The sequence below is a fragment of the Cynocephalus volans genome, chromosome 6 (genome assembly GCF_027409185.1).
Source record: "Cynocephalus volans isolate mCynVol1 chromosome 6, mCynVol1.pri, whole genome shotgun sequence".
In the NCBI taxonomy this organism is placed as follows: Eukaryota; Metazoa; Chordata; class Mammalia; order Dermoptera; family Cynocephalidae; genus Cynocephalus; species Cynocephalus volans.
Window position 1 is genome coordinate 70,300,696 of NC_084465.1, and position 144,179 is coordinate 70,444,874.

Sequence of the window (144,179 nt, forward strand, 5' to 3'; positions counted from 1 at the left end):
CACTGAAAACATGAGGTTTCTTAGCATTTGTTTAATTAAATACAGCTGCTTCCACAGTTTCTGAACCAATGTTATGAAGAAATAAACTCTCCTAAAAGAAAAACTTATTCATTTCATTTTATTTGCACAGTCGATGCCAAGTTTTCCAACCAACTCTCTTTCCAAAGCTATAATAATATCCAGGAGAACTCAGGAAAATATGTGAAAAATGGAGTGACTATGGAGTGTTTAGAATTGGGATTTGGGTTCAGCTCTGGGTGCTCACTAGTTCATGTTTAGCACTTGCTGGTGGCATTTACAGTTTGCCTGATTTCTAAACATTGGAATGCACACCCAGAAAAATCCAATTGCTGAGGTTAAGATGCTTGTTGGAGGAATTTAGTGGATTAGACTAGAGGAAACAGGATTTTGGTTTCTAGCTCTATTAGTGATTGTGTGACTTCAGAGATGTTATTTAGCTTCTGTGTGCATCTCCCACCCAGCCACACACACTTTTTTTCCTCCCAGCAATGGAAGGGGCAGTGAAAAATAGAGGGGAAGAATATAATATGATCATACATTTAGGTGCAATATAAGAAACTAAATTGATGCTTCATGATATGGGTCTCTTTGTGATCAAATATAAGTGAAAGAGTATAATTAAGATGACTAAATATCCAAGTGTAATTTTATGTAATATGCTCCTTTTGTTTACACTTTCGGAGAAGTCCTTTATTATATACTTCCCTGCATTGTTGAAGATTTCAGAATTCATTTCAGTCAACTTCTGATGGTTTACATCTGTCTGAACCCTACGACCTGAAATTTTGTCTCCTAAGAGAGACACTATTCTATTATTATTTGTTATAAAGGTTTTTATTATTCTATTTCACTCCAGACAAATTTTACTAAGGGGTAAACATAATAATAGTTCATGTGTCAGGGTAAGGTTTGTTTGGACAGGTATTAAGGATAGAACTTGACGTTTTCATAAAATTCTGAGTACAATAGATCTCATCCAACTCTTGCTTTTTTTTTTTTTTTCCAACACTTGCTTTTAGCAGGTGCCTAGTTCTAAAAGGGAGCTTTAGTTTTTGCGTGTGGTAAGTTAAGTACTTGATAACTGATCACCTGCAAGTACGCTATGCCTTTTAAAAAACGATCACTTTGTGATTATCTGTTCCTCAATTCCCTTTAGCCCAGGAGCATTTACACCTAGTTGAAGGTGTGGATGTACACCGAACACCATATGCTGTGATGTCTAAATTTAAGGGACTATGTAGTTTTCCTGAGCCTGGCTCAGGAACTTGTATTGGGCAATGATGTTTGTTGCTTCCAGCTCAACTGAGTCTGGCTCCACTCCCTGGCATAAAGATTGGCACATGACTCAGGCCTTGAAAATGAAGGCACTACTCTATGCCTTACCCATATGACTAGTTCATGAGTGTGTGTTTTATCCTATCCAGGCCAATGATGGTCAGTTTGGGAAAGAGAAGTTCCTTTTGCTGGCATTGCTATGCAGGTAGGATGTAAGCCCCAAGCTAATATTGCCCATATTAGACATCATAGCCTATTTTTGTAAAAGGACATAAAAAGGCAGTCTATAAAGGGGTACTAAACATGGCTAATAAATATTTAGTTTTATTAGTAATCAAAGAAAAGCAAATTAAAACAACAACAACAAGGTATGATTTACTTCTGGAGTTGGAAAATGACATTGATTATTTAGACAACAAATTAAATATTGGAAAGGATGCTGCGAAATCTTAAGTTTATAGGCGTAGAAATTTCCATAACATTTTATTAAAGCAATTTGAAAATACTTATGAATATTCTTTATCAACATCATAGTCTTCATCTTAATAATTAGGAATCTATCCCAAGGAATTAATCCTAAATATAAAAGAGTTTTGGGCACAAAACCAGAAACAACTAATATTCAAAGATAAGGAAATATTAAATAAATTATAGCAGATACATTTGGAATATTTTAAGATCAAGTGAAGAATGCAGAATACAAAATTGTAAGCTCATAGTCTCTTAATGCCACCTAGCTTATGATTGATTTGTTATGTGATTTGTCTCTATGATATTTTTCTTTAAATATATATTAAACAAAATCACTATTTTGCACTTTTAATATTTTTTTTCCCCATGCTTGATGTGTTATTGTACTTTCTCAGTCAATGAGACCACGTGGGGTGTGTTAAGCCAAGGAGCACTGGGCTCTGCTCTCCCAAATTGAAAGTATTGTGCGGCAGGTGCTGTGCGCGGCAGGTGCTGCGCGCGGCAGGTGCTGTTCATTCTGCTAAGGTCTCCCTTTCTGCCATTTAGTTTGTATTTAGTGAATAGTTATGATTAAAAATGGTTGACAAAAAGAGTGCTAGTGATAGTGGAGCAACTGTTTCCTAGAATCAGATATTGAAACAGGTTATCAGGAGCCTTGAGGAGTCTTCAGGGAAATCGTGAGGCAGCAGGTTAAAGGGGAGCAGAAGACAGGATTGGTGAAAGTCGCGCAACATTTTGAAATCATAGAAACATAACTGCAAGTCAGTAAACTTTTTAAGGACAGAATTCATCTCTCTGTTTGTGGGGCTGACTACATAATTCATAGGGCCCAGCACAAAATAAAAATGTGGGGCCCTTGAATAAAAACCAAGAGGAAAAGTGCTGTTGAAGGTACATTTGAAGCTTTTTCCTTTCTTCCGTGGTCCCTCTCCTCTCTCTCTCAACCTGTCATAGTGATTTTTATTTGCTATATAATGGCATTCTAAGTAAAAAATATATATGTGTGTGTGTGTGTGTGTAATGTTTTCCTGTTTATCTCGTATTGTGCAATGCCAGTTTTAAATGCAAATATGAGAGCACAAAAATATAAAAATTAACGGGACATTTCCTGCCTCTAGCAGGCCAGAAGAGGCAAATACAAACCATATTCAGGAAGGGTGGAAGGAGGAAGAGAGAACCCCTCCAGGCATGGAGCATGTGTGCGTGGGCCTGTCAGTTACTGGGTTCTGCTCCTGCCAGCCTCCGATCCCAGGCAGCTCGGCTGGGGTTGGGCCTAGGGAAATTGAGGTGCCTCCATCCACAAGAGATCCCAAGATCTTTGAACTTCAGGGTTGGAATGCGCTCAGGATCTGGATGGGGTATGGGAGAGGCTCTCTCCCCGCCCAGACACGGCCTCTGACGGGCTGCGCAACAGACATGCGGTGCTGCTGTCAGCACAGTGCTGGGGGGTGGCTACCCCATGCCCCATCCTGCCGTGCCACAGAGTGCATGTGTCTAACCTCTCCCCTCTCCGTGTTGTACCCAAGCTCCTGCCCAGGGCGGAAGGAGGCAGTCGTTGTGGGGCAGGGGAAAGGGAGAATGGCTGGGTGTGGGGTGCCAGGGATCGGGGGAGCCGGCAACTAAAAACCCGTGCTGGGGAGACGGAGGGAGGCTTGTCCACGTGGAGGCGCCACGAACTTGGCGCATGCTCCATTGCCCCATCGGACTTGTAACAAAATCCAAATTCAAAAATAACATTATTAAGAATCTCAAGACAGCATTAAACCCCAGTTGGGGGTCCCGTGTGACTGCACTGGTTTCATTGCTTATCTGTGTGAACAAGGCACCTGGGCTAATGGTTAAACTTGCTGCCGTCTTCCAGTTTCAGGATATGTGGTTCTGGTCCAGGTCACACTTCTCTCTCTCTGAATGTTCATGGTGCTTAAAGATTGTATAATCTAATTTAGTACTTGTTTAAAAACCTTATCCAAAAAAACCCAACTGGACACCAATTAAAGCTTCAGCATAGACAATACTAATGTGAAAGTTACTTCTGGGTTCAGTTCTATGCAGGTTCTGTTTCCCCAGCAGGTTTGTTAAAGTCTTCGAGGGCAGAGACCCTGTTTCATATAATTTTTTTACCCAACCACCCATGCCCCTTGGTGCCTAACAAGAGACTTGAGACTTGTATATGTGATGGCGATAAGATGGTATGTTAAGTTTGCTCTCTCCAGATGAGATAGCTACCTTCTTTAGAATAAACACGTGCCTAGTCCTAGGTAGTGTTTAATTAATATTTATGACTTCATTAAGAAAGAAAATCATATTGAATCATGATTTTAAAGCTGGAAGGGAAGAGATCACCAGTGGCTTTGCATACTTGTCTGAAACCAAAGAGCTTATTATTGACAGGTCCAGGATTAGAACCGTGTCTCCTAATTCTCAGTTCAAATGCTTGTTATAATACACGATACTGCTTCTGCTAAAATTTTAATTAGCAACCTATTTTGAAACCTCATTAACTCGGGGTTAGTTGTACCATACATAATGGGGAAATGATTTAAGTTATGTTTGAGAAAGAAGAACTAATTGTGAGAAGGAGTTACACATGCTAGAATATGATTCGATAGCAACTTGAGAAGCATAATAAGAAAAAGGAATGGCTTATTCACATGATGTGAATAATGCTGCTGTTTCTATTTTCCTGTTGCCTCCGTGTAGTTATTCTTTGTGGTCTAGAAATGGAAAATGGAAATTCCAAACCATCTTCCCCCATTATTCCCCACCTGGCTGGCAGCCTTCCTTCACCATCTCTAAAACTAATATTAACATTAATCTGCTGTTTCTCAAAAGTTAGATCAGTTAATTTCTCTAATTATTCAGTGCAATCAACTCAGCACATTTTTGCTGAAAACCTACACAGTGTTGGATGCTACAGAGGATATAAAGATAATTAGACAAACAGCAAAACAAAACAACACTGTTTTCAAGAGGCAGAGGAATAAAGAAAGGAGTTAGGAGGTCTATTTGGTATTTTGTTTAATCCAGGCCACTGTTCCCTCTTATTATAACTAATCAAAAGCTGAGGTGTAATAGAAAAAAATGAAACACCCCAATGGGAAAGCAGGAGACATGGAATCTAGTTATTGCTTAGCTTCTAATTAGCTGTATGACCTTGGGCAGGTCATTTAATCACACCAAATCTCTCTCTCTCTTTTTTTTTTTTTCATCTCTAAAATGAGAGGTTTGTATGGGAAGTAATTTCAAAGCTCCCTTCAAAGTCTCAAATCCCAATTTATGATTATATTTATGTGAATTGAGCAATCATCTAGTTTATTCCAGATTATGGCAAAATTACTTATAATTAACTGATGTTCCCTTCACTTTAATTCAGAACACTGATGAAAATTGTAATTGCAAATTGAAATCAAGACAAAACAAAGCTTTTAGTGTTGCTGATGTTGCTGAGAAAGTCAACAGTTAAGGTTCAAATGACTACTATATATTGTTTGTTTAAACTTTTGCTTAATCTCTAGTTGCTAGATGAAGAGAACCTACTGTCTCCTGTTTTTTCATTCTGATTTAAGCTACAAAGTGCATGCACATGCACACACACACATCCTATCTAAGCATGGAGAAAGGTAAAAGAAGGTATTTTGATCCAGGGCTCACAATTCACCTACTCTTTGAACCAAAGTGAGAGTTTTCCCTTTCAGCCTGTGGTTGGTCTTGATTTTTTTTGTGGAGAATTAGGCAGGCTGATACATATGCACATACAATTTTTTTTCCCACAGATCATCCTCAGAACTCCTAGTAGCTAAAAATTGTACATAGGTGGTCCTGACACTTAGGACTCAGATTTGACAGGATGCAGTATAGAAGTATAGAAGAACTCACATTCTTGTAAGTGTCCTCAAGGGTTTTTTTTTTTTTTTTTTTTTTTTAACATTTCAGCATATCTTTGCTTTCCTTTGATTCTTTTGAGGTTTAAGGGTGGTCACTGGCAGAATTACATAAATAGAGTGTTCACAGCTCAGCAGTCTTTGGTTCCACATTTGGACTTCTATGTGGGTGGCACAGGAATAAATGCCAATAAGAAGCCAGGACAGATCTGTTAACAGAAATTAAGTGACTCAGGATAGTGCCCTGAAAGCTTCCATTAAAAGGCCTGAAAGACTTAAAAATTATAATAGTAGGAAAAAAAGTCAATTTAAAAATTGCTAATCATTTGAATGTATTAATCTTTTCAAAAATATGTATCTTTTTATATATCCAAAGTCAATTTTTTAAAATACTTTTAAAGTTAAGAATTAAGGTAGCCTTTAGAATTGAGTTTTCCTTCATGTTAAATCATTAGAAATTGAAGGGAGCCTATACAAGCCAGAAACAAAATACCTTTATATTCTTACTCTAGCAACAATGGGTTTGTGGAAGCAGATTGAAAGATGAGGAAAATATTACCCAAAACAAAGCATATGAAATACAACCCATTCTTCTAAATTTACATCTATCTATGGAATGTTATCGGTTACCCTGATGCAATCAAAATCAATTTCATAGAATTCAACATAACTAATTAAATGTCCACAATCCTAATTAGTGCGATATCAATCTTCTGTGCCCATCTTTCTTTTTTTCAAAAATATTGAGCTTTGTTGGCCTTACTATTAATAAATAACCTGCTCAAGGTTTTCACTCAAAATTCACAATGATTGAACATTTCTATTACATATATGTAAAAGTATATACATTTATTTTTAAAGAAAATATTCTCAATTTTTAGGGTAGCAGTTATTTCAGGTTCTACTTCTGTCTAGTTAGAGGAAGAATAGGTATTTGAATAGATAGTAAAATAATTAATTTTCAATATTTTCCTCTTACCATTGAACACTAGAAGTAACTTAGGTTAAGGACTGTCCCTGTAGTTTCTTCCCACCTGGTCATCAGGCCACAAATGCTGAGCAGCGACAGAGTCTGATTTCTATATCAAGGCCATGTTTTCCTTCAGTAGTCACCATACTGTGCTAGAATTGGCATTACGTAAAGACCTCAGACATGGCTTTCCTGGGACACAGTTATGTGTTCTTCCCTGCCTCATTGCCAGGGCAATTATTCTCGGGGGAAAGTTATTTCCAGAGGGATTATGAGAGACTTGCTGGGCACCAAAGGAGGGATTTTGAAAAAGGCTGTGGTGCTGGAAGAAATGATCCTGACCACGTGTGTTCCCCGGGTTCTCACAGAGAGCAAAGATCATTAAAAAAGCTCCACTGGAGAGAAGTTTTCTACTCTTTCTCTTATTGAAAAGTAATGGGGGGTGGCCCTGTGAAGTTATAGAATAGAGATTTAGTATGGGAAGCGGCATTTTTCTCTACGAGTTATGGAGAAGCTAGTGCTTTTCACCTGTAGTGCAATAAGTCAGAAGGTAACTGAGACTTATTGGAGCCTATATTGAGTCTGTTGGAGTCATACTGGAGGTAATTATTATTCATTTCATGCAGCTTCAGCTTTCTACAAGACCTTTATAAAGATGGGCAGGTATGAGGAAACCAAGCCACAGGTTACATTTACTGGTTTGGACAAATGTATGATGACACGTATCCATAATTATAGTACCATATGGAGTAGTTTCACTGTGGGAGCACATAGGCTTGACAAAAAGCAAGGAGTGCACCAAGGGCAAGAGTCCTAAATGCACTTATGCAGAACCTAAGTGCTGAAAACAGCACACTAAAAACAGCAAATAGTTTCTGCTAGATTCGATAAAAACATTAAGGTCATTTCTTATCCAGCTTCGCTCCCTTTCTTTTGTTTCTTATGTTTTCCAGAGAACACCCCATAGCCAATTTCTTTTCATTCCTTTGATAAATGATTGATTAAGTTTTTTTTTCTCTTGTATTTCCTTGTCTTTACAATAACAGTTGCAGCAAATACCAACTTGGGGCTGCACCTTGTTTCTCCCTTCTTGAGGGAGTTTTCTTGGTGCAGTCCCTTTGGGCTTCTCATTGCTCTTAAATCTGGGCTCTGAGTAACCTTTGCATCTCCATCACACAGAGAGAAGTGACATTTCACTGCCCTAAAAATCCTCTGTGCTCTGCCTATTCATCCCTCCAACCACTGATCTTTTTACTGTATCCCTAGTTTTGCCTTTTCTAGAACGTCATATAGTTGGAATCATATGGCATATAGGCTTTTCAGAACTGGCTTCTTTCACTTAGTAATATGCATTTAGGTTTTCTCCATGTCTTTTTATGGCTTGATAGAAAATTTCCTTTTAGCACTAAATAGTATTCCATTGTCTGGATACACCACAGTTTTTCCATTCACCTACTGAATGACATCTTGGCTGCTTCCAAGTTTGGACAATTATGAATAAAGCTGCTATAAACATGCATGTGCAAGTTTTGTGTGGACATAAGTTTTTAACTCATTTGGGTAAATACCAAGGAGTGCAATTGTTGGATCGTGTAAGACTGTGTTTAATTTTATAATAAACTATCAAATTCTCTTTCAAAGTGTTTGTGTCATTTTGCATTCTCACCAGCAATGAATGAAAGTTCTTGCTGCTCCACATCTTTGTCCGCATTTGGTGTTGTCAGTGTTCTAGATTTTGGCCATTCTAATAGGTGTGTAGTGGTATCTCGTTGTTGTTTTAATTCGCATTTCCCTAATGACATATGGTGTGAAGCATTTTTTCATATGCTTATTTGCCATCTGTATATCTTCTTTGGTGAGGTGTCTAGGTCTTTGGCCATTTTAAGATTGTTTTGTGTTCTTATTGTTGAGTTTTAAGACTTCTTCATATATTTTGGATAGCAGTGCTTTATCAGATATGTCTGTTGCAAATATTTTCTCTCACTTTTTGGCTTGTCTTATTCTCTTGACTGTGTCTCTCAAAGAGCAGAAGTCTTTAATTTAAACAAAGTCCAGCTTATCAATTATTTCTTTTGTGGATCATGCCTTTGCTGACTGGAACCCAGTCTCTAGACATAATGTGTTTCTGGAGAACATGTCATATGGCATATATCTGCACAAAAATTGATGCCTTGGAATATTGGAACATTGGTGAAAACAATCAAATGTATGCAATCATGTGGAAAGAAGTGATATTTAAGTCTGTGCTTGGCAAAAGAAAGAAAAAAATGAGAAAACACAAAATTTTGTGCTTATCCTAAAGAAAGCACAACTTGTAACTCAAATAAGGCAACAGTTGGTAAAGGTAATACACCATGTCTATATTATTATTATATCCTTAAGCAGCTTCATATATTGAAATAAATCCAGACAGAAGCCAGATCTATTACATAAGATTGCTGAAAAGTAAAGAATATGATATAATCAAGGGTCAGAGGTTATGCTTTAGAAGTCATATTTACCTGGAAAATATCTGTACTAATTACAGGCTAAGTTACTCTCATAAAGAGATCTGAAAATACAACGGTTCGAATAAGATAGGATTTTACATCTCCCTCATGTAACAGTTCAGAATTAATGCACAATATAGGGCATGTAGAGGGAATCAGTAGCAAAGCAACACTTTAGCTCAACTACAGGGCTCGAGTGCTAGCCACCAGAGGAAGTTCCATTTCAGAAGTAGGCAAAGGCTAAGAAATTAGTTCCAGTGGTGAAAACAGCAAATAATCCAACACAGAACTGAAAGAAAAAACAGAATACCCACAGACCAGAGACAAAGTTTGATATTAACTAGTAAAGGACTCACATCACCAAAGAACACCTATAAAACTTAGAAAGACCAGAAGCCCCTGGGCTCCCAAGCCAGGGAGTAGGGAGGGCTGGGGACCTCAGCCATGCTCCTCGCCACCTGCAATTAGCCCAGAGATGACCACTGAGCTGCTGCAGGAAGCGCCCCAGGCTCCTGAGCTGGGGCAGTGGGGGTCCAAGGGCCACAACCCCCTGACATCTGCAACTAGCCTAGCAATGACCACCGAACCACTGCTGGAAGCCCCCTGGTCTCCCAAGGTGGGGTGGTGGGGGAATAAGGGCTTCAGCCACACACCCCTGACATGTGCATCCAGCCCAGCAATGACTGGGCCACTGCTGGAAATCCCCTGGTCTTACCTGCAGGAATGAGGGGGGGTGCCACAGACCTCAACCATGCCCCCCTCCTTCCTCCTTCTCCCGTCCTATTTCCTTCTCCCTTCCTCCTTCCCACTCCCCTCAACTGCTCCACAACATCTTAGAATGTTAAAAAATAATAATGTTAATAAATAAATAACCTTATAAAAAAATTTTAGGGCATGTAAGTGGTTCTGCTTCACCAACTAATTTGGGAACTTGGGATCTTTCTATCTCATTGCTATGTCACTCATCAGGGTGTTTTCATCTTCAGAATCGCTCACTAGCTTTATGGTGTGCATTTGAGTCTGGGGCAAGGGAAAGAGAGATAGAATAGATAGAAAGGAGTTCAAGTAAATTCCTTTTTAAAGGATTTGACTGAAAATGTGCACACTTTTGTTCACACCCCATTGGCTGAAATTTAGTGGTATGCTTCTTCCTAGAGACAAGAAAGGCTGGAAAATATAGTTCCCAGCTTGGTAGCCATGTGTTCAGTTAAAATGTAGGATTTCTATTTCAAAATGGAAGAAGTAAGGATGGTATTAGGGGACAATAAACAGTCTCTGTCACAAAACTATCATGGAATTACAGATTCTATATAGAATTGCTGGTAGAAGGAATAATAAAGTCATTGTGTTTTCCTTGCTCTTCTCTTTTCTCACCTGAGCCACTGCAACAACATCCAGTGTGGGTATCATTGGAAAATGCCCAGACTATATAAGGTCTTGCTGGAATCCAAAGGGGATGGATCTGGAGAGCTGACCAGATCCAGTTTATAAGGCAATTTTTTTGCTTTGATATATTTCTATGGGGACACTTTGATACTGATATTGTTGAATTAAAAAATGGATCAACAAACGTATTTATTGAGCACCTTAAATGTGCAAAGCATTGCCTTGGGAGCTCTGAGAGATTTAAAAAAGTATGAGATGATCTTTGCTTCCAGAAAGCACAAAATCTACTTGGGTAGATTCAGTCTTGAAAAGTTAAAGAGCAATGAGGTCATAAAATAAAATAAAATAAAAAATTTAACCTCGGATTACCCATTATGTGCTCTGCAACATCAGAGGTCCTTATGGCCCACTAAAGACCTATCTAAGCTCTCTATTAGATGGGCTATCTCATGCAAAAGACAGCAAGACCAAAGTTACAAACAGTACTGAATTGTAAGGAGCTGGAGAGAGAAGATGCTCTAAGAGTATGTAGTCTGGAGGCTGATAACCCCACTCAATCCAAACCATCTAGCTCCTTACACTCATTTAAGGCCCAATGAGTTCTACAGAGAGAAGCATAATGGAGTTCAAGGTTGGAAGGGGCATGCTGGGGGTTGAAATCCTCTCAGGAATTTTACTGAAGAAGTGAATGTCACCTATCATTGGAGGATGGATAAATAGTGAAAAGAAAGGAGGGCTTTTGGGATTAAGAGACAAAAGTGGGAAAGTGAGAGGTACTTTCTAGGACTGGATACTTATGCCAGTCTCACTGGACTGAAAGCCTATGCAGAAATGAAGTAGAAGGAACATGGGCCAGGATTAGATTAAAAAGGACTTTGAATACCCAGTCAGGAAGCATTTTGAATGTGTTGCCTATTGTGGAAAGCAACAGGGTGGGCTTGGCTACAGATGTCTTTAAACAACACCTAGATAGTGAAGGAACACCATGTAGCTACATTAGAATTTAAATGTTAGATGGAAGTTGCTAATCACTGTGGTTTCTTCTGGAACCTGGGTCACACACAAAAGATCCATTCTGAAGATCTATATTTAACCAGCTAAGCATCTGTACAGACTTTGGTCTTGGAGTGTTTGATCAGTTTTTGTTTATTTTGTCTGATGATCCTGGTCTCACATGGCTTTCTTTGGGGCTTCTTAAATACAAGTGTCTTCAGAAGGGAGAGAGCAGTGGTTCACTGCTGCCCGCCCTCCCGCCTCACGCCCCCAGGCCTGTCCCTGCTGCAGAGGAGGGTGGGGGCTGCAGTACTGGTTCTTGGCACAAAGCCCTGAAAAGATAGGCATGAGGCCGGTACATTTGTGTTTTTATGAAGGCAGTTACCCCTGTACCATTAGGTGGTATTTCTTTCACTGAAGATCAAAACAAAGTGATAAAGAAGCTTGCGTAATCAGAGTTATTTCTACTCTCTGTTACACTAAGAAAAGGTGGAGAATAAGGAGTAATTTAGTAGAAGAGCAGGGGTACCTTGGAGTCTACATTTCTAGCATCCTTCCATAGGCCAATGGAGAGCATTTTGTAAAGTATTTGTTTAATAAAAACATGTAATATGTGCATTTGTAATGCCAAGCACAGTACTTGGTACGTAGGAGATTCTTAAGAAATTGTGTCGAATGACTGAATTTGGTAAGCTATGTAAAATAGTTGTAGAACAAATATCAACAAGAAAAACCATTAATATACTTCTACTTGTTGTACAGTATTTTTTTCTTGTTTGTTTCTTCCTGTTTTAAAAGGCTCAGAAATATTGGAAGGAGGAGAGAAGATAGCATAAAGAAAAAAATTAAAACTTATCTCTAATTTTACTTTTCAGAGATAATCACTGTAACACTTAGGTGCATTTTTTCTGGTCTTTTTTCTGTGTATACCTTTGTTCACATATGAATTTTAATGTATTTAAACCAGGTACCTAACCTGGAGGACAGAAGCATAAATTAAAGAGTACTATAGGGATTTACTAAGTCTTAAAACATAAAAGAGATTTGCAAATATATACCCATATCTCATGTGAGTCACTGTTAGCTTTACCTATCAATCCACACACTTCATATTATGCATATGCTCCTTTTTGCTTTCAATTTTAGTAGCATTCAATTAAGTTTTAATTAATATTAAACTAAAACAACAAAAGCCAGAAAGGCAGATATAAACTCACAAAGTTTTTAAACCATTTAGCTTTCTAATTTAAATAGCCATTCAGCAGTGTGTGCCATTTGTCAACCTTGGCTTTCTTTGCTGAGACTTTAACAAAAGGGAGAGACAAGTCATAGGCCTATGTATTGGCCCATGTTGGTTGTTTTGCTAGTAGTTGATTACAGCCACTGCAATTGGCTTCTAGAGGAGACTCTAGTCCAGAGATCTATGGTGAAGATAGCATCTGGGCCAGCAAAACATTTTGTTACATTGGCATTGTATAGTTGGACACTATACTTGTTTTCCATGAACCTTGGAAGGCTGACCACATACTTGGAGAAGTTAAGGGTTTTAAGTACCCCACACCCTATCGATATGTTAGGTGAGATAATTGGCATGATATAAAGGGATTTATATGAAGGGCATCTATTGTTCAGTTGGGATGTTTTCCCCTCCTGTTTCTTCTACTTTTCTATCTAGCTACACAGGGGGTATGATTAGAAGGGGTGAGGGGAGGCTGGTATATGGTCTCCTAACCCTTTACCACAAACCCAGCTGCCAAAGCTGAAGCAGCCACACAGAGAGCTAAGGAAACTTTAAAAACCTAATTAAGGGAAAAAATAAACAAAATAATACTATAGTGGATTTACTTCATGCTGTAGACTTGCCAGGGAAACCACAGTCTGCATTTATATGTTTCTTATATAAGACATATCTAATTAAAACAGGAGACAGGACAACTAGCTTTCTTCTAAGTTCATTTAAATACATGTTTATGTTGTGTTTAAATTCCCTGTGGGGTAATGTAATGATGATCCAAAGGCATCAAAGCAATTTGATAGGCAACCGTAGCCTTTTGTGAATACTTTTTAGCCTTAAGTACTTAAGATTTAATCATCCTGCCATACTCTGTACGAAAGCTATCTACCCAGGGTGGGCAAGCCCCCAAACTTGAAGACAATGCTTCTAAAGCTGGACTGATTGATCTTCACCCTGTAGTATCCCTTTTCTCCTGCCTTAGCTCTTTAACTCAAAGAACACACTTGAGCCTCATTTTTGTTCCTCTCTTTAATGATTTTAAATTGGACTTTAATTTGGAAAAATTTTAATTATTTACAGGTCCGCCAAACTATCCACCTTATACACATCTAAATGAGAAGCTCAAATTGGGAGAAGGAAAATGTCACTCTCTGTTAGCTTATGATTTGGGTTATGTTTTAGGATTGTGCTTCTTAAAGTGTGGTCTATGGTTCAGCAGCATTGGCACCACCTGGGAGCTTGTTAGTAATGCAGGATTTCAGGCTGCTCTCTGGACCAACTGAATTTGTAGAACAAAAATGAAGACTCACAGCATAAATTTTTAAGCCTCCCCTTTAATTATGTCTAAATTTAATTTCTAATGGTTCTGGACTTTAAGTAAATATCTTAAAAATTGAGTTACATTTATGCACATATTTAAATTGGGTACCTGTGAACAAAAAATTTTTTTAATATCATATATTTATATATGGCAAATAGGTTCTCTATAGAATGCTTATTCTTCCAGCGTTCTTGAAAAGGCTATGATTTCATAAAACATTCATAAAAGAAGAATACACCTGTGTTCTTTTTTGTGTTAATATAGATCCCATTTTGCCCAACTTTGAAATGTATATTTCATTACTGGTTACATATGTTGTAACATTTTTACATTTTAAAATAATCTCATCTCAAATTTATGTCTGTTTTTCACATCACTTTGTGATATTCTGTTATGGTAGTCTGAGAAGATTAACGCAAAGGTGGACTTCCTTCTTTAGGGACAGTGATAACGGCTTAAAGGAGGCAGAGAACTCAAAAGAAGTAACAAGGGCTTTCTCTGCTTCCAACAGAAATTGTTTGGGGGATATAGTGTGAGACTTGGTAGAAATATGTTAAATGAAATTTCCTGGAAATAAAACTCAACAAGCTTTTCATATATCCATGGTAAAAAACAAAACAAAACAAACAAAAAAACCCTCATCTGATTAAGAACATCTTGTACTATCCAATAGGCCATTTGGAGTTTAATTAAATAAAATTATTAAGATAAAAATAATTTTATGATTTTCTCTAAAGTTCTAATCCTAATTCTAAGATCTTTGTGATATTTTTTAATATGTTTGCAAAGAAATATGGTAACCATTCATTGCCAGATTCTTATTTTATGGAGGATGAATGAATGCTTATTTCTTTATTGTTTAAACACTCTTAGTGTAGTTTTAAAAATAATATTTGAGAAGTTATTGTTTCAAAATAATTTGGTTTCCAGGACTATCCAATTTCAACTCTTTATCTCATAAATAAATGATCCTTCTTTTATCACCATGTCTATAGAATGATACACAGACTAAACACTAATTTTCATTTAGTCAGTCCTACTCATTCTCAGCCAGCATGAGTAATAGCAATTCATATAATTTTACAAAACAAGTCCAAGACTAAAGTATCATTAATGCTGAGAGTCTGTCAGATACTACAAAATTGATCTTGAATCAGTAAGCTCAGCCCAGATTTACAAGAGATTGTCATTTTAAGAACAACTCTCCTTGTTACTCAAAGTAAAGCCATAGTGCTTGTTTATAGTAAGGAACTTAGCTATAAACTCTGGCTTAAGAATTTAGGTAGTTGAGTGACATCAAAAAGATGTCAGAAAAGAGGTTTCAACCATCATCTCCCCATAGAAGCATCAAATTTGACTACTACTCACAAATGAGAGTAACTTGGGGGAGTCCGGGAGTCAAGCAGAGAAGTTTCAGCACAATGTTGGAGCAAAAATAGACACAAAGAGAAGGGTAAGAAGAACAGTTTCATTTTTGCCACATCACCCCTCTCCCAAGGTGGTATAGATCAGTGGCAAGAGAGACCTCCTTGGCCCACAATTTTTCCTACACAGGGAAGTGATAGTGTAATGAATGAGCACCTGGCTATCCTAGCCATACAGGATGCTGCCTAAGAGGCCCACTTCTTTCTCATCTTATCCAGAATGCTGAAGTGATAGGCACAGATGAGTGCTTGGGATATGCTGAGAGCAGGAAAGAGAGGCTGTGGACTATGATAATCTCCTGCAGACTCCATTAGGAAGGCTGCCCATGAGCCACTTGGGATGCCTTACCTGTGGAACCCCCAAACTGGTCTGTGGGTACCCCAAATGCTCCACACACCTTACCTCCCTTCCCCAGTCTGGCTCCCCTAGCATGTCCCCACTAATAGTGAGTGCAAGCTCCATGTGTGGACAGCCAGCTTAACTCTGGAATTGAAAGAAGGCACACAAACTTGAGCAGTTCAAGGAACCATCCTAGGGAAAACAAAAAGGAAGCTTTCAGCACCTGGCTTGGCTTTGCAGGATCAAGAAAATGCATACAGTCTTGAGAACTGCTCCCCTACACAAGAGGAAGAAAGAGGTGTGAAACAGGTGCATCCAGATAAAAGGCCTAAAAGAGCATCAAAATTCCTAATTGAGCTAAGTGGTGAAGATGTTTGTCTCCCAAAGTTACTCAGTAAAGACCAGAGGAGGTGACTTCTTCAAATCTAAAGACATCAACACCAGACTTCAAGGAAATGTGACACCAGAAAAAAACACAATAATATTTCAGTAATTGACCCCCTCCTCCCCATGAACATCTACAGTTGCCTGTCAGATAATTAAAAATAATCTTTTTATGGAAGCTCAGTGAGCTACAAGAGAACAAGATAGACAACATAATGAAATCAGAAAGATAATACATAAACAAAACTAGAGGTCTAATAGAGAAATAGAAATCATGAAAATGAAACAAACAGAAATTCTAGACCTGAAAATTACAATGAATGAAATAAGAAATGCATCAACAGCAGACTTGACAAAGCAGAAGAAAAATCTGTGAAATTGAAGACAGTTCATTTGAAAATATCCAGTCAAAGGAGAAAAAAATAAATAAAAAGGAATGAAGAAAGTCTACAGGATTTATGGGCCACCATGAAGAGAACTGGTATTTGCATTATTGGAAATCTGGAAAGAGAAAATGGAAAGCAAGGGTCAGAAAGCCTATTTAAAGAAATAATGGCTGGGGAGAGATATGGACAAGAAGGTGCATGAAGCTTAAAAGTCTCAAATCAGGTTTAACCCAAGAAAGACTTCACCAAGACACATTGTAATCAAACTGTCAAAAATCAAAGACAAAGAGAGAATTTTGAAAGCAGCAGGATAAAAAAGGCTAATCACATACAAGGAAATGTTGATAAAGTCATCAAAAATTTCTCAGCAGATATCTTGTAGTCTAGGAGAAAGTGGAATGATATATTCAATGTGCTGAAAGAAAAAAATTGCCAACCAAGAATACTTTATTGGGATAGCTGTCCTTCAGAAGTGAAGGAGAAATATAGACTTTCCTAGACAAACAAAAGCTGAGGTAATTTATCACCACTAGATCTGCCTCATGAGTAATGCGAAAGGGAGTTCTTCAAGCTAAAATAAAAGGATGCTAATTAATAACATAAAAACATATGAAAACATAAAACTTAATGGTAAAGTGAGTATATAGTCAAATGTAGAATACTTTAATACTAGTATGGTGATGTGTAAATCACTGATAACTCTAATGTAAAGGTTGAAAGACAAAAATGTTAAAAAATGTATAGTTACAAAAATTTGTTAGTGAATACACAATATGAAAAGATTTAAATGTGACATCAAATAGATAAAATGTGGGGTGGAAAGTAAAAATGCAGGGTTTTTATATGCAATTAAAGTTAAGTTGTTATCAGTTCAGAATACACTGTTATAAGATATTTTATGTAAGCTTCATGGTAACCACAAAGCAAAAACCTATAGTAGAAACACAAAAGAAAATGAGAAAGAAGTTAAAGCATATCACTACAGAAATCATATCACAAGGGAGACAGCAAGAGAGTAAGAAAGAAACAAAAGATCTACAAACTGACAGAAAATAATGACAACTAATAAATGGCAATAGTAAGTTTTTATCAACAAATAATTACCTTGTATATAAATGGATTAAATTCTCCAATCAAAAGACAGAAAATAGCTAAATGGATTAAAAAGTAAAACCCAACTATATGCTGCCTACAAGAGATCCATTTTGGCTTTAGGTACACATGCAGACTGAAAGGTGAAAGGGTGGAAAAATATATCTATGCTAATGGAAACCAAAAGAGACCAGAAATAGCTATTCTAATATAAGACAAAACAGACTTTAGGTCAAAAATTATAAAATGAGACAAAGTCATTATATAATAATAAAGATGTCAATTTATCAAGAGGATGTAACAATTATAATCATATATGCATCCAATATTGGAGCACCTAAATACATAAAGTAAATATTAATTGAAGAGAGAAAAGTACAGCAATACAGTAATAGTAGGGGACTTCAGTACCTCACTTTCAGCAATGCATAGGTTATTCGAACAGAAAATCAATAAGGAAACATTGGAATTGAACTACACTTTAGACCAAATGGACCTAACAGACATATACAGAAAATTCTTTCCAACAGCAGCAGAGTAAATATTCTTCTCGAGTTCACAGGGAATTTTGTCCAGGATAGATCATATGTTAGGTCACAAAACATGTCTTAACAAATTTAAGAAAATTGAAATTATATCCAGTATCTTATTCAACCACAATTTATGAAATTAATAATCAATAACAGGAGACAAGCTAGAAAATTCACAAATATATGAAAATTAAACAATATGCTTCTGAACAACCAATGGACAAAAGAAGAAATTTAAAGGGAAATTAAAAATATCTTGACACAAATGAAATAGAAAACTCAACAACTGAAACTTATGGGATGCAGCAAAAGCAGTTCTAAGAAGGAAGTTTATGGTGGTAAATGACTACATGAAGAAAAAAGAAAGATTTTAAATAATGACCTAACTTTACACCTCAAGGAAGTAGAAAAAGAACAAACTAATACAAAGTTATTGGAAGAAAATAACAAAGATCAGAGAAGAAATAAATAAAATAGAGACTAGAAAAACAATAGTAAAGATCAACAAAATTAAAAGCCGGTTTTTTGAAAAGATAAACAAACTTGACAAACCTTTGCCTAGATTAAGAAAAAAGAAGACTCAAATAAATAAAATCAGAAATAAAAGAGGAGACATTACAACTGAGATCACAGAAATAAAAAAGATTATAAGTTACTATCATGAACAATTATATGCCAACAAATTGAACAAACTAAAAGAAAGGGATAAATATCTAGAAATGTACAAACTACCAAAACTGAATCAAAAAATAATAGAAAATTTGAACAGACCAATAATTAGTAAGGAGATTGAATAAGTAATCAAAAACCTCCCACCCAATGAAGAAAATCACAGGACCTGATTGTTCTACTGATGAAATGTACTATTTAAAGAAGAACTAATAATAATTCTTCTCAAACTCTTTCAAAAAATTGAAGAGGAAGGAACACTTCCAAACTCATTTTACAAGGCCAGCATTACCCTGATAACAAAGCCAGACAAGGAAACTACAAGAAAAAATATTATAGGCCAATATCTCTGATTAACATAGACACAAATATCCTCAACAAAATAGTAGCAAACAAAATTCAACAGGACATTAAAAATATCATGCACCCTGGCCAAGTGGAATTTATCCCTAGGATTCAAGGATCATTCAACATGTGCAAATCAATAAATGTGATAATTCACATTAACAGAATGAAGGATAAAAAATCATATAATCATCTCAATAGATGTAGAAAAAGCATTTGACAGAATTCAACATTCTTTCATAATGAAAACTTTCAACAAGTTAGGTTTAGAAGGAATGTACCTCAACACAATAAAGGCCATATATGACAAACTCATACCTATCATTATACTCAGTGGTGAAAAGTTGAAAGCTTTTCCTCTAAGATCATGAACAAGACAAGAGTGCCCACTATTGCCACTTCTATCTAACATAGTATTGGAAGTCCTAGCCAGAGCAATCAGGCAAGAAAATGAAAAAAAAAAAAAGGCACCCAAATAGGAAAGGAAGAAGTAAAATTGTCTCTCTTTGAACGTGACATAATCTTATATGTGGAAAACCCCAAAAACTCCACAAAAAAAGGGAAAAAAAGAACTGATAGAACTAAAAAACAAATTCAACAAAGTTGCAGTATACAAAATCAACATACAAAAATTAGCTGTGTTTTTATACACTAAGAGCAAAATATCCAAAAAAAATTAAGAAAATGATTCCATTTATAGTATCATGAAAAAAATACTTCTGAATAAATTTAAACCAGGGAAGTGAAAGATCTGTACACTGAAAAATATAAAACACTGGTGGAAGAAATTGAAGAAGATACAAATGAATGGAAAGATATCCCATGTTCATGGATGGAAAGAATAAATGTTGTCAAAATGTCCATACTACCCAAAGAAATCTATTGAATCAATGCCATCCATATAAAAATTCCAATGGTATTTTTCACAGAATAAGATAAAACCCTAAAATTTGTATGGGACCACAAAGGACCTCAAATAGCCAATGTAATTTGAGCCAATAGAACTAAACTGGAGGGATTACAATTCCTGATTTTTAAATTATATTACAAAGCTATAGTAATCAAAACAGTATGGCATTGGCATAAAAACATAAATAGACTAATGAAATAGACCAGAATAAATGCACACATATACAGTCAACTGATTTTGGACAGAGTGCCAAGAATATGCAATGGGAAAACTGGATATCCAATGTAAAAATTAGAAGGATAAAATTGAACCCTTATCTGACACCATATATAACAATCAACTCACAGTGGATTAAAGACTTTAATATAAGACCTGACACTATAAAACCTCTAGAAAAAAACAGAAAAAGCTTCATGACATTGGTCTTGACAATGATTTTTGAAATATGACACCAAAAGCACAGGCAACAACAACAAAATAAGTGAGACTACATCAAACTAGAAAGTTTCTGCACAACAAAGGAAGCAATCAACAAAATGAAAAGCAACCTACAGAAAGGGAAAAATATATTTGCAAACCTTGTATCATGTAAGGAGTTAATATATCCAAAATATATAAGGCACTCATTCAGTGTCAAGAAACACACAAATAACCCAATTGAAAACTGGGCAAAAGACCTGAATATACATTTTTCCAAAGAAGACATATAAATGGCTAACAGGTATATAAAAGCTGCTCAGCATCATTAATCATTAGGAAAATGCAAATCCAAACCACACTGAGATATCAGCTCACACCTATCAGGATGGCTGTTATCACAAAGACAAAAGATAGCAAGTGTTGGGGATGATGTAGAGAAAAGTGACTCCTTGTTCACTGTTGGTGGGAATATACAGCCATTAGTATGACCACTATGGAAAACAATATGAAGTTTCCTCAAAAATTTAAAAATAGAACTACCATATGGTCCAATAATTTTACTTCTGAGTTTATATACAAAGAAATTGAAATCAGAATCTAGAAGAGAGATCTGTACTCCGATGTTCATTGCAGCATTATTCACAATATCCAAGATATGAAGACAACCTAAGTGTTTGTAGACAAATCAATGGATAAAAAACATGTCATATATAATTATATATATATAATGAAATATTATTCAGCCTTAAAAAGGAGGGAAATCCTGCTATTTGTGACAACATGATTGAACCTGGAGGACATTATGTTGAATGAAATAAGTCAGACATAGAAAGACAAACATTGCATAATTTCACTTATATGTGGAATCTACAAAAACTGAATTCATAGAATAAAAAGTAAAAGGATGGTTATCAGGGGTCAGGGTGTGGGCAAAATGGGGAGGTGGTTACAGGGTACAGACTTCTGGTTTTAAGATAAATAAGTTCTGAAGACCTAATACACAACATGGTGACTATAGGTAATAATAGTGTATTACATACTTGAAATTGGCTAAGAGAGTAGATCTTAAGTATTCTTACTACACACACACACAAATATGTGACGTGATAGATATGTTAATTAGCTTAATTGCGCAAATAATTTATATATATATACCAAAACATCACATTGTATACCTTAAATACAAGAGTACTTAAAACAGTTTTTGGAAAAAATGGGATTAAAAGATAATATGAATCTTTCCATGAATTTTTTGAAGACCCTTCATGTATACAACTTTTGTTTGTCAATTATACCTTTAAAATGCTGGAAAAAAATAATCTTAAAAACTGAGAAGAATTTAGGTAGTCACATTCTGGTTATATTCATTATTTCAGTTAATTTAAATTTCATATATCTAACAGTAATGTTAGGTTGTAACTTGAGAACTAAGTTTAAAACAACTTCCTTCTTAAAAGAGAGTGCAGTTGTTTTTTTTGTTTTTGTTTTTTTCCGTGACCGGTAGTCAGCCAGTGAGTGCACCGGCCACTCCTATATAGGATCCGAACCCGTGGTGGGAACGTCGCTGCGCTCCCAGAGGCGCACTCTCCCGAGTGAGCCACGGGCTTGGCCCTGAGAGTGCAGTTTTTATTATTAATTTACATCTTTGTCATCATCATTGTCATCGATATCATCATTGCTAACGCTAATCATTGCTTCCTATTTGCCAGGCACTAACTAGTCTACATGCTTTTTACATATGATATCATTGAATTACACAAGAAGTTTTGGAGGTACATAATATCATTCCCTTCCTAAGAGAAGGAAACTGAAGTCCAGAGAGGCTAAACAATTAGTCCAAGGTCACATAGTTAAAAAGTGGCAGAGCTGGAATCTAGCTGAATATGATTTAGTCGCCTTAATTTTGTGAGAATATAGGATACATATTGTAAATTTATTCTAATTTAGGGAGAAGGTGGAGCAGAGCAATAACTTCCCTTGTCAGACAACTTGTTTTTGCATTTGTTTATGTATTTACTTTCTTTGCTTTCTCCAGGTTGAAAGTATAATGGCCTTATGAAGTTGCAATCCTTGTCTGAATTATTATTTAGAGTTTTTTCCTTCAATTTTAAGAGTGCTGTGTGTAATATAACAAAAAACTGGGTTAATAATTCAGCCGGAAGTCTTGCCTTTAACTGCAATGTGACTATATATGCAATTTTAGGTCCTAGGGAGCACAGATATTACCCTGAGGATAATAGGAAAATTTTGGAAGACCCTGAGCTGTAGAGAACACCTGAGTGAGGACATATTTTAATCTGATTAACTTGACCATTTTATGTCTTATTAATTGGAGGTAGAAAAATCTAAAGAAAGGAAAATCAATTAAAAGACTATTGCAGTCCTCTAAGTGAGGGATACAGAGTCTAGGCAGATGGGACAACAAGGAAAAAAAGTGACTGATTACAAAAGAAGTCTCAACAAGGATTCCTCAATAACGAGATATCTAAAGAGAAGGAAAGAAGCCACAGACGCCACCCAAGTTTTGAGTCTAGGTAAGTTGAAGAACAGTGGAGAGATAAATGTCTTTGGAGAGGAATGATGAGTTTAGTTTGGGACAGGGACTTTGAAGGGATGACAGGACATTCAATTCAGATTTATCCAGTGATTAGATAGGGAGAAAGCACAAAACCGTAGAGACATCAGAGGTGTGTGTGGCATTTGGAAAGATTTTCCTGGTGGTTTTCTAGGTGAGGGTCCAGGGAGGGCCTCTCAAGTGGTTAGAGTGGGCTTGGCCAGGTGGGGGCAGCAGAGTATCACCAATTGCTGGGGACAGTGGGACAGAACAGAGCACTGACAGGGAGTTAATGTTTGGATATGTTCACATTTGAGGGCTGGAAAAAGAGCTACAGCCAGTTGAGGAGACAGAGGCAGTGTGGCCCCGAAGGTGGGATAACCTGGACAGCATGAATGTATGAAAGCCAAAAGTGCAAAGGTTTCTAGAAAGTCAGGAGAGATAGACCTGTGAACAGAAGGAAGTGATTAGTGACTTTGAAGAAAGTGATTTTAGAGGAGTAGTGAAGCCAACACCAGATTAAAAGGGATTAAGAGCGATTAGGTGGGGAATGGGTATGGAGATGGAGAAAGCAGGAATATATATTTTCAAGCATGTCAATAAAAAGAAGCAGAGTAATAGAACAGTAGTTTAGGGGGGAGGCAGAATTTTTCTTTTTAACCGGAAATATTTCTTTGAATGTTTATGAGGTCACTGGAATAATATCATGGAGAGAATAATTAAAGATGCCAAGGAAAGAAAGAACAAAGGGATAATTATGAAGATACTTTTCAGGAGAGTTGGGATATAATCAAGAGTACTGATGGAAGGTTTGGTTAGAGGAGAGTAGGAAGGAAGAAGATACAGATAATAGAGATTTTATGGATCTCTATTGAGTGCCAACATTGCATAAGTAAGCTGTGTTCTGAATGTTCATTCGTTATTTGGAAAGCTTAAATCATTTTCCCAGAGAAACGTGGTATTTTGGATGTGGCATGTGGGAAGATTCTCTGGTGAGCTCCTCAGACAGCCCCTAAATTATAATCCTACCCTCTGATTTGTAAATGTGGATATAACTGAGTTATGTTCTTGCTCTTTTCACTTTACATTCTATTCCTCAGAAACAAGTTTCACTTTTATGTTAAAATATTGTTAACTATATAAACATTTTTGTCCCCATTGTTTCAAGGGCTTATTAGTATTGAAAAGGCTGAGTGAACATTTAGTAATTTTTAACAAGTGTCTTGACATCTTGGGTATTTTCCCCAGAACCTAAGCGTCTCCATGATAGGAATTTAGACCATTGGTTCTTAATCCTGGCTACACATTAGAATAACATTGGGGAAGTTTCTAAGCTTCAGCCCCATTCTTAGAGGTTTGGAGTGAGGCCTATTTCAAGTGGTTCAAAGTGAGGACTAAGAATCAGTATTTTCTAAAACCAGTTTTCCAAGTGATTGTAATACACAGTGAAAATTGAGAACCACTGACTTGGACCCTTAGGGAAGCGCATGGACACTATTAGGCAACTTTTCAGTGCATCATTTAGGTTGGGCTGCCCCTTCACACTCAATATGACTAAAATAAAATGCATTGTAAAGCAGTTTTCCCTCTTGATTTTTCCCTTTGTTAATTGCATCTCCATAAAAGAAAACGTGAAGACCTCTGAGATGCAGCCCTTTTTCCCATTTCCCCATTTTCAGTTAATCCTTAAGTCCAGTGTCCTTCATAGTCTCATGCCTCTGCTCCCAGAGCTCTGCCTATCTCCAGGTAATCAACCCTTAGCAATCTCTTGCACTCTTCTTTGACTCGAGTGCAGACAGTAGAGTTAATCATATTTTTCAGTGTAGGCATGTTGGTGTAAAGTATTCATACAAGGCCCTTCTTTTATTTGAATGAAAGTATGTGTTTGTTTATTCTTTCAATTGTCTATTTTGTACATGACTGCCAGATAATTCTTTTTTTTTTATTTTTTATTTTTTTTATTTTTATTTTTATTTTATTTTATTTTTTTTTTAATTTTATTTTGTCGATATACATTGTAGCTGATTAATGCTCCCCATCACCAAAACCTCCCTCCCTTCTCCCTCCCCCCCTCCCCCCCAACCATGTCCTTTCTGTTTGTTTGTTGTATCAACTTCAAATAATTGTGGTTGTTATATCTTCTTCCCCCCCCCCCCGGTTTGTGTGTGTATGTGTGTATGTGTGTGTGTGAATTTATATATTAATTTTTAGCTCCCACCAATAAGTGAGAACATGTGGTATTTCTCTTTCTGTGCCTGACTTGTTTCACTTAATATAATTCTCTCGAGGTCCATCCATGTTGTTGCAAATGGCAGTATTTCATTCGTTTTTATAGCTGAGTAGTATTCCATTGTGTAGATGTACCACATTTTCCGTATCCACTCATCTGATGATGGGCATTTGGGCTGGTTCCAACTCTTGGCTATTGTAAAGAGTGCTGCGATGAACATTGGGGAACAGGTATACCTTCGACTTGATGACTTCCATTCCTCTGGATATATTCCCAACAGTGGGATGGCTGGGTCGTATGGTAGATCTATTTGCAATTGTTTAAGGAACCTCCATACCATTTTCCATAGAGGCTGCACCATTTTGCAGTCCCACCAACAATGTATGAGAGTTCCTTTTTCTCCGCAGCCTCGCCAGCATTTATCGTTCATAGTCTTTTGGATTTTAGCCATCCTAACTGGGGTTAGATGGTATCTCAATGTGGTTTTGATTTGCATTTCCCGGATGCTGAGTGATGTTGAGCATTTTTTCATATGTCTGTTGGCCATTTGGATATCTTCCTTAGAGAAATGCCTACTTAGCTCTTTTGCCCATTTTTTAATTGGGTTGCTTGTTTTCTTCTTGTAAAGTTGTTTGAGTTCCTTATATATTCTGGATATTAATCCTTTGTCAGATGTATATTTTGCAAATATTTTCTCCCACTCTGTTGGTTGTCTTTTAACTCTTTTAATTGTTTCTTTTGCTGTGCAGAAGCTTTTTAGTTTGATATAATCCCATTTGTTTATTTTTCCTTTGGTTGCCCGTGCTTTTGGGGTCGTATTCATGAAGTCTGTGCCCAGTCCTATTTCCTGAAGTGTTTCCCCTATGTTTTCTTTAAGAAGTTTTATTGTCTCAGGGTGTATATTTAAATCCTTAATCCATTTTGAGTTGATTTTAGTATACGGTGAGAGGTATGGATCTAGTTTCATTCTCCTGCATATCGATATCCAGTTATCCCAGCACCACTTGCTGAAGAGGCAGTCCCTTCCCCAGTGAATAGGCTTGGTGCCTTTGTCAAAGATCAGATGGCAGTAAGTGTGTGGGTTGATTTCTGGATTCTCTATTCTATTCCATTGGTCAGTGTGTCTGTTTTTATGCCAGTACCATACTGTTTTGGTTATTATAGCTTTGTAGTATAGCTTAAAGTCAGGTAGTGTTATGCCTCCAGCTTTATTTTTTTTGCTGAGCATTGCTTTGGCTATTCGTGGTCTTTTATTGTTCCATATAAATGTCTGAATAGTTTTTTCCATTTCTGAGAAAAATGTCTTTGGAATTTTGATGGGGATTGCATTGAATTTGTATATCACTTTGGGTAGTATGGACATTTTCACTATGTTGATTCTTCCAATCCAAGAGCATGGAATATCTTTCCATCTTCTTGTATCCTCTCTAATTTCTCTCAGCAGTGGTTTGTAGTTCTCATTATAGAGATTTTTCACCTCCTTGGTTAACTCAATTCCTAAGTATTTTATTTTTTTGGTGGCTATTGTAAATGGGCAGGCTTTCTTGATTTCTCCTTCTGCATGTTCACTATTGGAGAAAAGAAATGCTACTGATTTTTGTGTGTTGATTTTGTATCCTGCTACTGTGCTGAAATCATTTATCAATTCCAACAGTTTTTTTGTAGAGGTTTTAGGCTGTTCGATATATAGGATCATGTCATCTGCAAACAGGGACAGTTTGACTTCATCTTTTCCAACCTGGATGCCCTTTATTTCCTTCTCTTCTCTGATTGCTCTGGCTAGTACTTCCAACACTATGTTGAATAGGAGTGGTGAGAGTGGGCATCCGTGTCTAGTGCCTGTTCTTAAAGGAAAAGCTTTCAGCTTTTCCCCATTCAGGATGATATTGGCAGTGGGTTTGTCATATATGGCTTTAATTATGTTGAGATACTTTCCCTCTATACCTAACTTATAGAGGGTCTTTGTCATGAATGAGTGCTGAACTTTATCAAATGCTTTTTCAGCATCTATAGAGATGATCATATGGTCCTTGTGTTTGAGTTTATTAATATGGTGTATCACATTTATTGATTTGCGTATGTTGAACCAACCTTGCATCCCTGGGATGAATCCCACTTGATCGTGATGAATAATTTTTCGTATGTGTTGCTGTATTCTGTTTGCTAGTATTTTAGTGAGGATTTTTGCATCTATATTCATCAAGGATATCGGCCTGTAGTTTTCTTTTTTGGTTATATCTTTACCTGGTTTTGGTATCAGGATGATGTTTGCTTCATAGAATGAGTTTGGGAGATTTGCGTCCGTTTCAATCTTTTGGAATAGTTTGTAAAGAATCGGTGTCAATTCCTCTTTGAATGTTTGGTAAAATTCTGCTGTGAATCCATCTGGTCCTGGGCTTTTCTTTGTTGGGAGCCTTCTGATAACAGCTTCAATCTCCTTTATTGTTATTGGTCTGTTCAAATTTTCTACGTCTTCACGGTTCAGTTTTGGGAGTTTGTGTGTGTCCAGAAACTTATCCATTTCCTCCAGATTTTCAAATTTGTTGGCGTATAGTTGTTTATAGTAGTCTCGAATGATTCCTTGTATTTCAGATGAATCAGTTGTAATATCGCCTTTTTCATTTCTAATTTTTGTTATTTGAGTCTTCTCTCTTCTTTTTTTTGTTAGCCATGCTAATGGTTTGTCAATTTTATTTATCTATTCAAAAAACCAACTTTTTGATTCGTTGATCTTTTGAATTGTTTTTTGGTTTTCAATTTCATTCAGTTCTGCTCTGATCTTAATGATTTCTTTCCGTCTGCTAACTTTAGGATTGGATTGTTCTTGTTTTACTAGTTCTTTAAGGTGAAGTGTTAGATTGTTCACTTGCCATCTTTCCATTCTTCTGAAGTGAGCATTTAATGCAATAAATTTTCCCCTCAATACTGCTTTTGCAGTATCCCACAGGTTTTGGTATGATGTATCATTGTTTTCATTAGTTTCAATAAACTTTTTGATTTCCTGCTTGATTTCTTCTTGGACCCATATGTCATTAAGTAGAATGGTGTTTAATTTCCATGTGTTTGTATAGTTTCCAGAGTTTTGTTTGTTATTAATTTCTAGTTTTAATCCACTGTGGTCTGAGAAGATACATGGGATAATTCCAATTTTTTTGAATTTATTGAGACTTGATTTGTGACCTAATATGTGATCTATCTTGGAGAATGATCCATGTGCTGATGAGAAGAATGAATATTCTGAGGTTGTTGGATGGAATGTTCTGTAGATATCTGCCAATTCCAATTGGTCTAGAGTCTTGTTTAGATCTTGTGTTTCTCTACTGATTCTTTGCCTAGATGATCTGTCTAATATTGACAGTGGAGTGTTCAGGTCCCCTGCTATTATGGTATTAGTGTCTATTTCCTTCTTTAGGTCTAATAGAGTTTGTTTTATAAATCTGGCTGCTCCAACATTGGGTGCGTACATATTTATGATTGTTATGTCTTCTTGATGGATCAGTCCTTTTATCATTAAGTAGTGTCCCTCATTGTCTCTTTTTATGGTTTTTAGTTTAAAGTCTATTTTGTCAGATATAAGAATAGCCACTCCAGCTCGTTTTTCTTTTCTGTTTGCATGGTAAATCTTTTTCCATCCTTTCACTCTTAGTCTGTGTGCATCTTTATGGGTGAGGTGGGTCTCTTGTAGGCAGCATATAGTTGGGTCCTGCTTTTTGATCCAGTCAGCCAGTCTGTGTCTTTTAATTGGGGAATTTAAGCCTTTAACATTAAGAGTTGTTATTGAAAGGTGTTGATTTATTCCTAGCATTTTATTGGTTGTTTGGTTGTCTTAGGTGTCTTTTGTTCCTTACTTTCTGATTTACTGTTTGGTTTCTTTGTTTGTTGGTTCCTTAGGTTGTAGATAGTGTTTTTGTTAGCTTGTTTTCTCTTCATGAATGCCATTTTTATTGTACTAGCGGGTTTATATTTTTCTTAGGTTTTTATGGCAGTGGTAGTTATTTTTCAGGAACCAAACCCAGTACTCCCTTGAGGATTTCTTGTAAGGGTGGTCTTGTGGTAGTGAACTCCCGCAGTTTTTGTTTGTCTGAGAAATATAGTATTTGCCCCTCATTTCGGAAGGATAGCCTTGCAGGGTAGAGTATTCTTGGCTGGCAATCTTTGTCTTTTAGTATTTTGAAAATATCATCCCATTCCTTTCTAGCTTTTAGGGTTTGTGATGAAAAGTCTGATGTTAACCTGATTGGGGCTCCCTTATAGGTGATTTGACGCTTCTCTCTTGCAGCTTTTAAGATTCTCTCTTTGTCTCTGAGTTTTGCCAATTTGACTATGACATGTCTTGGAGAAGGCCTTTTTGGGTTGAATACATTTGGAGATCGTTGAGCTTCCTGGATCTGAAGATCTGTGATTTTTCCTATACCTGGGAAGTTTTCTGCCACTATTTTGTTGAATATGTTTTCAATGGAATCTCCATTTTCCTCCCCTTCTGGGATACCCATGACTCGGATATTTGAGCGCTTGAGGTTGTCTGATATCTCTCTCAGATTTTCTTCCATGTCCTTGATTCTTTTTTCTTTCTTATTGTCTGCTTGTGTTATTTCAAACAGCCCATCTTCAAGTTCAGAGGTTTTCTCTTCAACTTCGACAAGCCTGCTGGTTAAACTCTCCGTTGTGCTTTTTATTTCGCTGAATAACTTCTTCAGTTCAGCAAGTTCTGCTACATTTTTTTTCAGGACATTGATTTCCTTGTATATTTCCTCTTTCAGATCCTGTATACTTTTCCTCATTTCATCATGATGTCTAGCTGAGTTTTCTTGTATCTCATTCAGTTTCCTTAGAATTATCACTCGAAATTCCTTGTCAGTTATTTCAAGGGCTTCTTGTTCTATAGGATCTAGAGTATGAGATTTATTAACTTTTGGTGGTGTACTTTCTTGATTTTTTGTATTTCTGGTGTCTTTTTTTTGGTGTTTATTCATTGTGGCAGGGGGCTTCACAGTCCACCGGTTTGAGACTAATGACTAACTAGGATGTTGCTGTGGTTGCCAATTTGGTATGGCTCCCGCCGTGACTGCTCAGTTGGCCTCTAGTGTCTTGTGTGTGTGGTTGCCTCGGGTCTTGGGCTTCTCCGGGGATCCACCTTTCTGGTCAGCTTGTACTCTGCTGGGCTGGTGGATCACGTACCACAGGGTGTGTGATCTCTGTTGAGCTTTCACTTTCTGTACAGGACTTCTCCCCTTTCCGTGTGCTCTGGCCCAGGCTGTTAGATCGTGCAGTGGCGACCCCACCGGGTGTGTGGTTTCTGTCGAGTCTCCGCCTCCCTGGCCGCACGTCTCCCCCCTCTGTGCACACTGTGCTGGGTTGGGGCGTGTCTTCTGCACCCCTCGTCTATCAGCTGGGCCTTCAAGACCCTGCTCAGCACCGCCTCGCCCAGGAAGTCTACCAGGTTTCTGCTAGGCACAGACGACCGGTCTCTCTGGGTGCCTTTGTAGCACTGTGTAGATCTTTCTCGGGTCTTGTTCACCTTTGTATCCCCCCGGTATAAACCGAGTCTAGTGCCCGCCTGCAGCCTGCTCTCCGGCAGGTTCAAGCGGACCTGGGAACTCTCCTACCACACTATTCCCAACCAGAAAGTCGTTAGGCTTTTTTCCAAACTGGTGGTCGCAGAGATGGTATCTGCCTCCCAGTAACAGGAAGTTTACCGGGGCCGGAGTCCAGGGTGTGGTGGAGTGACAGTCGGCCCGCCCGTACTTCCTAGCCCTCCCAAAACTGGTCGGGACGCCCCACATCCCCAGCCCCGCCTGAGAACCGTGGAGGGAGTGGGAGAGGAGGTTGGCCCGCAGGGTCCGGAAAGCCCCGCGCCAGGCCAAGCAAATGGGCTCAGTGATGGCCGAGCAGGGCGGAGCTGCCCGCACCTGGGAAAATGGAGGCAGCACCGGGGCAGTTAGTGGCCTGGTGGTGCAGGTGGGGAGCCGCGTGGGCATCCACCCCCCGAACAGAACTGTGCCAGGGATCACTCACAGTGCTGTGCCAGGTCGGGTGCTCGCTCTGTCTCTGGTTTGTTGCCTTCCGTGTTCTCGGTGCTGCCGCCTCGGGCTGTTCAGTCACGGCGCCGCTCGGGCGCTCCCAGGAGTCTTCTTTGATGCCGGCCTGAAACCTCGAATCCTGGATAGGGCAGCTGGCCGCCTTCAGTGCGGCCCCAGCCTCCGGGGTCCTGGCTGCATCCACAGCAGCCCTGGCGCCGTGTTCCCTGTTTCAAGACTCGCTTTTGCAGCTAAGAATCAGTTCTTTTCCTGCTCCACACTTCAAAGCTGTTGCCTGTAAATGAGGCAGCCTCTCCTGCCGGGGGCAAAGTGGCGTTGAGCCCCCACGACCGGCCAGCAGCAGCAGTCCTCCCTTAAGAGATGGCCAGAGGCAGGTCCACAAGTTTCCCGGCTGCCTGAGGCCCAGTGGCCACCTTCTCCACCTCAGCTATTCCGCGCCAGCCGCCGCAGCTGCCGCCATCTTGAAACTCCCCAGATAATTCTTTTTAAAGGACTATTCTCATCATGTCCTCCGGGTTCTAAACTTTCAGTAACTCCTCATTTCCTGCGCTATAAATAGTGAACTGCTTTATGTGCCTTTTCAGGCTCCCTGTAGTCTAAACCTATTCAACTGAGGAAGTCACTTAACTTCTCTAGCCCCAGTTTCACCATTTATAAATTCAGACATTTAAAAAAGTACAACGCACACGCACACACACGCACACGAGTGTACTTCAAAAGTTTGTGGAAAAATAGAATTAGAAGATAACATGAATCTTTCCATGAACTAGATATACGTGTGAGACTATATATACTTTGAGACTTCAAAGGAAGGTGGGAAACGAGGGACCATTTGTTGTTTGGGGGGACTTATAGGTAGATATCATGGTTACATCAGGCTTGTTCTTCTCTCCAGGCTTCTAAACACGTGAAGGTTGTTTGGGTCAAAGATGTATCTTTGAATTTGTCCCAGACTTTGAAAAGTCCCAGACTTTTCTTTATTCTCACTGATTTACAATTTGAAATTTAAGTAACTATAAATTCAAAACTGAGCCACTTGTGCAACCAATTCCAAGCCTACAGATGTGTTGTTTCCTTATATAATGACATATAGCAGTTTCCATATCTTTCCATCAGCTTTTCCCACTCCCCAATCCTTTCTTACTTCTGTTGTAGAGGAAAACGCTTTAATATTATTTGTAAGTAAGACTTGTTTTAAATATTGTAATATAAAGACTAGGGTATAATACAAAGCAACAATTCAGTATGCTCATGCAGGTATTCCTCCTCTCTTTCTTTCAGTTTACTTTTCCTTATTCACCATTTCACTCTACCTCTTTTGATCTCAAAATTCTCTGTCTACTTGTCAAAAAACGTCTACAGCTGCTTCTTCCATCTTTGTGTGAAAGTCAGTCCACACAAGCACCACACCAAGTAATGCAATTGCTGTGTTGATCTTCCTCATGAGTATATGTGGTTATTATACATTGTATGCCCTGAAGGGCTTAAGTAATGCATTCCACATAGAGTTTTGAGGCACCTCCCCTTTCTTCTTGAACAAGTCTTTTCAAAGCAATTATTTCAGAGTAGATACATGTCCTCTTTCACTTTATAAAAATTTTGGAGGGAATATGAGAGAAATAGATTATAGATTAGTAAAGGTGGAAGATACTGAGAATTACCTAATCCAGCTCATTTGACATGTCAGAAAATCCAGGCACAGAGTGGTTAAGTGACTTGCTGAATAACACACAAGAAAAAGAAACACATAAAGGAAGAATAAAGGAAATGATTACATGAAGTTTACTGATCTGGATTAGTAAACAGGAATATAACTCAGATCTTATTTTCAGCTCATGGCTACTTTGACCGGCATAAATTGGAAGGTCAGGTAAACAGAAAAAGTTTGGACCTCAAACTACGCTCACTGTCCAGCGTATTGTAAAAATAAATAAATAAATAAAGGTAATCTGTCTTATTCTCGCTGTTATTGCTTGGCTCCTCTCCTCAAGGCCTAACCACACCATTGTGTCTTGGCCGCTCTCTCACCCATCATCAGTCATTTCTGAGCATTGATTGCCCAATGCTCTGTGGACCTTTTCTGCTCTTTTCAGGCTGAATTAATTCTTTTATTATTCTTTTTTTATTAATTCATTGGCAGAATGTTTTTCCACATTTTTATAAGAGTTTTGGCTCTGAAAGAAGTATTTATTATACATGTACTTTAACCCCAAAGGAAACCAGTAAAAAAAATAAACTGGAACATGAAATTAATTTTCAATTTACAGGGATATTAACAGGTGAAGTATGGTTAGAGAAAATTTCCTGAAGTAAAATAACCACACTGCCATGCAATCCTTGACATTAATGTGGTTTGTCTCAATACCAAATTAAATCCATTTTTTAAAAAGTTCTGTATTCTTTTAAACAAATATTTTCCCTAGATTTAAGCAAAAGGAAAAGCTCTATTCAAGGCAATAATAATGGAATGCTTACTATTTGTAAGGCATTGGATGGGCCCTCGTTACTCATTACTAAAATGAGTAAGTTCCTGCCCTCAGTATATGGGTGTGTGTCTTCTTTGTCTTTCAAAAAGTCCATGCACAGACAGAAGTTGGGGGTTTGTGGAGAATCACAAAAATTCCCACACTCTTGCCTCTTCATCACCAGCAGGTATCGGAGGCACTTGACACCATTAATAAGTTTCACATATTAATTCAACAGATATTTACTGAGTGCTTATTACAGACCTAGTGCTGGTCACTGATACATCAGTGAACAAATCACAAAAGCCCTCCCTTCATGGAATTTGTATTCTAGTGGGGAGAAACAGAGATTAAGCAAATATGTAAAAGATATAAGTACTACAGAAAACAAACAAACAAAACAACACCCCCCTACCCCACCCCCCTCACACCAAAACAGAGGAGGGGCATAGGGAGTTATTGTCCTGGTGATGTTGCAATTTCTTCCAAGTAGGGTTTCATATAGGGTTGCCAAGGAGGGTCTCTTTAGAAGGGAACCCAAAATAATGAGCTGAATTAAATAAAAGTTTATCCAAGAAGATGTAAGTGGCAGAGCATTCCAAGCAGAAGGAGCAGCAATTGTCAAAGCATTCAGCTGGGGGTGGGCCTGACCTTTTCAAGGAAGAACTATTATCTAGCAGGCCATTGTGGCTGGAACTGGCCAACGAGGAGAAAGCAGTAGGAGAAAATTTGGAGCTCGGAGGAGTAGGGAGACTTGGGGTTTTACTCTGGTGAAACGCCATAGGGGATTTTATTGAGCAGAGGAGTGACATGATCTGATTTATAGCTTAGGTTGTTAAATGAAAAACTTTAGACAAGTTAAATTTAGTAGTTTATCAGGCCAAAACAGCAACAAAAACAACTAAAAAGGATTCATCAATCAGAGAGCACTCAGAATCAGGAGAGATTCAGAAAGCTCCAGCCAGCCACATGGGCAGGTAGTATTCATAGACAGGAAAGGGAAGTGACCTACAGAAACAGCTTGATAGGTTACAGCTGGGCCTTTACCTTATTTGGACATTGTATGACCAAGGCATTTTCCTTATATGGACATGATCTGATCAATTGGCAGCCTGTGTTTGGCTGAAGCTCAGCTGCTATGATCGGCTGAAATTCAGCTACTTTCTACAGAGTATAATCTTAGTTAGATCGCAGCTTGTTTACACAATAATTTAAGTTGCAGTTCATCATGTAGAAATTCAAAGTAAGGCAGCTTTAGGCCAAATTTAACTTAACAAGGTGGATCATGATCAGGGTTGGTCATGGCTGGAAGCAGAAACACAGATAAGGAAGCTACCACAATATACAGTCGAGAGAGACTGTGGTAGAGTGTATGGTGAGAAATGGTTGATTTCTGTATACATTTTGTTGGCGGAGCCATCAAAATTTCCTGAAGGACCAAAGGTGTGATGGGAGAGAAAGGAGGACAAGGAGCTGCCAGCTTTGTAAATCAGTTACGTTCTCAGTATCACCTTTGCAAACGTCTAGATTCTCCGTTTTCATTCTAGACTACTTAATCGGAATCTCCAGGTTTGTGGCCCTGGAAGCAATACATTTGATAGATTCCCAGTGATTCTTCCATAGCCAACTTGATGGGCTAATGTAGCCTGCTGACTCAGGGCTCACTTGTGTTGGAAGAGCCCACACTTTCAGGGTACAAATTGGGAGCACAACACTGTGCAAAGTGCATGGGTTGCTGGGCTGGATGGTGAGCTTAATCCCACTCTGATCCCTCGCACAGAATACAGGAATACTCTAGATGCCTCAAGTGGGTTGGGCTAACCATGGGAGGCTTCCTGGTGGAACCCAATATTGAACTAATGTTTTTTTAGGCCTTTAAAAGAGGGAAGGCACAAAGATAAAAGGAAAAGATGGTGGGGTGGGGCTGAGAGATGACACCTGGCCCATGCCAGACCTCAGGTTAGCGGTCTGTCAGGGAGGGACGCACCCCAGGCGAAGCCGCAGCAAGGCGCAGGCGCGACTCCACGAAGGCCACGCCCCTCCCAGAGAAGGAGCGGCAGGTTTTCCACCCTCTGCAGAAATAGGGTTTCCGGAAGAACCTGATTCTAAAGCGGACCAAACCGGATGGAGGTCGCTTGCCGTCTTCCGCCCGCTTTCCAGTTCACCAATAAGCGACCTCGCGGTGGGAGGGGCCGCACCCTCCCTTTGCGCAGGCGCAGTCGGCTCTCATGAGCGGCGCCATGCGGGCGCTGCACGTTTCCCGTGTACGGACTTTGTATAGGCGCCTCTTGCAGCTGCACCGGGCTCTGCCCCCGGACCTCAAAGCCCTGGGCGACCAGTACGTGAAGGACGAATTTAGGAGACATAAGACCGTTGGTTCTGACGAGGCCCAGCGCTTCTTGCAGGAATGGGAGGCAAGTGACGCCCCCTTTTTTTTCGCCCCGGACCTTTGGGATCCCTCAGTGTTGTCCTGGTTTGTCCCTTTCAGAGACCGCCTGTCCCGGTTCGTGCCAGTACCCCATGCACGGTCAAACAGAGCGGCAGCTTGTTTTGTTTTAATTAAGCAGCGTAACGTTGTTCAGAGAACACTCAACAAAGTTACATCCCGAGCCCGGATTTCTCCCACGGGTTCTGCCTAGAGCACCTCCGGTTACATAACTGTCTCCAGGTCAGCTCAACTTTTTGAGCTTCTGCAGATGCCAGGTGCTGGAGGGATGAGGGTGCGAGATCACAAAATTGAGTAAATCACCGTCAAGTGCTCAGAGCGCACCGGCTTTTTGTCCCCTTCATTGACTTTGTACGTAGCAAGTGCCTATTCATTAATGGTTCTTTCATTACTTAGTTTTCAGATTTAGAGACTTGTTTCCATAATTTTAATTTCTTTAACCTCAGCGCTCTTGGTTTTCTCACTTGATCGATACGGAAATAAGGTAACGTAGAAAAAAACTGTGTTGGGGCTTACAAATGGTGAAGGACAAAAGTGCTGGTCGAAGTTGACAGGCGAAAGTTGGTTTCTCCGGGGTCTGAGACACATGATTTTGTTACATCGCTCCGCACAGTTGCACAAAATCTTAAGCAGACATTTGCATTAGGGATTAGTCGTTTGAATTTTTTTTTTTTTTTTTGAGTGAAGGAAAAAAATATATTCAAAATATTGCGCGGGGCTGGGACCCTGCAGGATCTATTTCTGACTTGCACATATCAAGAAATGAATGAAATTGGAGATAAGAACAACATCTCAGGTATTTCAAAGCATGAAGCAGTGTTGGTATGAGAATAGAGGTAAGCGATTCTTCATGCTAAAAAGCTGGTGACTGAGGAGGATATATATTTTTTTATTTTGGTCTCTTTCACCTTGCAAATGCCTTGTGAATTTTGGTTATCTGTTCATACATATTGACAAATAAAGCCATAAGAAATTTATTGAGGACTCTGCATATACGTAGGCTTGTTGATTGGGAAATTACTTTCAGGGTTAGAATTTCAGTTAATTTCGCATATTTGCTTATCATTCCTGATTTCCTTACCTACCTGGTGTTAGAGTTCAGTTGGTTCTGGTGGTTTTGCTTTCTTTTCAACTGTATTCTCTGTTTGTATTCTGAGCTGTGGCTTCCTCTATCTACCTTGCTTCATTAGTTACACTCTTCTACTGCTTTCCATCTTCGTAAATTGGTTGAAATCACTTCACTGCTCATGGCTCCATTCTTGTTCTCTTAGTCATTATAGATTACTCCTTTAAAAAATTCCTTTACTGACAGTTCAGTGAGGTTTGGGAAGGGAGAGGAAATAAGAAATAAGCTCCTGGAATTGCTCCAGTCTGCCATCTTTATCTAGAAGTCTTCAATTCTTTCACTTTAAAGATGAAGAAAATAAGGTCAATAGAAATAAAATGACTTGTTTGGTATCACATAGATAGATAGGACAAAAATCTTGTGATCTTACCTTATGAAAGTCTATTGAAGATTTTGAAAATCAAAAAACTTTTAAATTTTTGCACTGTGAAATGATCACAGATTTATTTCTTAGAATCTTGCTTGTTTGCCTGCTACAATGTTTTTTCTATTCGATTCTTCACTTTTTATATTTTTCCTGAAAGGGAAGCTTAATCACCTTTATCTTGTACATGTCTAGCATAATGTTTTATAAACAAATGTTTAAATATTATTTATTTAAATAACTTTATTTTTATGTTTATTACCCTGAGGTGCTAATGGCCTTACATTTCTATTTCAAAGGTTTTTGTTTGTTTGTTTTGTTTTGTAGTAATGAGATGAGAATGGAAATTGCTGGGATGTAACAGTTGAACTTTTGTATTAATCAGGCACATATTTGTTTTGTCTGTAATTTTTTGAAAGATTTCTTTGGGCCTCAATTGTCTCTATAGGGGAAATAATATTTTGCCCCTAAAATTAGGCATGTACCAAAAAGTTCTCTTTTACCTCTAAGATATAATTACAAGTTAAACTATAAGTAATGAGTCAAATGGCTTAACCCACTTTATACTTTTGATTGGCACCACTAATTTTTCTCTTAATTTTTTCTGTTAGTTTTAGTGTTATGTGTTAATACAGTAATAGTACATAATGATACATTATATATTTTTGTGTTTGAAATATAGCCACACTTAATGTAGAATTAATAACTCCTGAATTTAAACATAGTTAAAATAAAAAGGCAAGTGGAATGTATTTGGGATTAATATTTGTTTCATAACATTAATATAAAAAGAGCTTATTTATCTTGATAGGAAAACCACTAACAGCCTTAATAAAAGAATGGGCAAAGGCATTGTAAGAGGTCATTCTATGACTTATATACAAAGACGTTAATCGCTATGTTGCATGTGTATAGTAAAAGAAATGTAAAGCAGTATAGATGTCCAATGATGGACAAAGAAATTATAGTCATATGATAGATAGGTCAGTATGTAGCTATTAGAAAATAAGTGGTATGTACAGAAAAAAATGGAAAGCACTACCTAAGTCATCTACTCTTCAAAAATTAGCATAGTTAGAACTTTTAAAATGCCATAAGACTCCTGATCTACCTAGTGCCAATTCTACTGCTAATAGTTGCCTCCTAAATGACGTGGGAGTGAGATTATAATGAATATGCTTTCCAACATTCTCCCTAACAGATTCCCAACAGCTCTTCCTAGACTTGCATTTTTTCTCTTATGGTAAGATATTACGTAAATTCACTATTTACTCTGTAAACATAGATTGACATTTGCACACTTAAGATGAAATGAAACACTTTCCTTCCACCTCCTCCCAACTGGTCCTTGAACAGAAGCTTCCTCAGCTAAATTCTATTTGCCAGCTTTCCATGATCACAAATGAGGGAATTAGAGAACTCTTCCTAATGCTGGGCCTCTAGCATTCTCGATCCTTCCCGGCTTTCTCTTCTGCCATGGTACCCATTCCCAACTTTGCTCATTGACAAAAAATAAATTCAGAATCCATTCAAGTCCATAATTAATTTTAGAAGTGTGTGAGAGAATCCCAGAGACCAAAGTCTACATGGATTAAGTCCACAATAAAGTTACTCTCAGTTTGCTTGATATAAACATAAGCATTAAGCTAGTAATACTGCAATAACATGTGCCAAGTAATCACCACTAACCAAAAAACAACGAAAACATACAAATCCAGCCATACCTTCTTGTATGACATAATCATAAATAGAGATGTTTTGAAGAACATGTGGGGGTAAATGGTGTTTCAGTAGAATTAATGACATGGAAAACTGCTCATGATATAATTAAATGTAAACATTGTTTATCTTTGGGTGATAAAATTAAGGATGATTGTAATTTTCTTCTTTGTACCTCAAATTTTCCAGATTCTCTGCAAAGGTCACATGTTAATAAATGTTGTAAGTTAACAAATGTTATTTTAAAACATTTATTAGTAATTATAAGTTAATAAATGTTATTTTAAAAAAATGCGGTTGGATATTGCTGTGGAATGATTGAATTGTGTCTCCCAAAGCTCATATATTAGAAGCTTAATTCCCACTGTAACTGTTGAGGGTGGGAAATCCCATTAGTAATTGAAAGGTGGGGCCTTGAAGAGGTGATTAGATTGTAGGACCATGTGTTAGTGAATGATATAATGATGGTGGTTCTGAGGGCTTTAAAAGGAGAGGAAGTGAGAGTCTCTTATTGTCTCTGCTTCTCCATTTTCTGCCATGTGAGACCCCTGCATTGCTGTAAAGCCACCACCAAAGAAGACTTTCACTAGATGTGTTTCCTGGACTTTGGACTTCCCAGCCTCAGAAACTGTAAGCAAGAAATCTCGTTTTCTTACAAATCACCCAGTTCCAAGTATTTTGTTATAAGCAACAGAAATGGACTAATACAGAGATACTCAATATTTTTGTCACCAGTCTTGTTTCACAGAGGATCTGAGGCAGACATTTAATGAGTCAAATACCAGCACCTTATAAATAAATTTCCTAATTTGCCCTTTAAATTTTGTTGGTTGAACTTGGACTTTTTCATGTTTTGTGAGTGTTAATGTCAGCTATATATTTTGTATGATTTCTTGCTATGTTTTGTAAATGAAATGAAAGTAAGTCTAAATATGTATCACTCAAAATTAAGTCTAAACAAATGAGACTCAAAATTAAACTTTAGTTGATCTTTTTTACCTAACCATTAGAAGAAATATTTAGAATCCTTAGGGCTCTAAACAGAGATCAGAAAAAAGTCATCATGTTCATCTATCTGGTATTATCAGGGTCATCTCTCTGTCATAGTATTATGTCTTTTTAAGTAACATGAAGAATGTTCTCATGTTTAATTTCTTAATTATTCAGTGATTCTTCAGTAACTTAATTTGATAAAAATTAAGTTGCTACTTAATAACTATTCTATTGTATTTTAATTTTTTACCTTTTTCTAAGTTTTATAGAAGGTTGAGTAAAGGCTGACAGTGAGGTAGGATTGGGATGGGATATAGGAAAGCTGTTGGTTTGTCTTCTGACAGGTCAGTCAGGGAAGACAAAAGACAAGTAAACAGGTTCTTTTGGAGCTTAGAATCTGTTTCCTAAGCCTACTGGTTTCTAGGTAGGTTTGTGCCACCCCTGGATTGTGACTATAATGCCTGGTCATCAATCTTTGTAGTCTGGAATTGGACATTACCAGCATACCCAGAGATGATCAGTTTCTTGGCATCAGACTCACACTAATTAATTTATATAATATTGAAATATGAACCAGAATGCCAATTTATTTTTTATACTGGCAGGAGAGTTGGGGCTGGTGAGACTCTCCTTTTCCAGGAGTCAGAATATTTACACTTACTTCCAGGGGATGCTTTTTCAAATGTGTCTCAGAATTCAGAATTTTTTAGATTTTGAAAGGTAATAAAGAGAATGAAGTGAATTTTAAGAAACACCCTAGTGTGATCTAGGGTGTTACCCTGTAATCAAATACATTAATGTATCTGCAGAAAAAATGGACCATTGACTTCATGTCCATTTAAGTTAGGACTTGCTGTCAGATAAGTTCCGAAAGAGCTTTGTTTTTCAGAACTTCTTTGACCTCAGAATTGCAAATAAGGGATTGTGGACCCCTATTAAGCTTTCTGGGCACCTGAATTAGTGTTTAGAAGGTTGCCTGGTAAATGTGAAATTAAAATAATGGGAAGTGGGTAGGCATGAGAGATTTTTCATCAGGCCTCAGTGTGTCTGTTTTCATCAGTCCTGCAGCTTCATTGCTCTTTTTTTCTTGCATAGTGCTGAATACTGTTTCCAAGTTTGCCCTCAATTCTTTATTTTTAAATTAACCATCTTCTTTCTGTTGAAGCATTATTATTATTTTTGTTATTACTATATTACACAGTACGTGTTAATAGATTAAGCTATGTAACTTAGTCTTCTGGGCCTGAAAGATTTCAGATTCTTTCCATTTTGTGTAGATTTACTTAGCTTAATCCCCAAGGAAGGATCATAATTGCCTTATTTACAAATTTTTGCTTGTTATTCATACATCACTAAAACTCAGAGTATTTCTAAAGTACATTGCATTTTGTTTTCTAAGCTCTAAAACATTTATGCTTCACTTGAGTAGATTTAAAAAATATAATGTGGTTTATTTTCTTTTTAAAACATTTTATTATAAACATACAAAACAAAAACAAAATTAGAATATTACATATTGTGTTTAAGTAGCAGAGGTTTCTGAACTTTGATGCAGTGACTCTTCACTTTGTTGGTGATGAAGAGTTCTACAGTTTAAAAAGTATCCCATTTGATTTTTAAAAATCCATACACTTTTCATACTGTTGACTCCCCACCTTCACTCCCAAAGCTAAGAATGAAGGCAGATGGCACAGCAAATACATATATTCAAAAACAACTACAACAACCACTTGAGTGAGGTAGATGCTTGCTGCAGCATCAATGGCTATAGCTTCACAGACCACATCCTGAACTGTGACCTCTCCAAAAGGCATCATGTCCATTTCCTCACTCTTCCAAGCATGGGCCTTTAGAGTTTATCTGTATTACATATTCATTTTATAAGCTTTAGATACATACAATTGATAACTGAGGATTTCTGGCCAATAACCATAGTTAACACCACTTTAAAATAAAAATTCTGTGAACATCTTTAAATGCCTTTATACGGCTAAGAGAAAGGTACACAGAGAGAGAACTGCATACTTGAAAATGTCTGGAAATATGTACAACTTTGATATGGTTTTATGGTGCTTAAAACACGAATGGCTGCTTTATGCAAATACTTAAAATTTCTAGAGTACTTTTATTTTTTTTAAGGAATTTTTAATTGACATGTATTGATTTGTACATATTTATGTGGTACAAAGTTATATTTCAATACATGTATATCATTTGTGATGATCAAGTCAGGGTAATTAGGATATTCCTCATCTCAGAACTTTATCATTTCTTTATGATGAGAACATTTAAGCTCCTCTCTTTTAGCCATTTGAGAATATACAATAAATAATGGTTAATTATAGATGCCTAGCACTACTGTACACCACAAGAACTTATTTTTCCTATGTAGCTCTAATTTTTTGTCTATTAACCAATCTTTCCCTATCCCCACTCCCCTTCCCAGACTCTAGTAATCACAGTTCTACTCCTAGAGCATTTTTAGAAACTGCAATATGATCATATTCTAATTTTTAAATTAAATCTAATGAGGGCAGAGACACCTTCTCAAAGAGGTATGTTATGATGTTTTTCCTACTCTGAGATTCACATGGAAACAGATACTCAGTTTTATTTTTTCATCATACCCCCCTCTTCAAACCCTCCTTTCTCTTACCTGTCATCCTCTTCATCTTCCTCATCTTCCTTTTCTTAAGACAACTTTAGCTATTCTTTTTACACCATCAAATTTTACAGAATTGCCTACATTTCTCTTTCAGCTTTACCTCCTCATTATTGTAAGGCTGCATTTTGCTGTCACTTAGATTACTCGACATCTTTTTGATTTTTGGTTTTCAGTGGAGATGCCAGGGTTTGTCGATGTGTTCTTAGGATGGATCTCTAACAGAACAGGAAGAGGCCAGCCAGTAGTGGTGGTTTGTGGGCATTAGGATTCTTCTTTCTGCCTCCTTTTCCTGGTCCCAGATGCTTCATTTGTGGATCATCAAATTTGGATTACCTTTAGATATTGTCTTCTACCTCTCAGAGCACTTCTTAGAAAACTATACCGCTAGTGGAGATCTCTGTGTTTTTCTTCTTTTCGTACTTCTGGCTTGTTTGCACAAAGAAGACAAAGAAGCTCTTTGCCCTTTGGTTTCTTGGGGTCACCATTAGCTATATTGACTATTGTTTGCTAGTCCCTGAATATATTTTTAAAGAAGAATTTTGTAGGTCCATGATTATTAAGATAGTTTTAGAAGTATAGATCACAAACTATCTTGAGTATATATTTCTATGCCATTTTCAGCGATTGTATTTAATTCATCAGTTTCACCTGCTACATTTGTCAAGATATTGGGACAAAGACTATAATAAGAGGAATTTCTGAAAGTTGATACTCTTGTAACTAATTTTATACATGAGCATATTTCTGAATAGTGTTTATAAATTGATTTTTCTGAAATGTAACTATGTTTTAAGTATACTGGCAAATTTACTATTGAAAGGAGTTCTTTTTTGAATCCTTTTGTAAAGTGAATAATCAGCTCATAATTTGTTTCTTGTGTAAACCTGCATTTGCACACATCAAATTTGTTTTAAATAGGATATCTCTATAAATGTTGATGCATGTGTCTAAAAAGAAGAAAATTTAATTTTTGTTTGATGTGAAGAACAAATTCAGATTTGGCACTTTTGATAAGTGAGACATACCAGATTATTTTAGCTCCATTATTTTTCAACTAAATGCTATCAAAATGTGCTCTACACCCTCAATTAAGGTGGTGGTGGGAGTTCTTATAATAAGAATGAACTAGAGTATATTTTTAAACTGTATTTTCTTAAATAGTAACAGGGCTAGTGTGAAGTTATACAGAGTTTAAAAAGTTAGTATTTTTATGTTTTCTTCAACTCAACGATTTGTTATTCTATAAAATTTTTCCTTTATCCTAGTTGGTAGTTATTAGAAGTGGATATATATGGTGCTTTCAAATATAATATGTTTGTTAGCGTATTACTTATTATAGTTTGATTATACCCAACAATTTATTGCTCTGCTTAATACTTGTAAGATACTAATGATGATTCCTTCTTTTTTAAGTTTTAAGACTGAGATGTTTTTAACCAGATTTAGCCATAAACAGCTAAATATAGTAGATCTATAATGAAAAAATAAAATGTCATTGCCATTGTATAATATTTAATTGCAACTGTGGGTTAAATATAGGTTTTTTTAATTTGTTTTTTATTTGCAGGTCTGTCTGAGAGACTGCCTACTATTTATTGCGTTGTTTTTCTGGGAAAGTACAAAGGGTCTTCAAAAAATTCATGAACAGATTTGTATTATCTTTTAATTCTATTTTTTCCATGAACTTTTTGAAATACCCTTGTATATACAAATTAAAGTTGAGAGCATTGGGAACTTATCAACAACTCTCAGATCCTTTGCACAGCCTACTAGATGTCAGTCAAAGGAGAAGAACATGTATTCTGTTAGATCTCATGGAAAGTAAATCCTTTCCTTGATAACCGAGGAAGAAATCAGTGGGTTAGGAAACTCTTGGAATTTTCCTGGGATCTATGAGGAACACACTAAATAAGGCCAGCCATGTTTATCCATGGCCTTAACAAGTTGCGTGTCAGGGATAATACAGAGGACATAATAAGTTTGAAAACTGGGAAGGAGACAATGGATCAGGAGCAGAGGTTTTGGGATCCAGTTTAAGGTGGGATATGGAGAAATTGTTCAAAGTGTAGGCCTTGAAGTATGTGAGAGTGTTGGTCACACTGCCAGAGGGACTAGACAGAAGCAGCCCAACTAAATGCATTTATTTACTCATTCATTCAGTGCCTACTGTTTTTTAGGGAATACAGATATTAGTATGTGGTCAGTGTCTTTAAGGGGTTTATGAGTTGGCTACAAATTTGTTTATGATAGAATGAGACCCATTGTGCCTTAAAGAATAGTAGTTGAGAACATTGTTCTTTTGGCAGTAGGGTAAACAATGGTTTGAAGTATGGGTAATAAGAGTACAGGAGGAAAAACTTCTCTTTCCCTTAGACATTGAATTTATGATTAGGCCATTCTCTACCCATTAGATCTACTCTGTTACTTGCCATTCCTTCACATGACTCCATTCCATTGGATTTTGAAGGTCTTTTTATATTTGAGTTTGTTTTAAAAATATATTTACTTCCTTGAGAGATTCTATTTTAAATTTATTAACATTTTAATGATTATTTGACACTAGTTAACATCTAGCCACTTGCTATGTGACCTTGGGTAATTTCATTAACCATTCCAAGCCTAGCTTTTCTCATCAGTAAGATGGGCATATCAACAGTACTTAACTCTATGATTAAGGATTAAATAATTATATACATAGTAGTTGCCCACTGCCTTGCACATAGTAAGTGCTCAATAAATGTTAGCTATTTTAGCTCTAGTGTAGTGTAGAAGGCTCTAGTGTGAGGTTGATAGGAAGGAGGCAAGATTTTCAGGCAAGAGTTTTGAGGGCACTGAAAACACATTTTGCAATTTCAGTATTCTTAATTCTTCTTCTCTCTTATCTTCCATAATCAATTAGTTGCCAAATAATGTTGATTCTCTCTCCTTTTACAGATATCAGAATTCTGACTTATTGTCTTCATTCCAATTGTCACTACCTCTGTGTGTTTATAGTAATTTCATAAATCTTGCCTTTAGTCTTTTTTAACTGTCACCTTACAAGGCACTACTTTGGTCATTTTATTGCCCTCATCAAAACCCATCACCATTTTCCCATTGACTTCTCTTTAACCTGGAGTTCAAAACTTCAAAACTTGACCCAGATATATTTTTCCTACTGTATATTTCAATATTTCTATCATGAATTCTGTGTTTGGGTCATCTAACTGAGTGTTGTTTTCAGAAAGTGGCCTCAAGTTGTTTTGGTTCTCACAGTTCATTGACCTAAATGTTTTCCTGTCTTTAACTGAAGAACCGAATCCTAAAATGTCTTTCAAAACAGTCAACTCTTCCTTGATTAATTTTTACATTGAAAAGAAAATGTCTGTCTTCTAATTTCCGAAACATTCATTTTGTGTTTCTGTTTGGGTATTTATAGTTATTTATGTACACCTTTTTGTCTTGAGGACAAAAACAATGTTTTATTTATCTTTATATACTTTAAAGCTACTAGAACAATATTTTGTTTGTAATAGATGCTTAGTAAATCTTTTTCTTCTCTCAAAAGAAAAATGAGTGATTATTTTTTGAACTAAGACTACTTGCTAATGTCCAGAGCTGGATAAAAAGTTAATCAAATGTGTGCAATGCAATCATTATAAAGATTAACAGTTTAAGAAAAGGCTTAAATTCTTAAGTTGTATTTCATAAATACGAGAACTCAGTGTTATATTTCACAAGGTACTAGGCTTATTCCATGCACTTTTAATTTATGTCTTTAATTAGATGTATTGTCAATTTACTAGGCATATGATTGAATATATAGCTGGTTCAGTTTTTAATGATTTTATTTTTTGCTATGTGTCTATTAATAAGCTTTTGGTCTTTATAAAACTAGTATCAGGCATCTGTGGTTTCTAATTATTCCAGACAAGTTAAAGTAGTTTAGTATTCTTGTTTCTTTTTCCAGTGTTTTAAGTGCCTAAAGGTCGGGAGAGAAAAGGAGAGAGTATTTAAGGAACTTAAGATCGTGAACTGGCAAAGACCTCGAATAGCCATAACTGCTCAGAGTCTTGGAAACAAAAATAAAATTGAGTGTCTGGTTTCCTTAAGCTACAAATGAGCACTATTTTCTCTCAGAAAGAAGAGAGAAGCTGGGGACAACTGTGCATGATCATTTTCACTAAATTCTTCTAAGAATATTTATTTTGTTTACAACTGGATCCATCCTTTCAGATATTGGAAACTGTAGGGGTAAACTAAAACTTTAGTTGAATACAGTAATTTTCTTGTGTATGTGTAATTTCAAAAATTTCCACATGATGGCAGAAGATGCTTATATATTCAAAGATTCTATTTGGTGAAATTCAGAAAACTTTATTTCAATTTTATCTGAAATATTTGTCCTTTCGTATTCCAACTAGTAATTTTCATGTTTGTATTGTTTGATATAGGTATGTTGTTAACATTTTAAGTATTTTAAATGTTCGGTGTACTTACTAATTTTAAAATGGAATAAATATTTTTTCTATTTCTTACATAATTTTAATTTTGAAGGTTTCATAGATATCCCCTTGTATTAGTCCTTTTTTTGTTGCTATAACAGAATACCTGAAATAGGGTAATTTATAAAGAACAGAGGTTTATTTGACTTACGATTCTGGGACAGCTGCATCTGGTGCGGGCCTCAGGCTGCTTCTACTCATGGTGGAAAGGAGCAGGCAGCTGCAGGTACATGCAGATCACATGGTGAGAGGAAACAAGAGAGAGGGCAGAAAGAGCAGATAGAGAGAGGAGGTGCCAGGGTCTTTTAAGCAACCAGCTCTCGTGGGAACTAATAGAGTGAGAACTCACTCATTACTTCCCCCACCTGGGGAGAGCACTAATCCATTTATGAGGGATCTGCCTCCATGACTCAAACTGCCACACTAGGGATCAGATTTCCATGAGTTCTGGGAGGACAATACATCCAAACTCCATCAGCCCTTAATAGTGTTTTAAATAATTGTTTTGGTAAATGTGTCTTTTTTTACTTTAGGGGAAATTGAGGGCAGTTACTTACTATTTATAGATAAATACATGAAAACTAAATATGTGAAATTTTATTTAAGTTTATGTTAGAAATTGAGGAATTGATTCAACATACATACTTTTGTGTTAATATGCCTAGAATTTTGGATAGCCATCTCACGATCTCTTTATTGTTTTGATTCTTACCTCCTCTCTCTATCACTGTCAGGTCTTCTCTTAAATTTTCCTTGTCTTAATTTAAGAAATTTATTCATTCAGTAAACATTTATTAAATGCCTCCCATGTTTCAGATACCACCCTAGACAATGTTGATTCGTAGTGTAAAAAAAGCAAACAACTTAACAGAATCTTTGTTTCCTGGAGTTCCCAATCTTGCAAGGCAGATAGCCATTAAATACATGATAATACTTTTGTTAAGGTTTGTGGTTCTTATTAAAATAAAATATATTTTTCCTTAAACTTTAAAGAGTATGCAGTTTTATACATAGACACAATAGATTAATTGTAAAATTGTGAACTTATGAATTATATGGATGATGACCTGAAAAAGATCAAAATACTAGAGATTTAGAAATTCTATGAAAACTTAAATAGGCCAAGTTTTTTGTTTTTGTTTTCTTTTTCTGAGCACTAGATGAGAGATGATCTAGTTAAAAAAGAGGGGAAAGATAACATAGGACATTTTTTATTTTGGGCCAGTAATATTCTGGCCTTTTTCAATATGCTAATGGTTTATCTTATCTATTAGTTTGATTGTATTATTTGTTGTCAAAAGTGGGACACTTTTGGGAGTGAAGGAAACACTAAAATAATCATACACATACATTTATTTGAAATGTGTATTTATTGACTTATAAATACAGTTAATTATGTTGCTAGAAGTATAACATAGTTCTTTATGATAACTGTTCTCAAAAATAAGTTTTCAAAATATAAAAATGTGTGTACTTTAAGGCAAAAAAAAATCTCCTTTATTGTGATTACATAATATTACAAAAAGAAATAAATTAATTATTGTTGGGACATATTAATGTACTTTTTTTTTATAGCTATTTCTGTCTGTAATACCATCACTTTTTTTTTTTTTTTAATTTAAAATGTATGCAACATTTAACCCAGAAACTCTACTTCTAAGAAATACAAGGATGGTTACTTCAGTGCTCTTTCAAATTTCAAAAGGAACTGCAATAATGTGAATGCCTATTAATAATGAGCTGGCTAAATAAAGCATGGTATATTAGAAACAATTTTTTTTCAAATCAGCATGCAAGTTTCTTAAAGATATTAAATATTTTAAACTGCCAGTGAGGTGATTCAAACTCTTGTATTCAGTCATTAAAATTACCTAAATAACTGAAAGAGAAAGGCAAGAGAGCAGTTACTAGTATAACCAAAAAGAAGTACCCAGACAAGCAATAAGAACTTTTTTTTTTTTGAAACCTCTCTCCCTCCTCCTTCTCCCCCTCCCTCCCAACAACCTCATATCTGTTCGCTTGTCATATCAACCTCGGGGAATTGTAATTGTTGTGTCTTCTTCTCTCCCCCCCCCCCCAGTTTATTTGTGTATTTATTTATTTTTAGCTCTCACACATAACTGAGAACATGTGATATCTCTTTCTGTGTCTGACTCGTTTCACTTAATATAATTCTCTCTAGGTGTTGGGCGTCTCTGGCGGCCACACGGGACCCCAGAGGTCCCCTTTTTCCTTTCCCTAGAGGGCTGGGGCCAAAGGGATTGCCCTCCCCCCCCCCCCAGGACACGGGGTGAAAAGAGATTCCAAGAGATGGGTGAGCACGCTGCTGCTCTCCCAGATAGGCAACAAACACATACATATGCAGCGGGGGTTCTGTCAGGCAGTTCCATTTACTGTAACACAAAAGATCATATTTATATGCTTAGCAGGCAGGGATTTCCAAGCTTAGGCCAATCCTTGAAAAGATCAAATGTGCACGTGCCTTGCCTCTCTATGCTTAGCCCTCCACCTTAACTTCCCTTGGGTGCCACCTTTTATCCGTTTAGGCCATCTGTTGTTTTTGCTCAGAAAAAGGGTGCAGTCCCATAGTTCCCCCTTTTTGTTTTAATAGAAGCCTTGTGTGGTCGTGTCTGTCTTAGGTTGTTCCCCCCCCCCCCCCCCCGTTAGGAGATCTTACCCATTATTGAGTATCCAACCAAGCCGAGGCTGAAAGAACCTGTATTGGTCTTGTGTGGTTGTGCCTGTCTTAGGTTGTCCCCCGCCACCATGGGGGATCTTACCCGTCATTGACTATCCAACCAAGCTGAGGCCAAACAGGAGATTACACCTTGGTGTTAATTTTTTTGAAGGGCCAAATTGACCCAAGGGTCTTGGGGGTGTTGTTCATTAGCTACCTTTTCCACCACCTGGGTGAGCATGGTGAGGGACCCTAGGTTGCGCCTTATAAGGGCCCTTAGCCGACCCCACATGCATGGAAGTCCTGTTAAGGCGGATATTAGAGTGGTGAGCCAAGGGGAAGTTCTAAACCAGCCTTCAAACCAGCCGGAATTGGCCTCTCTTTCCCTCCTACGTTTTTCTAATCCTTCTCTTAATTTAGCTAAAGAATCTTTAACAACGCCAGAATGGTCTGTGTAAAAACAACTTTCTTCTTTGAGGGCTGCACATAATCCTCCTTGTTGCAGAAACAGCAAGTCCAAGCCCCTTCTGTTCATGTTTGGTTAGCCGGAGTGTGTGGGGAAGAGGGTGGACTTGCTTCACCAATCATGGAGAAGACCCCTAGCAGAAGATAAGCTTGCTTCGTTGTGGACTTTCCTGGAAAACATAAGAAAGGTTTTCCTCAGGGTTTTTATCGCCCTGGGCAGTGGGTGAGAACTTGAGATTTCTGGCTGGCACCCATACAGGGTTGGTCTCATTGAAAGGAAAAATACATCCAAATCCTCTGCCCATAGTTAAGAGTGGGTTGGGTCCTCTCCATTGTCCTGAAAGGGGATCTTTCCATCGCACCTGAATGGCAGGATGTGGGGATTGGGTTGACCAGTGTTTTTGGAAAGCAGTTATTGGCTCATGTTTTGGAAAATTTAAAATATTTAAGGTAAATAATGCCATTCCTAACTGTTGGTAGGGGCTAATAATTCCCCCTTTTTGTTTTAAAAGTTGGTTCTTTAGATTTTGATGGTAATGTTCTATTATGGCTTGTCCCTGAGGATTGTAAGGGATGCCTGTGGAGTGGCGTATGTTCCAAGTGGATAAAAAGTCTTGGAAGGCTTTGCTAACAAAGCAAGGGCCATTATCTGTTTTAAGTTGACCGGGGAGGCCGAGTGTGGCAAAACATTGTAATAAATGACTTTGTGCATGTTTAGCCTTTTCCGCAGTGTGGGCTGTACCCCAACAGGCATGAGAATAAGGGTCAATAGACATGAAAATATATTTTAATTTTCCAAATGCTGGAAAATGAGTGCCATCAGTTTGCCATAAAACATTAGATTTGAGCCCCCTAGGGTTTACACTGGGGGTTGTAAAGCCGGTACCTGTAAATACGGGATGCAAGATTTACAGGTATGAACAATTCTTTTTAACTGTGAAGAGGACAGTTTGATCTGCCCCTGTATCAATTAAGCATCAGAACCTTTTACCCTCGATGGTGATGTCCATTTTTGGCCTTACTCCGGGGACTGTAGGGACTGTCCAATTAGCCCTGGGCCCTTTTGGCTGGTTTCTTTTATGACCTCCTTGGGGTGACAGGGCTAGGGGTTGCCCCTGGCTTAGTTTAAAGGATTGCCATCTTTGTCAAATTTGGACCTACAGTCCTTTTTCCAATGTAATCCTTTTTTACATTGGAGGCAAGGTGCGGTAGAGGGTTTTTTGCCTTTAGCCTTGGGACATTGGCTTTTAAAGTTTTTTTTTTTTTTTTTTTTTGTGACTGGTAAGGGGATCGCAACCCTTGGCTTGGTGTCATCCACACTGTGCTCAGCCAGTGAGCGCACCGGCCATCCCTATATAGGATCCGAACCCGCGGCGGAGCGCCGCACCCTCCTGAGTGAGCCACGGGGTCGGCCTGGACATTGGCTTTTAAGACGACCTTGTCTTCTGCAAGCCAAACATTGTCCCTTGAAGGGTGGGGAAGTATTGTTTCCCGAGGTGATGAGGGCAGTAAACACCTTGAAGGCTTCGGTTAAGTATTGTGTCTGAGCCTGAAGGCTGTGGATAAAGTCCTGGCTTGAAAATGTTGACTCCCTACCTCCTTGAAAGCGATAACCCACTTCTCCATGGATCGGTCCCTTAAGCCAGCCAGGCAAGCCAACTTATGATCAGTGGTCATTCCATCCCATACAAGCATCTTAACAAACTGATCTCTGAGTGGGCCGGAGGGAAATTTTCTTTGTGTATTTTGCTCTACCCTAACAATAAAGGAAGGGAGGTCTTCATTGAGTCTTTGGGTTATTCCAGCAATTAGGGTCTCGGTGGGGCCCTCTGCGAGCTTTGCGCAGGAAGCTAAGGCAGCAGCCCTGACTTGGTCTTGGTAAGGAGGTGGGATTGCCACCTGTTGGATTCCTGTACTATATTGATCTGCAGTTCGCAACAGCTGCCCATGGAGAATTAGGGCCATCCTCGGCAACAGCCTTTTTTGTTCTTTTAAATCCTGGGCTTCCCAAGGATACCAAGGGGCTGGTCTATTGACCCCAGATTAACATTAACAGGGTAGGCTTGAAATGAAGGTTTTAGTTGATCTATGGAATTTCCCCACGTATCTTCAAGTGGTTCGGGTTTTCTGAAAAGAGAGCTGAAACTGGGAAGGCTTGGGGTTATTCGGAAAAAGGCAGGAGTGGGCTTTCAAATTTAGCCCAATTAGTATTTTGGAGCAGAGTCTTATGACCCTGCTTTTCTTCTACCTTATCACCAAAAGAGGAAAGGTTGGGATAGAGCTTTGCACAAGGGGCCCTGTCGGCCTTTGGTTCGGACTGTTGATAACCCTTTCCACTAATTGTATTGTCCTGTGATCGCTCCTTAGCCAAAGCTGTCCAAATGCACTCTGTACGTGGGGAGTCTGAGTTGTCTTTAGTGTTAGGCTTAAAACATAGTTTAAGGGTGGATACAGTGGGATAAAAGCCTAAGGGTGGCTCGACTCCCTGATGGACTTCCCTCTTCTGAGCCAGGGCCTGAATATGATCCCAGGTATCATATGAGAACAAATCAGCCGAGAGCGCCCAAGGTTATAGATAGAACAGCCACCCAAGTTGTGGCAAGAGTAGCGTCTGAAGCTCTAACCCCTGACTTTTTAACAAATACTTTAGAGCCTTAAGGGCTGGATTGCTGGGTTTCTCTTGAAAATTCCCCATGGCCAAAAACTAAAAAGGAGAAGACAGAGAAAAAAACGAAAGTAAAGGGAAAGATACAACCTTGAGGCCATTGGTACTCACCCAGATAGCAGATTTCTCTTGAACGTTGTCCTTCTTTCTGAAGCTCCGCACTGTAGGTCAGGGCTTCTTCGTCATACATCTTTCAGGATCGTGTGGGGTTTTTGGCAGTCCCCATGGAAAGGAAAAGGTGAAAGTGGTATGAGGCGCCGTCCTCACACAGGGCACCAGCTGTTGGGCGTCTCCGGCGGCTGCACGGGACCCCAACAGGTTTTTCCTTTCCCTAGAGGGTTGGGGCCAAAGGGATTACCCTTTTCTCCCCCCCAGGACGTGGGGCGAAAAGAGATTCCAAGAGATGGGTGAGCACGCCGCTGCTCTCCCAGATAGGGAACAAACACATACACACGCAGTGGGGGTTCTGTCAGGCAGTTCCATTTATTGTAACACAAAAGATCATATTTATATGCTTAGCAGGCAGGCATTTCCAAGCTTAGGCCAATCCTTGAAAAGGTCAGATGTGCTTGTGCCTTGCATCTCTATGCTTAGCCCTCCCCCTTAACTTCCCTTGGGTGCCAGCTTTTATCCGTTTAGGCCATCTGTTGTTTTTGCGTAGAAAAAGGCCATGGTCCCATATCTAGGCCCATCCATGTTGTTGCAAATGGCAGTATTTCATTCTTTTTTATAGCTGAGTAGTATTCCATTGTGTAGATATACCACATTTTCCATATCCACTCATCTGATGATGGACATTTGGGCTGGTTCCAACTCTTAGCTATTGTAAAGAGTGCTGCAATGAACATTGGGGAACAGGTATACCTTCAACTTGATGATTTCCATTCCTCTGGGTATATTCCCAGCAGTGGGATAGCTGGGTCATATGGCAGATCTATCAGCAGTTGTTTGAGGAACCTCCATATTCCATAGAGGCTGTACCATTTTGCAGTCCCACCAACAATATATGAGAGTTCCTTTTTCTCTACAACCTTGCCAGCATTTATCATTCACAGTCTTGGATTTTAGCCATCCTAACTGGGGTGAGATGGTATCTCAGTGTGGTTTTGATTTGCATTTCCCGAATGCTGAGTGATGTTGAACATTTTTTCATGTGTCTGTTGGCCATTCGTATATCGTCCTCTGAGCCTCTTTAGCTCTTTTGCCCATTTTTTAATTGGGTTGCTTGTTTTTTTGTTGTAAAGTTGTTTGAGTTCCTTGTATATTCTGGATATTAATCCTTTGTCAGATGTATATTTTGCAAATATTTTCTCCCACTCTGTTGGTTGTCTTTTAACTCTGTTAATTGTTTCTTTTGCTGTGCAGAAGCTTTTTAGTTTGATATAATCCCATTTATTTATTTTTCCTTTGGTTGCCTGTGCTTTTGGGGTCATATTCATGAAGCTTGTGCCCAGTCCTACTTCCTGAAGTGTTTCTCCTATGTTTTCTTTAAGAAGTTTTATTGTTTCAGGGTGTATATTTAATTCTTTAATCCATTTTGAGTTGATTTTAGCATATGTTGAGAAGTATGGGTCTACTTTCATTCTCCTGCATATGTATATTCAGTTATCCCAGCACCATTTGCTGAAGAGGCAGTCTCTTCCCCAGTGTATAGGCTCAGTGCCTTTGTCATAGATCAGATCGCTGTAGATGCGTGGATTGATTTCTGAATTCTCTATTCTATTCCATTGATCAGTGTTTCTGTTCTTATGCCAGTACCATGCTGTTTTGGTTATTATATCTTTGTAGCATAGTTTAAAGTCAGATAGTGTTATGCCTCCAGCTTTATTTTTTTTTTGCTCAGAATTGCTTTGGCTATACATGGTCTTTTGTTATTAATATGAATATGTGGATAGTTTTTTTCCATTTCTGATAAAAATGTCATTGGAATTTTGATGGGGATTGCATCGAATTTGTATATCACTTTGGGTAGTATGGACATTTTCACTATGTTGATTCTTCCAATCCAAGAGCATGGGATATCTTTCCATCTTCTTGTATCCTCTTTAATTTCTCTCAGCAGTGGTTTGTAGTTCTCATTATAGAGATTTTTCTTATCTTTGCTTAACTCTAACCATTACCTTTTTTTTCTGAAGCATGTTGATATTGCAATATGGTTTCATTTTAAATTTTTGTTAATTGCCTGAAGTCTTTTTCAAAGTTACACTTTATGATTAATAGACAAAACTATCTTTCTATAGGTGTTGAGATAACAAAGAAGTCCAGACATCGAAATAGATATATAATTATATAATTTCAGAATTAAGTATTGTACATTGTTTGTGCTCTAATAATTTAACTTATTGTTTATTTCTAGCATTAAATTTCAGACTTCCAGTCTACAAGGTTTGTTTTTTAAAAAATGCCCTCTATTAAAAGTTAAGGTTTTTGTTTCTTTATTCATTCTTTGATTAAAGAATTCCTACTGATTTGAATAAAATGCAACCAAAATTTAGGGGACCAGTTTATTAAAAAGTTTAATATCATTGTAGGACACTTAGTTTGACTTACAAATTAGTTCTGCAAAGGCTCCAATATTTCTAGAATCTGTACATTATAGGCAACACAAAGGGAAAGTTCACACTGTCATATTGAAGTGCTTGCAGTTAATAGCAATCTTGTTCCAAAAATTTTATAGATTATTCTTATTGTGTAAACTACAGATTTTTAAGAATATGTCAGTTGGACAACAGATTCTGTTTTGATTATTAGAATATCACAGTTTGGGCATGGTTATGAATTATTTACTCACCACCACTAGCTCCAAGTGCTTTCCTTCTCTAAGGGTCTCCAAATTTAATAAGAACATTGTTTCTTACCTTGGCACTCTGCTCCACCAAATTTTGTATTTGTATTATTACTGTAAAAACAAATCATTTTATCTTCAATGCTAAAGGTTTTTTTTGACTTAATTTATAGTAGCACTAACAATAACATCAGATGTTTCACCTTTAAAAGAGTGAATTTGCAATACCTTTATTTTGATTCTATGAATTTGATAAAGAAATCAAGCTATTACTAGATTTAATTTAGTTGGTTTTCTATTTGAAGCATCTGCTATCACTGATATAAAGCTAACAGCACTTAACTTTTTGCAAAGTTTTTAAACTAACAGTTTAACAACTATTGCTTTACTTTAATATGCACAAGATAATCTGGAATAAAAATGAGTGAAATTAATTTACATGATTAGTGATTTGGTCTAATTGAAAAAAATTATGCTTCTCAGCGTAATGTGTAAATATACTATCTGTAGCTATACATCTTGTCTCCATGTACAATCTTACAATAATTCAAGATAACTTTTAAAGTAGATGCTGATGCTTAATCAGTAGATTTGTGTTTTCTGATTTTCATGCGGTCAGTGATATTGCAGTAGTCTTCATGTTGCCTGTTTATCATCAAGGTTTTATGAGAAATGGAAATTCCACTCTTAATTTTTCATTCAAGATACACTATTTTTTTTAGCTGATTGGTGCAAAAAGAGTTAATTAGAAAATGAAAAGCATTACCAAATAAATATTTTTAGATTTGGACCATATATTAAATTACAAAACCACTGCAGTAGAAACAAATTCTCTCTGTATTGTCTTAACTCTCTATATACTTTGTTTTCTTTACATATTTCACAGGTACCTAACCTGTAATTTCCCATGTTCTCTACTCAGTTTGCTTAAAGGCAGCTTTGTATATTTTAAAGGCTGAAACACTGACCAGAGCCCAACTGTCTGGTAGATCAAGTAACTGGTAGGCACAGTAGAGTCAAATACTTATTTGATTATTCTATTCTAGACCAAGGGGAATTATATATCTGGAGCTGTTTGTGTTTGAGTGCATTTCGTTCATCAACCAGGCCTTGTGTACTGTCCTTGAAAGGAAGGTGTTAGTTACACTGAATCAGGAAAGGGTAGAGAAAAAGATAAGGGTTATAATAGTCATCTTCCAGATTTAATCACTTATTAAATTGAGAATTTGTGTTTGTTGCATCTTACGTTCTACTAAAGTATAGCTGAAGCTGGAAGTACAAAGTGGAGGTATGTCAATACCATCTCAGCTGTCGATTGCAACTGTTAATACTTAGATAAAAAGTGAAGAAAAGTCAGGATAATTTTTAAACTGGATGAGATGTCAAGACAGCAGTTGTAAACTAGGACAATCCTGTATAAACCAGGATTCTACTATTATGCATTTTAATTTGTTTTGATAATAATAGTTTTGTTAGGGAAATGGTGTGCTATATAGTTTTATGAATAAAATATTAAATTTAGTCAAGAGTTTTTAGTTCTTTACTCTGTCCGCTAATTTCTGTTTCACCCTTGTCATGTTTCATAGCTTATTCCTTAATTTCTCTGTCTTTCAAATTAAAAGAACATTTACTTCAGACCCACTTGATAGAAAGTATTACATGAACAAATTAGACCTGGCAAGACATTTATACCCTTATAAAAATAAATCTAAACCTAAAAGAATTATTGGCCTTCTGATGTGAAAAGTTAGTTACAGCCACCAGCATAGCACTCTGAAGAAATAACGGTGTAAATGTTCCACTGAGCTCAAGGGCCCAGCTGGCTTCTGGGAAGACCCTGCATCCTGGGATGGTCATCTTATGTCTGTAGCCAATCTGAATTCAGCTCTGTGTCACCGTGTGGACTCATGGCGGACTGTATGTGTAGTCTGTAATTTTTGTTGGCTGTAGTGGGCTAGGCCATTCTTCCATCCAAAAGAACTCCAGAAAATCCACTCCTTTGTCCCCCCATCATTTTCTATTTTTGAAGGTCTGTCCAAGTAAGTTCAGTTTTGGCATTTGACCAAGATTTTCTCCTTGACCAAACTTTAGTTGGGCTCTTCCAAGCCCAGCTAGGCTCCATTGCACATGTCCTCCAAGAGCCCAGTTTTACCTAGAATACCATTAAGTTGATTTAGCCATAGTCCCCTACCCTCAATAACTGATCACCCTTGAAATCTGATGGATTCCTTATCTTCCATCATCCCCCTGGTAATATTTGATCACTTTGGTTTCTGCCTTCTGCAAGAATCCTGGTAGGTCAGTTTAGCAAAGAATTACCCTACCATCTTAGTAATTTTCCATCCACTGACACCCCCCCCCCCCCCCCCCCCCGCTCTTTGGCTGTTAATTTCCACTTTTCCTCTTCGTATTATGCGTTGAGCTCTCTCTCTCCCCTACTGCAAAACCCCATTGCAGTAGTCCCTGTATCTATTGCTTTATAGTCCAGGATGAAGTCTACCTTACTGTTTTAACAAGTGTCATGAATATTTTTTTCTTTAAAACCTTACTATCATGGTTTGCTTTTCTTGAAGGCATTTTGTGTTTCTGAAGCTGGCATTCTTCCATAATAATCACAGTAATAGGTTGTGTCATGCATGTAAAGTTAACTTGAAGCTCAACAATAGAAGTTTTGCTTAAGAAATTCATGTATAGCTGTCTTGTTTTAGGATAGCCATACCTCGCATATGTATAAAATATATATATGAGCACTTGAAACTTTAAAATCACTATAAAAGTGCAAGGGGGAAGAAAATATACTCATGATGAGAAGTTATGTCTTCAGCCCACTGTTTCCTTAAGGTATACAGACTTTTATGTTTTAGATTTTCCACCATTTAAGGAGTACCAAATTATAACACTCTTTAATTTTGGTTTCTTGTGATAGTCCTTCGCTTTTAAGCTTGTTATGTTTCTCCAGCAGCTTTTTGCATCTCAGTATACTTTACATTTGCATTATTCCTGATGTGTTCCAGTTATATTTAAATAAAGACTCCTTAGCATGTCACTGTTTTTTAAATGTCTAGTAATCTATTTGTTGTTTTTCTGTGGTATCTTTTCAGGTGATAAATCTCTAATTATGGTGATTTGTGTCAATTTTTTTTTTGTATTTATTTTCTGTTTTAGTTTATCAATATACAATGTAGTTGATTTTTGTGTCTCTTGACCATTCCCTCCTTTTCCTTCCTCCCTCTCCCCCCACCAGTTTTCATTTTAAAAAGAGATGAATATATATGTATGTATGTATTTATGTATGGGAGATTAGTGGGAGAGAATTATTTGTCATCTTGTCTGTCCTTTTATACCAGTATATTGTAATGGCTTATAGTTGCCGTGTATTTAAAGAAACGAAAAACAGATTTTAATGAAATTGATGTTTTCTTTAACAAATATTTATTGTGCACCTATTAAGTTCAAGGATTTGTTTAATATATGATTTGGGACCTCAAGAAACTTGACAATGTAGAGGAAGAGGTAAGAAAACTATAGCTGTGATATAAGGGACTCATTTGTTATGTCAGGAGTATACACCACGTAAAGAAAATTGATTTGAAAATGGAAGTTCAGAGTGATATGTTGAAAAATATATTGGTAAGAATGGTCTTGTATTTTATGGATAATTGTTTGATGGCTTAACTGAAGATTTTTCACTATTTCTAAAATATCTTTTTCCTCATGATTTTCTAAGAAAATTTCTGTAACTGAAGTAATAAATGTCTTTTATCATTTCTCCATTTGAAAATGGTTTTCTCTGTTTTGTGGAAGAATCCAAGCTGTTTCATAGCTGGCCATAATATAAGCTCAGATCGTGTTAAAAGTTGTTTAAATGTTTTTGTTGTTGGACATGTAATTCAGCTTTCAGGTAACTAATTTTGTTATTTTGGTTTGTTTTCCAAGACTTTATTTTTTGAAGTAGTTTTAGGTTCACAGCAAAATTAAGATGATGATACAGGGATTTTCCATATAACTCCTGCCCTCACACAAGCATAGCCTCCTCCATTACCAGCATCCCCCACAGAGTGCTACATTTGTTATAATTGATGAAGTACATTGACACATTATTATCACATAAAGTTCATAGTTTACATTGGGATTTTCTCTTGGTGGTAAACCTTCTCTGGGTTTGCACAAATGTATAATGACATGTATCCATCATTACAGTACATACAGAGTATTTTCACTGTCCTAAAACTCCTCTGTGCTCTGTTCAGCCCTCACCTTTCACAACCACTTATCTTTGTACTGTATCTGTAGTTTGGCCTTTTCCAGCATGTCATATAGTTGGAATCACATAGAATGTAGCCTTTTCAGATTGGCTTCTAGGCTTCTTTCACTTAATAATACGCATTTGAGGTTCCTCCATGTCTTTTCATGGCTCAGCTCATTTCCTTTTAGCACCATTTAATATTTCGTTGTCTGGATATGCCACTGTTTGTTTATCCATTCACCTACTGAAGGGTGTCTTGGTTGCTTCCCAGTTTTGGCACTTGTGAATTACGCTGCTGTAAACATCTGTGTGCAAGTTTCTTTGTGGACATAAATTTTCAACTCCTTTGGGTAAATACCACGAAATGTGATTGCTGTATTTTATGGTAAGAGTATATTGTTTTGTATGAAACTGCCAGTGTCCTCCAAAGTGGCTCTACCATTGCTGAAAGTTCCTGTAGTACATCCTTGCCAGCATTTGGTAGTGTCAGTGTTCTGGATTTTGACTATTCTAATACGTGTGCAGTGATATTTCATTGTGTTTCAATTTGCATTTTCCTAGTGACTAATGATGATGAATTTCTTTTCATGAGTTTATTTGCCATCTGTATGTTCCCTTTGATGAAATGTCTGCTCATGTCTTTGTCTTTTGCTCATTTTCTAATTGGATTTTTTTATATTGAGTTTGAGAGTTCTTTATATATTTTAGATACTAGTCCTTTGTCAGATACGTACTTTGCAAATATGTTCTCCCATAGTTTGTGTTTTCACAATCTCCTGTTAAGAGGGTGTAAAGACTTGTCTTTTAGCAAAAGTTTTTGATTTTGATGATGTCCAGTTTATCGTTTTTTCCTTTTGTAGATCATGCTTTTGGTGTTAAGTCTAAGAACTCCTTTACCTATTTGTAGGTCCTGAAAATTTGCTCCCCTTTTTTTTCCTGATAGTTTTATAGTTTCACGTTTTATATTTATGCCCGTGTTCCATTTTGAATTAACTTTTGCATATGGTATGAGGTTTAGGTTAAGGTTTGTTTTTTTGCTTATAGATGTATAGTTGCTTTATTATTATTTGTTGGAAAGGCTGTTTCTCCTGCATTGGTTCTTTTACACTTTAGTAAAAAAATCAATTAGGCATGTTTTTGTATTCTGTTTCTGGGTTCTCTGTTCTCTTCCATGATCTGTATGTTTATTGCTCTGTCAGTACCATGCTGTCATGTTTACTGTACCTATATATTAAGCCCTAACATCAGAGGGAGTAATTCCTCATATTTTATTCTTCCTTTCAACATTATTTTGGCTCTTCTAGGGCCTTTTCCCCTCCATATATGTTTTGGAATAGGCTTGTCTATCTCTACAGAAAATATTTCTGCGATTTTGATAGGAATTGCATTAAACTTTGGAGATCAACTTGGGGATAATTGAAGCCTTTACTATGCTGAACTGCTTCAGTTTTAAATTTTAAATTAATTAAAATGAAATAGAATTAAGAATTCAATTCCTTAGTCAGTCTCGGTAATCATGTTTTGAGTGTTCAGTAGTCTTGTTGGCTTGTGACTACTCTACTGGATAGTGTAGCTCTGGACTCCTCTGCATACTGGTCCCTGTTTCTGGAACACTTTTCTCTAATTTAGCTTGGCCAATTTCTTAACCTTTTAGACTCAGCTTAGATAGCACCTTGTCCTGGAAATTTTTTCTGCCCAGGTGCTCTCATTGAACTCTTTTTATTTCTATTTATGGCAATTATCATGTGCCTAACTCCTCTTCATTATTACACTGTGTAGCAATTACCTTTTTACTCATCTGCTTCCCCACTAAATTATAAGCTGATTCAAATCAAATTGTGACATCATATTTGTATCCCTACTGCCTGACATTTAGTGGGTACACAATAAGTAATTGGTGATATAGGAACAGTAGTGTCATTTCTAGTTGTTTTTATGGTAGCTACTATCTTTTTCTAGAATTGTGGTCTCCAAACTTTGGAGCATGTATCTATCATTCATGTGTATATGTATTTATGATTTAGCTGTTATTTATATCATTACTAATATCTGAGGTGTAATACACACTTGGGGGGGCGTGTTCATTAACAACATTGGATGTAAATTTTCATTCCAAGTAGTCTTCTTGATATTTTTGAAAATTTTGGCCAGAGTTTTTTCAGACCTGATTATATTGCCATTTTTCAAAAAAGTATGGTATATTTATCAAACTGATATACCAATGTTGATACATTATTACTAACTAAAGTCCATTCTTTATTCAGATTTGTCTTGTTTTTACTTAATGATCTTTTTCTGTTCCACCATCCCATCCAGGAGACCACATTATCTTTACTTGTCATGTGTCTTTAGCCTCCTCTAGAGTGAGACGTTTTCTCAGACTTTCCCTGTTTTCAATGACCTAGACAGTCTTGAGGAGTATTAGTCAGGTATTTTGTAGAATGTCCCCCAATTGGGATTTGTCTGATGTTTTTCTCATGAAGAACTGGGGTTATGGACTTTGGGGAGGAAGACCACACAGGTGAAGTGCCACTGTCATCATATGATATCAAGGGTATATTATTGCCAGTGTTTTTACCTCATTAATGTGGTTGATGAGCTTAGAAAAGTGTTCATTCTTCATTATCTTCTTTTGCTTGTGCTTGCATTATTAATACTGTTTCAATCAGAAGACTCTTTACAGACATCTTTTCAAGCTACCTGTCAATTTTAGGGGATAGTTTAATTAAACTAGATAACATAAATTGTAAAGCCATTTAAGTGGTGTATCAAACTGTAGCACATCCAAGTAACATACCTCAAAAGCAAATGCAGGGGTATTAGGGGTAGATCTCTGCAGTGGCATTAGGGCACTCCTGTTCTTCCCTCATTTGTTACTGCCTGTAGCCTACCTACATGACTTAGACTGTATGTTATACAGTCATGAGGATGCCAGGGCAATCTAATTTAAATACTAATAAAACTAAACTTCTCTTATTTTTTAAATAAAAAGTTTAGATAGAAATTCTAACATTTTTCCCCCTTACCCAGTAGACTACCTTGCTATTCGTAATTCCTGTATCCTTGTGGTGCACACATCTGACTCTGGAGACAAATGGTCTAATGGAGAACTAAAAGAACTTCAGAGGTCATTGTGCTGGCTTCCTAAATTGATTCTTTTCTATTTTCTCCAGACTTCCTCAAATTATTATTCCTTTGCACATTTTATTCTTTTTATGACTGTTCCTTTCTATTTCCTGACAAACAAGATAGATATGTACTGGTTTCTACATTCCAGTTAGTTAGACCCTGGGAATCCTTATAGAAATCCAGCCCTCCTTAGATTACCTATCTTAACAATTTTCTTTTGGGGGGTAGGTTAATTGAGAGAGTACTTCTAGGAGACTGACATTTATATTCTCTAGGAATATAGAATTTGAGTGCTTTCAGCCTTTTTAAAAAAATCTCCTTTTCTTCTAATTTTATAAACACTTTTTTCCCATATTTATGGGTAATTCTTTGAAATGGGAAGATACAGGGGCTAATTAAAAATAATGTACACTAGGATCACCTTAAGGAAACCCAGTCTTTAGAACATAAACTGTAATTAATTAAGACTAATTATTTTCTTACCTAATAGGTTTTTAAATTTAACAGTTTTTAGGAACAAACCATTTTATTTTGTAATTCATCTAAAATACTTCCACTCGTAAAATTTTGATTCATGCAACTTTTTCTAAGTTATTATAAAGTGAGGCATACATCTTTAGGCATTTTTGACAGATTCTTAATTGAGTCCAGCTGATAGATTCTCTGCAAAGTGATACTTCAACAATCTGTGCTTCCTCATGTTATTACACTTCAGATATGTATTGGTTAATGATGCAGTTTTTATTTTTTTGGGGGGGGGGTTGGTTGGGCATCTATTATCTTTTTAAGGAAAACATGTACTATTGCATTTAGGCTATAATCTATTTTAGTGTTATCTTACTTCAGCATTTATAGACTTATTTACTTACTTTATCATTCAGAAAATTGAATGCACATTAAATAATACAAAATCCTGAATCTCTAAATTAGAGTGGTAAATGGCAAAATGTGGTTAAGTGGCATTTTAATGCTACTATGAGGTGAAGAAATAATATGGTACTTTTTAGCATGGCATATGGCAACATGCTCCAATTATTTTATGTCTGACTTTTTTTGAGATGCTGCTTCCTGAATTCATACATTTTTTGTGTGGTATATGTTTTAGAGCATTTTATGAAGCTGCTGTTGTTTGTTTAAAAATATATATATCCAAAATAAATGCAGGTTTAGGGCTTTGGTCATTCCAGTTAAACTATTAAAAATTGCTTGTTTTCGCATTTGTTACTTTACCTTATCATCATTGTTTCAAAATATTCTCTTTTTATTATTCAGGGCTGTCCTCTTGTCATATATTCCTCATCTGAGGCCTTATCATTCAGAAGAATAATTGCACACGGATTTGAATACACTTTAAATAGATTTGTATTGGCTCTGTTGTATATTCAGTTTTAGTTTGAAACTTGTCCATAGTTATTTTCACAGTTACTGCTCCCAAATATTGCTAAAACTGTTTCACTCAGGTAAAACTCACATTATAAAGTAGATATATTCTAGAAATCTTAAATTTAAATGTGTGTAATTTCATCTTCTAGAGGTTTGGATTATGAAATTTAAGATTGGTGGAGGTGGCCAACATGTACTACGCAAAATAATTTATTGAAAAAATGTATATACATGTAAACAATCTATTTTTGTGTTTTTCTTTTTAGTGTTTTTGTTAGTAACTGAACAATATAAAGAAAATATACTTGCTGAGATCCTAATTGAACAGAACATATAAAGAAGTCACGCTTTTTTTTTTTATTTTTAATAAACAATTCTTCATTATTATCCAGCAAAATAGCATGAATGTCTTCTAGGTTACTTGGATTCCAGGTCTGTATTAATCGTGTAATTAGTACAAGCTTCTGTAATGAATAATCTCAAAGTCTAGGTGGCTTAATATGACAAAAATTTCTGTCTTGTTCTTGAAAAGTACGCTGTAGATGTTCTTGTTCAGGCAGTTCTCCTGGGGGGGGGACCTCCCTATGCAGTCACACTGGAATTTAAGTTCTTTCAACATTTTAGACATGTGCCCATGTGTGTGACCCTTTAGATTCCCAGAAGTATGTGGGTACTTTTCAAAGTTCTTACTCCCCAGAGTATTTCATTTACTAGCATCTCTAGTTTTTTTTAATTAGTCTGTTGTCTGCCCTCCCCCAGTTATCCCTTGCTCTAGGCAGCAGTGACTAACTAGTTAGTACCTTTTCCCTACCTGTTTTTGACAAATGTCTCCTGGGTAGCCCCCTCAGTGCTGGGAGAGTTCTGATCCCTTTGAACTGATCCTTCAGGGAATCAGCAAACAGGTCACAAGAAACCACCCTGATTCTTTGAGAATAAGGTCTGTTTTACTCCCTTTGGTACTAGGTACCTGTATTGGGAATGTGGGCTGTTACTCAAGGCCACTGCCTATCTGGTGACCTCCTGTTAGACCTCCTCTAACCCCTCTAAGGTGGCATCAACATGTGAGTAGTGAATAGGTAAGGAGAATCACTGACTAGTTCCTGTTTCCTTTTTTTTTTTTTAATAACTTAACAGCTTTACTGTGGTATCATTGATGTACAGTGAACTGTACATATTAAAGTGTGTACTTGAGTGAGTTTTGGTGTATAAGTCTAGTTTGTATTTTCTAGAATTTTATATAAATGGTATCATACACTTAAGTACTTGTTTTTGTCTTGCTTTTTTCACTCTGTATAATAATTTTTGAGATTCATTGATGTTGTAGCTAATTAGTATTCCATTGTATGGCCATACCATGATTTGTTTGTTCATTCACCAACTGTTTAAATGTTCTTGTCTAAGGATACTCTTATCATTTGTGCCACTTCTGGGTCTGTTTCTGTTGATGGGAGTTTTTCCTCATTATGGTTTGTCTTTTCCTAATTCTTTGCATTGTTTAGTAATTTTTGCTTGGATGTAAGACATTGTGAATGTTATCTTTGCACCTTTGAGTTGCCTTTGCACCTTTGCAAAGATTGCTAGATATTTTAAATTGTTTTAAATATTCTTGAGCTTTGTTCTGGAACAGTTAAATTATTTAGAAACAGTCAGTCTTTAGGGGCCTTTTAAAGCTTTGTTTGGTGGGACGAGCAACTTTTAGTTTAGAGCTAATTTTGCCCCATTACTGAGGCAGTACTCTTCTGAATACTCAACCCAATGCTCTGTGTATAATAAGATTTTTCCATTCTTGCTGGCATGAATATAAACTATTCCAGACCCTATCTGATCTCTGCAGATTGTTCTGCCTTTTCTTTTCCATGGTTCTTTCCTCATCCTTTGACAGTTTGCTCACACAAATGTATTGATTAGTACTCAGCTGAAGACTTGAGGAGAACTTTCTTAAGAATTCTGGAGCTCACTGTCTGTATAGTTCTATACCTTCTGTGCAGTTTTATCCTTTCCAACCTGGGCTCTGCAATTTCTAGCTGCTTTGGCCTTGCTGAATTCACACTTTATCTCTTCAATTCAAGCACAGTATTAGGCTCACTCTAGAGCCTTCCCTGTGCTATGGCCTGAAAATAAGCCAGAGCACTTGGGGGCTTACCTCATTTTTCCCTGTTCTCAGACATCATTATCCTGCTCTGCCTGTTGTATAATGTCTGAAACAGTTGCTGTATTCAGCCTTTTGGTTGTTTCAGACAGAGGGTAAATAAGGTCCCTGTTATTCTATCATAACTGTAAGTGGAAATGGATAAACTGTGATATACTTATAAGAAGAAATACCACACAGCAGTTAAAATGAGTGAGTGATCTATAGTTATAAGGATCAGTATGGATGAATCTCAGGAACAAGTAGCAGAATACATGAAATATCATTCCATTAACATAAGTTAAAAAAAAAAAACTAGAACACTAAAACTGTGTTGATTGATAAATATTTGATAAAATTTTAAAGAAAAACGTATTATCACCATCCTTGTATATATTCCATGTTTAATAAAAATTTGTATTTTATTGTTGAACATTTGGAAACTTAAAAAAAGATGAAATAAAATCATCCATGATTCTTTCAGATACCTTTTACATTCTATTATTTTTATATCTATACATATATATCTATATACTTACAAATGTGCCTATACACACACACACATATAATATATAGATTCTATGATATAAAGTTGAGGTTTGATTTTATTTTACTTAATATGAGTATTTTATCATGTTGCTTAAAAGCCTTTATATAAAAATACCATCATATTAAAAGCAACTTATTTTTATTGGACATTTAAGTTAGCTTCAGTTTTTACTACTGTAGTATTATAATGATTTCCACTATATAAAATCATAATAAAAATTACTGATATATTTAGGATAAGTTCTGTGAAATAGAATTACCGAACTTAAGGGTAATTTAAAAGATTGGAAACTCTTTAAATGTTTTCTAAACTTCTTTCTAGAAATTGTTAATTTTTACTCCTTTTAGTAGTATGTAACTCATCTCACATCATTGTCCCAAGCCTGAAATATTAGCCAAAGAGCAAAACAAAGTGTAAATCCAATAGTCTTAAAAATTGGTTATCTCGGTGTTTCATTTTATTTCATTTGCATTTCTTTGAAAAGTAGACTCTCTTTCCCCTCATATTTTTATCTGTTGGCATATCATCTTTTCTGAATTGTCATTTTATGTTGTTCTGCTCATTTACCTGTGGTGATTTTAGCTTTTTTTAAATGTCAATATTTATAATTTATGTTTGGAGTATTTACTTTTTGCCATTTATAGCAGCCATATTCCCCAATATTGCTGAGTTCCTTTCCTTTTTCTCTTTTTTCATGTATAATTGACAATTATTTTCTCCTTGCCTCTACATATAGAGAACCTGTCTACATCCTTTTTCAAAAAGTCTACTTTCGTAACCCCTGCTAAATAAGTAGGCATATTATTTTGTCCCCTGTCAAAAATACTTGGTTGTGGAATGGACACCTAGCAGAGGCTTTAACCATATTCTCTTTTGTGGGAATTTAGATTTGGGTGTGGAGAACCCAGGTTATGAGCTCTGGGTCCTTGACTTGTTAGGTGTTATGAACATAGGGGTAGAGGTTAATATTTGCGGTAGTCGTTTTGGAGACATGTAAGCACATGAGCAAATAAAGATAACTTCACTAGTAGATAAAATACAAAATGGAGCTTTTTTATGATTTTTTTTATCTTCTTTGTTGCCGTCTTAGCTATAACACTTTGTTTTTAGATTTTATAATATACATCTGTAACTTATCCCAGTCTGTGTTCCCCTACTCCCCTCCCTTCACCCAGAGATACCATCATCCTGAATTTAATATCTTTATTTCCTTTTTTATTATGATTGGGTTGAAATCCTTATTAATTGAGGAGAATTTAACATCTCTACATATTTAGTGTTTCTATCTAGAGACATATATCTCTATTTTTTTCTAACTATTATTGAATAGATTCTAAAATTTGTCACGTTTTCCAAATATCACTGGATATTTTAAGTTTTTTTGTTGATTGTGGTGCTGTTAATTATGGTAATAATTTCAATGTTTCTAATGAATATTTTTAGGTTTTCTTGATTAATTATATGCCAATAATAATTTTGCCTCTTTGCCAATTGTTTTATATCATTCATTTCATATCTGATTGAGTTGGCCATGCATCTTCTCACATTTTAACATTTGTTTTCTCCTAAAAAGAAATTATGTAAATACTTTATTCATCTTTTTTTAATAGATTTTATTTTTGTTAAATCCTTATAGCTGTTAGATAATTGGTATTTATTGTCAGCATTTAATGAAAGAAAATACAAAGTCAGAAAGTAGAGTGGCTCTTCTGTGAGGCAAGTTGAAATTTTCTTTGTGAAGGTGACATTTTCTGGTTCTAGTAGTGTTTTCTTTTGCTTTGAAAAATCTCTTCACTAAAGAGGTTCTGTAGATGTGTTTTTGGAACATTGCACTAAATTGTTTTACAGTTTTTCTTTCTCTTTTGGTGCTTTTGAAACCTTCAATATACTAATGAATAGAGTTAATCTGTAAGACGGAATATAGTATGCAGCATTTTTCAAATATAGTCATGTACTGCATAATGACATTTTGGTCAGTGAAAGACCATATATATAATGGTGGTCCCATAAAATTATAATGAAAAATTGCTATGACCTAGTGATATTGTAGCTCTTGTAATGTCATAGCTCAACACATTACTCATATGTTTGTGGTGATGCTGGTGTAAACAAACCTACTATATAATTTATTGAGAAGTGTCTAGCTTACCCATGGGGTGAACTTCCCAACAGTAGCTCAGACTTTAAGACAGAAAGCCAAGCATTTGACACATTAAGTCTGATTCCAAGTGAAAGAAGTTGTTGTCTACTTTAAAATTCTTATGTTCTTAAGTGATTCCTACCTCTTCCCACAGCAAAATTATAGTTAATAATAGTTAGCACTCACTGAGTGGTTGCTGAGTGCCGGGTAAAATATTTACCTGTAATTTCATTTTCATAACTTTGTGGGGATGGTATTAGTCTAATCCCTGTTTAACAGATGAGGAAAGTGAGGCACAGAATGACTTAGTAGTATAATTAGAGGGCCCATGCCCATGTAACTAGTGGCCAGTGTGTACAATAGGAAAATGCATTGCTGTTCCCTTTCATAGTACACTTTTGCCCTACAACAGAATCACCTTGATGCACTTCTCAGAACTCAGTCCCATTGTTAAGCAACACATGACTGTACACCTAAGCAGAGATTCTTTTTTCCTAAGGAAGAACATTTAGCGGGAGTAGAAGTTCATGAAAGATACTTTGGGAAAGGCTGTGATCTGGAATTGCAATTGCTGATGCAAAACCAGTGGTGGGTAAAATGCTGACACCTGAGCACAAACCGAGGCTGTGGTCCACGTGGTTGTTGCATTTTAAACTGCACTCACAGTTTTTTAAAAAAGGCCAATTTTGTCTGGGAATGTCCTTGATGAGACAGGAAAGATTATTAATTTTATTAAATGTTGACCTTTGAGTACTTGTCTTTCTAAAATTCCATATGAAGAAATGGGATGTACTCAGAAAGCACTTCTGCTTCTTACCAAAATACGACGACTCTCTTGAGTAAAAGCACTGGTACAGATATATGAGTTACAAGCTAAATTAATCACTTTTTTCATTTCACAACATTTGTACCTGGAAGAAAAACTGACAAATAATTGTTATTCAGACTTGGGTATTTACAGACATTTTTTCAAAATGAAGGGAGTGAACCTGTCACTTCAAGGAAAATAACCCACCATGTTTATTGCCAAAGGTAAAATTTTCACTTGAAAGCTCAAATTAGAATTTCAGAAGACTTATATCCACCACTGCAAACTTGACAGTTCCCAGCACTGAAAGCTTTTTCTTACTTGATCAGTGATGATATTAACAAATATGTTTGATATTGCATAATAAAATATGTCAGCATTTAGAAGATTGGCATAACCCAGTGAGCTAAGTTTCCAAATGAGCAGTGCATGAGATTACAGAATTATGTATACATAAAAGATCAGTATGAGGTACAAGATACAACAATGAATTTTAATGTAATAGAATAGGAAAAGTTCATTGATATGGTACATTGCAGCTAACCATTTAGAAACTGCCACTCAGTTTTGGTATAGCATTGTAGAATAATATTCATAGTTAGAAAAAGTTAAGAAAATACTCCTCCCTTTTCAATTATCTTATCAATGTGAGGCTATATTTTCTTCATATACTTCAATCGAAATACCATATCATAAAAGATATGAGAACTCATCTGTCTTTTTTTGTAAGCCAGATTAATTAGATTTGCAGAAAGATAAAACAGTGCCACTCTTCTGATAGGTCTTTTAAAAAATAAAACTATTTCTCATATAAAGTGTTTATGAGTTCATGAGTAATGAATGAATTTTCAATGAATTAGTCATTTTAACAATCCATTTTAATTTCTAATATGGTAAATATTGATAGATATAATTCAGTAAACAAAAACCCTGTTTTTCAAGAATGTAAAAGAATTCTGAGACCAAAAACATTGAGAACCACTGAGTTAGAAAAGAAAACTTTGAAATTGTCATTGGTAAGAAATAAGATCTGGATATTTCCATAAAGTGAAAATATCAAAATTTTAAAATGTGGATTTTTATAAAAATGTATAAAATTAGACATCTGACAAGGTACCTTGGGTTTGAAGATTAGGCATTGACGTTGTGCCTATAATATCTTGGAAGAGTGGTTTCTTGTAGCATTTGGTAGTTCTGACTAATAAAGATGTTTTGTTAGTTACAATGCTGGATAATGTGTGTTTTTTAAAAATTTGTTTATCATTTTCAGTACCCTGTGCTAATGGATCATACTATTATAAATTTATTTCAATATCTATAACATAATGAAGCATTATAAAACCTATTGATGCAAATTATATCACTAAAGACAAATTAAAATTGCCATATAAAGCAAAAAATGTACAAATAGGCCATTTACCTCAGTGGCTTTTGAAATGATCAGGACAATGTGTTTTGTTTTGTTGTTTTTTTTTTGATAAATATTGTTCTGGATGGTGAAGAGTTGTCTTTAAATAAAATAGGTTATTTAATATGTTTACCTTAAATAAACACTATTAATAAGTTTCTAGGAACTTTTGGGTGAATTTCATGAAAAAGAATGTGCTTATTTATTTGCACTGACTTCTCATTTCTGACAAATGACATGTTGGATTTGTATATGTCCAATGTCAAGTACATACAGAATTTATAGTAGACAAACATAAAGAGTATTTGTGAATCAGGTCTTCTCTAACATTTCTTTACTATTTTCTTAGCCAGGAACCTTCGTGTTCTTGCTTTTATTTTTTTCTCATCCCTGGAGTCACAGGTGAATCCTGCATTTGGTTTGCTGCACTGGGCAGAGGAACCTGGGGAACTTAATTCCAGAGAGGCCCAGCTTCAGGGCCACCTGAGAAATACACTTATTGGTGACAGTAGTGTTACTTTCTATTCTTGTTTGTATTTTGTGAATCAATGTGATATAAGTGTTTGGGGACTAAGAAATAGCATGGGCTATTATTTGGTGATATTCTGTGCTACAAAAATGGGTAATCTATCATCAGTGACTTGAAAATCATAAAACCTGGTCAAAAAGAGCCAAAGAAATCAAATTTATTATTGCCAACATAGATTCCTTTTTTTCTATAACATAAAATATTCTGTATTAATAACTTGTGCAGATGTGCTTCAAAATCCTCTAAGGTATCCTTAAATTTAGTTATTGTAATTCAAGTAACTTTCAGGCGTCTTGTATGTGGCAGGTGTTTTTGTTGTTTTTGCTCCTCAGGGAGGCATGGTATTTTTAACAATTTCTCCAGGGAAAGCTTAACTAAATGCTCCGAACTTCAATTTGTTGGTTCAGTGTTGCTAAATAGTCTTACAATAGTTGAATAACTTTTGGGAGTAATTTTTTCTTTCTAGATCTAATAGTTGTCCTTCTTTTTGGGAATTTACATTGAAGAAGTACAAACTATAAAAAATTACTGTCATTTTAGCTTTCCAGAAAATTGTGAGAATGGCAACACAATATGTGCCTATCTTGTAAGGGAATTTATAATGTGATTTATGTGATTCAGAAGAAAGATAGGCTCTTCAGACTAATTCTTATAGTATGTGGAAAAATTGTGGTAGCATTTTTATGATTTAATCTACAATATTTTTTATGCTATTAAGGAAATGATATGTAAAATATAAAGCAAAATGTCACATTTTTAATAGGACAGATGTTATGTAGTTAGGCATTTTCTTGAATTAAACTCTATACAGTACATGAAAAATGCTGTGTTCATAAAATATTTTAAACCATTAGGTTTATAAATGCTTTTCTGAATATGAATTTCCTTTTGTGAAGCAATTGATTATCCTTTTATTTATAGAGCTTGACAGCTTGGATTTTCATATATTGTGATTTCTTACAATAAAATGTTTCTAACACTACTTTTGGGCTATTTAGTTGCAATTTTGTTTTAAAGAACAAAGAAGGGCAAATACTAGATATGTGATTAAACAATATAAGAACTTAATTTTCTTTTGCTAATATTTATGTTTAAATTAATTACAATATTAGGAAAGATCATGAAAAAACAGACTATAGTTAACTTCCTCATTTCCCAATTTTTCCTAGTCTCTCTCCCTGCTTTCTTTCCCTTCCCTTTAATTACTTAAATAATATTATAGAAAATCAAAACAGTACAGAGGTGAGGTATTCAGAACCAAATGTGAAAGACTAACCCCCAAATTTTGTGGGCATCCTTTCAGGCTTTCTGTTTTGGTAAATAAATATTCTATTACACATATAAATTTGCATATATTTTAAAACATACAAATGACATCGTATTTACATAATATTCTACAAGTTGATTTTCTTTTTTTTTTTTACCTGTTGCAGGGTATTCTTTCGTATAGATGTACCATAGTTAGTTTGACCAATCCTTATACCTCTTTCTATATACATATGAGTATTTTTTTTAAGATATGAGTGGGTTCAGTAGCTTTTCTACCCTGATATTCCTGTTACGTACACATAGAGTCTGAACTCTCCGAAATCCATAGATTTTTTTCTTGATTCTTGGCTTTCAGTGACTCACCAGCTCATGTTGATATTCCTGTTAATCTTAATTTTATTTTTTTAGCTTTTAATTTTGAGTTAATTTTAGACTTACAGAACAGTTGCAAAAATAGTAGAGTTCCCTATACCCTTCACCATCTACGCCCCTTGTTAACATTTTAAGTAACCATAGTACAATTTCCAAAACTAAGAAATTAACATTGATGCAATACTATTAACTAAACTACAGAATATATTCAGTTTCACCAGTATTTACACTAATGTTCTTTTTGTCTTCAAGGGCCTAATCCAAGATTGCACATTGCACTTGGTTGTCAGATCGCCTTAGTTTCCTCTGTGAAAACTGCATAGTCTTTCCTGGTCTTTCCTTGTCTCTCATGATCTTAAAACTTTTGAAGAGTTCTGGTCAGTTATTTTGTGGAGTGTTCCTTAATATAGGTTTGTCTGATGTTTTCTTGTGACTAGATTGAGGTTGTGCATTATTGGGAAGAATACTACAGAGGTAATAGACCCTTCCTTCCTTCTCAGTGCATAATTATTGGGAGGCACATGATGGCAATGTGACTTTTTACTGGCAATGCTTACCTTGATCATTGATTTGGTTAAGGTTGTATCTTCCAAATTTCTTTACTGTAAAGTTGCTATTTTTCCTTTATTAGGATTGTAGTTTTTAATAGTCTGGATCTGCTGATTGCATTTCCATAGTGATGTTGAACACTTTATTCTATCTCTTTTATTTTCTACAAATTGATAGATAAATGTAAGGGCTTTTAGGAGCAGGTTGTTTTTTGATATAGGCGATATGTACTTCAACCAGGAGTCAAATAATAATCTGTTTCTCTTTTATGTTATTTCTTAAAATGGTTTAGTTTTATTCATTTCAAATGCTGATAAAAGGTAAATCTAATATAGTTCATTTTTATTCTTTAAAAATATGTACAATAGAGAAATTAGTTTGCTAATAACTCTCTTAACTAATTTATATAATTTAAATTTATAATTAAAATTAAACTACTTAAGAAAACAGTTATTTAAACTGTTCACACACATTAAAATCACATTCTAACAGATTCTCTCTGCCTTATTACCAGAAATTGAGTGGTATCAATTTGATTCAGACTATAAACAAGTTTAATGCGTAGGTGAGAACTAGAAAGTACATTGAAAGGAGAGCTAGTCTTTCAATATTTCTAATCTGTCACTGAAAAACTGGTACTATAGGTCCTCTGCCTTTTTAAAAACTCTAGTGTGAAACAGAATTAGCAAGCCACACTTTCTTGGCTTTTTAGTAACAAATTTAAGTTGTTAGCATAGCATGAAGGTTAGTTTTTCTATAAGACTTTAAGACTGTGTTTCTGTAGTTCACTGTGTATTAGTTTCATATGGCACAAATTACCACAACATACTGGCTTAAAACAACAGAAATCTATTCTCTCACTGGTCTGGGGGCCTAATCAAGATGTTGGAGGATCTAGGGGAAATCTATCCTTTGTCTCACTCAGCTTCTGGTGAATGCAGGATTCCTTGACTTGTGGCCACATCACTCTAAACTCTGTCTTCGTTTTCACATTACCTTCTCTGTGTTCTAAACATCTTTCAGTGCAAGAGCAGACTCCTGTCCACCAACCTACAACTCAGAATTATCCAAATTATCCAAAAATCTTAATACTGCAAGATTGGGAAACCCTGCTTTGAGGCATATACTTAGAAGTGGAATTGATAAAGCTTAGGTTGTATAAAATGTTTTTATTTTGCTATATGAAGTGAATTTCTATAAAACATGGAGGAAATATTTCCAGTACAAGCGAAGGTTTGGGATTCAAATTAAAACTGCTTTGATGATGCTGGCAATCTAGCGATTATAAGCAACCTAGATATTTCAAATCAGATTGAGTAGCAGCATTATCCAGAGTTAAGCAGTTCAGTATCTATAGTGTGCATATAATGTTTAAGTTCATGAACTGAAATACAATGATACTTCCTGCCTGATTAAATTTAGAGTGAGTCTGTTTCAGAAAAGTGGCACTTGGGCAGACAAGGATAGTTGTAATATGAGGCCGAACATGTCTCCTAAATAACAGTAAAATTGCAACACGAAAAATATAGTTTTTTCTGACAAAGATGGTTGTTGAATATTGAAGACTTAAAGGTTTAAAAACTATCTTTCTCTCTAGTGTGTTTTAAATTACAGTTTAAGTTAAAGTCATGGGAATAAACTTAATGAATTTTGAGACTCACTTTTAAGCCTATAAGACCCATGGCCCTAGAAATATGTGCATATTTATGTACACACAATTTTGCATATGGTTTTGGATGGTCTATGCATGCTTCTGAATCCTACGCATGGGCCTCCCATCCCACTGATTTTCAGGTTAAAACTCTTAAATTGCTAAAAATAAGATATATTTGAAATCATTGCTAAACTGTAAAGACACAAGTATATTGATTGTATTTTCTTAACAAAATGCAGAAGATTTAGTGATAGACTTGAATTAGAATTTAAGTCCCTTAACATTAAATAAGTGAGCACGATATTGCTTTAATTTTATATCTGTAACCTTTATTTTTCTTTCTCTTTTTACTAGATGTATGCAGCAGTGTTATGGCAACAAGCTATCAAAAACAGACAAAATTCAACTGAAAAGGCATGTTTTGGCACCTCTCTCTCAGAAGAAAAACTTAATGACTTTCGTGATGAACAAATTGGACAGTTGCAGGAGCTGATGCAAGAAGCCACTAAACCCAATAGGCAATTTAGTATTACTGAGTCTAGAAAACCAGAAGTTTAGTCTATATAAAGTTTAACAAAACATGTAAAATTCAGAACCCCTTATTTTAAGTATCATTGGTTTTTAAAATTTATTCAGCTTTGAGGTAATGAGAATGCCTGGTGTTAATGAAATACTCTTATTTTTGGATATTATGAATGCAATGTATGGCTCAAGATCACTACTAGACAGTTGGAAAACTACATTATTGGAATAACAGTACTTGCTGGATGGAATTTGATTTTTGGACTAAAGAATGGCTCTAAAATGGATAAACTTCTGGAATTTTGTTGAAAAATTTTTTACATGTAAATTCAGTTTAAATGCTATTCTTGTTTGTGCTTTGGCCTGTAGCTTTTCTTTAGCCTCATCAGATAAGTATGTAGTGATAATGATAGATGTAGAGTTTCAACGAGGTTATTTAAATACATTGTCTTTCTGAAAGTTTTATCATTTCTACTTCAATAATACATACATGATTATTATTCTAATGTGTCCTCTTTCTGAGTCATTGTCCATTCACAATGAAAGGTTAAAGAGAAGCTTTGAAATTCAGTATTGTACTACCATTTGTGTTATAGATTATACAAAGTGTAATACATTTCTGGTGTTTGTTAATAACAGATTACCACTTAAATAATTTGTAGTTACCTTGAGAATCTTATTTATTGCCTAATGGTAAGGAGATTTAAAATAGTTTCATAAATTTTACTTACACTTAATAAACCCATTCACATCATAAAATGTTTGTGAGTTTTAAAAAATATTACAATAACAAAAATGACTTGTCTCTTTAGTTATTGTTATGGTCAAATGTTTGTGTCTCCTCAATATGTATGTTGAACCTAATCCCCAATGTGATGGTATTATGAGGTGGAAGCTTTAGGAGGTTATTAGGTCAGGATAGTGCAGCCCTCATGAATGGGACTAGTCCCCTTATAAAAGAGTTCCCAGAGAGATCTCTTGCCTCTTCCACTACATAAGGACACAGTGAAAAGATGGCCATCTGTGAGCCAGAAAGGAGGCCCTCACCAGATACTGAGTCTGCTGGCACCTTGATCTTGAACTTCCTCGCCTCCAGAACTATGAGAAATAAATTTCTGGTTCTAAGCCACACGGTCTATGGTAGTTTGTAATAGTAGCCCAAACAGACTTAGACACTTATGGATGTTTACACTGAGATTCTAAGTGATCATTTTTCATATGCAATTGCATTTATGACAGCTCTTTAAAAACTGATGTCTTTTCTCTAGTTTGCTGTCTCATGTACTCTCTTTGTATATGGCTGCTAGGCCCCTTAGCTCTTTCTTCCATCCCTCTTTGAGTCAATCTGTCAGTTGATCTTTTTCTCATTGAAAGACAGGCAATCATTCAATCAGTAATTAATGTACTCTTTATATTATAACAGTCCCCAGGGATACAACAATGAAAAAGATAAAACTCCTGCCGTCAAGAAGTTTAAAATCTAGTTGTGCACTCAGGGACCCTGTTTCATCATGAACAAAAATATTACAGCCTCAGACTCTTTATTATCTTTTTTGTCTTGCCTAATACACATCTAATACCTGTGAAGACATTGCTTCTCTGTAGTCTTTTGAAGTGGGACTTGTCAATCCTTTTACAACTCACTATAACATAGAGCCCTGTTCTGTTGTTCCTTTCAGTCCATCACTGTCCCTCCCTCACTTAAGAATTCCTTTTTGTCTTTTTCTTTTTGGGTATTCTTCCCCCTTCCTCCTGTACTTTGGCACCTGACTCACACCTCTCTATTTCATGTCTTGCCATCATCAGGTGACCTTAGTGTCTATGTGGTTGACTTATTCAGTAGCCTAATGATTCTTTGGCATTTTTCGCCCACCCATGTCATGGCTGCACTTAAACTTTTACTCTATTCAGAACTGTTCTGAAATTATTAATTACAGCATCTCGTGCTTTTGTCACTCTCTTAACAATGTAATCACTTTCTTGTTCCCACTGTACCTTGTCATTAATTCAACAAATACCTGTTTAAAACCTGCATATGCCAGCATCTAGATACTAGGGATACAGCAGTCATCAACGACAGAAAGTCCACCCCCAATGAAACTCACATTCTGATGGAGGGAAACCAAATACATAAATAAAATAAGGTGATAAATACTGTGGAGAAAAATAAAGTGAGAATAGAGGGTAGAGGTGGGGGTAGGGCTCTGGTTCCCAAATTGTGAACTGATATGCCCTGGGGCACCACAGAGAACTCACAAGGGTGCTGCGGGATATTTTTAATTTTTGAGAAAATCACAGCCACATTGGTTGGACACCACACAAATTACTAGCTTAGGGTATTTCACAGTTTTACCATTCGATCACTATATTCTTTCCAATGACATCTTCACGAAGCTGAGCTTTTAATGGTTGCTGTGATTAAAAGGCAAATATCACAAAAATTAACAGAAAATGAAGGTGGTAGTGTCCAATGTGATTCCAAAGTTTGAGAAGTTGTGTAGGGTCCAACAGGAGTTAAGCTGTTTGGCATAAGTACTTGATAAGTTGTTTGGACTATTTAATGAACAAAACTAAATTTTTGTTGTTGTTTTTGCCTTCATGTTGTTTTCATGTGCTGTGAAGATGCTGAGATGCTAAGACTGTATACTGAGAGAGTTTGGGAACTGCTGAAATAGGGAGTATCAGGAGTGGTCTTTAACAATAAACTTATCAGTCTTTTGAATACTCAGTTTGTTCAGTGTCATTCCGCCGCTGCTTTTATTTCCATCCCAGCTGCCCTACTTTCTGTGATCCTTCACTTCAACCAGCCACTGAGCAATACCCTCCATGTCATTATCTCATTTTCTTTCTCCCTCATCTGCTGCTCTTGCCAAGGTAAGTACTTTCCTGCCAAAGTCAATGGAATCAGTGTAAGACTGATATTATGATATCCTGTGAAGGTTGCTAGTATTATTTATTCTCTACTGCCTTTAAACTGCTTCTTCATTTTATACTGCCTAATTTTGCTTTAAGTTATAATTTTTCTTTTTTTTTAAAATAATAATGTTCTGTGATGTTTATCCTCAGTTCTCTCACATTATACATCCATTGCTTCAAATATTAGCTGTACTCTGAAACCTATAACACAAACCTAAATCTCATTTCAGAACTTCAGATTTGTGTTTGAAATTCAATTTGACATTTTCAATTCATATTTAAAATCAAACTTCCCTTCTCAGTGAATGATGGTATTAACATATACACAGTTCACCAGTTCAGAATTCTATAATTCAGCTTAGATTCTACCATTTCCCTAGAGGCCTCCTCGTTTTTTAGCAATTCTGACAATACTGGGGGGTGGGCTGGGAGTTGCAAAATGGCCATAGTTCTCTACGACTCCTGGTACCCATGCCCTTTGCGAGGTGACTTCACAGCTCCTCCCACCACTCATCTATTTTCCGATTCTTCAAATCTGGGCTGGCCTTGTGACTTGATTTTCTCAAAGGAATGGGGTAGTAACATTACGCACACTTAGGGTCTAGGCCTCAGAGCCTTGCACACTTCCACCTGCACTATTGGAAACCTGCCGACCTACCATGTGCACAAGTTCGGGCTGGCTTACCAGAGGATCAGATCATGTGGAGCAGAGGAAAACCACCCCAGCAGAAGCCATCCTAGACCAACCAGCTTTTAGCCAACCTCACATACATGAGTGAACCCAGCCATGACAAAAGAACTGCCCACCTGATCCCAGTCCAAATTGCCAGTCACAAGCTTAATTAATGACAGTTCCTCTAGATTGGTATGTACTGGTGTGGTGTGTTATATAGTTAAAGTTGATATATTCTATTGCTTTACTGTCTCAAAATTATTTTCTTTTTTCCACCTATCATTCTGATATTTTAGACTTAGCATTTTTTTCTATAGTCCATCCTGTACCTTAATATTCTCCATGTGGCTGCAAACATCACCTTATCGATATGCAAATCTGATCATATTTCTCTGCATAACATTTGGAGTGGAGGAGGTGCTTGGAGTATACTTACTGGTAGTGAGAGATGGCACAGCTGGCATTTTTGTTGGTGATGGTTGAGAGGAATCTGATACTGTTTATGGAAAATAAATTGGATGTATTAAGAACTTTAAAAATGACCATACCTTTTGGACCCACTAATTCTAAGGTTCTATCCTAAGAAAAAAATACTCAGAAATGTAGACAAAGTTTTTCATATAAATGCATTATTAAAAATGGTATTTAAGAGGGGCTGGCCAGTTAGCTCAGTTGATTAGAGTGTGGTGCTGATAACACCAACATCCAGGATTTGATCCTATGCTGGCCAGCTACCAAAATAATAATAATAATAATAATAATAATAATAATAGCATTTAAGAGAGTGAAAACTTGGGAACAGCAAAAATGCCTTAGACATCAGACAGGTTAAATGAGTTGTGGTAACATTTAATTAAATAATCTAAGAATTTGTAATGATGTGGGAGATTTTCTGACATTGATAAGTGAGAAAGGATGTTAGGAAATACATAGCGTTTTCACAAATTGTTAGATTTTCTCTTCAGAAATGTGGAAGACAAAGCTAAGCTGAGTAAGTCTCTTGCTGAAAACTAAAACCATTATTTAGATAGAACAGAAAAGCATTTTGGGGAACCATCTAAGAGCTGGCAATATCCTAAGAGACTGAGTAATTACACGGCTGATATTGCTAAGTGAAACTGCTGAAGCTTAATTTTTTTTTTCTAGTTAAAGTTTACACTTTATTTTCACCCATTACATGTAAAAATTGCCAGTTTCAAACATAATCCCCAATTTTGTGAGCCCCAGAGGGTTTAGTCACAAGGGATGATTTAACCTCTGTCTTGAGCAGGTATGTATTGTGCAGTGGGATTGCAAAGGAGTTCCTTATGTACAGGGATGATACTCAAAATATTTTAAAACTGGTATGTAGATGGCACTGACCAATCAGAACGTATGATAGCTGGAGGCCCCTTAGTTGCTGGAATTTGCAGGAGTCTGTAGGATGGGGGAAGGGCCGGGGAAGTTGAAGTGAGAGGGATTAGGAAATGGGGGCATTAGGGAAGCTCTGGAGAGGCGGGGGAGGGGAGTGACGCGTGTTAATAAGTGGTACAGAAGATTGCTGAAGCCTCTTTTCCCCTGAGGATGAATTTCAACTTTGCTTTTGATGGTCCTGTAGAACACAGTGGGCAGAAGATAAAGCATAGAGCCCCCTGAGATGGAGAGTTATAAGAAACAATTTTTCCATATAACCAGGACCCTAAGGACTACACCCTCAGATGAGCCAGAAGAAAACCTGCTCCAGCACTTGTGGAAAGTGGGCAGTTGATCTCAAATTCAAGTCATCTATGTGTTAAAAAACTTAAGCTATGAATTTAGTGTAAAATGGTCTCAGAATGAGTGCCTGGGCAGATGTAAACAAATTTTTGGAGGATACAGGGGTCACAAACAATTTTCCTTGGAAAATGAATGAATCAAGTTTAAATAAACAGGCAAACTCCACAAGGAAAGCTAGCACCATGACCAAGAAGCAGCAGAGACAGACCACCAGAAAATTCAGATATTGGAATTACCACGTGTATAATACAAAACATGTTTATATGTTAAAAATAAAAGTTGTTTGAAAATATCTACAGGACACAAGGCATTATAAGAACTGACCTAGGATATCTGAAAAGGAACCAAATAGAACTTCTAAAAATGGAAAATAGAATAAAATTAAAAATAAATAATCCTCAGTGGGCAGGTTTAACAGGAAATTAGAAGGACCTGAAATGAGAATTAGTGACCGCATTGTAGGATAGGAGAAATTATCCACAATGCAGGATAGAAATGGAGCTTGAAAATAGAGTGGAGGATAAAGCAAAGGGGTCTAATGTTATGAGGGGTCTTCAAAAAGCTCATGGAAAGATTTGTATTATATTTTAATTCCATTTTCCACGAACTTTTTGAAGTACCCTCGTATGTATCTAATAATAGTTTCAAATAGATAGTGGAGTAGAAACAATATTTGAAAATATAATTGCTGAGCCTTTTTCAAATCAATGAAAAACACCGACCCACAGATTTATTCTAAGCAGGGCATATGAAATCCTCACTTAGATATATGACATTGAAACAAAATGCCAAAGACACAAACTTGCAAAAGCAGCCAAACAAAAGTCACAGATAATCTTCAAAGGAACATCAGTTAGTACAGGACAACCCCTGGATGGCCTTGGCAACCCAACTCTTCCCCCTTTTCTCACCCGTTCTCAGGAAAATGTGCTGGGAATGCAACCTCCTGAGAGAAAGAGCAACTGTGCAGAACAGCCTGTGTTCTTCTCCCTCCTAGAACAGCATGTCCTTTAATATTTTAGCCTAGCATGTCATGTAGCCCCAGGGTATAAAACCCAGGGCATGCTGGATAAAAAGGGCCTTCAGCTGCAGTGCAAGTGGGGCATGTGCAGGCCAGACTCCTTTTGCCCTGGACAGTTTTCCTGAGCCTTGGAGGACTGGCTTACTATCATCCTAGGCTACTGTTGTCCCTTGGTCCCTTGCTGCCTATCTGTAAGTAGCAACCCCACTTCATGTAACGTGTGTGTGAGTGTTCTGTCTCACCAGACTCCTGCAAGTAGAATTTGCAGCAGAAGAGGTAGTGGGCTGAAGTGGTAACTGGTGTACAGTGAATCTTCCTCACAGCTAGACCTACAGCAATAAAAGAAACCAGAAACCAGCTCAATGGCTTCCGATGATGTGTTCAGAGAAAAATAACTTCGAAGTTAAAATTCTATACCTGGCAAATATATTTTCAAGAATAATAGTGGAATAAAGACTATTTTAGACAACAGAATGTGAGCAATGCTGCTGCCTGCAGATTCTTACTAAAGGAAATTCTAAAGGATGTGCTGTATGTAGTAGGAAGGTGATGAAAGAAGGAATAAAAGACCAAGAAGGCTGTTAATATGGATGAATCTAAAGGAGCATTTACTGTATGGAACAATAATGATTCATGGGGGTTAAAAATGAGAGATTTAAAATACACAACAACAATAATATATAAGTTGGTAGGGTAGTGATTATAGTAAATGCTCTAACTTTGGATGGTCTAAGAAGAGAATAAAGGTACTGATTAGCTTTAACTTAATTTTAAGTATGTATAAAAGTGATTTCTAGTGTAACCATTACAAAGGGTTGTTATATAGAAATGAGTATGTAACTTCTAAGCTAGTAGAGGGGAAAACGAAATAGGAAAAATAATCATTATAAAATAAAGAAAATAGAAAAAGAAACATAGAAGGGGCAGGGTAAATGAAAAAAGTGATATAATAGGTATAACTGAAACATGTCATTAAATGCAAATGGACTAATTTATCCAGTTAAAGGTAAATTTATTAAACTGGTTTAAAAAATGAAATGAATTATATGCCATTATAAAAGACCACACCCGAAGCATAAAATACAGAAAGTTTGAAAACAATATGAGGGGAATAGTTATTAAAACCAAAAGAAAGCTAGTGTGGATATGATAATATCTGAAAAAATATATAAGGCAGAAACATTGCTAGAATAAAGGGAGTCTTCATATAATGAAAGGTTCAATTCTCTAGGAAGATAATTCTAAATTGGCATTTACATGGTAAGAAAATGATTAAGCAGCCCTCTGTATTTGAGGAAGTTAACACAATTCCAAATAACCCACGAGTCAAAAAGGAAATTCTAATGGAACTTAGAATGTAAGTGGAACTGGACAATTGGGAAAATAAAAAAAAACTTATGGGTTGCAACTAAAACAGCACTTGGAGGAAATTGGTAGATGTAAATGTGTCTAGCAGAAAGAAAGCAAACCTGAATATTACTGAGAGAAGCATCTATCTTAATAAGTTAGAAAAACAAAACAAAATAAGCTCAAAGAAAATAGAAGGAAAGAAAAGAGCAGAAAGAAATTTTATTTACTTATTTTTATTGGTTATGAATATTCATAAATTTAAAAAATAAGTTTATTCTTTGAAAAAGACTCATAACAGTGATAAACCTCTGGCAAAGTTAATCAAGAAAAAAGAGCAGGCACATATAACCTATATGAGGAATGAAAAGATATAACTATTTCTGTCATAATATTAAATAGACATAATATTATGAACAACTTAAAGCCAATAAATTTGTAACAAGTCAATGAAATGGACAAGTTTTTAGAAGAATATAGCTTACCAAAATAGACAAATGGTTCTATAGCCATTAAAGTAATTGAATCAATAATTTAAAAATTTCCAGAAAGAAAATCCTAAGCCTAAACAACTTTGGTGAGTACTGCCGAATATCTAAGAAATAAATAATTCCAAACTTAAAACCTTTCCAAGAATAAGAAAAAAGTTGTATTTCCTAACTCATTCTATGAGACTAGCAAATACCTGATACAAAATTAAGTATGAAAAAGGAAAATTACTGGACAATTTCACTTAGGAACATAGATGCAAAATCCTAAATTAAGTATGAGTAAGACAAATCCAGCAAAAGATAATTTATCATGATGTAGTTGAGCTTATGCCAAGAATCCAAAGTTGTCTTTGCATTAGAAAATCAATTACTATGATCCACCATAGGATCAAATGAAAGGAGATCTAATCATGATCATCTCATCAAATGGAGAAAAAGCATTTTCTAAGCATTCACCATCCATTCATGATAAAAATGGTCTTAAATAGGCATAAAGGGCGCTTCATCTACCTAATTAAATGGTTTCTACCAAACATCTGCCTGCCACAAACATAATGAATTGCTGAAAGCTTTCTCTCCTAGACTGGAAAAAGACAAAAACAGTTGTCATCACTTCTTTTCAAGTCAAAACTAATAGTCTTAGATAACATGATTGTATATATATATATATAAAATCAAACATCTACAAATTATTTGAATGAATAAGAATTTAATAAGTTTGCTAGATGCAAAAATTGCTATACAAAAATCACTTGCATTTCTTCATAGCACAACAAACAGCATGAAAATTTATAAAAGTATTTTATCAGCAGATATTACTTAGAAACTAATTTAGAAAAAGGTACTCAAAACTCTGAAGGAAATTGTAAAATTTTACTTAATGACACTAAAGATGACTTAAATAAATGAAGTAGCAATCCATGTTAAAGGATTGGAAGATTTAATATTGTGAATATATTAATTATCCTTAAATGGTCTGTAGTTTCAATGCAATCTTCATCAAAATTCCAGATGTTTTTATTTTTAATTGACAGACTTATCTTAAAATTTATATGGAAGTGCAAAGAGCCAAGAATAGGGCCAACACACCCTTTAAGAGGAATGATGTGATAGGACTTACACTACCAAATATCAAAATACATTGTAGCTTTAGTTATTAAACATTTAGTTATTTGTTATATGGAGCATTGATTTTTGGCAATGGTGTACTGTATTGCAGTGGAGAAAAGACTGTTTTTCAAAAAATGGCTCTGAGACAGCTGGGTATTTTTGGGTGAAAAAAACTTCAGCACCTAGAATTGGTTGTAGGTTTCTTTTTTTTTTTTTTTTTTTTTTTTCAATTTGAAAGTAGTCACTTTATTTAACTACACAGATTGCAAAAACAATCATGGTAGATACCTTAGTTCATCCTTCTAATAAGCCTGTTGATCTGGTCTTCCCTGTTGCCAGCATCTCCACCTTCCACAAAATGAGTAGTCTTCTTCTTCATCCCACCCCGTGAAGAAGATAATTTGAAGGGCCACAGGAAATTATTTGCTTCTTTGAAGCGCTTTCCAACAGTATAGATCTCATGAATCAGATCTTCCATGCAGATGATGCCATATTTACCAAGAGATCGAGCAATCAAACTGTTATCTGTCAAGGCAATTCGCTTCTTATTGATTTTGCCATAACCACGCTTGTATATTAGTTCATTTACTGACTTCAGGTTTGGGTACCCCCAAGCAATATATGGTTCCACAATCCTCAGCATGTTAATGGAAGCCTTGTTGAGCTTAACAAAGGTGCCATTGAAGATCTGGCGAAGGCGAAGAAGCTGCAACACCTTTCGGACCTTTGGGCTCACACCATTGATACCTCTGATCCTGATGACAAATGCCAATTTGGGTTCTGCAGGTACATAGAAGTTGCCAGCTTTTCTTGCCATCCTAGCCATACGAATCTCAGTTCTGTACATCTGCCTATATTCCTTGTGATAGTGCTTAGCTTTTTCATAGATAAGCTTCCTCCTTGCCTTTCGAAGCATCTTTAGGGCAAATTTCTTTCTCAGGCGCTTGACCTTCAGCTCTGCGAAATTCCTTCGCTTTTTCTTAAGGGTTTCCGGCACAGCAGGAACCTTCTTTTTCTTCTCTTCGACACCCTCCATGATTCCACCCGGAAAAGAGGAAGTCCGGTTGTAGGTTTCTTAAAGATCAAAATATGAAAGGCAAAACTACAACATTTCAAGCAAATATTATAGAGAGTGTATCTTCAAAATATTGGAGTAGGAGAGAACTTTTAAAATAAGACAGCAAGCTCTAACTGTAAAGGAAAAAATGAACAAATCTGAGTACATTAACATGTTACCTCTTTTCATCAAAAGCAGTAAAGAATGCAAATGCAAGCTTCAGAGTATGAAGAGATAGCTGCAACTCATTTAATGGCCAAAGAAATAGTAGACACAACATCTAACGAATTCCTATATATTAACGAGAAAGAAGAAATACCAGTAGAAAGTGGGCAAAAAAACTTGAACAAGAAATTTACAAATAAGGAAATTCACATGGTTAATAAACAGAAAAAAGAAAAAAATCTTTGGCTTCATTTGTAATAGGGAAATACAAATACAAATCTCAGTGAGATTGTATTATACAGCTTTCAATTCAGATAAAATAAAAAAGTCTGACAATAACAAGTGTTGACAAAAATAGGAAGTAATGAAAATGCTTATACTAATTTTCACTCCCACTTACAGTATAACTTCTCTGGAAAACAGTTTGACATTCTCCAGTAAATTTAAAAATGTTTACACATAGTACTACTGCATTATTATGATGTTAATGCATTAATGCTGTTACATTATGGTGTGGTGGTTGAGTATAGACACTGCTGCCAGCTACATGAATTTGAATCCCATCTTCCCAGTTATATGACCTTGAGCCATGTGGCTTTATATATAAAAAGAGTAAGGTTTTGTCTCCTCCTCCCCCTAAGAATCATAGCATTGTTGCAAGGATTAAATGAGTTAATCTATGTGAAATATTCAGAACAGTACCTGGAACATAATGAACACTATAAAGTACTTGTTATCATTGTTATTGCTGTTTTTGTTATTAGTATTACTTTACAACCCACAAAACAAGTCCTAGACTACCTTTTGCATATATGGATTAGGGTACTATACAGGAATGTTCATACAAGAATTATTTTAGCAGCTCCAAACAAGAAACAATGTTAATGGTCCTCAATAGTAGAATGGATAAGAAGTTATGGTATAGTCATAGAGCAATGAACCTCAATGAACTGTCACTTTCATAAATACAATAGCAATCGAAAGAAAGAAGTCAAAGACAAATATATAGTACGAATCCATTTGTACAAAGCTGAAAAACAGGCAAAATGAAACAATATTGTGAGAGATACAGATATTAGTGGTAAAGCTATAAAGAAAAGCAAGTGAATAACAGTCACAAAAATTAGAATAGCTGTGATTGGAAAGGGATACAAGGGGTATTTGGCGGTCCTGGGTGGCAATGTTTTATATTCTGAACTGGGTGAACACATGACTGTTCACTTTATACTTCAAATTGTATATGTACCTCATTGACTTCCTTTTTTAAGCTAGTAAAAACTTCTGGAGTAGAAAAGATAACTGTTCAAAATAAAGGCATGGGAAGAGAGAGATAAAGTGTAGTCTCTAAATGGACTGTCTGAAAGTCTTTTGGAGACATTTGCTTAAGATTATGGGAAGAAAGAGCGGATGTGATATGGAACTCCCCCACCCAAGACCTATTGGGCTTATTAAAGGACACTGCTTCATCATTTGAGTATGATGTTGGATTTTTTAAAAATACAAATTACCAGTTTCCCTCGCTAAGATTCCGTGTGGGATATGGTCTGGGCATCTGTAGTTTAAAATATCTCTCTAGGAAATTCTGATGAGTTTCTGGGATTGAGTTCCACTGCTGTATAAAAACAAACTAAGCAACAACAACAAAACTTGAATGAGTGAAACCAGTAATGTAAGAAAATAATTATTCTATTTCAATTAAGGATTGGCCACGGGTTTTCTTTTATTTAGCATGATTAGCTCCCTTCTTTCTTTTAACATAATCCAACTTCCCTCAATTTTGAAATATTCATAACATTTTATGAGCTTGTTCAATATGTGATATAAGAATATACCTCTTTAAGAAAGAAAATAAACATAATGGTTACTTTTGTGTTTATGCTCGTGGCTTTTATTTATTTTTTATTCAGCACTTTATTTTCTAGCCCTTGGCACCATTTTATGTTGGTGTTTTTGGAAAAGTTGGTTTTGCAGTGAACAACACTTGAGAGTTGTTTGCATTTTCCCTTTGGTCTCCAATTACTCTCTTGGTAGGAAATATAATAGAGGAAAAACCATAGGATCTTTGTAATATCAATTAGATTCATACAAAATTATTGAATTTTAAGAGGTTGATAAGTTTATCTAGTCTAACCACATTTTCACCGTTTCATTTCTAGAATTTATTTGATCAAGAAATGCATCTTGACCCTCTAGTTAGTGAATTTGAAACAAATTCATTTCTTCCAACTGGTTTTCTGTTTTGGACATCTCTAAGCCTGACATAGAAACATGCAGAAATGCTGGGCTCAATTGGCAATTATTATGGGCTTTAAGATGTATTATTTTTGTAGATTTTGTAAGATTAATTTATGCTGTTTTAGCAAAGAGATAATAGAGTTCAATGCTTCATACCTGAAGTAGTACACCCTTTTCAGGGTTTCAGAATATCTCAGTACAAAAGCTGATAGGAGCTGATCGTTGAATAATTGTTGCTAAGCAACTTTAAGAGAATAACTATTTGCATAGTAACAGCATACCTCATGAATGTTGCTACTCACATAAGATGACTGAAAGGAGAACCTAGCACCAGGCTACAAGAATAGTAAAATTTTAAGACAAGCTCACTCAAAAGCAATTTGATTTTAAAATATGACTAAACAAAAAGATTACTGTAAAAACATTTGAATGAACTGTGGATTTGTTAGTATTTTAAACCAGCTTTTCTAAAGTAGGGAGAAGATGTGCGTTTGATCCCAAAGCTTAGTTTTATGAAAAATGTGAAGGCACCTTCTGTCTTCTAGAGCCAAAGAGACATCTCCCATCATTTAATTCTGTTGAGATGGTTCCAATCTCAGTCTTCATATAGAGAATGCAAGTTCCATAAGGGTAGAAATTTTGTTTTGTATACTGTTTTACCACTACTTATAAAGTGCCAGCTTAATTGTAAGGTAAGGACTCAAAAAACATTTGTTGAATAAAATAATATCTAAAAATAGTGTATTAGGGTTCATTCTGGAGACATAAGCTACCATTAAGTTGAAAATAAAAGAGTATTATACAGGGGAATAACTATAAAGAGGTGAAGAGATTTCTAAAGGATACCACGGAGCTAAGGGAGAGTAGCCAAAGAAGAATGAACATGGAAAGAAGGGCCTTTCCCAAGGCTGGGATTCAGAGCTTACTGGAGGTGTGGTTCTAGCCACTGGATAGCAAAGACGTTTGCTATGTTACCTGTGCTACAGCTAGTATATATTTGCTGAACATGCAGGAAACTACCCTCTGGCAGGTGCAGTGATGCTGTCAGGTAGGTTTACAGAGGAAGTTGAGGTTCGGGAGTTCCTGTCACTGGGTAAGGCAGTGTGTAGACTGTGGTGTATAGTGTACATGGAGGGCCTGGGGAAATAGTCTCACACAATGCAGGCAGGTTCAAGCTAATGGCAGGCATGCAGAGGGTATCGGACCTCAGGAAATGTGTGGCTTGGAATGCACAGTGTCCATATCTGGAGGGACACAAGAAGCAATTCTGGGAGGCAGATGGGCAGAAAGAAGCAGTCCAGGCATTGGCAGCCTATCGTGGGCAGGATGCCATGAACTCAGTGTCCATGTCAGGAGACCTGTGTGAGGTGATCATTAGTCTAGACCAGGCTACAAGCTTGATGAGATTATACATCCTGGGCATGCAGCTAGGGCAAAGTATCACTGGATGTCCCCACACATGTGCTGTTGACAGCTATGTCTGAGGAGCAAAGAAGCGGCAAAAATGTTAGCACACTGGATTCAGGAGAAGTCTCTGCTCTTACAATGACCCACCAGTACCCTCCACTAACAAAGCTTTATATTGTGCTCACTGCAAAGGAGAAATATTAAATCTCCATTACCACACAGCTGGTAATGCAGGATGATGTTGGAAAGTAGAGGCAATAAACTGATTTCTAACACATATAGCTAATGTGGAATGCTTATATGCCACACACTGGGATTTTGATAAGTTCTTATGTAGATTATATAAAATAGACTATAGCTACTAATTTTATAGATAATCTTCTAAAGATTATTTAAAACTAAACTTTCCTATGATTTCTGTTGCTATTAGTTTTTCCATTTTACAGTTGAATAATCTGAAACTTAGAAGAATAAAATAACATGCTAGAGGTCAAGTAGCTGACAAAAGCAAGAGCTGCGATCTCAGTCTTTTTAGATTTGCCTAGCCCCTGTGCCTTTAACAACTATACTACTATGCCTCCACCTAAAGGAAAATGTAATTGGTTGGTAAAGGTGACCTGCTGAGTCACCATCTATTGGCTGTGTCCTCTTCAAGTGGCCCTTTAGACACTTGCTTTCCAGCAGTCTTACCCACTCAGAGGTACTCATGTTGCTCACAGGGTTCGCAGCACTCCTTTAAGTACCTCTGCATCAACTATGCATAGACAGTTGCCCCATACTGGTCACCTAATAGTCATGCCAACAACATGTCTAGCAGGGTAGTCCCTACTAGAGTCTGCTGTCAGGGAGACACTGCAGGCTTGGCAGTGAACATGAGACGACAGCAATTCTTCCAAAAGGAGCAGATCATGAGGCAAATTTGCTGAAGTCCCAAGGTCACACAAATGGGTCCCAGATCTTGACAGAGATGATAGAAACTTTCAAACTCAGGAATATAGAGAAATACACCTGCTTCCTTGAGGAACCACAGCAAACATCTTTACATTTTTTTCTTAGGATTTGGGCGATGGACTTCACTCCGTTCTCTTCTTGGGTAATCCATCAACTCCTTTGGTTTCCTATACTATGTATTTTGATCATCCCCAAATCTCCATTTCTAGGCTATATCTCTTACTTGCATGTTCCATGCCTCTGAATTCAACAATCCACTGGACTTCCACCACTAGATATCCAAGACCTAGAGACCACAACTCAAATTCATTCTAAACTCAATTCATTGGATTGCCCTAAACCCGATCATCCTCAAGTGTCTGGGATTCTTATTGTAATTTGAACTACCCAGCTGTCATTACCAGAGACTGAGTATCAGCCTTGATGTGTTCTTCCTCACCTCTACATGACATAAATTCCTTTCTCTCCTTCCCCACCTTTATCCAACCCACCACCAACTCCTGTTAATTCTAACTATTTAATAACCTTCACTTCTTTAGTTCAAGCCACTATCTCATCCGGATTTCTGTAGTACCTTCCTAATTGCCTCCAGTTCTGACCTCTCCAATCTCTTCTCCAGAGTACAGTCAGGGTAATTTTTCTCAAATCTATATCAGATTATGTTACTTCCCTACTTTAAAATCCTTCAATGCCATCTTATTCAAGATAAGTCCAAACTCCTTAATGGGTATTGTAAGATGCTTTATGATCCAGCCTGTGCTTATCTCTTGAGTCATTTAGAGTTCAGTCAGGGGACAGAAACCACATCGGTCATTTCTGTTGAGAGGACTTAATAGGAAGAATTGTTAACTAGTTATTGGAGAACCGGTAAAGCAAACAGAGAAAACTGAGATAACAGAGGTAGCAACTGCAGGAAGCACATATCAATTATGGGGCTGAGGGAATAAGGGGAAGAGGTTGAAATTATTAAACTTCAGAAGCATATATGTTGTGCCCTGAGCAATGGAAACAGACCACTGAGAGGGCAGCTGCAGCTGGTGCTGGTGTCTCTGAGATGGAGTATGATGAGGTTAGTTTGGCAGATGATGGAAACTGTACACTTGCTTCAACTGCTGCTGCTAGGAATGGGCTGCCACTTGCAGAACACAGAAGTGAGGCTGCCTGACACTGATAGGAACAGGAGTCACAGGAAGGAGCCCTTCTTTCTCCTCCAGTCTAGTGGTTTTCCTCTAGCACTCCCTATTGACGGAGCACAGCAAAACCATCAGGCGAAACAAATGTGTTCTGTAGAAGTCCCAGCCCCAGCATCACAAAGTAGAATACAGAAGGGTGGGATTGAAGCTAAGAGACAATGACTTAATAACTGGCAAAACCCATCGCTTTGGCTACTCAGTACACACACACACATCCTTCTATGCATATTCATCTTATGAACAACAAAAACAACTCTGTGTTTTCACACAGAAGTGCAACTATCTTTTGCACAAATAAAGATGTTCTCGTCTTTCCTTAAAACAAGGAGTCCAAAGTCCCAACAATAAAAGCATCCATATCCATAAGTAGTCACACTGTTTATCTCTGGGCTATAATAATTATTCTCCAAATTCAGTTACGGTTCCATCTGAATTTGACTACCTAAAAACCAAATTGTAAACTTAACTGCCAACAAAACTTGTATAAAATAGTCAGGGGAAGGATGTGAGAGAAAAATAAATTTATATTTACACAGATGCACACCCATTTATACAACAAGCAGAGAAAACAGGAGGGTACTTCAAAAAGTTCATGGAAAGATTTTCTTATTATCTTTTAATTCCATTTTTCTAAGAACTTTTTGAAGTACCTCCCTATATAGCTGATTAGTCATTATTTCTATAATTAGTCACGAGGCCATAGTTTATAACTTCCTTCTTTCATTACCAATCTTGTGTTTCCTTTGTTCTCAGCCATAACTTCAGCAAATCAAAGGGTTTTTTTGTTTTTGTTTTTTTTCACCTGGCAGACTATTCCAAACTTTCATTCCTAAAGGGTCTGAATCCTCAGTGGACCTGTCTTTTTTGGGAAGAGAAATTTCTGGGTTCCAAATGTTCATTCCTGAGTTCCAAATAGAGTCCTCCTTGCCCCATGTAGACAGAAATCCCATTTCCTCTTCGAAATCAGGATCAATTATCCCAGCCAGTAGGTTAACTTTGCCTGTTGGATCAGTGGCATGAAGAGCCCCAAATGGCCAGGTACTGGTCACAACTTCTAATTCAATAGAACTATCACTGTGTCTCCTGGTAGAAACACTTCTCCTTTTGGACCAAGTTTTCTAAACTGGCAAAGCTCAAAGGAAAAATTCTGCCGGTGGATTATTAGTGAGGGGAAATGTATGCAATTCCACACGCTGATTCCTGGGTTTGTGTATTCTGGCTGTGGGAGAGACAGAACCATGTCACTGATTCACAGTATAAAATGCATGCTGTAAAACAGAATCCTATACTTTCAGGGTATTGTCTCCAAACTGGCACCAAAACTGGGTCTTCAGTAGGTGATTTCATCATTCTACTACATCAACTGCTTCTGGGTGGTTGGAATTAGAAGACTAGTGAGCTCCATGGGTACGAGCCCAGTGTGCACTTCTTTTGCTCTAAAATGACTCTATTCAAGCCCCTTTCCTTTCTGTTTTAATTTTTTTTTTCTGTTTCGTCCATGTAATCATCTCCCTCTAAGCAAATAATTCCACTCACTCACAGCTTCCCCTCCATTCCTATTTCCTCTGTGCTTGGTTCAGCCCATTATCCTCCTGCTTAGAGGACCTTCTCCCTTTCTCCTCTTCTTACCAGTGATGCCTATTTTCAGAGAACTGCCACTTTAGGGTCCCTACAATGGACCAACTCATTCCCTCTCTCTGGCTCTATCAGTCCCCTCGCTGATCTCTATCTCCCTTCTCGGAATTCCTCTAATATTGCCTAAGTGCACCAAAAGAGAGTGATTTTTCTTCTTATACATAAGCTCCTTGTGAGCAAGGATCTTTTCTTTCTCGTTTTTTTTTTTTCTCTTTGTAGCTTTCACAATGTCTCAGTACCTATTAGGTGTTCCATAAACATATTTTGGCCAATTGTTCCATTGACTATTGAAGCCCAGGCCTTGCTGATATGAGAGGTGGTGGCTGACAAAAGCCGAGGAGAAGCAAGGTGTATGGGGACTGATCCATTGCACTGGTTTTCCTGCCTCCTGTGTTATGTCAGCAAGGCGGGCTTTTGGTGAAGCATCTTATTCCAAAGCTTCTTTATCCTTGGCTCTTTGCAGAGGGGCCTCCCAAATTATCCAAAACTCTCATGGCAATGGGGGCCCAAGCAGGAGCTACACACAGGTCTGTTTCCTTTTCTCTTCAAGCAGTTGTCTGACTGATTAAAAACCTCAGGTGGATGGTTGAGAAATAATAAACAAACAAGTTGTAGTTAGCTTTGTGGGGCTTCTGAATTTCAGACAAAAGCCTGTAGAAATATCTTTAATCTTAGTTTATAGGTGGGATGGCTTTAATTCAGATCAGGATTTTAAATAGGAATTAAAGCCAATCTGAAGTAAAATGCTTAGCACAGTCCCTTCAATGCAGAAGAGAAAAAGCCTTCACTCTATTAATCAAGTTATTAATGGCAGTAAAAGAATCCCCTCTACCAATTAGAGAGATGCATATTTAAAGGGGTTGGTTGTCCCACAGAATCTGTGCAGGCAGGAGCAGAGTCAGGAAATGCATCCCACCATACCTGAGTTGGTTATAACACAAAAAACTCCCTGCTTGCTGCTCACACCTATGATGCTAGAGACTGGCACTAAAGACACTGAAGTTGCCACAGAAAAACCAAATACTTCTGCCATTGTGCCTACTAGAAGATCTGGTGGCTTTGCCTGTGGGCTTATCACCTGCTGCCCACTTCTGCCTCCAAGTCTCATGCAGGTAAATCTGCTTGGTAGAACCTAGGTCAAGGTTACCAGAGTGGGTTTCTAGATTGGATTGTCAGTCAAGCTTTCAAGTCACAAGACACTTACCCAGCACAATGTTTACTTAGCTTTAAGAAAAGACACAGAAGAGAGAGACTCCAGAGCAACAGCATCACAGAGGCCTTGATGCAGCTTCCCAGTCCACAGTCACATGCATTGGGGCATGTGCTGGTGACAAGAAATGACAAGAAGCTGAAGTGAATGTGGATCATATCAGCATAGGGAAGTCATAGGGTTAGGATCTCTGAGCTTAAACATTTTGCTAATCTTAACCCAGCATCATGAAGGTCACATGCTGGGCTCCCATTCTTCAGCACAGCTACAGTTCATAAATTACAGGTTATAAAATAAACAATCTCGACAACTAGGTGCAGCTTACTAAGGAACATCTTCGGATTCCTCATTTAACCACAGCAGATATTTCAGGAAGTTTGACTAAAGACCAAATTATGTTCCAGCATTCCTGAGGTTGTAGTAAGATTGACAGTCCCACCGCTAATTATTTCCTTGTACCAGGCACCTGTAGGATCCTGGCTGAAAGGGAATGGGAATCACAGTTTTTAGCTTTTCTGGCATCAATGATCCAGGAAACCAAATAAGAAGAAGGTTAGAACAGATGTGTGTGGACCAAAATAGGGTATGTACCACATTGTCTGACTGGTTAAAAGCAAAAGTGAGGTAACTTAAAAAATCCCTGGTCTGGCAATAGGCCTCTTAAACTATCTACCCTAAGTTGTGATTCTGGATAAATTACAAAGTCACTTTGGTTTTCAGCTTCCTCAGGTGCCATGAGAGAGTTTGGACTATATTGCTTTACAGCAGTTAGTCTAGCTGTAACATTATACAATTCCATAATCCAGGGAAGATCTATTGCAAATCACTGAGCTTCAGCACCACGGAGGACACAAGTCTAGGCAGGCCGTGCCTAATTGATGTCTTTGAATTAAAAATTCATCTTACATGAGAACCTTAGCTCTTATACATCTTCGTGCTATTTTCAGATTTGTGAAGTTTTTTGCCTACTCTTATGCTAATGTGCCTTGTATAAAAGTCAGTTGGTTTTAATTCACACTCATAGTATCCAATTTTACAAACTTAAAATTTCTAAGCATATTTTAAATTATTTTGGACACCTTTAATTTCTGAAAAAAAAAATTTTTTTTTAAATCAGGAAAATAGTACCACATACAAAAAAAATTATGTCAGGTGGCATTTCATCAACTTTTGAGGAAAAAGTGAAACTACCTCTATTAGTATGCTTGGTCTGCCACAACAGAGTAGAGAGGTATTGGCTTAAACAACAGCAATTTATTTTCTCACAGTTACGGAGGCTGGAAGTCAAAGATCAAGGTGCTGGTAAGCATATAACCTCATTTAACTTTAATTTCCTACTTATAGGTCCTGTCTCCAAATACAGTCACACTGGGGCTTAGGGCTTCAACATATAAATTTGGGAAGAGGGAGCACAATTCAGTCCATAGCTCTGCCTCAGTGGTACTTAAATTCATGGCAAAGACAAGTGCTAGGTCACTACTCTCTGAGTTCAAGTCCCAAAAGGAACTTTTGTACACAAACAAAAACAAAACATCAGTGGTTGAATATTAATGATGTGTACATGAAACCGATTATTTGCTGCCCTGTTATCTTTCTGTCGGGATTACCTTTCCTCACAGACTTGCCTCCTAAGTCCTTACCTTACCTTGAAGCATGAGGTATTTCATTTCATTACTTCTTTAAAAAGATATAAACTTCAGAAAGACACTGAAAGGGCATCATTATTATAGAAGCAGAAACGTGCTTTGATGAAATTAATTTAGAAATGAAAATCCTCTCACTGACAAGGGATATTCACCTCACTGCAATGATCACCAAAAACTTCCCAGTCAGTTAAGCATATTTTTACAATCTTAATGGACTGAAATGTAATTGTATCAAGTTATTTAGTCTAAATTACAGGGATAACTAAAAAGAGATTAAAAACATAAATATACTTGGCAAATCCTTTTAAATATTTCTCGGTGGCAGTTTATTTTCTTCTGAGAATGGGGTCTATTTTGGAAAAGAGTCCAGTCTGGCAAATATAGTGAATGATTAATCTGACAGTATAAGAGCTTACTATACAAAATGTTAATGATAAATAGACTGATTGCCTGTGCATCTGAAAACCAGTTCTGTTGAGGAAGACACACAGTCGATAAAGCTCATATTTTGCTTTCATCTTTCTTCAGGTGCCATTCTAATTTCTAGCCCTCTCAGTTTTGAAATGAATAACCTAGGTTATAGATGTTGAATTATTTAGTTCTCAAAATGACCTCCAGCTCTTTTGGCTTTTTCCTCTTAGTTTTATAGCAATGCTACAATACAGGAGACCAGTACATGCTTTTACCTGAAAAGGTCTGAGAGCCTTTATTGACTGGGAAATGGAGAGAGTAGGGGGAGGCCCAGAAGAGCCATATGAAACTTTGTCAACCTCTGGGAAAAATAATTGTAAAATGAGTCCCTTCACCTGTTGACATCAGTGACATGACAACAAATCACCAAGCCTTCCTGAAGTCCACAGGTATATTCCTTTCACACAAAGTGCTCAGAGATCCCATTGTGATGGCTTCATAAAGTCTTGGGCTGAGCAAATATTTCATATTTTATAACTTTGGCTCTAAAAATGTTTTATCACGAAAATGATCCTAATGTATACAAGATGACAGGTTAGTAATTAGGTAGTGTCGTGTCCCTAATGAATTAAAGGAAAGACTGAATGAGGGTGTTTCATGATTAAAGTAAAAACAGTGGGCTAAGCCGCAGAAAATTAAAGTGGCAAAAGAAATAAAGATGGGGAAAGACTTCAAAGTGCAGACTAAAAACTTGAAGTTGTGCCTGGGAGAATGAGGGTGCCAAGCAAGGATTTGTGGAAAGAACATGCTTTTGCTAATTTATTTCTGTTTAAGGAGCTTGCCTTGGTGACAGAGGAAAGACAGATAGGGATAATAATTAGTAGAGAGGTCTATTATTACTACTGTGTCAGAAAAAAAGTGACAGTACAACAACTATGGAAAATAGTATGAAGTTTTCTCAAACAACTACAGATAGATCTTCCATATGCTCCAGCAATCCCTCTTCTGGGTATATCCCGAGGAATGAAAATCATCATGTTGAAGAGATACCTGCACTCCCATGTTTATCACAGCTCTGTTTACAATAGCCAAGATATGGACCCAACCTAAATGTCCATCAGTGGATGACTGGATAAGGAAACTGTGGTATATATACACCATGGAATACTCTGCCATAAAAAAGAATGAAATACTCCCATTTGCAACAACATGGATGAACCTGGAGAAACTTATGTTGAGTGAAACAAGCAAAGCACAGAGGGATAAATACTGCATGTGCTCACTCATATGTGGGAGCTAAAAGAGAAAGGAAGGAAGGAAGGAAAGACCACAGTAGTGCCATGATCCAACAGAGGGAGGGAACATTCCTAGGGCTACAAAGTGGAGTGGGGGGGAGAGGGGGAAGGGGTGGGAGGTTGGGGGATAATTGAGCATTGACACAGGGTATAAAAGTAATTTCTGGTAACAGGTATGCCCTCAGTATGAATCTGGCCCTCACATCATGGGCAGGAGGGGGGACAATTAGCTTTGTATCTCGTGAATATTCTTAATAAATAAAGTTAAAAAAAAAGAAAAAAGAAAAAAGTGACAGGATATTCTGTTTGTCAACTATGGAGTTAGAGTGAAAAATACAGACACTCACTCAAGATAATGGGTTCCTTTGGGAAGGAATACTGAGCAGGCCCTAGCAAAAGATGAAACTGTCTCTGGGATGATATTTGAGCACATGGGAAGGTATCTTAGAGGTAGGTTTGCTAGATTCAGTAAAAATAAAACAAAACAACAAACAAACAAAAAAGGACATCTGGTAAAATTTGAATTCCAAATAAACAGAAAAACCTTGTGTGTGCATAGTATTTTTAGTATGTTCTAGTGGACATACTAAGTGAATATATACATATATAAACATGAATTACACATATATGTACTAAGTCCAGTGACCATATCTATCTATTACTATCTGGGTGACTTTGGGAAAGTTATTTTTTTTTTAAAGTCTCAGTTTTTCATCTGTAAACTGGGATGAAAATGATAATAGCTATCTCATTTTGGTTGTTTTAAGGTTTAAATAAAATAATACTAATAAAGCATTTAGCAGGATATTTAAAGCATAGTAAACACTCATTATTCTGATGTTAGATAGAAAAACAGCATTGTAGGCAGATTTTCTTCAATCAAAACAGTTCAATTCCTAATTCTTTCACACATTAAAATCATATGTTAAATTTCTTATGAAAAATGGGGTTTTCTAGCAGATTTATTCATAACTGACAAAACTTAGAAGCAACCAAGATCTTCTTTAGAAAGTAAATGGGTAAACTGTGGTACATTTATATGATGAAATATTCAGTGCTGAAAAGAAATGTGCTATCAAGCCATGAAAAGACATGGAGAAACCTTACGTGCATATTACTAAGTGAAAGAAGCCAGTCAGAAAAGGCTACGTACTGTATGATTCCAACAATATGACATTCTGGAAATGACAAATTATAGAGACCATAAAAAAATCAATGGTTGCCAAGGATTCAGGGGTCAGAGAAGGATGAACTGTCAGAGCACACAGGAAGAGAAACTATCCAAAGATTTTAAATTGAACAGGTACTTCCACCGTTCATTTTGACTTTTAGCATTTGGAAAACTGGGATTCCATATACCAGTAAATAGCCTGGCCTTGCAACTTAAAAAGTGGTCTGCTGACCAGCATTGGCTGGAGGTTGTTGGAAATACAGAATCCTAGGCCCCTACTGAGGTGGGTTGAATCTGCGCCTGCATTTGGACAAGACTCTCAGGTGACTTCCAAGCAACTTAAGTTTAAGAGGCATTAGTACAGCAGTCAGAAACATGGGTTATGATGTCAGATGAACTTGGGTTTGAGTCCTGCCTGTCATACTCCTTCTTCTACCTGTGCCACTGCAGGTAAGTTAACTAACATCATTAAGCCTCAGTTTTCTTATTCTCAACACAGGAGAAGTGAGAATTTCTATCTCAAAGGGTTATTAAGAGGATGAAATGAGGTAAAGCTTGTAAAGCTCTTAGTGTAGGGCTTGGCAAATACAAAGCAGTCAATAAATATTAAGAATTGATATTCTTAACAATGTCAATGGTAGCAAAGTCCTAGGAATATTTTGACTTTCTTATGTTGAAGTTTTACCTTTTTAACTTCCTAAATACTTTTTTTTTTAGAAGAAGGAAAAAAGGTCTAGTCTTTAAAGAACAGGCATGCTAAAGTCACTCTTCAGATAGCTGGATTTTTCCTTTCTATTAGTGGAAATAAGTGGCATTGTTCTCTTGGAGCTCTGCATAAAAACCAAATGAATCAAGCTGCTGCAGATTGACACCACATAAATGAACTCGTTTAGCTCTCATTTAGTCCAAATGACTCGTTGCTAGTCAGATACTTCATCTGACAGAAAGAAATACAAGGGTCCTTTTCCAGCCTTATTAGCAGCAAAAGTGCCAGTGTGTCTCAGTGTGTCCTGGCACTGGAGTCTGTTTGGAAATGTATTATTTCTAGAAGACATTTAATTTCAAAATAATTTCTTGAAGGTGTGCAGTTTAGGGAGTAGAGCTGTACCTTATCTCAACTGGATTCGATGATAGGTGTTTTTAGGACTGACTGGTTCGCTCAGTTGGTTAGAGTGTAGTGCTGATAACATCAAATCCAGGGTTTGATCAGTGCACCGGCCAGCCACCAAAAAGAAAAGGTGTTTTTAAAGGACTCTGTCATTTGACAACAGAGTTATCTGTTTTAAACAGTTGAACAAATGGATACTTTAGAGTGACTCCCTGTAATATCAGAAGTCAGAGCTCTGTGGTTAGTTTTCATGAAGCCAGTATAGGACCTGGTCATGCCTTTGGATTTGAATGTGGATGATGAGCCAATTGGCCAAGCCAGAAAAATGTTATGGTGAGTTCCTTTCCTAATGCTGTTCCCTCTGTTACAAAAGCTCTTGTTCCTTCCTTTTCTATAGAATTCCTCCCTGTTCCTTAGATCTAGTTTAAATGTCACCTCTGTGAAGACTACCCCAATTACCTTAGGCATCGTTCTTGTGTTTGCTCTTCTAGCATTTGGTGCTTACCTCTGTCTTATACCACGTATCTCTTTAGTTAGTGTTGGCTGCTGGTGTGTCTGCCAATCGCCCCTCACTTTTCTTCCCTGGAATGGTGAGTTCCTGGAAAGTGAGGACCATGTCATTCATCTCTGTATTCCTAGCACTCAGCTTAGAGAGCCATCAGTGGACTCCTGATAAGTGGTTGTGGACTAATTCATTAAGTGACTTAATGCAAAGTTATCGCTTGGGTGGTATATTAGTTTTCTAGGGCTGCCATAACCAAGTACTACAAACTGGCTGGCTTAAACAACAGAAATGTATTCTCTTACAGTTCTGGAGGCTGGAGTCTGAAATCAAGGTGTCAGCAGAGCCAGGCTCCCCCTGAAACCTCTAGGGGAGGATACACCCTTGCCTCTTTCAGCTTCTGGTAGTCACAGGTGTTCCTACCTCAGTCTTCACACAACCATCTTTCCTCTATGTCTGTGTCCAAATTTTCCTTTCTCATAAGGATGCTAGTTTGTATTGTACTTGATTAAGAGCCCACCCTGCTCCAGTATGATCTCATCTTAGCTAATTACTTTTGAGATGACCCCATTCCTAAATAAGCTCACATTCTGAGATGCTGGGTGTGAGGACTTCAACATATCTTTCTGGGGGGCACAATTCAATCCATAACAGATAGTAAGGGTCTTAGGGGAAATCCCTTTCATTCCATCTCTGTACAGGTGAATCCTGATTTAGGGTTAAGATCATGAGCAGATTTAATAAATATCAGCTGGAAATTGAACATTAGGGAAAAGAGGTGAAAGTACCGTGGCAGGAAATACATTAATCTTTCAAGTGGTATAAAATTATCACTCATCCAGAGTTCTCTAATATTTAAGTGGATGAAAATTAATTAAACAGAAGTCTTTAGGATTGTCATTGGAATGAAATACAATTGACTCTTTACACAGCTCTGATCCAGATACTACATTCATAAATATTCACTGTTATTTTATGTTATCCAAAATTTCTTTAAAAATTTACCAAACCGCTGGCAGCTTGTATTCTAATAACTTCAGTAAATAACAGGAGAAAAGCAGGATAATTCATTCTTGAGGATAGCATGGGAATATACTGAAAAGGACGATGAGATGTAGAAAGCCTAAGATGTTAGCAGCATGGGTGTCAGCATCAATGGCAGACAACACCCCAGGCAGAAATCAGCACCTTCGACATTGATCATTGGAAGCCCCGTCCTGGGCACAATGAGTGGAGAGTTTTGCAGACCCTGGCTGCATACCTGACACAGGGGTCCCTGCAGTGTTAAAAAACAACACCATGCTAAGCTGGCACAGCAGAGGAAGAAATGGCAGATACCAATGGGTGGCAAAGTGTCCTTGACATAATACACATCAGGCACCCTCTTCAGGTTCCAGAAGCATTTGGGAGGAATTAGGTAAAACAGGCATTCTGGAATTTTGTCGGAACACTGTGAGGCTGAGGCAGACAATGACAAAGTGGTGACATTCATGGTGACCTTAGTTTACCTCCAGACTTGAGTGGCTCTAAGTTCATGATTCTACAAAGAAAGCCAGTAACAGACCGAGGGAGCAAAAAAAAGTGAACAGTACCAGGGCAAGAGAGGAATGTGCAGGGAAGAAGACAGAATGAGAAAAGGGAAGAGAAGTTCCCAGGGAAATCAGGAAGGCCTGATAATTAATCAAGGATGATCCTAACAGTAAAGTGAAACTATAATAGCAATGGTCTTGAGAAGGGTGAGGTTGGAAAGATGTTGCAAGGCCTTCCATCTAAGAAGTATGTCAGAGAGAGGGTGAAGACGGGTAAATACACTTTTTGTCTAGAAGACGGGAAGAGTGTAGGCAATATTAAATGTGGCTCTGAGAGGGTAAGAAGGCTGGAAAAGAGGTTGGGGGTCTGGGGTAGCTGTGTGTAGAGAAGGGGATGGCTAGGGAAGTTTGCAAAGATGTGGCAGGAGGGCTGTTGACATCCTGACCCACATGTCCGTGTAGGCCAGAGGCAGGGCTGTGGCATACTGTTGTGCGGGTTGGGCACTCCATTAAGGCAGCTGGCTGAGTGGCTGTGTGAGGTCTGGAATCCAGTCTGTATGTCTCACACTCATCTGTGGGCCCTATCTCAAGATGGCATTCCCTTGGAGGAAGGGGAAAAGCTTTTAAAAATTTACAAAGCACCACATGGGCTAGTATAGCCTTGGCCTCTGGTCATTTTTTAGCACTTCAAGCATTAATGCTATTTCCTTCTTTACCTCCCATATTTGAAAACAGCTTCCTCTACTTCCACCCATTCTGTAAAACCTGGAGCCTGTGCTGACTTTCTCAATCAGCACAGGTATTTGACACAAACTTGGAAAAGCCTTCATGCTGTTCCTACATCTCAAGCTTTCCCATTAGTTACTGCCAAATACTTTTCTTGCCTTAACACCAGGCCTTACCTTCTCCATCGACTAGAATCTTCCCAGTGTGAACATGCATATTCAAGGCTCAGTCACTCTTCCTTCTCAACAAACTGCATCACATTTACCCATAGTTGGCTTGAATTCTTCCCTGAGAAGGCATGTCTGAAGTGTTTCTCTTGGCCTTTCTTAGGCTAATGCTTTCTCTTTTGAGCCTTGGACCTATTTGAATATTTATAAAGCTATAAACCATCTCTCAACAAGACTGTACACAATTGCAAGTACACTTTCAGTAGTTTCCAGATCCTTTGTTACTCATTCCTAGCACTACCCAAGAAGTAAAGTCTCAGCTCTAGAGACCATTCCAGGTACTTATAGATTCCTGTATGTTGAATATTGTAATTAATTTTCCTTTTGTAGAACTCACATTCTCAAATGCAAACAAAAACTTGGTGTAATCCAATGTCATATTACCTCAAGGCATCTGTGCTCACTGTCACTGCTTTGAGAATGCTCTGCTATGATTTCTCTCTAGTCTCTCTCCTGGTCTCCAACTTCATTCCTTAAATTCAGGCCTTAATTATTTCGTCTGGTTTATTATAAATGACCTCCTCACTTCTTATCTTGATTCTTCCCCTCTTTCATTCTATATTCCACTCTGGCTTCCAGAGTAACCTTTGTAAAATAAAATTCAGATGTCACTCTGACATCTGAAAACCATTGCTTAAAACCATTTAAGGACTCCTTGTTGCTTATAGCTGGTATGTGATTATATACTTGTGGCCACTAGTCTTTCATAGATCAGTGTGTAAAATTTTGGTCCATGTGTAAAATCTGTTTTTGCTCCATTGAGGCTACATGATGAGGTCTGTCAGAGAGAATGTGTGGCTGAGAGTGTCATGAAATTCAGTGTAGATTGGGTAGAATTTGCTGTGGCAATAACATCAAGCCAGGACAAAAGAGGGGTCAAATGTTTCCTGGAACTGCAGTACCATTGTCTCCAGAGTATGGAAGAAAACTGGGGCATGAGATTAGCCATCAATTCTACCCAAAAGCAACACAGTGCTGGTGGATGATCAGATTTATGTTCTAATAATTCTACTACAATAGTCCTCCCTTATCTATGAGGAATATGTTCCAAGACCCCCAGTGGATGTCTGAAACTTGGATAGTACTGAACCCTATATATGCTTTGTTTTTTCCTATGCATACATACCTATAATAAAATCTAATTTATAAATTATGCACAGTAAGAGATTAACAACAATTACTAATAAAATAGAACAAGTATAACAATATGCCAACACCACTACTCTTATGCTTTGGGTCATTATTAAGTAAAATAAGTGTTGCTTGAACACATGCACTGTAATATCACAACTAACAGTAGACAGTTATCAGATCAACTGAGTAACAGGTGGGTATCATCTACAGGGTGGAGATGCTGGACAAAGGGATGACTCATGTCCTGGGAGGGACAGAGCTGGACAGTACAAGATTTCATCATGCTACTCAGAACACCTTCTGCAATTGTTTGTTTCCTGGAATTTTCCATTTGATATTTTCAGACCAAGGTTAACCTTGGGTAACTAAAACCATGGAAAGAGAAACCACAGATAAGATGGGACTACTGGATAGAATTTTGCCCAAATCTCTGCAAATTGGGATTTTTAACTATTGTAGTCTTTTATAATCTTATAACGTGCGAAAAGGAGAAAATTTGGTTTTATTGAGCATAAAATGAGACTTATAGGGTTTTCCTCCTAACATTACTAAATTACCTAAAATAGATTAATATCCTAGACCCTAAGACAAGAATTTGGGATGGTGAGGGGATGGAGAAGCGAGACAGGGAAGGAAGGGAAAGGAGGCACTAGGAACTCATCAATGAGAGTCACTGCTCTAGGCAGCTGGACTCTTGTCTGCTGGGGCTTCCAAAAGAAGGTAAAGGAAAAAAAAAAAAAAAAACCTTAGAATTATCTCTCTGAGGGCTGAGGAAACAAGAGTATTTTCTCACCAACACCTTCCTTCATTGTTTGAGGGGCACCTCCATGAGCTTCTAGGCATTTCTGGAATGTCCTTGTGCGGGCTGAAAGAATATGTTTTTGCCACCAGAAAAAAGCCCTCAGTTAGAGAGACAAAAAGGATATTGGGGTATAAAGAAATTGTCTGAAGATGACCTTCTGAAAGGGCTGACGATTAGAGGCTGACACAGTCTGCTATAAGTAGGCTTTTTACACTTTAAAGCATGAATTAATTTATAATTCAGGTTTTAAATAGTTATTGTACTATGTTATTACTATCAGAATATAAACATTATTATATATATATTTACATAATACAATGTTGTGTATGTTTATATATATATATATATATTTTCCAGCTTTATTGAGGTATAATTGACAAATAAAAATGGTGTATATTTATGGCATACAATGTGATGTTTTGATTAATGTATGCATTATGAAATGATTTCCACAACCAATATAACATATTAATCACCTCACATTCTTATTTTGGGGGGCAAGACTATATAAGATCTATTTTCTCAGCAGTTTTCAAGTAGGCAATACATCATTATTAACTACAGTCACCCTGTTGTACCATAGATCTCTAGAATTTATTCATCCTAACTGAAACTTTATTAAATGTTGATTTTTTTCTCTAGACATTTTTCTACTTTGTCAACTTTATCATTGAAAGCCTAATTCAGCCATTATGTCTTCTGTAGAGTCTTTCCTGGATGTCTGCTTCCCAACATGGTTATTTCCCACTTTGTCCTACCTCTCTACCTTGAATGTACTTTTATTGCATGTATCTCATTGTTCTGTAACTATTGATTATAGAATTCTCCCTTCTCAGACTGCATGACTGTCCATGTTTTATCTAAATTTATTTATTTATTTATTGAATTTTACCTATCTGATTGATTCCATTATCATTTTTTTAAATTTTAACTTCTCAATATACATTGTAGTTGATTTTAAATTTATGAATCCATTACCTACCATGAGCTTAACATGATAGGAACTTAATATTATTTTATTTGAGTTGAAATTTATTTCCCAGATCTTTGTAATAAGTTACATTGACACAGAGTTGGAAGGTAAATTAATTCAGGCTTATAAAGTCATGGTCAAAATAAATAAAACAAATATTAATAGATCTGAAAGGAGAGACTATAATACAATAATAGGAGAGAATTCAATACCCCAACTTTCAACAATGGACAGATTATCCAGACAGAAAATTGATAAAAAGACACTGAATTTTAATGACACTTTAGACCAGATGGACCTAACAGACAAATGCAAAACATTCTATCCAACAGTAATAGAATGCACATTTTTCTCAAACACACATGAAACTTTCTCCAGGACAGATCATGTGTTAGGCAACGAAACAAGTCAGAACTAATTTAAGAGAATTGAAATCATATTAAGCATCTTTTCTGACCACTATGGTATGAAACAAGAAATGAATAAGATAAGAAATCTTGGAAAACCCACAAATATGTAAAAATTAAACAACATGCTACTAAATAACAAAAAAGTCAAAGAAGAAATCAAAAGGGATATGAAAAAATATTTTTCAGCAAACAAAAATGAAAACACTGTATACCAAAACTGATGGGATGCAGCAAAAGCAGTTATAAGAGAGATATTTATATCAATAAATGCCTATATAAAAAGGAATAAAGATTATAAATAAACAACCTAATATTATACCTTAAGAAACTAGGAGAAAAAAAAAAATCTAAGCCCAAAGTTAGCAAAGGAAAGGAAATAAAGTCAGAGCAGAAATAAATGAGAGACTAGAAAAACAATAGGGAAAAAAATCAACAAAACCAAGAGTTGCTTTTTAAAGATAAAAAAAAGTCAACAAACCTTAACAAGACTAAAGAAAAAAAAGAGATGACTCAAATAAATCAAAGAGAAGACAGTACAACTGATCTCACAGATATACAAAGGATTATAAGAGACTACGATGAATAACTACACTCCAACAAATTCAATAACAGAGTAAGTAGATAAATTCCTAGACATATATAACCTACCAACAGTGAATCAAGAAGAAATAGAAAATCTAAACAGACTCATAATGAGTAAGGAGATTGAATCAGTAATAAAAAGTATCTCATCAAAGAAGAGCCCAGGACCTGATGGTTTCTTCCAAACATTTAAAGAAGAACTAATACCAGTCCTTAAACTCTTCCAAAAAACTGATAGGAAGGAACACTTCCAAACTCTTTTTATGAGGCCAGAATTACCCTGATATGAAAGCCAGCAAGGACATTCATTATGAGAAAGAAAATTACAGGCCAACATTCCAGATGAACATAGATGCAAAACTTCTCAACAAAATACAAAAAATCCCCAAATTCAACAGCACATTAAAAGGATCATTCACCATGATCAAGTGGGAATTCATTTATCCCAGGGATGCAAGAATGGTTTAAAACATGCAAATCTATAAATGTGATATACCAGGCTAACAGAATGAAGGACAAAAAACTATATGATCAGCTCATTAGATGCATAAAAAGCACTTGACAAAATTCAACATTCTTTCATGATAGCAATTTTAAGCAAATCAGGTATGGAAGAAATGTAACAACACAATAAAGGCCATACCATATATGAGAAACCCACAGGTAAAATTGTACTCAACAGTGAAATATTGAAGGCTTTTTCTCTAAGATCAGGAATAAGACAAGAATGCCTACTCTCACCACTTCTATTCAATATTGTACTGGAGGGCTCTCTCTGCTCTCTCTGCTTCCACCATCTTGCAATGTGAGACACCTGAGTCACTGTTGCCACCACCAGATGGACTTTGGACTTCCCAGCCTCAGAAACTGGAGGATTCCTCAAGATGGCGGTGGCTGCGGCAGTTGGCGCAGAGTAGCTGAGGTGGAAAAGGCGGCCACTGGGCCTTAGGCAGCCAGGAAACTTGTGGACCTTCCTCTTGCCATCTCTTAAAGGAGGACCACTGCTGGTGGCCAGTCGTGGGGGCTGACCACCACTTTGCCCTTGGCAGGAGAGGCTGCCTTGGTTACAGGCAACAACTTTGAAGTATGGAGCAGGAAAAGAACTGTTTCTTAGCTGTAAAAGCAAGTCTCTAAACAGGGAACACGGTGCTGGGGCTGCTGTTGATGCAGCCAGGATCCCGGAGGCTGGGGCCGCGCTGAAGGCGGCCAGCTGCTCTATTCAGGATTGGAGGTTTCAGGCTGGCATAAAAGAAGATTCCTGTGAGCGCCTGAGTGGCGCCGCAGGACCGACTGAGCAGCCTGAGGCGGCAGCGGCCGAGAACGGGGACGGCGACAAAGCAGAGGCAGAGAGGGAGCAGCCTGACCTGTCACAGCCCTGTGAGTGACCCCCGACCTGGCCCTGCTCGGGGGGCAGACGCCTGCCTGGCTTCCAACTGCGCCACCAGGCCACTCACCGCCCCCGGGGCTGCCTCCATTTTCTCAGGTGGTGGCAGCTCCAGCCCGGCTCAGCCAAGCCTGCCCTCCTCACTCGGCTCGGCTCCTCACTGAGCCTTCCCACTTGCTTGCCCTGGCACGGGGCTTCCCGGGGCCTGCGGGCCGGCCTCCCCTCTCACTCCCTCCGCAGTTCTCTGGAAGGGCTGGTGGCGTGGGGCGTCCCTGGCCAGCGTCGGGAGGGCAAGGAAGTACAGGCAGGACCGACTGTCACTCCACCGCACCCTGGGCTCCGGCCCCCTGTAAACTTCCTGTTACTGGGAGGCAGATACCATCTCTGCGGCCACCAGTTTGGAAAAACGCCTAACCAATTTCTGGTTAGGAATAGTGTGGTTGGAGAGTTCCCAAGTCTGCTTGAACCTGCCAGAGAGCTGACTGCGGGCGGGCACCGGACTCGGTCCATGCCGGGGGGATACAAAGGTGAACCATGTGCTGTGGGCTCCTCCCCTGAGGAGCTCATGCTCTGGTGTGGGAGATAAGACAAGTACACAAATAACTGTTATACCAGGAGGAAGGTGATAAGTCCCGAGAAAGATCTACACAGTGCTACAAAGGCACCCAGAGTGACCGGTCGTTAGTGCCTAGCAGAAACCTGGTAGACTTCCTGGGCGAGGCGGTACCGAGCAGGGTCTTGAAGGCCCAGCTGATAGACGAGGGTTGCAGAAGACACGTCCCAGCCCAGCCCAGTGCGCACAGAGCGGGGAGACGTCCGACTAGGGAGGCAGAGACTCGACAGAAACCACACACCTTGTGGGGTCGCCACTGCACAATCCAACAGCCCAGGCCAGAGCACAAGGAACAGGGAAAAGTCCTGCACAGGAAGAGAAAGCTCAGCAGAGACCAGACACCCTGTGGTACCACCCCGTGATCCAGCAGCCCAGCAGAGTCCAAGATGACCAGAGAGGTGGCTCCCCGGAGAAGCCCAAGACCTGAGGCAACCATATACACAAGGCACTAGAGGACAACTGAGCAGTCACGGAGGTAGCCATACGAAATTGGCAACCACAGCCACATCTTAGTTAGTCAATAGTCTCAAACCAGTGGACAGTGAAACCCCCTGCCACAATGAATAAACATCAAAAAAAAAGATACCAGAAATACAAAAAATCAAGAAAGTACACCACCAAAAGTTAATAAATCTCAAACTCTAGATCCTATAGAACAAGAAGCCCTTGAAATGACTGACAAGGAATTTCGAGTGATAATTCTAAGGAAACTGAATGAGATACAAGAAAACTCAGCTAGATATCATGATGAAATGAGGAAAAGTATACAGGATCTGAAAGAGGAAATGTACAAGGAAATCAATGTCCTGAAAAAAAATGTACCAGAACTTGCTGAACTGAAGAAGTTATTCAATGAAATAAAAAACACAACGGAGAGTTTAACCAGCAGGCTTGTCGAAGTTGAAGAGAGAACCTCTGAACTTGAAGATGGGCTGTTTGAAATAACACAAGCAGACAAAAAGAAAGAAAAAAGAATCAAGGACATGGAAGAAAATCTGAGAGAGATATCAGACAACCTCAAGCGCTCAAATATCCGAGTCATGGGTATTCCAGAAGGGGAGGAAAATGGAGATTCCATTGAAAACATATTCAACAAAATAGTGGCAGAAAACTTCCCAGGTATAGGAAAAATCACAGATCTTCAGATCCAGGAAGCTCAACGATCTCCAAACGTATTCAACCCAAAAAGGCCTTCTCCAAGACATGTCATAGTCAAATTGGCAAAACTCAGAGACAAAGAGAGAATCTTAAAAGCTGCAAGAGAGAAGCGTCAAATCACCTATAAGGGAGCCCCAATCAGGTTAACATCAGACTTTTCATCACAAACCCTAAAAGCTAGAAAGGAATGGGATGATATTTTCAAAATACTAAAAGACAAAGATTGCCAGCCAAGAATACTCTACCCTGCAAGGCTATCCTTCCGAAATGAGGGGCAAATAGTATATTTCTCAGACAAACAAAAACTGCGGGAGTTCACTACCACACGACCACCCTTACAAGAAATCCTCAAGGGAGTATTGGGTTTGGTTCCTGAAAAGTAACTACCACTGCCATAAAAACCTAAGAAAAATCAAAACCCACTAGTATAATAAAAATGGCATTCATGAAGAGAAAACAAACAAACAAAAACACTATATACAACCTAAGGAACCAACAAACACAGAAACCAAACAGTAAATCAGAAAGCAAGGAACGAACAAAAGACACCTAAGACAACCAAACAACCAATAAAATGCTAGGAATAAATCAACACCTTTCAATAACAACTCTTAATGTAAAAGGCTTAAATTCCTCAATCAAAAGACACAGACTGGCTGACTGGATCAAAAAGGAGGACCCAACTATATGCTGCCTACAAGAGACCCACCTCACCCATAAAGATTCACATAGACTAAGAGTGAAAGGATGGAAAAAGATTTACCATGGAAACAGAAAAGAAAAACGAGCTGGAGTAACTATTCTTATATCTGACAAAACAGACTTTAAACTAAAAACCATAAAAAGAGACAATGAGGGACACTACTTAATATTAAAAGGACTGATCCATTAAGAAGACATAACAATCATAAATATGTACGCACCCAATGTTGGAGCAGCCAGATTTATAAAACAAACTCTATTAGACCTAAAGAAGGAAATAGACACTAATACTGTAATAGCAGGGGACCTGAACACCCCACTATCAATATTAGACAGATCATCTAGGGAAGGAATCTTTAGAGAAATACAAGATCTAAACACTACTCTAGACCAATTGGAATTGGCAGATATCTACAGAACATTCCATCCAACAACCTCAGAATATTCATTCTTCTCATCAGCACATGGATCATTCTCCAGGGTAGATCATATATTAGTTCACAAATCAAGTCTCAATAAATTCAAAAAAATTGGAATAATTCCATGTATTTTCTCAGACGACAATGGATTAAAACTAGAAATTAATAACAAACAAAACTCTGGAAACTATACAAACACATGGAAATTAAACAGCATTCTACTTAATGACATATGGGTCCAAGAAGAAATCAAGCAGACTATCAAAAAATTTATTGAAACTAATGAAAATAATGATACATCATACCAAAACCTGTGGAATACTGTGAACGCAGTATTAAGGGGGAAACTTATTGCATTCAATGCTCACCTCAGAAGAATGGAAAAATGGCAAGTGAACAACCTAACACTTCACCTTAAAGAACTAGAGAAACAAGAACAATCCAAACCGAAGGTTAGCAGACGGAAAGAAATCATTAAGATCAGAGCAGAACTGAATGAAATTGAAAACCAAAAAAACAATACAAAAGATCAATGAATCAAAAAGTTGGTTTTTTGAAAAGATAAATAAAATTGACAAACCATTAGCATGGCTAACAAAAAAAAGAAGAGAGAAGACTCAAATAACCAAAATTAGAAATGAAAAAGGCGATATTACAACTGATTCATCTGAAATACAAGGAATCATTCGAGACTACTATACACAACTATATGCCAACAAATTTGAAAATATGGAGGAAATGGATAAATTTCTGGACACACACAAGCTCCCAAAAGTGAACCATGAGGACGTAGAAAATTTGAACAGACCAATAACAATAAAGGAGATTGAAGCTGTTATCAGAAGGCTCCCAAAAAGAAAATCCCAGGACCAGATGGATTCACAGCAGAATTTTACCAAACATTCAAAGAGGAATTGACACTGATTCTTTACAAACTATTCCAAAAGATTGAAACGGACGCAAATCTCCCAATCTCATTCTATGAAGCAAACATCATCTTGATACCAAAACCAGGTAAAGAAATAACCAAAGAAGAAAACTACAGGCTGATATCCATGATGAATATAGATGCAAAAATCCTCACTAAAATAATAGCAAACAGAATACAGCAACACATATGTAAAATTATTCACCACGATCAAGTGGGATTCATCCCAGGGATGCAAGGTTGGTTCAACATACGCAAATCAATAAATGTGATACACCATATTAATAAAGTCAAACACAAGGACCATATGATCATCTCTATAGATGCTGAAAAAGCATTTGATAAAGTTCAGCACTCATTCATGACAAAGACCCTCTATAAGTTAGGTATAGAGGGAAAGTATCTCAACATAATTAAAGCCATATATGCCAAACCCACTGCCAATATCATCCTGAATGGGGAAAAGCTGAAAGCTTTTACTTTAAGAACAGGCACTAGACAAGGATGCCCACTCTCACCACTCCTATTCAACATAGTGTTGGAAGTACTAGCCAGAGCAATCAGAGAAGAGAAGGAAATAAAGGGCATCCAGATTGGAAAAGATGAAGTCAAACTGTCCCTGTTTGCAGATGACATGATCCTATATATCGAACAGCCGAAAACCTCTACAAAAAAACTGTTGGAATTGATAAATGATTTCAGCACAGTAGCAGGATACAAAATCAACACACAAAAATCAGTAGCATTTCTTTTCTCCAATAGTGAACATGCAGAACGAGAAATCAAGAAAGCCTGCCCATTTACAATAGCCACCAAAAAAATAAAATGCTTAGGAATTGAGTTAACCAAGGAGGTGAAAAATCTCTATAATGAGAACTACAAACCACTGCTGAGAGAAATTAGAGAGGATACAAGAAGATGGAAAGATATCCCATGCTCTTGGATTGGAAGAATCAACATAGTGAAAACGTCCATACTACCCAAAGTGGTATACAAATTCAATGCAATCCCCATCAAAATTCCAAAGACATTTTTCTCAGAAATGGAAAAAACTATCCAGACATTTATATGGAACAATAAAAGACCACGCATAGCCAAAGCAATGCTGACCAAAAAAAATAAAGCTGGAGGCATAACACTACCTGACTTTAAGCTATACTACAAAGCTATAATAACCAAAACAGTATGGTACTGGCATAAAAACAGACACACTGACCAATGGAATAGAATAGAGAATCCAGAAATCAACCCACACACTTACTGCCATCTGATCTTTGACAAAGGCACCAAGCCATTCACTGGGGAAGGGACTGCCTCTTCAGCAAATTGTGCTGGGATAACTGGATATCCATATGCAGGAGAATGAAACTAGATCCATACCTCTCGCCGTATACTAAAATCAACTCAAAATGGATTAAGGATTTAAATATACACCCTGAAACCATAAAACTTCTTAAAGAAAACATAGGAGAAACACTTCAGGAAATAGGACTGGACACAGACTTCATGAATATGACCTCCAAAGCATGGGCAACCAATGGAAAAATAAACAAATGGGATTATATCAAACTAAAAAGCTTCTACACAGCAAAAGAAACAATTAACAGAGTTAAAAGACAACCAACAGAGTGGGAGAAAATATTTGCAAAATATACATCTGACAAAGGATTCATATCCAGAATATATAAGGAACTCAAACAACTTTACAAGAAAAAACAAGCAACCCAATTAAAAAATGGGCAAAAGAGCTAAGTAGGCATTTCTCTAAGGAAGATATACAAATGGCCAACAGACATATGAAAAAAATGCTCAACATCACTCAGCATCTGGGAAATGCAAATCAAAACCACACTGAGATACCATCTCACCCCAGTTAGGATGGCTAAAATCCAAAAGACTCTGAACGGTAAATGCTGGCGAGGTTGTGGAGAAAAAGGAACTCTCATACATTGTTGGTGGGACTGCAAAATGGTGCAGCCTCTATGGAAAATGGTATGGAGGTTCCTCAAACAATTCCAGATAGATCTACCATATGACCCAGCTATCCCACTGTTGGGAATATACCCAGAGGAATGGAAATCATCAAGTCGAAGGTATACCTTTTCCCCAATGTTCATTGCAGCACTCTTTACAATAGCCAAGAGTTGGAACCAGCCCAAATGTCCATCATCAGATGAGTGGATACTGAAAATGTGGTACATCTGCACAATGGAATACTACTCAGCTATAAAAACGAATGAAATACTGCCATTTGCAACAACATGGCTGGACCTTGAGAGAATTATATTAAGTGAAACGAGTCAGGCACAGAAAGAGAAATACCACATGTTCTCATTTATTGGCGGGAGCTAAAAATTAATATATAAATTCACACACACACACACACACACACACACACACACACAAAAACCGGGGGTGGGGGGGAAGAAGATATAACAACCACAATTACTTGAAATTGATACGACAAGCAAACAGAGGGGACATTGGTGGGGGGGGAGGAGGAAGGGAGGTTTTGGTGATGGGCAACAACAATCAGCCCCAATGTATATCGACAAAATAAAATTAAAAAATAAAATAAATTAAAATAAAATTATTTGCTTAAAAAAAAATATATAGTACTGGAGGTGTTTCCCAGAGAAATTAGGCAAGAGAAAGAAATGAAATTCATTGGATAGGAAAGGAAGAAGTTAAATTATTGTTGTTTGGTGATGACAGGATCTTATATACAGGAAATCCTAAATATTTTACCAAAAAACTATTAGAACTGATAAATGAATACAGTAAGGTTACAATATACAAAATTAACATACAAAAATCAGTAGCATACCTTTACATTAACAATGAACTATACAGAAAAGAAATCAAGAGAAAAATCACATTTACAATAGCTTCAAAAATATTCTTATGAATAGATTTAATCAAGGACACTAAAAAGTATAAAACATTGATAAAAGAAATTGAAGATGACACAAATAAATGGAAAGATATTTCATGTTCATAATTTGGAAGAATTAGTAACATTAAAATGTTCATAATTTAACAGATTGAATGCAATCCCTATCAAAATTTCAATATTTTTCACAAAAATAGAAAACAAAATACTAAAATTCATATGGAACCACAAAACACTGCAAATAGCCAAGGCAATCTTGAGCGAAAAAAAAAAGGACAAAGCTGGAGGCATCACACTACCTGACTTAAAATTATATTACAAAGCTATTGTAATTAAAACTGCATAGTACTGGCATAAAAATAGAAACATTGACCAATGGAACAGAAAAGAGAGCTCAGAAATAAGTCCATACATTTATGGTCAATTGGTTTTCAACAAAGTTGCCAAGAATACATAATAGGAGAAGAACAGTTTCCTCAAAAAAGATGTTAGAAAAACTGAATATCCACATGCAGACGAATAAAATTGCACTCTCATCTCAGACCATATACAGAAATCAACTCAAAATGGGTTAAAGACTCAAACATAAGACCTGAAACGGTAAAAATACTAGAAGAAAACATAGGGGAAAAACTATACCACATTGGTCTGGGCAATGATTTTTTGGATTTGACCCTAAAAGCTCAGGCAACAAAAGCAGAAATAGACAAATGGGATTACATCAAACTAAAAGTTTTCACACAACAAAGGAAACAATTAATAGAATTAAGAGGTAATCTACAGATTAGGAGAAAATATTTGCAAGCAATGAGGGGCTAATATCCAATATATATAAGGAACTGAAAAAACTCAGTAGCAAAATCCCCCAAATAATCTAATCAATCAATGGGCAAAGGACCTGAATAGACATTTCTCAAAAGAAGACATATGAATGGATAGCAGAAATGTGAAAAAATGCTCAGCATTAGGGAAATGCAAGTTAAAACCACAATGAGGTATCACCCTATACCTGTCAGAATGGAGTGGCAGCTGTCATCTGTTTTCATCAAAAAGCTGAAAGATAACAAACGTGGGTAAAGATGTGGTGAAAAGGAAACCCTTGCATGCTGTTGGTAGAAGTGTAAATTAGTACAGCCATTATGGAAAACAGTGTGGGGGTTCTTTGAAAAACTATAAATAGAATTACCATATGGTCTAGCAGCCTCACTTCTAGGTATAAATCCTAAGGACTTGAAAATCAGTATATATAAAAGATATCTGCACTCCTACCTTCATTGCCACATTATTCACAGTAGCCAAGTTATAAATCACCCTAAGTGTCCATCAACAGGTGAATGGATAAAGAAAATGTGGTATATATAATCTACCGAATACTATTCAGCCTTAAAAAAGAATGAAATTCAGTCATTTGTGACAACATGGATGAAGCTTGAGGACATCATGCTAAGTGAAATAAGCCAGGTATGGTAGGACAAAGACTGTATGTTCTTTCTTATATGTGGAATCTAAAACAATTGAATTCTTGGAAGCAGAGAGTAGAAAGGTAATTACCAAAGTCTTAGAGGTGGGGAAATGAGGAGATGTTAGTCAAAGGGTAGAAAGTTGCAGTTAGTTAGAAGGAATAAATGTTAATTATTTAAGGTGATGAGTATGTTAATTAGGTTGGTTCAATCATTTCACACTGTATACATATATCATAACATCTGTATAGTCCATAATTATACATATAATTTGTCAAAAAATAAAGTAAAATAAATAAAGGCTAATGCATTTTTGGGTGTTGTGGTAGGGAGTTTGGATTTTATTTTAGAAGCAAAAGAAAGTGATTGAAGGAATTTAAGCACAGGAGTCACCTGATCCAATTTACCTGCTACATGTATCACTCTGGTACACTTTCTTTTTGACACTAAAGAAAGCATTGTTCATGAATACTGAATCATATACCAAGCACATTATGTACAAATAAGTCCACATCATTGAAACCTTCATAGATGAGGAGAAAGAGAAATTTTTAAATGTGGCAAGTCAGACAGAATTATCCTGCCACTGTTATATTCTCCTCCATGTGAATTTTCTATTAGGAACTTTTGTAACCTTCCCCAAATAATATTTCAGCTAAATATAGAAGTATATCTTAAGCCTTTGGCAGAAAAACTAATGGCAGTTCACAAGGTAAAAAAATATATGCAATGTCCTAATGATAAACTTGTTGGAAATGTCAAAAACAGGCCGGGCCATTTTTACTGTGTGTTATTACCAGGGCCTTCAGAAGGCTCTACCAGATGAGACACTAAACAGGCAGATGACAGCCTGATTCAATCTTCCTGTCCTCAGGAAGATGAACCTCCATAGTGTTCCTGAAGCAAGACTGAACCTCTTCATCCTCCATGTCTGAAGCCATTTGTATAACATTCCCTACTCTGTGGACATCTGTGAGTGGACACCTTTCTTGATTTATTCATTAGCATTTACCTGGACTTAGACATTTCTACTATAACAATGCCTGGAACACATGGCATTGTCTAGGATTTTAGAGTCAAAAGCTTTCTTCAAGGAAAACTGAACATAAATAGTTAAACTTTAAATATATTTTACTACATTATTCCTGTAAAAGTATGTACCTAATTTCAGGTGCTGTTTTGGTGGCATTCTGAAAGCAGCAGCATGAAGAGGGTAAAGAGTTATTTAGATCTACTAGATGTACAATATTGGTCATATTTAACTCCCCTGACTCTGGTTTTATCATAACATGTGGGGATAGTAATACCTGCCATACAGGGAAGTTAGGAAGTTCAGAGATAGTGTATATACAGTGTTTGACACATAATTGATGCTAAACTAATGATAGCTTTTATTGGTTTTATATTTGCCAATTCTACCTCTCCATGGGGTTACCGAATCATAAATGATCTTCCTTTCTTTATCTTTCTAATTATAGATGAATAAATTAGAGATGTAATCCATTTTTTTCTCTTTGTTATATTTATTCTTTCATCTACTTAGTTATACTTCTTACCTCTTCACACAGAATAAGTCATTCCTCTCCAACGGAGATGTCAGAACTCAAGTTCCAAGCTTCCCTCACAGGTAATGTACATTTGATTGGGATGCTATAAATGGGGCTTCCATTTTTGCAGGTACACGTGACAGAAGCAGCAGTGGTTGTAGTTTTCCAAGCTTGCAAGACTGAGTTTCTGAGGCAGCAGTAGCCCTAGTGGTAGTGCTACTAGCTGTTGCAGTAAAGTCAAGTTGCTAGTGTTGAAGGAGTCTGATGGTGTTTTGGGGGCCTTTGTTTCTTAGCTTTGAGAATTCTTTACCCAATATTTAATATTAAGCACCTTTTCTGCTTTATCTATCCAAAACAGGTTCTAGTAGATTGTTACTTTTTAAATTTCAAATAAACCTTTTATTTAGAATAATTTTAGATTTACCAAAAAGTTTCAAAGAAAATTGCAAAGTTAGGGAACAGTCCACAAAATCACCCTCACTTCTGACACCAACCACAGAGTTCAGAGGTCACCAAGACCACCCTCAGTTTCAATAATTCACTAGGAGAACTCAAAAGAATTCCTTTAATCTGTTATACTCATAGCTACAGATTATTATAGCAAACAATACACACACACACACATACACAGAGATTAAAATCAGCCAAGGGAAGAGATACATGGGATAGAATCTGAGAAATTTCCAAACATGAAGTTTCCACAGTTGTCCTCTCTCAGTAGAGTTATGGACTGTGCTAACTTCTCCCGACACATAGAATAGTGCCTACTAGAGAAAATCACCTGAGCCTCATGTCCAGAGATTTTACTGGGTTCAGTCTTATAGACATGGTTGGCCATCCACATGGCTGACCTCAGTCTGCAGCAACTCAGGAGGGCAAGCTGATACTGTGCAACCCAAAGCCCCACTGTAAATCATGTTGTTAGATTATCTTGTGGTCCAAGATCCCCAGGTTTAAAAAAAAAAAAAAGACATTTTTATTAGGCAGGACATTCCAAGGGTTTGAATATTACCTCCCAGGAGCTCAGGGCAAACACCAGACCTCCCTTTAGACAAGATTAAGTTCTTTACTATACATAAATCTTAATAAAAATCTACATGTACCTCTCATCAGTACTGACATGTGATTCTTTGGTTGTAATAGATACCATTTAAGTGTCTGATGTATTCTGGCCATTTTTGAACATTATCTCCAATCGCCACAGCCATACTTTAAAGCAGCTGCCAGGATATTTTGTAGATGAGAAAACTGGAGCTCAAAGAAAAAACATAAACATGCCATAAGTCACTAAGATAGTAAGTCATATAATCAGATTTTAGAGGCCTAACTCCAAAGACTGTCCTCTTTTCATTTCACCACATGGATCCCTACAAGGCAGCTGATTTTACTTTGTGACTGAGGAATGTATCCTGAACTCTGCAAAGTATAGACAAGACTGATGACTACTGCCTACTCCATTAAACTGTGATTAGACATGTACATTTTCTAGATTAGTCTGGAAATTTGTATTAGCTACATCTATATGAGCATTCTTTTTATTCCTATAGTTTTATTATTCCTTTAGGCATATGCAGAGAGCATGTTCACTTCTGGGTGGATAACTCGTTCTTTCTTGTGCAATTGCTGTAGCAGAGGGAACCATAAACAAGATAAAGCCAGGATACCAGGTTCTCTGAACCAAGATTTTCTTTAATGTGTTCAGTCTGACAACATCTATTAAACATCAACATTTCAAATGACTTAATATAGCAGGAATAGATCTGGATTTTAAGACATTTTCATAATTCATCTAGACACATTTGTGGGTTTTATATGAACATTTTTTAAAAGAAAAAACTATTTGACATGTTAACACAAATAGCATTAGAATTCTGTAAAGTTTTACCCTTGTAATTTTTGTTAAAACTTTTCTTAGGCTCTTTCTTTCTTTCTCTTTCTTTCTTTCTCTTTCTCTTTCTTTCTCTCTCTCTCTTTCTTTCTTTCTTTCTTTCTTTCTTTCTTTCTTTCTTTCTTTCTTTCTTTCTTTCTTTCTTTCTTTCTTTCTTTCTTTCTTTCTTTCTTTCTTTCTTTCTTTCTTTCTTTCTTTCTTTCTCTTTCTTTTCCCTCACATCTCACTCCTTTCTCTCTTCACAAACTTCAGCTAAGTGATCATTCTTAGTATTTAAAATGTTTCATGTTCAGCTCTCGTCAATAAAGAAATCTGGTATTCCACCTCTTTAGGGAAGTCCATCAACTTGCTAATGTGCTTGCTTGGGATTTTTGTATAGGTTCAGAATTTACATTTAATTGTCATTTTGTTTTAGAGAAAACAAAGCAGAGCTACAGGAGTGTTGTTCTTAACATCAGGTGGGTTATAGTAATTAGTAAGCACTAAGCATCGGGCACCACAGGGAGCTGATAAAAGGATGAAACTAATACCAGGTCAGACAACATCAACTATATGTTCTCAACATTTAGACTTAAATAAAACTAAGCCAGGAAGGCTAGCAGAGAAAATCTGCATGTACACATTTCCAAGGAGATAGCAATTAAATTAACTCCCACCCACTGCATTTTAAGATGAGAAAACTGGAACATGATGATGCTAGGTAGCAATATTAATCATAGCAGCAACAACAACTACTACTTTCCAGGTGGCAGTTGCTGTATTAAACACAAGTACATTTATCATTTACTCCTCATGTTATCCCTGAGATAGGAATAATTACAACCATCCTATGTAAACTGAGGACTGAAGTTTATAGAGACTAGGTAACTTGTCCAGGGGTATATAATGATGGACCCAGGATTTGAGTCAAGGAACTGTATGTCTAAACTCATGCTTTTAACCACTAGGTACTATTTCCAATCAGAGACCCATAGTTAATGGGGAATCTATCTTTTCACTGTTATACCTTGACCAAAACTGACACGCCTTTATGTTTTATTGTTAATTGTCCAAATATTGCACCGGGAGTAGCTATGATGTCAGTAAACAGAAAGAAAGAGTGGGTACAACTAATAATCTCCATAGAATCCTTCTTATGATGAACCAGTGGAGACAAAGTATGTTTTCTTGGCTCTTCAAGCAAACCTTCCATCTTCTGCCATTTGTCTTCTACCAATTCTGTTTCCCCAAGGAATATTAACAGACATTTGTACTAACAGACCTTGCACTTTCTTAAGCAAATAAGTGCTCTCAGGCTGGTTTTCCTTCTCTTTCTCTTCTCTGCACTTCAGAACCTCAGATTGATTCTGGTTCAGATTGAACAGGTGTTAACAGAGATTGGAAATGAAAAGTGAAGTAGACAAGAGAACAATTTACCAGTAATGGTATCTTTCTATATAAACTTATCCCCAACTTCACAAAGGATGGATGAGAAAAAAATATATTTCCAGGCTAAAAATCTGAGAGGCTTAATCTAAATAAATTAAATGAATTATCTGGGAAATAGAAAGTTTTATAGTTTGTGTGTTGAAAGGCCATAGCAGAGCTTTCTACATAACGTTTTGGGTGCTCCAAACTTAACAATGGGCTCCCAACATTGGTGGTTACATTAATATGATATAAAGTGGCATCAGCACTTCTACTCATTTTACTGAAAACATTGTATTGAAAGTCCTAGATAGAGCATTTAGGCAAGAGAAAAACAAAAGGCAAACAAATCTGAAAGTGTATTAGTTCATTTCTGTTGCTCATAACAAAATACACAGAACTAATTTGTAAGAAAATGAAATTTATGGCTTACAGTTTCAGAGGCTTAGAAGTCCAAAGTCCAGGGAACACATCTGGTGAAGGTCTTATTGGTAGCAACAGTGACTCAAGGGTCTCACATGGCAGAAAATGGTGGAGGAGAAAGAGGCTAACCTCTCATGTGCTCACCTCTTAAAGCCCTAAGAACTATGCCCCTGACCACCATTATTAATCCATTCACTATGGCATGGTCCTACAATCTAATCACCTCTTCAAAGCCCCACCTCTCAATTATCATAATAGGATCTTCCACCCTCAACAGTTACAATGGGAATTACGCTTCTAATATATGAACTTTGGGGACACAATTCAATCAACCTACAGCAGAAAGGAAGAAGTCCAATTGTTTCCATTTGCAGATGGCATGATCTATATATTTCTAAATATAAAAAACCCTAAAGATTCCACCAAAAAACTGTTAGAACTAGTAAATTTCACAAAGTTGTAAAATACAAAAATCAACAAACATTAGTAGCATTTCTGTACACTAACAAGAGCTATCTGAAAAAGAAATCAAGATAATCCAATTTACAATAGCTACAAAAATAAAATACTTAGCAATAAATTTAACCAAGGAAGTGAAAATTTATACACTGAAAGCTATAAAACACAAATGAAAGAAATTGAGTAAGACAAAAATGAATGGAAAGATATCCTGTGCTCACAATTGAAAGAATTAATATTATCAAAATGTCTATACTACCCAAAGCAATCTATACATTCAATCTAATCCTTATCAAAATTCCAATGACATTTTCACATAAATCAAAAAAACAATTCTAAAATTTATATGGAATCTCAAAAGACCCCAAATAGCCAAAGCAATATTGAACAAAAAGTGTAAAGCTGGAGGCATCATACTGTCCAATTATAAACATTCTACAAATCTGTAGTAATTGAAACAGCATGATACTGGCATAAAAACAGACACAGATCAATGGAAGAGAATAGACAGCCCAGAAATAGACTTATGCACTTACAGTCAATTGATCTTTGACAAAGGTACCAGGAACATACAATGACCAAAGAATATTCTCTTCGATATATGTGTTGGGAAAACTGGATATCCATATGCAGAAAAATGAAATTAGACCCTCTTCTTGCACAATATACAAAAATCGACTCAAAATGGGTTAAAGACTTAAATGTAAGAACCAAAATTGTAAAACTGCTAGAAGAAAACATAGGGGAAAAGTTCTATGACATTGGTCTGGTCAATTTTTTTTTTTTTTTTTTTTTTTTTTGGTTATGACCCCAAAAGCACAGTCAACAAAAGCAAAAATAGACAAATGGGATTTTATCAAACTAGAAATCTTCTGCACAGCAAACGAAACAATCAGCAGAGTAAAGATACAACCTTTGGAATGGGGGGAAATATACTCAAACTATGCATGCAATAAAGGGTTAATATACAAAATATATAAGGATCTAAAACATGTCAATATTAAAAAAACAAATAATCCAGATTAAAAAATGGGCAAAGAACCTAAATAAACATTCTACTAAGAAGATGTACAGTCAACAGGTATATGAAAAAATGCTCATCATTACTAATCATCAGGGAATGCAACTTAAAAGTGCAGGGAAATATTACCTTACATCTGTTAGAATGGCTATTACCAAAAAGACAAAAAATAAGTGTTGGCAAGGATGCGGGAAAAAAGGAATACTTGTACACTGTTGGTAAGGATGTAAATTATTACAGCCATTATGGAAAACAGATGGGAGGTTCCTGAAAAATTTAAAAATAGAACTACCATATAATCCAGCAATCCCACTTCTGGGTATATATATCCAAAGGGAATAAAACCACTATACAAAGATATATCTGTACTCCCATACATGTGATACATACAGATTATTCACAATAGCCAAGATATGAAATCAACCTAAATATTCATTAATGAATGAAAAGATAAAGAAAATGTGGCATAGATACATACAATGGATTCAGCCTTAAAAAAGAAGGAAATCCTGTCATGTGACAACATGGATAACCTGGAGGACGTTATGTTAAGAGAAATAAGCCAAGCACAGGTGGACAAATATTGTATGATCTCACTTACATGTGGAATCTAAAAAAGCTGAACTCATAGAAGTAGAGAGTAGAATGAACATAGTTAATAACAATGTAGTTTATTCTTGAAAACTGATAAGATTAGATTTTGAGCATTCTCACAGTAAAAAAATAAGTATGTGAGACAATCCTTATGTTAAATAGCTTGATTTAATTGTTTCACAATGTATACATATATGAAAACATCATGTTGTATACCATATATACAATTTGTCTATTTTTTAAATTAATTATTTTTTAGTATTTTAATTTATACATATTTATGTGGTACAGAGTTGACTATCAGTATTTGTGTACAGTATGTGATGATCAAGTCAATATTATTAGCATGCTCATAACTACAAATCATAATTACTCTTTGTGTCCCTTACCCAGTTACTCCCTATCCCTCCCCACCCTTTCCCACTTCTAGTAACTATAGGTCTGTTCTCTCCTTCCAAAAGTTCATTTTATTATGCTTCAATATTTTTTATTGAATCATAATTGATTATACATATTTGTGGAGTACAAAGTTGACTATAAATAGTTCTGTATAATATGTGATGGTCAAATCAGGATAGTTAGCTCATTCATCATTACAATACATAATCATTCTTTGTGTCCATTAATCAATTTCTCATTAATTTCTCATTAACCTCCCTCCCTCTCCTCTACCCCCTCCCCGTTTCCACTTCTAGAAACCACAGTTCTGTCCTCTCCTTCTAAAAGTTCAACATGTTACTGTGATCGTTGTTTCTTTCTTTCCCTATTTCTATATTGTTTATTGTTTATTTATTAATTCAGCTCCCACTTGTGAGCGGGGACATGTGGTATTTCTCTGACTGCACCTGGGTTGGTTTACTAAACACAATTTTGTCCAAGCTCATCCACATTGCTGCAAATGGAAGAATTTCATTCTTTTTTATGGCTGAGTAGTATTGTGCATTATATACCACGTTTTCCTTATCCAGTCATCCATTGATGAACATTTAGGTTGGTTCTGTAGACTGGCTGTTGTAAATAGAGCTGTAGTGAACATGGGAGTGCAGGTATCCCTTTGACATGACGATTTCCATGCCTTTGAACATATACTCAGTAGTGGGATTGCTGGATCATATGGTAGTTCTATCTGTAGTTATTTAAGGAACTTTCATACTGTTCTCCATAATGGCTGTACTAATGCACAATCCCACCAACAGTGCAGAAGGGTTCCCTTTTCACCACATCCTCTCCACTATTTGTTATTCTCTGTATTTTTGATAATAGCCAGTCTAACTGGGGTGAGATGATATCTCAAAGTGGTTTTGATTTGAAATTTGCTGATGATTAGTGATGTTAAGCATTTTTTCATATACCTGTTGGCCATTTGTATGTCCTCCTACAAGAAATGTCTATTCATCTGCTTTGCCATCAATATACAAAAATCAGTAGTGTTTTTGTACTCCTACAATGAACAAGCAGAAAAAGAAATCAAGAAAGCAAGCCCATTTACAATAGTCACCCAAAAAATTAAAATACTTATGAATAAATTTAACTAAGTAGGTGAAAGATCTCTATAATGAGAATTATGAATGATTGCCAAAGAAATTAAAGAGGACAACAAAAGATGGAAAGACATTCTTTTTTCATAGATGGGAAGAGTCAACATAGTGAAAAGGTCCATACTACCTAAAGCCATCTACAAATTTGATGATCCCCATCAAAATATCAATGACATTCTTCACAGAAATAGAAAAAAACAATCAATCCTAACATTCATATTGAACAACAAAAGATCCCAAATAGCCAAAGCAATCCTCAGCAAAAAAAAAAAAAAAAAAAAATTGCTGGAGGCATTACACTTGCTGACTTCAAATTATATTACAAAGGTATAGTAACCAAAACAGCAAGGTACTGGCATAAAAAATAGACACTGGGATTAATGAAACAGAATAGGGAACCCAGAAATCAACCCAGATACTTACAGCCAAATGAACTTTGATGAGGGCACCAAGAATATACAATAGGGATAGGAGAGCCTATTCAATAAATGGTGGTGGGAAAACTGGATAACCATATGCAGAAGAATGAAATTAGATCTGTACCTCTTACCATATAACAAAATCAACTCAAAATGGATTAAAGACTTAACTATAGACCCAAAACTTTAAAACTCCTTGAAGAAAACATAAGGGAAACATTCCAGAATGTAGGGCTGGGAAAAGACTTATGAATGAGATCCCAAACGCACAGACAAAAGAAGAAAAAATAAACAAATAGGATTATATAAAACTAAAAAGCTTTGTACAGCAAAGGAAACAATCAACAGAGTGAAAAGACAACCTACAGAGTGGGAGAAAATATTTGCAAACTATAACTCCAGCAAGGGATTAATATCCAGAATGTACAAGGAATTCAAACAATTTTACAGTAATTTTTGCCAATTAAAAAATAAATTTAAAAAGAGGAAGTGGTGTCATAACAAGTATAGTTTCAAAGATGATTTAACAGTGATGAATCCAATGACAAAGCAGCTAATTGTATAAAGAAACTACTATTCGATATGTAAGGATACGCAAGGATAAGTTGATAAAAACAGAATAGTGAAAGATTTTAATGTATTTTTTCAGAATAAGACAGATGGAGTACACAATAGCAAGGAATGTAGAAGAATCTACAAGTTTTATTTAATAAATGAGTATAAAATGTTAACCTTAGAGCATAAAATTTTTCTATTTCTTTATAAAAATAATTTTGCATTTGACCATAAAGAAAACCTTATCATTGTTTTAATAAAGCCAAGATTTCTATAGTCTATATACTTTGATCCGTATCTGATGAAATTAGAAATTTTAAAAGATGACAACAAAAACTTAATTGCTTAAAATTAAAGAAAAATTCTCCAATAAATTTCTGAATTAAAGAGGACATTAAAACTGAAATGACAAAATATTTAGAAAGCAATAAAACAAAGAACACTTCATGCTAAGCCAATGGAACTCAGCTAAAGTAGTTCAAAGGAAAATGTGTAGCTTTCAATGTGCTTAGTGTTAAAGATAAAATGCCAAAATAAGAAGTTTTGTGTCCATCTTTGGAAAATGAAAAATAACAAAAAGTAAAATGGATAATATCCTCAAAAGTCTGATAGGGAAAACTATAACACAGACAAAATAAAATTATACAAGGTTAGAAGTGAGAAAATAAGGATATAAGCACAGAAATAAATAATTTTAAAATAATTATGACATTGTATTACCTGCAACTTTATGGCAACAAATTTGAAAAGCTATAGAAAAAGAATGATTGCCTAAAAATATATAAGTTAGCATAACTATTCCAAGAATAAGTTGGAAATTTGAATAGATCAATCATAGTAGAAAAAATTGAAGAGAGTAAATTTTTTTAATAACAAAAGTTACCAGAGCCAGATGGTTTCACAAATAGCTAATTGCAATATTATTTAAACTATTTCTGACAAAGCATAATTTCAACATGTCAAAAGGCCAGCACTTAACAGAAAGCGTTGATGAAAATAGTGCAAAAAAGGAAACTGTGGACGAATCTCATTCATAAGTGCAAAAATTCTATATAAAAATATTAGCAAATTAAATCTAGCAGAATAGCAAAATTATAATGCAATATTAAGTAAAATTTATTCTAGTAATGCAATTATGATTCTAAATCAGAATATCTGTTAACAAATAAGGGGGAAAAGTTATATGACAAGAACATCAATTAATAAAACTCAAGATTCCCACAAAAATCAGAAAAAACTATCACCATTATAATTTCTCATTTTACTGGAGGTTATAGAGAGTTCAATAATATGAGAAGATGAAATCATTGGCATAACTTTTGAAAAGAAGAGATAAATGACCTCTTTGGGCTTATCATAAAATCATATTTCTACAAAGTTCTAGAGGTTCTACTCAAGAACTGTAAAAATCAAAGTGTATTTATAATGTGACTGGATACATGGTAAATATATAAAAGTTCATAACTCTTCTCTATAGTAACATCAACCAGAGACAGAAATGGAAAATATTCCATTATTAAAAACAATAAAGCTATGAAATATTTAGAAACAAATGTAAGAAAAAATGTGTAAGATCTATATGACGAAAACTGTCATGTCATATTGACGGACATGAATAATAAACAACTGACATTTAACATTAAGTGGAGAGACATAAATGATAAAACTCCAGTTATTTTAAGCATAATACGTGAATGTAATTCAATTTTAATTAATATCTCAATGCTTTTTTTTGGAAGGGAGACTGGATAAAATTATCTTAAAATTGAATGCAAGAATAAATGAACAGAGTCACAAATTATGAAAAAGTAAAGCTGTGAGAGAGAAATCGATTTATTAAATAAAGCCACTCAATTGAAATAGGTTATGTTTGGCAGAAAAATAGATAGTTTGGTCAATGGGATAAAAGAGAGGCTCTAATAGAGGCTCTAAAAATATATTTCAGAGTACTTAGGGAATTAATATATGACAGACGTAGTATTTCAATTTAGTATGAAGAGGATAATTAGTGTATTAAATCTTGTCAATACAAATGGCTATCTACTTGGAAAAAATATGTTGGATGACTTACTTTAAATTATATCCCAAAATAAATAGATTAACTATATTAAAGACTTACATGCAAAAACAAACTTACTAACAACAAAATAATATGTATCAGAAAAAAATTTAAGAGACTATAAGTACCAAAAAAAAAAAAAAAGAAAAAGACCATGTAGATTTTCTCTTTCTTTAACCAAAATAATACACCCAGAAGAAAAAATAGACATAGTTGACTACAGAAAAATTTATTAACTTTTTGTGTGGTAAGAAACACCGTACATGCAGTCAAATGGGAATAGATAGACTGTGAAAAAACATTTGTAATATATGTAGAAAAGGAGGTTAATGGGTACAATTTACAAAAAGCTCCTATAAATCAATGTTAAATACATAACTCAATGGAGAAATGAGCAAGTGCTATGAAAAAGAAGTTAATCAGAGCGAACCCAGTGGTCAGTAATACAGAAAATGGTTTACTTCACTAATAAGCAGGAAAATGAAAATTAAAGTAACACTGAGGTATCCCTTCTCGTTCATTAGATTTGCAAAAATTAGCAAGATTAAGAACCTACTCCTGGCATGATTTCTTTATTCATACATTCTCTCATTTAACAAATATTTATCTAGTGCCTAACACATGCCAGGCATTGTACAAGGTGCTAAGTTTACAGCAATAAACAAAAGAGACAAAAATCTGTCCTCATGGAGCTTGCACTTAATTGGGGAAATTGGCAGAAAAGGTTGCTAATAAAAATATGAAGTGTTATAGCCTTTTGGAAAGCAATCTAACAATATCTATTAAAAATATGCATAACCAGATTGAGCTATAACAGTCTTAAAGAGATTTCCATGATGCATGACTGAGTGACAAAAGCAAGACTCTAGAAAGTATATGACTCATTACCCCACAAAAAAAAAAAAAAAAAAAAAATGACAAAACTCCAAAGTGTGATACTATATATACGAGGGTAACACAAAAAGTTTGTGGAAAACTGGAATTAAAAGATAGTACAATCATTGTGCAGTGTATGCATGCATTGAAACAACATACTACACCCCACAAATATGTACAAGTAAACGTTTTTAAAAAAAAGAAAGATAATACAAATCTTTCTGTGAACTTTTTGAGGACCCCTCTGTATGTTTATTATTGGTGTTAAAGCAACCATCCAAGGTGTGGAAACACAAATGTAAAGTTGTTAACATTCATTAAGGAGAAATGGAATGGAGAAGCAATAATGTCAAAAAGACTGAGCATCTACTCTAAAATTTTATATGTAATAACTAATTTACCTAAAAATTTCTATGGATCTTAATTTTCATGTCAATGGGAATGTTAATAGGTGTCTGAGTGGTGAGATTTCAGGATTGTTTTTCTTTCTTTTTACTTAGAAGCGTTTTGTGAATTACATTTAAAAAAATATGAGCATGGATTGTTTATATACTATAAATTTATAATAATTTTTTATAATGAAAGTTACATGATAAAAAATTGAAAATAATAATGTAACTATCAAAAACTTGGGCAAGGACTGGGCAGTTTGGGGGGTAATATAAGTGTCCCAAATTCCCATCTTTCATCATTGGGAGACAATAGACTATGCCCCAAAATGTTAAATAAAAAAACAGAGGTTAATCATATACTTTATTGCTGTGGAAGTAACAATCAGAAAATGTAAAACTAGAAATAATTAAAAGAAATTATTCCTGGTGTATAGAACTGAGGTTCGGATGGGTAGGATTGGGGTTTATTCTCTAGTACTGTAAGTTTTTCCATACTATTATATATATTTTTTTCACCAGTAAAATACATTTGAAGGTGTCACCAATTACCAGCCAGATAAACTTGAGCAAGTTACTTACTTCTCAAAGTCCCAGCCCTCACACCTATAAATAGGGTAATAATAGCAGCCCTCTTAGAGTTGATGTAATAATGTATGTAAATTGCTGACCATAGTGCTTATGATAAATACTCAGTAAATTGGGGCCACTATTATTATGATCATACTTTAGAAATTATAAGTTCTGTTCCCCTTTTTGGTGCCCAGTACTTCCTCACTGTCCTCAGCTCTAATCTCAGGAAGTTAAGAGATCTGCTACAGGGGGGTTTATTTCAGTATCATCAATGAAGGCAGAGGACTATGTATAACTGAGAATGCTAATCAGGAATGTGTGGATTTCTGGCAGGCACACATAGTCCTCAAACCATACTATCTGGAGACCTACTCTGCCTCCTTCTGGTATGTGAGGATACCTCTCTCACCTCTTATAAGGAACTCTGAGGATTTATGGTATATATGATTTAATACATATGGTCAAAAGAAGTGAAGATTGACTTGGAAAATTGTCTACGATAGATTGTGTGAAAAAGAAATTAGTAGAATATGTTTAGTCTGAGTTCACTTTTTATTAAAAATAGAAATATAAAAACCCCTATGTGTGTGTGTATGTATGTATATGTATATATAGTGTGTGTATGTATATATATACATATGCGCACATCTATTTTGCATAAACATAGGGAAAGGAATTAAAGTCAAGAGAAGACAATTTTACATTACACACTTTCATGTAGCTAAATTATTACAAGGACTGGGTAATATTTTTATTACCAGAAAACCCAATATCCCACAGAATTCTTTTGAAAGGGAACAGAGATAAGTGGCTGGGTTTGGGTATGTATATTAGACAAGGAAATGTGGATCAGTGGCTGGTGGATAAGGAGCTTAGAAGTTTGCTTGGAGTTCTTTATTTCCTATGAAATATAGTTTTGGTACCAATTAAGTGCTAATAAAAATTAATTTATGAAAAGAAACTATTATTTATTGTAAGTCTAAGTTCATTTTTAAGATTAAGTCCCTTGCTTCTGTACATAATTTGGAAATTCAACGGTTTGTTAAATTCACCAAGCAATGCAAGGACATTTCCTACTGGAACTATTAACATGCATATTGCCAATAAAAAGTCATTTGAAACATTTGTCATCATCTGAAATGTTACTGCAGGGACCCAGTAAGAACATTCCTGCCTGGATTTATGGAAGACTTTTTTCAGACTTCAAAGGGCTTTATAGCTGTATTTTTACACAGAGTCTCAGAGCTTCTGAGTTGGCTTCAGGTCAGTATGAGATGATATTCAAGTAAAGAGCAAAGGAAGAGAAGGGAATAATACATCAAAAGAAATGCAGTGACACAAAGTCCGGGAACTGAGACCATAGGAGCATCTCTGCAAATGAAAGGGTCGTAGAAGGGAGTCATGATGGGAATGTTTTAGTCCATTTCTGTTGTAACAAAAATACTGAAACTGGGTAACTTGTAAAGAAACAATATTTATTGCTTACAGTTTCAGAGGCTGGGAAGTCCATAGTCCCGGGAACATATCTGGTGAGGATCTTCTTTTGTGGTGATGCAGGGTATCACATTGTGAGAAAGCCAGGAGCAAGAGAGAGAGATAGCTCCTCATGCTTTCTCCTTTTAAAGCCCTCAGACCAACACCCATGACTGCCATTAAACCATTTTCTAGGGCACTGTCCTCACAATCTAATCATCTCTTCAAGACCCCACCTTTCAATTACCATAATAGGACTTCTCACCCTTTTAACACTATCAGAGTGGGGATTACGATTCTAATACATGGACGTTGGGGGGCATAGTTCAATCCACAGTAGGGAGGCATATCAAAATCTAAGAGGGCCGTGAGAGAGAAGGAATCATGTTTTTCCCATGCATAACCTATGCCTACTGCTTTTGCCAACAAGAATGCCAAGTGAGAACGCCACATTGTGAATTTGGTGGCTTTTGGAAGGTGGATGGGAATGAAAAGGAAAGATAATAAATAATGAGAGAGAAGCCCCCTGTAAAAGAGTAGTTGGGGAAGATGCCAACTTTTCTAAGGGTGGGGAGTGAATAAACCATTTAAAAGCTCCTGGATGTAACCTAGGATTTACAATTGCTATGTCATGATGGTGTCCCTTGGGAGGATCTCTTACTATAACGTGAGTGACTAGCAAGGAAAAAAAGTCTTAGTAAGGTATTTAGCTATTCACAATGTATACATATATCAAAACATCATGCTATATACCACAAATCTATACAATTTTTTATTTTTCAATTAAAGAAATAAAAATTAAATAGATTGAGAAACATATAAAGGAATATTATAGAACAATGAAAATGAACAAATTACAGGCACATGAAACAACATGGATGAAACGTTGTTGAATTTCTAAAATAAAATTGAAATTGTATCAGCAACATTTAACAAAAGAAGCCAGATACATAATGATATAAATTTTATATATGTAAAGCTTAAAAAACTAAGCTATAATGTTTAGCAGTTCATATGTTGATAGAATATGCCAATAATGGCATAGCTGAAGAAGAAATCAAAAAAGTAATCCCAATCACAATAGGTACCAAAAATATGAAATACCTTGGAGTAAACTTAACCAAGGAGGTGAAAGTCCTCTACAAGGAAAACTATAAAACACTGGTGAAAAAAATTGAAGAGGACACAAATAAACAGAAAAATATTTCATGTTCATGTGTTAGAAGAATAAACATCAACAAAATGTACATCTTACCCAAAGCAATCTACACATTCAATGCCATCTCTATCAAAATACCAATGGCATTCTTCACAGGAGTGGAAAAAATGATCTTAAAATTTGTATAGAACCACAAAAGACCTCATATAGCTAAAGCAATCTTGAACAAAAAGAACAAAGTTGGAGGCATCACACTTCCTGACTTGAAAATATACAATAAAGCTATAGCAACTGAAACAGCATGGTACTGGCATAAACACAGACAGATGGACCAATGGAATAGAACAGAGAGCCCTCAGATAAACCCACACATTTACAGCCAATTGATTTTTGACAAAGGTGCCAAAAATAAGGAAAGGACAGCCTCTTCAGTAAACGGTGCTGGGAAAACTGAATATCCAAATGCAGAAGATTGAAACCAGACATCTATCTCTCACCATACACAAGAATCAACTCAAAGTGAATTAAAGACCTAAAGACCTGTGAAGCTACAAAAATACTAGAAGAAAACATAAGGGAAATGCTACACAAAATGGGATTGGGCTGTGGGGTTTTTTGTTTGTTTGTTTGTTTGTTTTTGGTTTTTTTAGAGTGAGACTCCAAAGGCACAAGCAACTAAAGCAAAAATACAAAAATGGGACTACATCAAACTGAAAAGCTTCTGTTCAGCAAGGACCCTGTCAACAAAGTGAAGATACAACCTAGAGAATGGGAGAAAGTGTTTACCAACTACACATCAGACATAGGGCTAACATCCAAAATATACAAGAAACTCAAGCAACTCAACAGTAAAAAACAAATAACCCAATTGAAAAATAGGCCAAGGACCTGAACGGATATTTCTCAAAAGAAGACATGCAAATGGAAAGCAGGCACATGAAAAAAGGCTCAACATCATTAATCATCAAGGAAATGCAAATTATAACCACAATGAGATATCATCTCACTCTAGTTAGAATACCTATTATCAACAAGACAGAAAATAACAATTGGTGGTGAGGATGCAGAGAAAAAGGAACTCTCCTATGTTGCTGGTGGGAGTGTAAATCGGAACAGCCACTGTGGAAAACAGTATGGAGGTTCCTCAGAGAACTAAAAATAGATCTCACTTACAACCCAGGTGTCCCACTACTGGGTATATACCCAAAGAAAATGAAATCAATATATCAAAAAGACACATGCACTCCATGTTCACTGCAGCACTATTCATAATAGCCAAGAGATGGAATCAACCTAAATGTCCCGAATGAATGGATAAAAAACTATGGTACATATACACAATGGAATATTATTCAGATATAAAATAAATAATATCCTATTATTTGCAGCAACATGGATGGAACTGGAAACCATCACGTTAAGTGAAAAAAGTCAGGCACAGAAAGACAAAAACTGCATGATATCATTCACATGCGGAATCTAAACAAAACAAAACAAAACAATGGTTCTCACAGAAATTAAAAGGAGGTGGGGTGGGCAGAGAGGAGAAGTGGTGGACTAATGGGTAAAAAAACTATATTATCTACCTTAAGTGAGTCATTGTGCATAATGTGGTATGTATACACAATGGAATACTACTCAGCCCATAAAAAAGAATGAAATTCTGCCATTTGCAGCAACATGGATGAGCTTGGAGAAAATTATGTCAGGCGAAATAAGCCAGGCACAGAGGGAGAAATACCGCATGTCTTCACTCATAAGTGGGAGACAGAGAAAGAAGGAATGAAAGAACGGTCACAGTTATGTGTTGGATTCACAGAGGGAGAGAACAGACCTAGGGTTGCTGGGGATGGTGGGGGAGGAAGAAGGAGGTTGGGTGGGTGACAGGGAATAATTGCAGTTTGAGGTGGTGGGCATGCTGATAGCATTGATGTGATCACCACATCTTGTGCACAGGTGCTGACTGACAGCTCTGTGCTCCATGAATATGTATAATTAATAAAAAGAAAAAGAAATAAATAAATAAAACTAGAAATTAGCAGAGTAGATGAGAGATGCACTTTCAGGGGCTTCGTTTCAGCAAATTAAACTAAATTCTGAACTAAAAATGTTGTATCCTTGGTTTTTAAATAAGTTTTGTACTGTTGCTTCTGGACGTTTTCTCCAATAGGGTTTTTAAATAAATGTTCATATATGATTTAAAACTAGAGTTTTAGCACAATACATGAAAGGTGCACTTTCAGGTGCTTCATTTCAGGAGATTAAACTAAACTCTGAACGAAGAGTGATGTACCATTTTCTGTTACACAAGTATTATACTGATGTTTCTGGACATTTTCTCCAATTCTGTTTTTCTTTACATATACACATTAAAAAACAGACTTTCAGATGGGAGTGCACTTTCAGGGGTTTCATTTCAGTGAACTAAACTAAATTTTGAACTAAGACTGATGTACTGTTTTCTTTTACATAGGTTTTATATTGATGTTTGTAGACCTTTTTTCCCAATGGTGGTTTTCATATACTAATGTAAAATCAGAATTACAGCCAGGTACATTTGAGATGTACTTTCAGCTGATCCACTTCAGTGAATTAAACTAAATTCTGAGCTAGGAATTATGTATCGCTGGTTATTAAGGAAGCTTTAATTTATACTGATGTTTCTGGAACTTTTTTCCAATGGTGTTCAATGTGTTTTCATACATGCACTTAAAACCAGAATTATAGCATATTAGACGAATGGTGCACTTTCTGGTGATATTTTTAAAAGAACAAAAAACACCATACCCAACAAATACGTACAAGTAAATGTCAAAATATTTTGAGTTATAAATAAATTTAAAAAATGAAAATTATTACCATAAAAGTCAAAATACCAGTTATCCATGAGGGAAAGGGAAGTTTGTTTTGAGTATCAAGGAGCAGATGAGGGTAAAGACAATAATAATACCAGTAAGGTAAACGCATGAAGTCTGCCTTCTTAAGAAAGAAGGAGAACCATACACCTCAAAATCATTATTAGAAGTACCACCATCCCTAGATTGCCTCCTTCCAAAAGGGTGAAATTTTATTTTAAAAGGCAGTGGTGCTACCTGCTGAAATAGCTCTCAAAATACTCAAACTCTGGAGAAATCTGGAATACTTTCAAGATCCTTCCATGAAAGTTTTGCCAAAATAATGAAAAAAAATGGTGTGGCTGCAAGAAGGCAAGGATTTCTGTGGAATTTTTCATATCTGGTCAATAATTTACTTGGATTAATTTTTTTTTTTTTTTTTTTTTTTTTACTTTTTGAGATAATCGTAGGTTCACGTGTAGTTGTAGGAAATAATATAGAAAGATCACATGTACGCTTTACCTTATTTCTCCCAATTGTGACATCTTACAAAACTATAGAACAGTATCACAACCAGGATTTTAATTGACATTAAAAATTTACACATAATTCTATGTAGATTCATTCAGTTTGTAATGTGTATTAATAGTCCATTACTTTTTACTGATATTATCCCATGTTATGGATATACCATAGTTTGTTTAACATTCCTCCCCTGAAGTACATCTGGGTTATTTTCAGTTTTAAGCTCTTATAAATAAAGCTGCTATAAACATTTATGTACAGGTTTTTATGTGAACATAAGTTTTTATTTCTCTGGGATAAATGCCTAGGAGTGAAATTGCTGGATCACATTGCTAAACTTGTTTCTAGAGTGGCTGTCCAATTTTTAATTCCAACCAGCAGTGTATGAGTGCTCCAGTTTCTCCACAGCCTTGCCAGCATCTGATATTGTCACTATTTTTTGTTTGTGCCATTCTGATAGCATGTAGTGATAGCTATTAAGATTTAAATCTGCATTTCCCTAATGGCTAATGATAGTGAACATCTTTTCATGTGCTATTTGCCATCTGGATATCCTCTTTGGTGAAATGTCTGTTCATGTCTTTTGCCTATTTTCTAATTAGGTTCTTTTACTGTTGAGAGGTCTTCATAAATTGTGGATACTAGTGCTTGACAGATATGTACTTTGGGAATATTTTCTCTCAGTCTATGGCTTGCTTTTCATTGTCTTCACAGGGTATTTCACAAAGCAAAAGTTTTTAATTTAGATGAGATCTAATCTCCAATTTTCCTTGTATGGATTGTGCTTTTGGTGTCAGACCTCAGATGTCCTGGCCTAGCCTTGTATCCCAAAGATTTTCTCCTATTTTTTTTCTAGATATTTAATAGCTTTACATTTTACATGTGAGTTCATGATCTATTTTGAGTTAAATTTTGTATAAGGTGTGAAAACTAAAGGCTTTTTTTTTTTTTTTGCTTATGGATGTCCAGTTGCTTCAGTACCATTGTTGAAAAAACTATCCCTCTTTCATTGAATTGCTTTTGTTTTTGAATGTATCTCCTTGCATAGCTTTTTAAGAGGTTGTTAAAGGTATTATACCTACACACCTTGTCACAGTCTACGGGTGTCATCATTTCACCAGTTCAAGTGAAGTACAGAAAACTTACCTTTTAAGTCCCTTTATTCATCCCCATTTTAATGTAATTGTCTTAAATATTTCCTTTACATACATTTAGGGCCATATCAGATAGTAGTATACTTTTTGCTTTTACCATTTAACGTCATTGAGAAAATTCAAGAGGAGAAGGAAAGCTTCTTTGTGTTTACCCATGTTTTTGCTTACTGTGTTCTTCCTTCCCTGGAGTTCCAGTTCCAGTCCCAGTCCAAAGACCCGAGAACTCAGGAGACCCACTGAGGTAGTTCTAGTCCATAAGCAAGCAGGCTTGAGACCTGCGAAGAGCCAAGGTTTCAGTTTGAGTTCAAAGGCAGGAAAATAAAACAAAAACAAAACAAAACAAAACACAATGTCCGAGGTTCAACAACAGTCAGACCGGAGGAGATCCTCTCTTACTCAGGGATAAGAGTTTTTGTTTTATTCAGGCCTTCAAGTAATAGGATGAGGACCACCCACACTAGGGAGGGCAATCTGCTTTACTCAGTTTACAGATTCAAATTTAATCTTATTTCAGTTTAGAACATATGAGGCAAAAAGAAAACCCAGAGAAGTTGCTACCATGTCATTCTTTAAGTCCCATATTCTCTAGTGGTCTGTTGCCTTTTCTCCACCTTTCAGAGTTTGTTTTATATATTTGTTTTATACATAGTTTGCAGAGTTTTTAGCTGTACTTATTGGGAAGAATAGGGAAAAATATGTCTGCCCTACTTTCTCAAAAGTGAATATCATTTAAGTTTTGAAGTTAATCATTTTATCTCAGCCACTGAATGAAAATAAATCAATCACTGATTGGTCAGAGAGAGATACCATCTGAGGAGGGACTCAAAATTGTACTAAAAATTTCTCCAGTGATTTCACTGCAAAGGTTCTTCATCTAAAACCCCAAACCAATCTTGGCTGACTTTTTCTATTTTTGAATCTGAGTCATGTTTTCCAGAGAACTTCAAATTTGTTCTCTAAACTGAAAGTTCCTTGAAGCCAAAGACTACTTTTCTGTTTCTGTGGTTATTCCAAACGTCTTTGGAATGCACTATCCACAACTAGGCTGAAAGAGATACAAGAACAACAAGGCCAAGTAGGAGTTTAAAGATGGCAATAGTGTGGCTAAAACTAAATACCAAGTACTAGTCTAGACGATTTTCATGCAGCATCACATAGTATCCCTAATTTTCAAAAAATCTTATAAACTAGGTAACAATCTCGTTTAACAGATATAAAATTTAAGATTCCGAGAGATTAAGTGACTTATTTAAGAAACATAGTTTGGGAGTGGAAGGGCCATCCATTGATTCCAGAATCCAAACTGATGCTCTTTCCTTTACATCTTAAAACCTGAACTATGGAAAGGAAAAAGAATGACTAAACACAAGGGAAATTATAGCAGAAGAATTGGCAGGACTTGTTTACTGCTTAGGTTTGGGGTGTAATGAAAGAGGAGGAACTGAACATGACTTTGGAGTTAGGGTTCTCCACAGGAAATGATGATTGCCCTCAGCTCTTAAGAATAGATTTAATGGCAGGAATAAGTGCTTAGAAATCATGGGAGACAGCCAGAGGAGTAGAGTCTTGCCTTGTTCTCCAGAAAAAATTCTCATATCCCAGGTCTGACCTGTCAGGGAACTTACTACTGCAGAAGCCAACACTGGAATTACTGAGTTCAAAGTCATTCCACCATATGGGCTAGACTACTGCAAACTCTATTGCCTCAGATGTCATTGGGCACCAGAATCTGGAGCCTGCCTGCTACAACCATCACAATTCCTTCTCAATATCTGAGAAGCTGGAGGATGGACATGGAAATATGGCTGCAAAACCTCATGTCTCCATACCTTTGTTGTGAAAAATAATATAGTCAAAAAGGCAGCCTTTGCAAACTGAGTGCCTCTAATGGGCAGAACCTATGTTGAGCCATGGATGCAAAGGAATATGAGAAACATAGTTTTAGTTTTCCAATCTTTGTAATTTTTTTGAAAGCATACTAAAAAGAGCATGGACTGAGGATGAGCAACCTAAATCATAATATCCTCTAGAGATTTCTAACTTACAAGACTGAGGGGATGAAGTTGCCGTTTACTGAAACTGGAAACATAGGGAGACTTTCGAAAGGGTTGATAATGAATTCAGTATGTTGAGTTTTCAGTGTGACATACAATGGAGATGCCCATCAGAAATGGAGATTTAGAGTGGGAGACATCAGTTTAGGGGTATAATCTAAAGCCACACATGTGGCTGAGATTGACCAGGTTTAGGACACAATTTAGAGGAAAACAACTGTATGAGTACTGGCTGTTTTAGTTTTTATATGAACAGTTGGTTCCTGGGAAGCAGCTGGGTAATCAATGCCTTATTTTCTGCCCAGAGCCAAAGACAATTCCTTTAAGATAGTAAAATGGCTTTTCCCAGAAAACTGGTGAGGCATGAATACAACTAATGTTACAAAAGTACAGTGAGAGTTTCAGAATGAAGCTTTTGTAAAGACAGGATATTACTATATAATAATTCTATTAAAAAATAACAGTGTTGTACCTGATGATTTCTCTTAATTTAAATTTTAAAGGATCCCCTTACCAGCCAGCCACACATTTTTTAAAAATCAGAATAAGATATGCACATGGTATCAAGTTAAATGATACAGACAGCTAATGATAAAAAGCAATAGTCAGTCTCCACATTCCTATCAATCCTAGACCCACTCTGTATTGTATATGAATCCAAATGACAGTGGCTTAAGTAATAAAGACATTTAATTATCATAACTACAAGTAATTTGGGGATAAGTAGTGCAGGGTTTGTTCAAGGGTCCAAGTTCACTATCCCTAAGTCATCCATACCCCAAGGTGAATGTTGCAACATTATGATTATATGGATTTACTTTTTATACATTTCATCTGTTGCCTGTAGTCCTCTTTTCCCTGAAGCCTCCTTTCTCTTGCTCCTCTCTGGTCCTGCTAATTTCTAGACTTGCTGCATAATTGTTATCCTAGAACTTCCCCCTCATGGCTGTTTTGGGTTGGAGCCACTGCTATTTTCATGAGCCATGCTATCTTCTTTCCTGCCCCCACGTTTGGTAGGAAAAGGTATTTAAATGACATTTGGGGAAAGGTTAAATTTTCTAAGTTCTTGCTTGTATGAAAATGCCTTTATTCACTCTCATCTTTAGCTGATACAAAGTTATTTTGTCCCCTCAAAATGCACTATTCTATAGCTTCAGAGAGCTGTTATGGGAATTTTGCCAGAAAACTACTTCAGATTAATTTCTGAGAAGCTTCCATCCAGAGGGCTGATTGATATGCTCTGAGTGTGTCTCTGGTGAGATATGTCTAAGAGTTACAGCTGTTTCCTGTTACATTATGTCTTATTAATAGCAAGTTGGACTTATTAAGAGCAAAAATTAGTTATGATTTTTATTGTTATGGTTTCTTTCTAATTTGGTCTTGAGGTCTCTCTTTTGAGAGTGGCCATAAAGCAAGATAACTACTCCCTAGGAGAGCCTTGACCAGGGAAAGTTAGATTCAGGTGTATTGGTCAGGTGAGACACAATGAGGAGGTAAAACCACAATGCATGAAACAGAACAAATGTATTACTTACAGATCCAGAGAAGTTAGGGGTGCTGAGAGGGGGCTGAGGGGAATTCTGGAGGTAGCAGTGAGCTCAGCCAGTGTACGAGGAGCTAGAGAGAGGGAGGGTGAAGGCCCGTGGTCCAAAGTCCCCGGGTGTTATCCCTTAGGCTTTCTGTCGGGGATTGTGGATTAGTTAGTTAAAAAAACACATGTGTGAAGTGGGGACTCACAAGACTCTGGTGTTGACCTATAGGTGTTTTCATGGTCAGCAGCTGTGGGTTGTGTTGAGTTTGGGTTCAGTGGGATGAGAAACAAGTGGGCTATATCACAAACCCCCACACAGGGAGGAGAAGTTTTAGCTGGGCCAAATGTGATGGAGTAGGACGGGGAACATCAGACCTAAAACTGGATGCCAAGGCAGCAACTGTATTAAACAAATTTATAACAATCCATCCTTTGGTGTCTTGGCATCAACTTTTAAATCTAAGACAGTTGTAGTTTGAGTGGTAGAGATATTGACTGCAGGAAGAATAGTATCATTTAACCAATAAGTTAAGCATTTTAGTGGGGCAGTTTTGGGGGTTCAGAAGCCCTGGAGCAACCTATAGCTATCACAAGCAGTGTAGAGACTCCAGGAAGCATGAGAAAAAACTGCCAAAGCATCTACAGTGAAGGTTTCTGAGGGCACTAATAGGAGTACCTGTTGATTTTACTTCATATGTAAAATATGTAAATGAGGGATATGTTCCCAGAAGAACCCAAAAAGTACTAGAAGATATTGAACATGTATGTCCTTAATGAGTGTGTCAAATGAATCTCCTTGGATGAGGATGTCGTTAGTGTAATGTCATCCTGTGCTCCTGGAGATGGTGGAAGTCATTAAGACCTTGTCTGCAAAGTTTGTACATAATGACACACCATTGAGGCATCCCATGGGCAGCCCAGGAAAAGTGTACTGCGTCCCTTTGCAGGTGAAGGCAAACTGCAGCTAAGAGGCTATTGAAACAGGCACTGAACAGAACATGTCAGCCAATCTGTGGAGTAAAATATTATCAATTGTTCATTGAACAAAATCAGTCATTTTAATAATATTGGGTATTGGGTATGGGAACCTCAATGGATGGAAATACCGCACTAAAGTTCTAGTAATTTACCACTATTACATTGGTTCTTAAGGCATCCATGACAACATGATTCTTATTTTTTTGTTGATTTCTTCTTGTCTTTGGAAACTTTTACTGTCTTCTCTTTATCTTTGGCAGGCTGACACTTCATGAGGATACATTTAGGTTTTAAAATGTATACTATTTATTGTATTTGGCACACTGTGTGCCTTCTCTGTAGCCAGAACATTTTATTATTTTTATATTAATTTATTCCACTCTATTTTATTTATTCACTTTTCTTGTGGTCATTATTAGTCAAATGGTAGACCTTCTGATTTCATCTTTTACACGTCTTTTCCTTTATTTCATATTTTTTATATCTTCATCCTTTTGCTTTGCATTTGGGAGCTATTATTAGCTTTATTTTACAATCCTTTTTATTGAATTATTTTACTAGAGCAATTACTTTAACCTTT

The 144,179-nt window shown here is 36.5% G+C and overlaps 2 protein-coding genes across 2 annotated transcripts; one reads left to right on the forward strand and one right to left on the reverse strand.

Annotated features, from left to right (window-relative positions):
* Positions 1-36,051: 36,051 nt before the first annotated feature.
* SDHAF3 (succinate dehydrogenase complex assembly factor 3) lies at positions 36,052-79,628 on the forward strand. The gene is made up of 2 exons (XM_063100144.1): positions 36,052-36,242; positions 76,737-79,628. The coding sequence occupies exons 1-2, from the start codon at positions 36,057-36,059 to the stop codon at positions 76,938-76,940; spliced, it is 390 nt and encodes a 129-aa protein (XP_062956214.1). The 5' UTR covers positions 36,052-36,056; the 3' UTR covers positions 76,941-79,628.
* A 6,843-nt stretch (positions 79,629-86,471) lies between these two features.
* LOC134380478 (large ribosomal subunit protein uL30-like) lies at positions 86,472-87,271 on the reverse strand. The gene has a single exon (XM_063100406.1). It carries the CDS (start codon positions 87,251-87,253, stop codon positions 86,507-86,509), a length of 747 nt encoding a protein of 248 aa, XP_062956476.1. The 5' UTR covers positions 87,254-87,271; the 3' UTR covers positions 86,472-86,506.
* Positions 87,272-144,179: the final 56,908 nt, after the last annotated feature.

Coding starts and splice junctions, on each gene's coding strand:
- SDHAF3 (XM_063100144.1), top strand. CDS start 36,057: ATGAGCGGCGCCATGCGGGCGCTGCACGTTTCCCGTGTACGGACTTTG. Junction 36,243..76,736: donor GCTTCTTGCAGGAATGGGAG/GCAAGTGACGCC, acceptor TCTTTTTACTAG/ATGTATGCAGCAGTGTTATG.
- LOC134380478 (XM_063100406.1), bottom strand. CDS start 87,253: ATGGAGGGTGTCGAAGAGAAGAAAAAGAAGGTTCCTGCTGTGCCGGAA.